Genomic DNA, 134,645 nt, shown 5'->3' with positions numbered 1-134,645 from the left:
GTGCGCCGCGCCCACCGCTGCCGCCACGTCTTCCACCGCGCCTGCCTCGACGCCTGGGCCCACCACGGCCACCGCACCTGCCCTCTCTGCCGCTCGCCGCTGCTGCCCTCGTCGGCGCCGCCCGTTCTCCTGCCCCTTCCACTCCCTGCCTCCTAGCCCCAGGGTCCTTTCTGCATAATTATACTCGCATCGCAAACCGTCTCCAAGAGAAAAACAAAAAAGAGCAAAAAAGGTCAGGGTCTATTTTGCAAAAGTCCCAGCCTACGAAGAAGAAGAAGAGAAGAAGGGTGTCTCTCTTCCGAATTTTGTGCTTCCTGTTGGGTTTTTCCGGAAGAAAAGCTCAACCCGCATTTGGCAAGGCAAAGCACACCGCTGATTTCAGATCGGATGGTGTAAGTATGTGTTCTTTTAAGGGAATTCAAAAGGGTTGAATTCGAAAAGTTTGGAATTGGTTTTGTGGTTTTGGTTTGGCTCCATCTATTATTATTTCTCAGGCTGCCTTTCCTCTCCAAACTGCTTTCAGAAGCTCTGCATGAGTGCTGTACCGTGGAAAAGAAAGATGGAAATTTGACATAAAATAAATGATAGACAAGATTAGATTAGTGCAAGTAATTACATAGAGGAATTCTTTTTATACTAGCTCCTATATGTATATGTAATGTACCATGAGCAGATTCACAATAAGAATCTTGCTCATGTCGGTATTTCTAGTCTGTTGGGGGTGGGGATATCCCTGTCTGACTAGTACTACCTTAATAAATTGCTCTTTTTTTTTTTTTGCTGTTGGAATGGATTACTTGGAAGCTGTTTAAAGTTTTGAGACTGTTTTGGGATGGCAATACAAACTCCGGGCTGCGCACCAATTTTGCCAAATGCTCGATTACTCCGATCCGCTGCTCAGATGAGGACCTGGAGCTGGTCCACTCTTGCTTCCCCTGCTCGATTTCTGATTTTCCTTCCACCTACCTCGGCATTCCGCTGTCCGTTCGCAAGTTGCCGAAGGCGGTTCTTCAGCCACTGGTGGACAGGGTCGCGCATCGCCTACCACCTTGGAAGGGGCGTCTCACCACTCTTGCTGGTCGCTCCGTGCTAGTCCAGTCTGTTCTCTCCTCCATTCCAGTCCATGTGTCTATGGCAATCGGCCTTCCTGCCTGGGTTGTTAAGGCCATTGACAAGAAGCGACGCGCCTTCTTGTGGACGGGTACAGATTCGGTTCATGGGGGACAGTGCCGAGTGTCCTGGACGAATGTCTGTCGTCCTAAGGCCTTTGGTGGGTTAGGAATTCCTAACCTTAGGTTGGCAGGGTTCACCTTGCGCGTTCGCTGGCTTTGGCTTCAGCGTTCCGGTCATCCCTATTGGGATGGCTTGAAGGCCCCAGTCGAGCAGTCTGTCTCTGACATGTTCGAGGCGTCCACCTTCTTCGTGCCGGGGGATGGTGAATCTATGCCCTTCTGGACTGACCATTGGATTGATGGAGGCCGCTCAGTGGCCTCCTTGGCTCCTGACCTCCTCTTCGCTGTGCCACAGCGCCTCCGTTCGCGCACGGTTGCTTCTGGCCTGGCGAACAACTCCTGGGTTTCGGACATCCGCGGGGCCCTCACTGTCCCTGTCATCTCCCAGTTTCTTCTTATCTGGGATGCTGCGCTTCGAATTCAGCTCTCGCCGGGTGTCAGAGACCGTCTTGTTTGGCGTTGGACGAGCGACCAGCTCTACTATGCGCGTTCAGCGTACCAGGCCTTCTTTTTTGGCCAGCACTCCTTTGCCTGTGCCGATCTTCTCTGGCACGCGAAGGGCCCTGCTAAATGCAAGTTCTTCCTCTGGTTTGCATTTCAGCGGCGCTGCTGGACGGCCGACCTCCTCCTAAAGCGCGGCTTGGATAGTCATTCGGCCTGCCCCTTCTGCGGTCAAGAGCTTGAGACTGCGAACCACATCCTCCTCGATTGCGTGTTCGCTCGGCAAGTTTGGCTCCGTGTGCTGTCGCCTCTTGGTTGGACTGCCCTCTCTCCTCCCCGGGGTAGCTGTCTCCAAGATTGGTGGCCTTCTTCTAGGGTTTGCTTGCCGGGGCATCTCCGGGCCAGTTTCGATTCTATGGTCCTCCTAGTCTCTTGGCAACTGTGGAAAGAGCGGAACTCTAGAGTTTTCGACTCTGTATTGTCATCGGTCTCGGAGGTCCTTGAGTCCATCCTCTCTGAGGGCCACCTTTGGTCTTTAGCTGGTATCGCTAATTTTGGGGTTCTCCTGGGAAGGTAGTGGCTCTGCCCCCTCCCAGCTATTTGGAGTTGTGTGTGGCCGTCACAGTAGTCTTTCGTCTCTTCTTTATTTTATCTTTTTTTCTCCCCTTTCTTGGTATAAGTCGGTTTGACTGATTGCGTCGTGTAACAAACATTCTATTCTTCTAATATATTGACGTATAATCCTTTTGCGCGTTTGAGAAAAATGAGGTGTTTATTGGTTGTAATTCTTGTGCATATACAAATAGCAGTATTTCTGAAGATTTACTGTATGCATATACAACAGGTAGCTATTGAATATGTACACCACAGGTAGAGGAATTATAGAGTCGTTCGCAGATCAGAATTCAGATATTGGAGGAAGGAACTACTACTACTAGGTAGCACTGATGATGGGCAGGCTGAATTGATGTTGTCAGGGATAAATGGGCCCAAGTTGATGTAGAAGAGAAAGGCAAGGCCCACTTGGTTACGAGGGCCTTTGGGCTGAGGCAGAGGGATGTATGACTAGTCGTTCGTCGTCTTCTCCGTTGAATTATTAATTAAGGGGAGTATATAATTCGCCTTTATAACTAACAGAAGAAGAAGGAAAGAAAAAGAGAAAAACCAACAAGATGACAATCCTATCATACGATGACGATGTATCCAGCTTTGTTGGTACGCGCAGCACGTAGCCCTCACCTCGCCCTGCAGTCTAGTAGCATATTCCCATTCCCATTCCCATTGAGTTAGATAGGTAGAGTATAGGATAATGCGAGAGAGCTAGCATATGCCTACCATCCATGATATATCCATCCAAAAACACAAATTTGGATTGGATTGCCCCCCTCTTAATTAATCTACATGTGGCATGCAGCAAGCGGTTTTAACCCAGATTTAATTACTAGTAGCATGCTGTTTGTCAACAATATAATCATTTCTTAATTTACATTACCTTTGGTTTCGCATCAAACACTACATGGCAATCCAAATGAACGATCAACATACGTAGTACTCCTACATAGCTGCTTCGTCTTTGTAGCCCTGTGATAATTAAGGAGGCCAGCGATCGATCGATCGAGCCAAATTCCTAGCTAGCTTGGTTTTAATTCATTCTACCCTATCCTATCGATAATTAATACTCCTATTCGTCTGTCTATATATGGCAGCTGCTGCGACGAGGTGCTCGCCGGCGGCGGCGCCACCGCGCCCCGTCCGAATTCCAAGAGTGCGCGTCCGCTGCTGCGAGGACACGCTCGGCGTCCCGCGCAGCCGCCGGCCCACCCACGACACCGAGCTCGCGCAGTCGCAGCGCTTCCCGGAGCTCGTCACGCCCTACGGCGCCGCCAGCTACCTTCCCCACCAGCAGCGCTACCCTCCTCCCCCACGCCCGCGCCGCATCGTCCTCGTCCGCCACGGCGAGAGCGAGGGCAACGTCGACGAGGCCGCCTACACGCGCGTCCCGGACCCGCGCATCGGCCTCACGCCGCAGGGCTGGCGCGACGCCGAGGACTGCGGCCGCCGCCTCCGCCACCTCCTCAGCACCGGCGGCGGCGACGACTGGAAGGTCTACTTCTACGTGTCCCCCTACCGGCGCACGCTGGAGACGCTGCGCGGGCTGGGGCGCGCGTTCGAGGCCCGGCGCATCGCCGGCGTCCGGGAGGAGCCGCGGCTGCGGGAGCAGGACTTTGGCAACTTCCAGGACAGGGACAAGATGCGGGTGGAGAAGGAGATCCGGCGGCGGTACGGCCGCTTCTTCTACCGCTTCCCCAACGGCGAGTCGGCGGCGGACGTGTACGACCGCATCACCGGCTTCCGCGAGACGCTGCGCGCCGACATCGACATCGGGAGGTTCCAGCCGCCCGGGGAGCGCAACCCGGACATGAACGTCGTGCTCGTCTCCCATGGCCTCACCCTCCGCGTCTTCCTCATGCGCTGGTACAAGTGGACGGTGTCGCAGTTCGAGGGCCTCGCCAACCTCTCCAATGGCGGCGCGCTCGTCATGCAGACCGGCGCCGGCGGGAGGTACAGCCTGCTGGTGCACCACTCCGTGGACGAGCTCCGGGAGTTCGGCCTCACCGACGACATGATCGAGGACCAGAAGTGGCAGATGACGGCGAGGCCCGGCGAGCTCAACTACAACTTCATCACCAACGGCCCTTCCTTCTTCACCCACTTCACCCATCATCACCACGACAAACACAAAGCCGCCATTGACGACGGCACTGGAGGATCAGCAACCGCACCTTCTTGATCACCCTACCTTTAATTGTTTGGTTAATTAATTACTACTCCCTCCGTTTCATAATGTAAGTCATTCTGTCATTTCCCACATTCATATTGATGTAATCAATATGAATGTGGGAAATGCCAGAATAATTTACATTGTGAAACGGAGGAAGTACTCTTGTACACTAACTAGTTCATTAATTCATACCACTGCTACTTAATTAGAGTGATTTTATGGTTCTCAAGAACGTAACAGGAGATGCCATATTTTTCGGTGTAAACTTTGATACCTCTCACTATGCTTTGATTGACTATACACATATTGCTGTACTCTGCTTAGCTTCTCTGTGTCTGAGTGCAAGCTTCATCTAATCATCCATGCACTGAAATGATGAGCTACTCAGCTCAGTTAAGTTAGATGAAAGAAAACAATTAATTTAGCTGTTCCATATATACGATGTGTATGCCATGCAGGTTTTGTGTGTAGTTGGTAGCACCAATATCAGCTTAATTAGCAATTCAGAACAATTGCAGTGACAATGCAAGGAACAGGGGCACTCTGCTTTTTCCTGATGGAGAAAAATAAAACTGGGCTTTTCAGGCCAGCCTATGAATCACACTGTTGGGCTTGGATAGATGAAGCCATGAAGGCCTAAAGGCACCCGCAATGGTTATCTATAGGCTCTCTACAAGAGATACATGTCAGCATATTTTCCTACTTGGAAGAGATTAAATGAAGAGAGAGAGCAAAGCTATCTACTAACCGGGAGATAGTCTATAGAGAAAAACGAGGCAATGGATTAGAGAGCTATAGATACCCATGTAGACATACCATTGAAGTGGTTTACTATTAATCTAGTCTATTGCTGAGATATACATGTTTTATAGATAGTACCTTACTTTACCATTGCGGGTGCTGTAAGTAACTAACTTGTCATGGGCCCAGATGGGATTGCAAGGGTGGGTTCCACATCACTGCATGCTAAGCTAGCTAGGCCAGAACAGAAGTGGTGGGCTGATTTTTACAAAAGAAATCCCCAAATAATGTAACGAAATGTTTGGTCATAAAAGAACAATAATGTAATATTTAATTACCTACATCTCCTTAATTAAATTAAACTTTTGAGCGCAATAATCTCCTTTAACAATCAAATAAATTAGCTGCATGCTAAGCTGGAGCCTGCCTTAGCTAGCTACCCTGCAAAATCATGCAGCAACTGAGACTCCATGAGGTTCCTGTAAGGGAGCACGTCATCTTCTTCTTCCTCCGCTGCCTCCACCATGAATGACTGCTGCTGCTGCTGCTGCTGCTGATGCTGATGCATCATCGACGCCGCAAATGGCTGCTGCTGCTGCTGGAGCCCTAGAGTAAGCGACACGGCGCCGCCATGACCATGATGCAATCCTGCTGCTGAAGAATAGCTATGGCCGCCCAACAGCTGGTGGCTGCTGTCATGGTGATGATCGATGGATGTTGATGCTGCTGCAGGGATCATCAACGAGGAGGAGTTAGGGTTTCCGCTGCTGCGAAGGTGGAGATGGTAGCTGCTTTGTTGTACTAAGCTGGCTTCTGCTGTCGTTGCCGTGTAATTCTTCTTGGGATCATCTCGATGCTGCTGTTTGTTGCCGGCTGCGCTAGGGTTTAATTTGTTGTTGCCATCAGATGATTCCGGCTTCGTTTCTTCCTTGTACATGTCTTCTATCATTGGCTTCCATAGCCTCACCCTTGCATTGATGAACCAATTCGAAACCTACGTACACAAACCAATTGATCGAGTATATATCTCTTTGCAAAAGTGCAGTAACAAATGGGGTACTCAATGAATTTGAAATTAAGTAGGAGTACCTGGCTTCTTGACAAGCCTGTTTGGCGCGCCAAAATGTGCTTGTCCACATCATTTGGATACCTTGGTGCGGTTGTAATTAATATGTGCAAAACAAAAAATCATCAATTAGTTTCATATTTGTAATTATCAAATCGCGCAAAATATGGGATGATTAATTTGTAAATGGAGAGAAAAAAAATACTATATACATACGGGTGGAGGAAGTGCTCGAAGAGCCAGGCGCGGAGGACGGCGACGGCGCGCTCCGGCAGGCCGCGCTGCGGGCGCCACGGGAAGCTGTCGACGGCGCCGGACTGCTGGAACGCCCTCTGCTGCCTCAGGCACTGGTCCAGCACCCGCAGCCGAGGCGTGTCGCCCTTGGTGGCACCGGGCGCCGCCGCCGCCACGCCGCCGGCGGCGTCCCTCTGGCTCTCCCCCATGGCGTTCCTCAGCGCGCGCACCTGCCCCACCAGCGCGTCCCTCAGGCACCGGAAGTGCCGCGACATGGCTCGCATCGCCAGCTTCGTGTACACCTGCGCCGCGCCGCCGCCGGCCACCGCCTCGAACGACACCTCCACCGCCCTCATCTGCTCACGGTATCGCCGGTAACGTCTGTCCACCTTCCATTCCATCATCCATCCATATGTATCCATCGTCACATTCAAGAGATTGTCATCAGTTACAACTTAAACAAATACTCCCTCCGTTTTAAAATGTTTGACACCATTGACTTTTTAGCATATGTTTGACCGTTTGTCTTATTCAAAAAAATTTGTAAAATATGTAAAACTATATGTGTATATGAAAGTATATTTAACAATGAATCAAATGATATGAAAAGAATAAATAATTACTTAAATTTTTTAAATAAGACAAATGGTCAAACACGTACTAAAAAGTCAACGGTGTCAAACATTTTGAAACGGAGGGAGTATTATACTACCATGGATCCTCTAATTAACTTGCTACCCTCTGATTTTGAGTGGCTGACCATATGTCAGCGACCCATGTCAGAGGAGTTTATTTTCAATGTTATATATATGTCACTCTACAAACATACAAAATTAAATTTAATCATCACATTCCACACAAAAAAAATATGCTTATGATTAGTGTTAGATATATTCATGAACAAATTTGTTTATTTTGTTTCTAGCTCATTTGTGTGGATTGAATTTGTGAGTTTCTTTTTTTTTTGCACGACGATGGATACTTACTTTATCAATGTTACAATTTTTAGGTCTTTTTACAACTGTTTGATTGATATTTAAGAAGTTGTAAAATCCATTTATGCACATATATATTTACAAGTTCATGCATTCTATCTTATGTTAATTATTAATAATTTGAGTAATTTGTGTGTTGTTTTCATTTTTTTAACTTACAAAATGTTTGCGAAAGCCTGTCATAGTACTTTTATTGATGTTTCCCTTAAAAAAAGATGGCCTTAAAAGGTGACATATAAATATAAATATATATGACCGAAAAAGGAGCTTGGGAAAGCATGAAGGACACACGTATATAATCCACATATTTAGTGATGGTGTGTACATGTATATATCACTAGCTCTTCCACTGTTGCCAATGTGACATGCATGTACTGATTGCATCCATGAATATATCAAAGCTTGGCGTGAGTAAGTACTCACCGCTTTCCACAAAACTAGCTACTTAACCATGTTGAGCTTGCTCAATTCACAGACGAAAACTAATTAACAAAGTTTTCTAGCTAAATAGTTGCCAGAAACAAATTAGTCAACGAACTGCATGAAAAAGTATGCTCTTTTCTTTTTAACTTATCTAGGTTTTTACTTCAACTTTAATACAATTAATTAATTGGGCAGTTCTCTCCTGTAGGTTTGTTTTTTTTAAAAAAAAACTGTAATTATATGTGAAAGGACAGAGATCGATCGAGTGGTAGTTAATAAGCAATTGTCCCAAAACTATTTTGTATATACTTGCATAGAAAAGGTAAAAGTAGCCAGGACAGTGAAGGAGGATCGGAACAAGTGAAAATTTCGGTAAAAAAAGGAATGAGTGAAAATTAACATAAGTAGTAAAAGACTAAGGACAGCTAGCTAGCACTGTTAATTACTAGTAGAAGTACTGAAGTGAGAAAAGAAAAGGAAATAAAAAACTGAAAGATGCATGCGTGTGTGCGATTAGACTAGCTATTACCTTGATCTAAAAAAGGAAAAAAATGAAAAAAAAGAAAGAAAGAAAGAGAAGAAGCTGTTAATTAATTACCTCTTCAACCATGGACAAGATCCTGGCCTTCCTCCTCTCGAGATCCAGGAGGTCCATGGAGCTCAGAGACAGGTTGCCCCACGAACCTGAACCCTCCACGTCGTCCCACTTTCCAATCTTGGGATTGGGATTGGGAGGTCTCTGCTGCTTGGCGCCATCCATGGCCTCAACGTCGAGGCTGCAGAACTCGGCGAGCAGCGCCTTCACAGGGCCCAGGTACTTGGACCCCCTCAGCTGGAACATTAATGGCTGCGCCGCCGCCAGCTGCTGATGGGCAACCAACGACGACGGCGGCGAGCCTGCTGCGCCGGCAGCGTTGTTGTAGAGGGAGAGGGAAACCTGCTGCTGCGACCACGGCGATGGCAATTGCAAACCCCCTCCTCCTCCTCGTAGGTGGTGGTGGTGGTGGTCGGCGGCGGCGGCGGCGACGTCGTGGAGGGAGAGGAGGCCGGCGGCGTGGTCGAAGGAGGAGATGATGGCGCCGCTGGCGTTTGGGGGCGACGACATGTCCAAGAGGTGGTGGTGCTCATGATGATGATGATGGGCAGCCATCATCGATGCTCGCGCGCGTGTGTGCAAATTTGTTGTGTGCTTGTCGTCGTCGTCGTCGTCTTCGTCGGTGCCTCACACTGATCTCTCTCTGTTCTTCTCTTCTCTCTCTCTATAAGGCTACAAATAATTAAACCATGGTACTACTACTGTATATAGCTCTAGTCTAGTATAGTATATATGTGAAAGTGATGAAATGTGTGCTAGCTAGTTTGATTGTCACTCAGAAAAGTCAGCTACAACACCTGCTTAATTGTTGCTAACTGATATAGCTACAACCTGCAGATGTCAAGCTTTCATGCAACTAATTAATTATATGCATGTGCAAGTGCAAGCTAGCTAGCTAGTTAGACACATGCAACAACAAGAAATATTAAGCTAGCTAGATAGTACTGGATATACCTATACATGTTGGGTGCATGGGTGGCTAGGAATTAATTAATTAATATATATAGATTGGCAATATATATACATAATTAATTCAATTCTTGGTGTAGTAACTTTTTTTTTTGTCTCTGCCCCTCCATGGAGTTGGACTGATTCTATATATATCTGCTTGCTTAAAAATATATGAGGCTATATATAAACTAATGTGACTAACTATATACATACATGTACGGTGTATAGTGTATTGAATATGGATGGATGGAAGATTATTGATATGCATCAACATCATATATCGATCTTCATGCGTGCATGCTCCCACCAACAAATTAAATTAAATCTATCTTTCTAGCTAGCTCTAGCTAGCTAGTTAGGTTGCATATACTGGTAGTACTAGGTTTGATAGATCTCCTCCTTCCTACCTCTGCAATGAAGAAATTAAACCCAGTTTTTCTTTATTTTCTTTTTCGATCAGCAGATTGCAGGTTTAGTTGTGCTAGCTTATTGCTCCTTTTGTGAGAGAGAGAGATGGAGAGTAAATATTCAGAAAAGTATGGGCTGACAGAAAGAAAATATATGGAGCAGTAGAGGTTGAAGTGGTCCTCTTCTCTTTCTCTCTCTCACACAAACAAATCTCCATCATTGATTTGGATTTTGGAGTAATTAAGGGGAGAAAGTGAAGGCAGCAAGAATATTTAAGAGATTAGTTGTGCTAGCTGCCACTCATAAACTTTAAGAGACACGTGAAATATATAAGGTTAATTAATTAAGTCCCTTTCTCTTTTTTTCGGGTATCATCCATGGAATATATAAATTGTGTGGAATGCTATATTGAAACAAATCAGAAAGCACATATAAAGAGAAAATTTTATGATCCTTGAGAAAATACACTGAGGAAATTAAACGAGGAATTAAGTAATGCAATTTTCCAAGTTTAATTAAATTCGACCAACAGCTAACAAATAAAGCTAATGCTTGATCTATCTAGCTATTAATTGTACACATATCGATCTTCCACTGAATTTATTCGCTTTCTACATCCATCGTCTCTGAGTGGACCTGTTTTCTCTCCCAGCTGCTACTTGCCTCCGGTGGTCCAAAGCTTGGAATATGACACAAATTCCTCTTTTATGCTTGCATGATCGGTTTCTCTGGTTAATTATTGGTTCTCATTCCAATCAAATGGATATATATGCATGTACGGGCCACAAATTTACGAAGAACTATCTACACAAATTAAGGAAATAATGTCAAATTTTTGTGTATAGGTTATACCTCGATTTCGAGGCTACAGGAAACCGTACGTCCTGCAAATGTTGATATAGGATAGATATCATCAACACGAAATTAAACCAAGTACATTAGCTAAACTTCTCCTGGCCAGATCGATCCATATATATACCGATTGATTGATTTTCACATGTAGCGCTAGCGCAGTACGTACTACTTTATCTTTATCAATTGTCAAGTACATAACTCTTTACTTTAGTTATCTATTACTCCCTCCATCCCAAAATGTTTGACGCCGTTAACTTTTTTAAACATATTTGACCATTCATCTTATTTAAAAAAAATTAAGTAATTATTAATTCTTTTTCTATCATTTGATTCATTATTAAATATACCTTTATGTATACATATAGTCTTACATATTTCACAAAAGTTTTTGAATAAGACGAATGTTTAAACATGTTTAAAAAAACCAACGGCGTCAAATATTTAGGGAAGGAGGGAGTATGTTTCAATTCGTGCAAGCATTGAAGCGTATATATACTAGTAGTTATGTTTGCTTTCTTGTTATACAGATATTATAGTTTCAACATGAATCCCGATTCCCTATCTAGTTTGGCCCTTTAATTTGTATCCAGAGAGATTAATATTACAATTTCACTCCCGTACTACTCCTATGTATGGTAACGTTCTAAATTAATTTTGTGTCCTAATATGAAACAAGATATTGAAGTACTCTCTTCGTCCAATGAAAAAACCCTGGACGGAGGGTGTACATATGCTATTTAAAAATATCCAACTTCACCGATGAAAATATATATAAAGATGATTTCATCAGGTGCACCATTAATTATTTGCTTCTGTGGGAAGCTAGATTAACTTATACAGTGTGCAACCAAAATTTGTCCATCCACTGTATATGTTAAATTATATATTTGTCAGCATCATTATAAGTAAATATTATTGTGGAGAGGAGAACAAGTTAGTTGGAGCTAGGCACATCAAAGACCCCATGCATGGTTGTACGATGATTGCTACTGATGAAAAGACCTGCCTGCAGCTGGCCACTACAGTACAGTACTACTACTAGTAGCACATAATTTAGCATGTGGCGAATTTGGGGCGTGCACACACATACGTTACATACTGACATACACACATGTAGTATCGTGTTACATTACAGTACTATACATATATTTTTTGATAGTTATATTTCTAAATCTGAAAAAATTATTTTTGATAGGCATATTTCAATCCAACAACTTATCATCTTAATGATTTTCTCGGTTATAATGCATGACTCTCTATTCTTCTACACAAGATTGGCTACATGGGCATCGAGAAATGTAAATATTAATGAATCGCTTGTTTATGAGAAATGACTGGTAACATGTTTAAATGTATGATAAGTAGAATTACTTATTCTTGGTCTGTGTGCTAAGATGAAATATGACTATAAAAAGTAGACGGAGGGAGTAGTATATATCATGTTCTTCAGATTATCAGATTACTTTACTAGTAGCACTGCTGTATCTCCAATTCTCCATGGTTGAGAGAGATGCATATGGATCGTCCGTGTTGGTTATATTAACAAGCTATCTGCGAGCCAACTCACTTGGTTAATTAGGATGTGGAATCTGTCCACCCAGCTAGATTCATCCAAAATAATAATAAAAAGAGATGATCTTATAATTTTCCAAGATGAGGTTGTAGTTTCTTTTTAAAGTCTAAGTCTAAATCTCGAGAAGTATAGTAATAGGTTTTAGTAATTAAGGTATTGTTCGGTTAATCATCCCACTCTTAAGAAATTCGAGAGGGATTTAAAGATGAATAATTTCATACCTACTATTGAGCTGTGGAATTTAAACATCCTCAATGTCCTCCTATTCATCCCTCATAGGGAATAGCTGAACAATGCCTAAAAGAGGTTATGATCATCTTCGGGGAAGTTTTTTTTTTTTTTACAGAATCTTGAACTTTCTCGAACAGTTTACTAGATTGCTATCTAAATTATAATAAGAATCCATAGTTATATAATTTAGAAAATAACTAAAAACCAGTAGAACATGTAGTATCAACTGTTTCTCGTAATTTTAAGCTCCCCAAACATGTTACCATGTATGTATATATAGTAGGTATGGATAGATATAAATGTGCATGTGCCTAATATTAATTTATTATTAATTTGATGCCAACATGCAACTCCTTTCAATTAGATCATAACCTTGTTTTTTCAGTTACTTGCGCTAATAATTAACCACACATGTTGTTAATTGACGGTATTTCAGCTACAGTAACAACAACTGTTACCATATTTTGTGACGATCACATTCTTTTTTAACCATGTCATATCAGGCACAGCACACTACAGTAGGCACGATTAATTGCATTAGTCGTTGTCGCAGCTAGCGCACCGATCAATTGAGTGGATGAAGAGGGTTTGATCAAGAGAGGCTTTCATTCGGCCACGTTTGATGCATCCATGCTGCACTCATCGCAGATATACACGCCTAAATTTACTACTGTGTGCTACATGTTTGCCAACCATTTATGTTATGTGGTTCAGTGGCTAATCGATCGGCTGCGTGCGTTACATTTATATCCATGCAAACATGTATCTTGATATGATCCATATATATATATATATATATATATATATATATATATATATATATATATATATATATATATATATATATATATATATATATATATTGGTGTATGGTGCAGGCCCTAGGGAATGTAATGTTCAAGTGTTCTGCGTCTAATTAAATTAATTTGAGATTCTTGGGAGATTTGCAAATTGCAAGCTAGCTAGGTCTGCTAGCCTTTAATTTCTTATCCTCTACTTTAATTTTGGTCCCTGTTTCATGCATGTATTGCCGATATCTCAATCTCTCCTAGCTAACCGGCCACCTAGTTCTGCCCATGTTTCTTTCTTCTTCCTCGCACCAACGCTCACACTGCCACCTAATAACCATTTTTTAATCTTTAAATGCCTCTTTATTTCTCCCTCTGTATTTTATTGAACAATATTGTTCACTTTTTATCAACATTTGACCATTCATTTTATTAAAAAAATTTATGTAATTATTATTTATTTTATTGTTACTTGATTTATCATTAAATATTCTTTAAGCATGACATAAATATTTTTATATTTGTATAAAATATTTTTAATAAGATTAATGGTCAAACGTTGTTCGAAAACTCAGACCTAATTGAGCAAAATTTGTGAGCTAATATTATTACAGCTGGAATGGAATGGGCGCAGATATGAGATATCAACTCTAACAAACTTGATTTAACTGATTGAAGTAGAAGTGTTACAGCTCCGTAAAGAAGTAGAGATGGATCCACCAGGATCGAGCTTGATCATGAGACTGGGCCTTCAACACCGAGACCAGATCCACCCATGCACCACTAGAGGTGAGCAAAAATAATCAAGGACCAAACTAACCGAGACCAAAAAATCTATCAACACACAAGTCCAGGTTACCCATTTTTGTTCAGTTAATCCGGTCATATGCCTTAGTTACCCATATTGACCAACAATAGCCCAGTCAGCCTAATAGCCATACATAGTGAATACCCACTAGAGCAAACTATATATATATACTTTCTGCTTCTGCTCGTACTTGGCATTTAGTCGTCGCCTCATGCTGCCAGATGGTCCATGCGGCGGCCTGTCCTACTGTTCTACGCCGTTGCCCGAAGCCGGCCCGCATTTCCTCCGACCCCCTTTGCCCATGCATATGTAGCCTCGTCGTGCAGTGACTGCTCTAGAAATAAATAAATAGTAGGGGATCTAAACAAATTACAACTCTCTTTTCATCTATATATATAGCAAAAAGTTTTAGTAGGGGCAACCATAGTCCTCGCGCTAATAGTGGAGACTTGAGACTCCGCCGCTCCCATGTTAGATCCATCCCTGTTGTCGAGCACACGTACTTTTCCACCCCAACCAGCTCACAGGCGCATCGTCCACCTCTTCCAACCTGCGCTTGCATCATCCTACTCCACCATCAACCTGTGCAAGCACCCTCCAAAATTTTGCTGAGATTTGATTTGTGTGTTTTCTCCTCTATATCTATCCGCAATTTCGATTACGGTTGAGACTGAGACCAAAATAACCCAAAACGAATAGCTTGGTTCTCAAATTGTTTACTACACAATTCGCTCGGTCTCTACTTTCAGATGACCAAAATTTGCTCCAAGAAATTTTCAGGGAGATCAAAATGCTCACCCTTACCTATATCTTTCCGACCGGTTTCAACTCCGAGTCTCCAACCCAAAAATTCTTGACCCTTGAGCCCATAGGGCTGCTTCATGTCCATGCATTAATTAAGGAAAAGGAAAACGCTTGTTAGAAAAGATATAAGGCATGTTTGATATAACTCCTACTCCAAGAGTGAAGCGGAGTTGAGAAGTGGTGGGAATGCCGCTCCGCTTTTAAATTGCCATTTTTAGGATCGGAGCAGTAACTCTATTCTATAAAGGAGCAATTTTGTGTGTAACCCCAGTTTTACGGGACAAAAATATTGAGCATGACTGTATGAGCCGTATCAAATGAGTCAATAGCATGCATGGACTTAAAGTTTAACGAAGGGTTCAAAAGTTTAGTGCTTTAGGATGAGAAAGTGTTTAGGTACCCATAGAAATTTCAAATATTTTGTTAATTTTAGTTTGAAGACGACGGCGCGCGATATATATATAGGAAAATGTTGATGCGTACATGTATACATATGTGGTGGACGGATGGGAAAGTTTACCTGCATGACGGACCACGTACGTATGGGTACGATCGATCGATCACCAACCAACCTGCAGATTACTTGTTCACTTCATTCTTAGACGACCTCGCCAATAGCCTATAGATATTCTTAATTTGTCCTAGCAAACTGCAAACGAAAAAAGTCAATCTTAATTCACCGAATGATTTTTCATTCTCACAGCATTCGTTTTGTGGTCCATTGATTTCGGGTGGCAAGATTCGTGCAAAACAGTGTGGACTCCTCTGCTATTCTTTTTATAGGAGCGCTAGAAATCTGCCGAATGATTTTTTTATTTCCACATCATTTGTTTTCTGGACTGTCGATTTTCGGCGTCAAAATTCGTGCAAAACAGTACGTGCTTCTCTGCCATTTTTTTTACATAATTGTTACTCCTGGAAAACTTTTGCAAGCATTTTGTTCCCAAAACTTCCATATTAATTAGTGACCATCAAATCACTTCGAGATTTGTGCGTAAAGAAAAAAATGCTAAATTTTTTTTTCACACATGTCATACATAAGATCCTGATGCTAACCAACCAAACCATAGTTAAATAAAAGTTTTATATAAATTATATCATAGTTACAGTATAGTTATAGTATAGTTACAATATAGTTACACTTAAATTATATTATAGTTATATCTAAAAGTTTTTTGCTCCAAAAAAACCCTCCCATTACATACTTTAATTTTTCGTTCGGGGTTTATATATCCTGACGCATGGATATATTATGCAGCTGTAGTTGCTTCATTGCTTGGAATCAGTATATCGGCCGCATTAGGAGATTTTAGTGCATGGATAGACTAGTGGTTCGGCCCATTATTGTTGAAGCCCAGGTTTGATTGACCTGCAGGCTGGGCTTGCTATTGTAGCCCAAGCACCATCCTATTCTATTCTAAGAATAAGTTCATCTAAGGTCCCTTAACTTGTCAACGAATCCGATTTTCATCCTTCAACCGCAAAACCAGATACAACGGGTCCCTCAACTATCAAAACCAGTGCAGATGAGATCCCTCGGTGGTTTTGACGGTGGTTTTGGCTGACGTGGCATCTATGTGGCAAATTTAACTTAGTCTTCATCTGATGTGGCATTGACGTGCCGCATACGTGGCAATTTGATCTGGAAAAATAATAAACTTCGTGGGACCCACATGTCAGTCTCACACATAAATCAAAAAAAGAATGGTGGGGCTCACGTGGGCCCCAATGTCAGCCACAAGTCCCTCTCGGCTCTCCTTTCTCCTCCTCTTCGCTCTCCCTCGTCCTCGCGGGGAGCGGCGGCAGGAGCATGCCGACGGACGGAGCGGCGGAGGGGCGGGCGGAGCGGCGGCAGGCCGCGGGCGGCGGAGCTTGCCGGAGGAGGAAGAGCAGAGGAGGAGGTCGCCAGCGAGCGTGACAGCTACACTCCGTTGGCCGCTCCGCCCGCGATGCCCAGTTGAACGGCGCTGCCCTCCTCGCTCGGTCGCCGCGCCGCCTCCCTCCTCGCCTTGCCGCCACACGCCGCCTCCCTCCTCGCCCGACCGCCACCGCCGACATCCTCGATGGTCACATCTGGGTCGGAGCTGCCCCTCCCCTCGCCCGGCCGCCTCAAAAAACCCAAGCTTTTGCCGCCGCCCCGACTGGCTGACCATCCCAAGAAAGAAGGCACCTCCTCGTCGCCTCTGCTGCCTCCACACTGCCCGCGGCGTAAGGGCCCTAGACCTCCGGGAGGGCTCCGGCGAGGTCCCGGCGGACCGCGAGTTGGAAATGCAATTAACAGATTCAAATATTCAATTCGCTTCTTGATTGAGCAAGTTATAGGTGCAAGGATTTTACTTATATGTATAATGAAGCTATTAATATTCCCTCTTGTGATGCTATATTTGCGATATGCTTGGCTCTGTCTGGATATTGGTTGCCGCGAGCTTTACTTATATGTCTGCTGCTGCTAGCCGTAGTTGACGAGGAGACGCAGAGCGGCGAGATGTCCTCGAGGGCATCACGCTTGGCAACGCCCTGGAGAAGGAGAAGAGCAAGCTACGTGGCGGCGATGACCCGTCGCGCTGGTCCGACGAGAAGAGCGGCAGCGGCAGGGAGTGGTCAAGCCTGGGATGGGGCACGGCGATCCTCGGCACGAGCAAGCGGTACTGCGCATATGCGAGGAAGGCTCGTTTGGCGACGGACGGCCGTGGCAGTCCGAGGGTTGGCGGGGAGAGGAGGGGCGGCAAGCCGGCGGCGGGTTCGGCCTGGTCAACGGCGTTGCCTCCCCATGCGCTGCCTCTGCTCGTCCTCCGTCTTCAGCACGTCGCGCGGCGGGTTCGGCCTGGTCAACGGCGAATCGGCGATGGCGGGGCGGCTGGGTCCAACGATGAGCTCCGTGAGGGAGGAGGCGAGCTCCTTGTGCTCCGACGGAGGAGGGGCTCCCACTCCGTCCCCTCGTACTCGGGTTCCGGCGACGAGAACGGTGGTGGTGGTGACGAGAACGCCGCGAGCTTCCATGGCAGGTTCTTGTCGCGTCCGGTGCGGGCGAGGAGGGTGCGGGGGAGGAGGTGGCGTGGCCGCCGTGTTCCGTCTCGCCGCCGGCGCCATCCATCGGTGGGCACCGGTCGATGCCATCCACGAGAGAGAGAAGGGTGAAGGCCGAAGGGGAAGATGAAAGGTGATGAGGATAGAGATGACATGTGGGGCCCACGTGGGTCCCACCATTTTTTAATTATTTTGTGTGTGAAACTGACATGTGGGTCCCATGGGTTTTATTATTGCTTTCATATCAGATTGCCACGTAAGCGCCATGTCAATGCCACATCAGATGAAGACCGAGTCAAATTAGCCACGTAGGCGCCACGTCAGCCAAAACAGTAATCTAAACCACCGAGGGACCTCGTTTGCACCGGTTTTGATAGTTGAGGGATCTATTATATCTGTTTTTTCGGTTGAAGGATGAAAATCGGATTCGTTGACAAATTAAGGGACCTCAGGTGAATTTATTCCTCTATTCTAAGAGGATAAAAGTCCATTCGGCCCTAGAAGTTGGCCTTAACCAACCCCCCTTCCCTCAAAAAAAAAAAAAAAAACTTTTAAAACCGTGTACTAGACCTTCAAAATTTCAATACGAGGGCATCTGACCTCTTTATAACGTTTTCAATCTTTTTTTTTTTTGGTTCTTCTGGGGATAAGATTCAAAGAAAATTAAGCTCAGGAGGATTATTGGGATGCCTGCAGGCCGGCATGAAATTAATAATATATCTGACTTAATATGTAGGAGTAATATGCGTGGCGAGCATGTCCTGCAAGCATTAGTCACACACATTTTTTAAAAAAATAAAAATGAAAACAAATTAATCGTGCGCTCATCAACATTTGGCGCGATCGATCATTAACGTGGCAGGCACCAACTAACAAGAGCTAGCTAGATCGATGTACCCATGCATATATACTCCAGTAGCTAGCTACAATCAAATCATACGTACGCTAGCTGCACATCCCTCGCCGCCGATCGACGACAATAGCATGGCCAGCAGCTGGAATAATCCGGCCATCTTCCTCGCCGCCGCGCTGGCGGTGGCGACGGCGGCGCAGGTCGTCACGGCCGGTTTCACCACAGACTTGTACTGGCAGCAACAGCCGGCGCCTGGTGCCGTCACCCCCTACAAGACATCGGACTGGCACGACGGCTCCGCCACCTTCTACGGCGACCCCTCCGGCATGGGCGACGACTTCGGTACGTAGTATCGTCTTCATTTCATTTGCTTTTCTCTCCGGCCATGAACGCCGACGAGCTATATAACGAATGCATGTACTACTACTGCTATATAGGTGGCGCGTGCGGGTACGTGTCGAACGACATCGTGTCGCTCTACTCGACGAAGACGGCGGCGCTGAGCACGCCGCTGTTCGCCGACGGCAACGGGTGCGGGCAGTGCTACGAGCTGCGGTGCGTCAAGTCGCCGTGGTGCAACCCGGGGTCGCCGTCGGTGGTCATCACGGGGACCAACCTGTGCCCGCCCAACTGGTACCTCCCCAACGACGACGGCGGCTGGTGCAACCCGCCGCGGCACCACTTCGACATGGCGCCGCCCTCCTTCCTCAAGCTCGCGCAGAGGGTCGCCGGGATCGTGCCGGTGCAGTACCGCCGCGTGCCGTGCCAGAGGACCGGCGGCGTCAGGTTCTGCCTCCAGGGGAACCACTACTGGTTGCTGCTCTACGTCATGAACGTCGGCGGCGCCGGCGACGTCTCCTCCCTCTCCGTCAAGACCTCCGGTGGCGACGGCGCCTGGATCCAGGCGGCGCACAACTGGGGCATCACGTACCAGGTGTTCGCCGCGCTGGACAACTCCGACGGCCTCACCGTCAAGCTCACCACCTACAGCACGCCGCAGCAGACCATCATCGTCTCCGACGCCATCTCCCCCTGGTGGATCACCGGACTCTGCTACCAGGGATCCAACAACTTCTACTAATCATCAATCGATCGATCATCAGATCGAGTTCAAAGTTGCAGTGGTTCATCTCTTCATTTTGTTTCTTCTTCTTGGCTTGCTCTGCTATGCGATGCGATGCTAGCTATTGTCAAAGTTCATGGACTCTCTGTTTCTTTCTTTTGTTCATAGAACGGGATGCATTTCTAGTTCAATGTTTATGCTAATCCATCTTCTGTTGAGAGAATTCTTTTTCCCTTTTTCAAAACTTTCAAAAATGGTGGATTGATTATGATGTATACTTGATCTCGGCATAAGTTCAGTAAATATATATATCCCTGAAAACAAAGTTTGGTTTCCTCTCTGTGTATAGCTGTCTGGACTCTGGAATTCGTGCCACCAACTAGATTTGATCGAGAACATCACACATATATCAACTTCTTTTCAAAGATCTACCACCACATACATAATTGATATGATTATTCAATTTGATTGGTTTATGTATATCCGATCCGAACTGCACAGCATGTCTGTTGGTCAAACACAAGCCTGAATACAATGCTGCATGTATAGGCGCCACTACCTTCTCCTCATAGCAAGATTATATAATATCGACAAATAAATTTAGCAACTTGCTACAAACAAATTGTGTATAACTCGCTCAGTCAACAAGTTGATCCTCATCAACACATTCACTTCTCTTCTGTGAACTGTTTCCACAACCACTTCTGTAAAATCTGAATATTTTCACCGTCTTCCAATGACCAGCTCAGTGTCAACATCAATATCCTGGACATGCTGGTTCTGATTCATCTCGCGCGCTGGAGCCCCGATTGGAGCATGTTGCACCTTGCCCTCCACAAACAAGAACGAACAAGAAGAAAAGATTCATCATCATGCAAAAGCTGACATGTATAGATGGATATTAACACTGGTCACTGTAAGTTGCATTGGATAGATAGCGCCTTTTGCCCCACATGTCAGTGACATTATTGGCAGATTAATCCGGCAGCTAGTAGGTGCAGTAAATAGGCGTGTGGTTGATGATGAGTTTTTTAATGATACCTGATCGAGGAGCAGTGCGTTCTCCTCCGACAGAATCTTCTCCTGCATGTTCAGTTTCGTCAGTTAATCACACATGGATATATAGATAATCTTTTGAGATTTGTATTTGTATCAACATCTTTTGTAAAGCAGTACACTCCAGGAAGAGACGGCTTGTTGAGGCGAACAAGTGTTTCCATCTAATCATACTGATGTATTACTAACAAGTTATGCAAAAATCCTCTTTCAGAACAATAATTCTTGTCAGCCATGCTTTGATATATATTATATTCAGATACATAAGTGCATACCTGTTGTTGTAGCTGTGAAATCTTATCCATCAGCTTCTTTTGCTGCAATGTTGACGGACAACAAGAAAGATATTTATGTAAATCTGATCAAAATGCATATATCATAGAGATATTCACAACAGCAACAACATAGATAGCACATTGCGACCATTTGCTTGCCTTTTGTAAACGGATGCTGCTTAGGCTCTTCTCCATCTGCATCTCCAGGCCATGCAGTTCTTGCAACGAGCATGATTCCAGGTTTTCGCCCTGCATCTTCCTACGTGAAAAATCATTTTCATCTAGTCATGTGAATTTCCCCACCCTAATAATTAGGAACATATAGTAATTGCCAGTCTGCATGATTTCATATATATTCTGATAAGGAATAATCATTGCTATTATAGTTACCTTGTGTATGCCTCAACTGTGTCAATCTCCATTGCTAAGGTTTCGGATTGAGATTTCATATTCTGTATGCAGTAGTTGTGAAGAAAAAAAAATTAATGCAAGTTGCACACATTACCGTCATCGATCCTAACAGTATATGATCATGGTTGATAGATATGAGGAATTCAGAATGTATCCACAAGGACCTTTACAGTAAGTTCACGGGGCTTCTTGTTTGCAGGCGCCTCTTGGGTGTGGCTAATGTAGCGGTCGATTGTCCCCTCCAGGCTGAAAAAAGAATTCCAGAGTTGTGAAAAATAGTTATTACATGGAAATACAGATAATATATATGTGTTCATAATCAAGTAACTGAACGTACTACTACTGGATATCAGACCAAAGTAATGTTTTCACTAAAAATAGCAGCGGTACTTATATACGTTAATTTGTGCCTAATAAGATACCGGTATCAGAAACGAATAAAAACAATACAAATTTCAGCAAGAATAGATACCACTACATATGTACATGAAACTGACTATTCTCAACAAACTTAAATTGTAAATGGATGTCCATTAATTCTAGGAAGCATTATAGATGATGAATTAAGGATCCACCATTGACATTTAATTTATCTGATAACAAATTAATTGAAACTAGTATACTAAAAAACATCAATTAATATAAGACATGAAATAAATTGATACTTCCTCCTGTCAGAAATATTTGACATTTAGGATAAGATTTGGTCAAACAATATTTGAAACTTTGACATAATTTCTCAGATGTAATGCTTATACTTTTTTTGTTTTAAGAAAAAAGAGGAGGATTTGCCTTGCAAAGTAATGTCATAATAATACTACTTTGTAAACATATTCTAATATAAAATACTCTCTCCGTCCCATAAAAAAACAATGTAGGACTGGATGTGACACATCCTACTACTATGAATCTGGACATATCTCTGTTCAGATTCGTTGTATCAAAATGTATCACATTTAGTTCTAGATTCGTTTTTTTGGGACAAAGGGAGTATATATTAATAGTTAAAGTTTTAAAAGTTTGACAGAAACTTTCCCTAAACATGAAATATTTATGACATGTTTTGTAAACTGTCTGTATAATGTCTTCACTAACCATAGACCATTTCTAATAATTAAATGTTTTCTATGGTAAATAGGCTATCAGCTTACTACCACATATAGTGTTTCCAATTGCAAGGAGCTTAGATTGTTCCCTTTGTCAAACGGTTTAATATATAGTGATATTTCTTCATAGGCAAATAGTTGTCCTTAGAGTCTATGATATATCAAGCGTTGATCTAGATCTATATATGACATACATATAATAGTACATATAGTTTCTGAATTGGCCCTCTCTGATGTAGTGTAGTATGTTAGGTAGCTAGTGTATCATGTTAAACTTACAAGCAAATATGATACTACACGGCTTGGGCATCATACTTACACCATTTTAAGGCCGGTTTGATGTGTCCTCAGCAGCATATAAACATGCATACCACGCCTATCTCAGTGCGTGGGAATTAAAAGGCCACAAGAATATGGCTAGCTTGTAGCGACGGTTAATTGTGCTATGATACATACTAGAGAAAATCCACTCAGTGCCACTGAGTTTGTCACCCTTCTATAATCTGTCATTGACTTTGTAAAATTCTATAATACACCATCGTGTTTTGTTCAATCTCTACTGCGTACCATCGCCGTCAGCGAACCGTTAGTTGCCCTCCGTTTGTAGCGTTGATTTTTCTCTTAATGCCTGAAATGCCCTTTGACTAATTGACTAAAACCTAGCCCAAATTTCATGAATCCTCACCGCCGGCGACCAGGCGCCGCCCTCCCCGTCATCCGGCCACCACGACTCCACCGCCGGCGTCCTGCCACCGCCCCCCACTATGCATCCATCGCCGGCATCTTGGCGCCGTCGCCCGCAGCGCCGCCGCCCTTCCCTTCGTCCGCCCACCAGGCCTCCACCGCGGACATCCTGACCCCGTCGCCCGCCGCGCCGCCGTCCTCCCCATCGTTCGCCACCATGCCACCACCGCGGATGTCCTGGCGCCGTCGCTTGCTGTGCCGCCGTCCTCCCCCTCGTCCGCCCACCACGCCTCCACCGCCGGCGTCCTGGTGCCGTCGCCCTCCCCGTCCTCCGCTCACCATGCCTCCACCGTCGGTGTCCTGGCGTCATCGCCCACAGTACCGCCACCCTCCCCGTCATCCGCAACGCCGCCGCCCTACCCGTCGCCCGCAGCGCCGGCGCCCTCCCCGTCCTCTGCCCACCACGCCTTCACCGTCGGCGTACTGGCGCCGTCGCCCACAGCGCCGCCGCCCTCCCCATGCTCCGCCAACCACACCTCCACCACTGGCGTCCTGGCTTCGTTGCCCGCAGCACCGCCGCCTCGTCCAACCGCTCACCGCCCCTCCACTGCCGGTGTCCTAGCGCTTCCGTCCCCATCACCGTCGTCCCCGGCGCCGCTGCAACCGCCGTCCCCAGCGTTGCTGCAACCGGTCACCCACCGCCAGCAAGGAGCTGGCCCTCCTTGATGACAACAAGGAGGTAGCCATGCCTGTAGAATGGGCTAGGGGCAAATAGGTCTTTTTAGAGCTCTAACAGAGGTTAACTAGACGGTGATGGCACATAGTAGAGGTTGAACAAAATACGGTGGTACATTATAGAACTTTACAATGTCAGTGGTAGATTGTAGAAGGGTGACAAACTCAGTGGTACTGAGTGGATTCTCTCTATATAATATCTAAAACACTCTATATATGACAAAAAAGTTCCCCCATACACACCTGCAAGGAATGAGTCATGCATGTTTAATTAGCACCTATATTTGACTTACCTCCTTGTTTCACACGAAAAAGGGTTGACATGAAAGTATGATGCTTTGGGCCATGCAAGAAGGCTGACATGCCAACAATTTGATGATCTTATAATGACAAATAGTTCATGTTAATTATGTAGTCTCTTCATCGATCGTGCTTATTAGTCATAGCCAAATTTTGAATTTTAAAACTTAATTATAGAGTTAATTTTAAAGTTATTTCATCTTAATCTGTTTTTCAGCAATGGGTTTTAAACCACTAATAATAACACAGATATAGAATTTATATTCATAAAATTAGTTTTGGCGTATTTGTTCATTATATTTTTTTTCATAGCTTATGATCTGCCGCAGCTCAAACAATTTGCAATGGATTTAATTTGCCCTCATTTTTTTATATGAATGCTTTGTGTAATCGCTATACCTCTAATTTGACATCAACAAGTAGTAATGTAATTTGGTTAAGGCTATGGTTTTGTGAAACATTATATGGCATAAAACGTGTGGTATTACATTATTATTGGTGTTAGCATGCATTATATTTTGTTTGCACAGTTATAATTATAAAACAGAAAATTAGTTAATTGATCTCTCTTGTCACCAAAAACAGAATTACGTGTACATGTGTCTGTATATTTATGGCCGATGGATATATAGAAAATGAGAAAAAAATAAAATAATGCCTATGCATATGTAAATGTGGTGGTGGTTTGGTGTATTAATTGAAAAAGCAATGTGTGATAGAAATGAATGACAGATCAATTCAATATATAGTACTACTAGGAAATAGTAGCTACTCCATATATAGTAGTTGTAGATTGCATATATAATTCTGAGATTTTATAAGCTATATATGACGCAATTTACAGTGTGGAGGTGAGAAAATAAAATGGATCGATCTATCAAATCAATCTGATATCAAATTAAAGCTAGTAGTACGCTGCTACTCCAGCTAGTAGAGCAGCAGAAACAGTATATTTCATGTAGTAGCTCGTGACACCATCTTTAAATCCGGCACGTACGGATCGAACTAGCTAGGGGAATAATAAGGGTGAAAAACAGATTAGAAAGATGAAAAATATCATGAGGTAATTTAGTAATAAATTAGGGAATTAATAAGCTAGTACAGTAGTAGGGAAGAAGGAGGAGGGCGGGATGGTGGCGTACGAGGGAGCGGAGGCGAAGTGGAAGAAGCGGCCGCGCGGGGAGAAGACGAGCAGCGCCACCTCCGCGTCGCACAGCACCGACAGCTCCGACGCCTTCTTCAGAAGCCCCTTCCGCCGCTTCGAGAACGTCACCTGCCGCCTCGTCGTGTCCTCGATCCGCCGCATCTCTCGCCGCCCGCCGCGCCGCCTCTGCTGCCCTCCCGCCGCCGCCATAAGCAGTACGTGCGTGCAGGGTATGCGAGAGATCTACTCCGGCTCGCCGGCCGGGAACAGATCGATCTATGTCGCTGCTGGCTGCAGAGGAGAGGAGACGTACGGATCGGATAGGGAAGTAGAAGAAGAAAGCGGCGGCGATTGAAAGAATGAATGATTTGGGGGGCCTTGAATTGGGTTACCTGATTTTCCTCGGAAAGGAAAGCATCCCAAACCTGGAAACACTTGGCATATATGGTATTCGCCATAAATGGCCCTTCTTCCTCCCCTCCTCCACTGCACCAATGCCCGCTTCACACTTCATACCACATATATTTTTATATTTTCTTTATTTATTTACTTTCTGAAGAATATGCTTTGCATCAGTCACTGACATGCTGGGCGCTCGCTATAGCCAAATACATATATATACTCCCTCCGTCCTATAAAGAAACCAATCTATTACTACCGAACTAGTTGGGTAGCCCGCGCAATTGCGCGGCTAGCATCCATATAAAATTATCTATTTTTTTCATATGATTTTATTTAAAATTATCATTCCCGTGTTTCAAATTTTATAGTTTTTTAAAAGTCACGTCAGTCGCTGCACCTTATTTCTTTATCACCCCTTTATTGTTTGCTTGATCTATCACTACAACTATTCATTGTCTTTAGAATTTCAAAAATTAGACCTTGTAGCTTTTATAGTTCATTGTCTCGTTAACTTTCGTTCTCATTATTTTTAGAAGTCCCATCAAACATCACCAATGTACTCCTCTATGGCCCGTTTACTATCGCCAATGTACTCCTCTATGGCCCGTTTACTATCTCAACTCTTTACTATCTTTAGGATTTTAAAAATCGAACATAATTATTGTTTGTGTTCTTTTTACTTTCTGAAAGTCCCGCCAAACTATTAGCGGCTTTGCCACTATACTCCTCTACGGCCTGCCCGCTGCCTCCCATCCTTTTTGTCATTGAGATTTTGAAAATCGAACATAATTATCATTGGGATTTATTTATTTTTACTTTCTATAAGTCCCGCCAACCGCCATAACCTGCCCGTCGTCCCTCCTCTTAATCGTTATTGGGTTTATATTTTTCAATAGTCTTCATTTTTATTACGAATTTTATTTATTTATAAAATGTATTCCATATGAACTCCTATTTTTTCTTTTTCTAATTTTAGATTTAGTTTATTTTAAATTTAGAATTTTAGTTAATCTCGTATAGTGCTCTGATTTTATTTAAAAATATCATTCTCGTGTTTCTAATTTTATATTTTTCAGTCGCTACCCTTACTCCTTTGTCACCCCTTTATTTGATTTCTCGATCTACCACATTCTCTTTAGAACTTTAAAAATTAGACCTTGTAGTTCTTAGAGTTCATTGTCTTGTTGAGTTTTGTTTTTATAATTTTTAGAAGTCTTGTCAAACGTTGTCAATGTACTCTCTTCGGTTCGTCCACAGCCTCATCTATTTATTGTCTTTGACATTTTAAAAAGCGATCATAATTATTATTTGTGTTCTTTTTTATTTTCTAAAATTCCTGCCAAATTGTCAACGGTTTCGTGCAAAACTTATGGTTGAAGGAGTTTGACTGCCCAGCTGGTTTGCTTTCCTGCACATGATTTTGTACAGGACGTGTCAATTGTGCATATATACTATTTCTAATTTAGCTATGCGGATAGGACGTGATTGTCTCGTGTCAGTAAATTAAGTTTGGTAATCTGATTTTGATTTCAGAGGCTATTGAGCACATGTCAAATGTTATTTTCGCGCTTTTTCATGAAAACATAGTCAAGCTTTTACACCTATTTCGATTAAATCTCAACTCTTATAGTCTAGATCTATTATGATCTAATGGTGTAGACTTTTTATTTCTCTCTGATTTTTCGTGAAAATTTCTAGACCCGTAGGGCAAACGTGATGTCTCATTTTAAAATTATCTTAATAATGTACTTTTTAATGATACTCATATAAAAATGTAGGGAGGATGTCTTCAGAAATTTAAATTGACGTGTACATCTTAGTTCTTATTTGTTTGAATATCTAAAAGGTGCTTGGTAGTATTTAAGTTTAGAAACTTGAAAGCAAAAGAGAACTCATATAACTTATAATTTTTAAAATTAGCATGTGCTAATCATTAAGAGCTTGTTGTAATTAAGGAGTATATTATCTGGCATCGATGATTACTAATTATATGTTCGAAGAAAACCAAGAGGTTGATAGGCCAGAAGCTCAAAAGAACCTTTCTACTTTGTCCGGCTGGGAATCCGACTCTGAATAGGAGTCCAAACATGATTTATATAATTTCTAAAGCCTGAATAGGACTTTTATATATATACGATCAATCTCAACCGTTATAATTTAGATCTACTACGATCTAACGGTTTAAATATTTTTCTTTTTCTCCGATTAACGTGGGATTTTCTAGCCTCTACATCAAACGTGATGACTTATTTTCGAGCTGTCTTAATTATATAATAGATAATATAGCACATCTTAATATTACGCATCTGGACATACATCTGTCCAGATTCATAGTACTAGGCAGGGTTCCTCTCACCGTTTTCGGTGTGGTTGCCGGACCCCGCGGTAACCGTGCGGTTACAGCGAAAACCGCGTGGTAACCGCGAGACATACCGTGGTTTCAAAAACTGAAAAGGTTACCGTGCATGGTAATCGCGATAATTACGTGGTAGCCGCGCGGTTTTGTAAACCCTGGTACTAGGATGTATCACATGCTATCCTAGCTTTGTTTTTATGGGACAGATAGAGTATGTGTTTATTTGCACTTATATATACATTTGTAGCTTATCACGCATTATCTATTCTTGGGACATGTTAGAATGATTTCAAGTCAGTCTCTAGACATGCTCGTACATACTACAAGGGATACCGTCACAGTAATCCATAAGAACCAGCTTTACTTTCGAAAAGAGCATGCCAACTAAAATAAAGGACGATCGGAATTGTTGATTTCGTACATCATCAATTCCTGCCCGACTTGGGATAAAGCTGGACGATAAATCGAGCTCGTATTTGAAGGCCTCATTGTTTGGCTTATGCTTATTCTTATAAACCAAAATTTAAAATTTAGAACTTAATTTTGAATTCGAATTTTTGGCTTTTTTTATCGTACTTTTTTTTGCATTATTTGCTTTTGAGTCGCTAAGAACATGTGTATAAAAGATTTGCACACAAATAAAATAGTCTTTAAACGAAACAATGGGCTGTGATTATTTATCCATATGTATGTACAAATTAAATTGGCTCTACCCGTTGCAACGCATAGGGGCATCTTTTTCTAGTACATTATTAAGAATATAATTATGATTAGTTTGAAAAGAGTACTCAAATTCACTCTCTAGGCATAGACCGTAAGCACTGGATGAACATCAGCTGTTGCAGCCACAGTCCCAGCCTTATGAACACTCGTAGAAAATATTACCAGATCGACCGGCCGGATAAATCGAAAGGCACATGTTGCAGAAATGTTTATATTTAGACAAAATTTAAATCCTATAAATCATTTATATTTTGGAGCAGAGGGAGAGGGCGTAGTTGTTTATACTCCCTCCGTTTCAAAATGTTTGACACCGTTGATTTTTTTATACGCGTTGATTTTTTATACGTGTTTGACCATTCGTCTTATTTAAAAATTTTAAGTAATTATTTATTCTTTTCATATCATTTGATTCATTGTTAAATATACGTTTATATATACATATAGTTTTACATATTTCACAAATTTTTTTAATAAGACGAACGGTCAAACATGTGCTAAAAAGTTAACGGTGACAAATATTTTGAAACGGATACCTACATGCGGGTATGAGTTCTTTGAGCACTCCAATAATAATCTCCTATTTTAAAAGCCCCAAAGACCAAATGAAGGTTGTCCCATTTAATTTCCTGAGAACCTAAAAGCTCTAAACCGCACTCCAAACCACTTATTCCCTTCGGTTATACCTTTGACCTTATTTTTCTATTATAATATATACAATAAATAAATGTATGTTTATTTTTATTACAGTGTTTTGAAAGATATATATATATATATATATATATATATATATATATATATATATATATATATATATATATATATATATATATATATATATATGTTGTTCTAGTTTCTTTAAACTAAATATTTTTTAAAGTTACTGATGGTTAAAGTTGTAAAAGTTTGACCTCAACCTTGTTCAAAACGTTAATTATTATAGAACCGGAGGGAGTAGAATGCAAAATAAGCTAGTCTTGATAGTTGAGAGATATTTTATATCTGGTTTAACGGTTGAGAGATGCTTATCAATTTGGGCAATAAATGAGGGGTCACAAAAAGACTTTTGCAAGGCTTTTATAGGCCAATGCAGGTGCGGAATCCGTCTTGGGCAGAGTATGTGTCATGGGCCGTGCAATGGCTCACCGCTTATTGGGCTTTTTCGCGCAGCGTGTGAGAGGCCGGAATGGGGGGAATGGGATGGAAAAGGTACACCCAAGGTCCCTCAACTTGTCATCGGAATATAAAAACAACCTCAAACCACAAAACCAAAACCAGATATTCGGGATCCCTTAACTATACAAAACCGGTCACCCGAGGTCCTTCGATGGTTTTAACCCCGGTTTTAGTCGTGGTGGCTAAGTCAGCGTGGGACCCATGTGAGACCCACGTGTCAGTGTGCCACGTCAACAGCCTTTATTTCCCATCTTCCCCCCCCCCCCCCCTCTCTTTCTCAATCTTGTCTCTGCAGGGCGCCGGCGGGTGGGGAGGAGGCCGGCGGGGAGCTCCTCCTGCGTGGTCGCGAGCTCCGCGTCAAAGGGTGGTGGGTGCTGCCGATCAAGGCGCACCACGCCGCGGGGCGGCTGACGGGCGCCGCGTCCGCCATGCTTGCCGTCGCAACCGTAAGACATCCCTCCTCGGCGAGACTTCCCCTGTGTTCATGTTCGCTGCTGCTTCTTGATTCGTTAGGTCCCGCGATGAACTTGCTCTTCCTGATTTAATTTGTCCGGTGCAGTGCGGGAAGCCTCTGCAGCATGGCGCCGTTGCGCGAGGCCAAGCGCTGGAGAAGAAGGCTGCAATGGCGGCGGCCGCTGTGGCGGGTGGCGCGCCCAGAGCAGATTGCGAGGCGGATCGACGCCGACGGCGCGCCGGGGGAGAGCACAGCGCTGCGGGCGCGCTCCTACGGCTGCATCCGGGTGTTCCTCGTCCTATCCCTGCTGCTGCTCGCCGTTGAGGTCGCCGCCTACCTCTAGGGGCCTTGCTCCCCCCGCCGCCGCCTACCTTGGCCAGGAGGACAGGGGAGCTCCGTTTTCGTACCCAGCCACCGCGACCCCATCTTGAATATTGATACATACTCTGAATTTTAAGAGCTTTTGGTGTGTGTTCTTGTTTCATGGTTGCCCTCTCGATCTTCATGGTCATGGGACAACGTTGTCCTCCAGCGGAATCGATCGATCCACCCGTCCGTGGCCATAGCCGCCGTCGCCGGTCAATACATCATCCACGCAATTGTGCTGCTCCTCTCCCAAGAAAACCATGCAAGCGAGCTCCGCGGAAACCGATCTCCGCTGCCGACGACAAAATAGGCGATTTAGATGCAAGATTGGGGAACGGCGGGGAGGATTCCTGCTCCATGTTGATCCTCCGCAGCAGCCGTGACCACGTTCATGTCCCCATCAACCGCCATCCCGCCATCCGGCGGGGACGAGTGTCGCCCTCCTCCTCCCACCACCGCGCTCGCCTCCCGCCCCGTGCCACGCCACGCCGTTCCTCATCGTCGACAGCCTCTCCCGCAATCACGATGGCGCACCGCGGTGTCGTCGGGGCAGACGAGCAGTTGGGCCTCCCCATGCTTCGCCTCCCCCCGTGCTCCCGCCGCCGCCGCCATCGGCTGCCGCACCTCCTCTCCTGCCTCGCCCCGCCGGCCTCCTCCCCATCTGTCGCCGCCCTGCCCGAATGAGATGAAGAGTGAGAGAGAGGAGGAGGTGAGAAAACAGTGAAAAGAGATTGGTGATGACGTGGACAGTCTGATAGATGGGTCCCACGTGGGTCCCACGCTGACTCAGCCGCCACGTCCGACAAAACCAGGGACAAAACCACCGAAAGGACTTAAAATGAATGGTTTTATAAGTTGAGGGATATCCTATATCTGGTTTTGCGGTTGGAGGATGATTTTAAAATTCGATGACAAGTTGAGGGACGTTTGGTGTACCTTTTCCGAATGGGATTGCGGAGTATATATGGGCCGTATCTTTTGTGAAACTTTTTGGGCCGACGCGGTGAGGAATTTGACATGGTCTATTGGGCTTCTTCCATTTCCCTTCTAGTCCGTGTAATTAAGTATAGTCAATTCGACATCGTCGACTTACTCCTCATATAGGAGTATATACTATCTGATCATGAAACATCTGTCTCACCTACTTCCTCCCTTTTACAATATAAATCATTTTAGTATTTTTTATATTCATATTGATGTTAATGAATCTAGATAGATTCATAGATATATAAATGTCTACATTCATTAACATCAATATAAATGTGGAAAAAATGACTTAGATTGTGAAACAAATGGAGTAATTAGCTACGAACTTAAATTTGTCCTGACCCGACCTGGATTGATATGATCAGTATCTTGTTGGTTTATATATTATCTGGTAGTACCTGTACTTACCACTAAATATATGCTTAATTAGATATGCCATGCCGGATATATGCATGTACAACAAACTAATAATAACTCCTTAATAACTGAAAAAATAACTAATAACTCTTCAACTGAACCAAGGGTTAAGCAGCTCGATCGATCGATCATCCTCTCTTTATAGTTATTATATATGCCATCATAATCATTAAGTATACTCAACTAGTGTACTGCACGCTAGCTATTTCCATCTTAATTGGCACGTCGTGGCATAGCCAACTAGCATCAATAATTAACTTCCATCACGCACTCTTTGTGGCCAAAGGTATTACTTATTCATCAAGCCAACAACTGCATGCAGCTCATGTAAGAACTAATTCACATCGAACTTTTTTTTTCTTAAAAGAAGAGATTAAAATCCGGTCTCTCATATATGTCATAATGTTGAATGACTTTGCAAAGTGAGTGGATAGGTTTCTTGTGGTGAAATCTATCTATCCTTTTCAAGTTCTAAACTTGACATATGCGCTTTTATTTATGACTAATTATTCTTTTAATAGTAGACGATACATGTACCCCTCATAGCGAGACACTCCTAGTGATTTCTTCAATATTAAGACATGTCAATCTAATCTTTCAAAAATGTTTACAGGGTATTTTGTGTGTTTGTAAATCCCAAGACATCAACTCAGTTTTTTAAAAGTGTTTATTGTATTTTTAAAAAAGAAACAATACCGTTGTGTGTCTTATGACAGAAGCCGGAGATGTAATCCATTTTCATTATCTTAAAAAAAAATACCGAATCATTCGTGTTTTTTGGGTAAGTGTGAAATCGTGTTTCAAAAAAAATTGTTGAACGACTTTTGACTTAATATTTTTTAGGTGTGCCTTTTCTCATGATCAATAGATAATAGATGAATAGTTTGTGATAATTATTTATGGTATAAATGAATGACTTAATAATTATAAAATTTAAGAAAATGGATTTGAAAGTATTATAAGAAGTTCATAATATATAAAAAGTTTTAGCAAATATTGTACCGTTTAGGATCGAGTGGCCTAACACAACTAAGTAGGAGTTTAACTGAAGCAAGTTACTAAGTTAGCCAGCTAGGAATAACTGATCTTGTCTCTTGGGGGAGACGAGTGGGTCACAAACAACAAGTGGCAAAGCAACATCTTCTCCATTAATCAAATACAACTAGGGCAAGTGCGCCCTAATCTCCTGGTCAGGAAACTTGGGAGCTATTAACTGTTTGCGATTAAACTATACAAAATGTTTTGATTAAAGGGAGGGAGCTACGGCAACAACCAGCTTTGAATCCTTCTGACCAAGCAGAAACAGGGGTGACATAAACCACCTTTCCGACGCTGACATCACAACCTTCAAGCTTAATTGGATATGTATAACCTGTTATACCCATCAGATTCCTACAAGAAGAGGAACACTATTAACTTAATCCTAATCAGGGCCAACAGGATGAGGACAAGGTCACCATGACATGGCACAGTGCCAAATTGCCTTTTCTTTTCTTTTCTTTTTTTTGGTTTTCCTTTTGGTCCTCCAATTATGCACTTAAACAATGGGATCCTTTTTTTTGTTTCCCACAGGACAATAAAAAGGCTTAATTGGACTGATCAACTATTGCTGCTTGCAAAGCTTGCTCACCTGGCAAAGGCATTAGTTTAAGCTTGGTCGACATGACCAGCTGGTTGAGCATGAAGTGTACTAGATTTGTTTGATTCAGCTGGTTCCGAGCTAAGCCAGATTACTACTTGCCAAATAGAGTATATATAACTATCTGGTTGATACTCTCAATGCCTGTATAAACATGAGTATTTAATTTGGTCATTAGCATCCAGCTTTGCTTGCATCTACTCTAAGACTTTGCAACCGATATATGCGACAAAATTATCAGTTGACCGACTTAATCTCTTCAGCTCATTTATTTATTTATTTCTCCTCCTCTGCAGCATAATCGGAGTTGATTATCTAATTGGGTAGCTGCTGGGCATTCATAGTATGATTAGCTCAAGTACATCACTACATCTGCAAATGGTAATTGTCTAAGCAATAGTGCCCATGGCATCATTGCATTACAATAATAACCAGTTTGATTTGTTCAAGCAAGAAGAAATTGGTGTGTGTAAGCATGTGAATTTGCATTACCCATGGTTTAATTCGATTTATATTTACCTCCTGCAGCAGGACCGACGACCGGCCGGTTCTTAACCTTTTCTGAAGAAGAACAGTTCTGTTAACGTCAACAGATTCAGCAACTCTGTAGATGAAACGGTAAAGGTGATTACAAGTGCTTTAATTAATTAATTATTTTTTTTTTACTGGCGTCAAGTTTCGAGTGGACTGTATCTCACTCGTTTTCTTACCTGCTCGATCGTAGTTATTTAATTAGTCACTCATGGGGCCTCATGGTTTCACATTAATCTGATCCTCAACTGTAATATACCAATATATACTACACTTATCAAAGGAGTGATCAAAGCATGACACAGTGATCAGACATAAACCTTGGATCAGCATGCGCAACTAAGCTACTGGTTCAAAGATCAATACACGGTGGATTGAAGAATCATTCTTTCAACCTCTCTCACTTGTAATTATTTTGGATATGTAAAGTTAATGTACATGGATTATTAGTATCTAAAGCTGTGAAATAGTTGTACGTACGTACGTGCAGTAACAGAATTTAGACTGATGCAATTGATTTCACAAACCATGGGAGATGGTGACGTGCACAACAGCTTGATTTCTTGATCTGATTATATAATTAGGGCAGTCTAATCACGCTCCCACATGTATCTAATCTATACTACGTAGTACTATCTAACACGCGGAGACTAAGGAACATTTCCTCCCCGTTGACCACAAACGAACACAAGATCCACGCATCCGGGCCGTTGGATCGTATGAATCAACGGCTAAGATTATCCACGCGCCAAGCACGAAAAGTCAGCGCATGTACGACGGGCAATGAGAAAAGTCATAGGCCGTTGATCCCTGATCGGACGGTCCAGGATCAACCTGGAAAGATCCCACGCCTAGTCACCATCTATATATACGTGGAGACTGGAGAGAGATTAGCTTTGTGATTGGTAAGCAACTTAACACAAGATAGTCCTAGTTCTAGCTAGATAGGTTTGAAGAGCTAGCCATGGCCACCATTGTTGCATGGGAGAGTAGAAGCCTGCAGCTGCAAGGAGGAGGAGGTGGCCATGGCGGTGGCGGCGGCGAGCGGCGGGAGTACATGTTCGAGAAGGTGGTGACGCCGAGCGACGTGGGGAAGCTGAACAGGCTGGTGGTGCCGAAGCACTACGCCGAGAAGTACTTCCCGCTGGGGCCGGCGGCGAGGACCAGCCCGGCGGGCACCGTGCTGTGCTTCGAGGACGCGCGGGGCGGCGGCGGCGGCGGCGACAGCACGTGGCGCTTCCGCTACTCCTACTGGAGCAGCAGCCAGAGCTACGTCATCACCAAGGGATGGAGCCGCTACGTCCGCGACAAGCGCCTCGCCGCCGGCGACACCGTCTCCTTCTGCCGCGCCGGTGCCCGCCTCTTCATCGACTGCCGGAAGCGCGCCGCCTCCGTGTCGTCCTCGTCGCTGGTGCCACCGGCCTTGATCAAGGTGCAGCTGCCGCCGTCGCGGCCTGTCGTCGACGAGGAGGAGGCTGCGTGTGGCCGGCGGTGCCTCCGGCTGTTCGGCGTGGACCTCCAGCTCCGCGCCGATGCCTCGCCGGCGCTGGATTTGCAGCTTTGATCTAGCTGAGGCATCTCATCAGTTTTGTATTAATTCTCCAACTGATTAGTATTCATTTTCCCTCAAAAAAATTAGTATTATTCATACACGAACATGCATGCTGCTCTCCTGTCGAATAAAATGAGGTCGTCGAAGACGAAGTTGTACATTAGATTAGCACAAGATTAATTAGGAGGGGTGAATTTAATTAACTAGACATGGATCGATTGATATATATGTACTGAAGATGATTAATTGGACGATGGAAGCAAGCAACAACACAAGGCTAAGGTACCTAGCTAGCTTTGCTTTCATTTTTCCAAATTAAATTTCATGTTTCTTGTCAGATCGATGAATAGAATTTGTTTTTGCGGGTTGATTGTGAATTTCGGTTCTCCTGTTCTTAATTTCGCCCTCTTCACACGCGTCGCCATACGACATTTGCTTTTCGATCGGGGTATATATAGTTAACACGATCGCCCTCTTAACATATTCTAATTCAACTAGCTAGCCACCTACACCATGATCAGAACAAGAAAGCCTATCACTATATATCTAACTAAGCTCTAGCTAGCTCCAACTATATATATATCCCGGCCACTTGATATATTACATACATCAGGTCAATTAAACTTACTCATCTTGTTCATAAAGTTCACTTGCTGCAAATCAGGGAAAAATCAAGTTGGTACCAAGAAAGGGGAAGGCCCATGTACACTGATGTCTTCAATAAACTTAATTAGGCCCACCGCATTCATGCTTCAGTGCCATGCGGCCCAGCCCATCCCTTCAATTGGGCTCACTGTGGCCTAGAGCCTACTCCAGTAGTTTATCTTTGGCACAGACATCTCTGCCCCAGGACAATTATCAACTTCTTTACACATTTACCCTTCTAATCCCACCGTCAAATATTTATTCCCCCAATTCCTGGTGCCTAGTTTCGTCCATTACGCTGTTTTTTTTCTCAAATTGTACTAAGCACATGGAACACAAATACAATAATTAATCTCTACTATTATAAAAATTAAAGATGTTTTTGTCGGTACTTTAGTACGTCATTCGTGTTTGAGTTGGTTTTTAAATTCATTCACTTTTAGAAATACATATTTGTGTTTGACTCAGTTTCTAAGTTCATTCTCTTTTAGAAATTCAGAAGGAGTCGCATAAGAAATCTCTTAAAAAAACTCGCATGCTAACTTGAGACGATTGGACTTCTAATTGCAACTTATGATTTTGTAAAAAAAAAACAAACAACAATAATAATATTAAAATAGCCCTTCACCCGTTGCAACGCAAGGGCATTTTTTTCTAGTAGAAAAAATTGTTGAAACCAAGACAACAATTGATCTACTGGTGACCTATTTTAGACCGAAAACGATACCAAATCTAAACTTGCTCAGTTTATTAGAGGAAACCGAGATAAATCAATGAAGACAACCAACTCAACACCTAGCTAAAGTAACCGCAATAATAGGATTAGCAAACTTAAAATGTAGTAATAAGACTTTAACACTCTGGCAACAATCCAATGTTATTGTCGTCATACCATCGTATCTATGACTACAAGCCGATTTCAAAGGAAATAAGGCCTACCAACCCACGCTTCCAACTCTATCAAATTTGTGTTATCATTGCCACATGTTGCGTTGTGCCAATACCGCAAGTTTTCACTTGATGATCAACTTTATTACAATAGGGCTAAGATCGACTGAAAGAACCCAATAGACTTAGATCAATCATTCATGCACCCGGTTAGATGGAATTGTCGACTCCATTGTATCATCGTTGCTCCTGATTTAATTGACACTAGTCTCAACTCATCAGACACTAGCTAGCATAGGGTTAGGATCTCCAAAATGATGACTCCATGGTCAGATGACTCCGACTTCGATATGAAGCACCAATAAATATGGTCAAGGTGACTTGAGCTATGCTCCTAGAGAAATGTGACGTCTGAAGTCTCTCCCTGCGAACTTGATGGTTTTGGCCTAACCGATTTCGGTCATCTGAGCCTTCAGCACATATGCCTAAACCAGGCAATTGATTAGGGTTGCAACCAAACATTACTCTGGCAGCTCTCAAGCAGCAGTCCGTTCAGGCAAATTTGGTTCAGGGTAGCAACCAAACACCCCCTAAGACCTGCAACCCAACCCATATTTCCAACTCAATCATACTTATGTTATCATTGTCGCACATTGCAATTACCGACTTTATAATGGTAGTGATGAGATTAATTGGAAGAGCCTAATAGAATTAGAGCAACCGGTCATACACACAATTAGATGGAACCATCCACTCCATCAAATATTATCGTTGCTCTTGATTTAACTGAGACCGGTCGTCTAGCATAGGGTTAGGATCTCCAATATGATGGCTCGATGAGACTTCTCGATTTAACAAACCAGATTTAGGGCCTATTTGATTTGGAGGAAAAACATAGGAATTTTAGAGGATTTCAAAAATTTCCTATGAAGCCCTTTGAAACAAAGAATTGAATTCTATTTAATCCTTTGAAATTCCTATGGAATGAACAATCCTATAGAGATTTTGGAAGAAATTTAGCAAGAGTTTCAACCTCTTACTAACTTTCCTTTGAGTTTATATCTCTCATCCAATTCCTGTGTTTTTCCTGTGGTTCAATCAAACGGTTATTCCTGTGTTTTTTCTGTGTTTTGCAATCCACTGTTTTACACTTACATTCCTACCAAAATCCTACGTTTTTCCTATTCCTACGTTTTCTCAATCCTGCGACCAAGGTCTTTTCGCTATAATTGTATCATATTGATGTAATTGACCCACTACAATAAAGCTTCTTTCATCTGAGAAAAAAGAGATATTTTTTGAGTTGTAAAGGAGAGATGGAGCAAAGGTAGAGGGAGATAGCTGAAGAGATATCTGAATCTGCAGGAATCTGAAAAGGAGAGCAGCACCACCCAAGGGCAAGTTGAGAGAAGAAAAGTGTGCAGTGTAGTGTGGAGTTCCCTCCAAAATCACTGGCTACCCCGCCACATCCTCTGCCTTCCACTCATCACCTATCTCTTCTCTTCTTCTCACTACTACAACTACTTCTTCCTCCTCACACCTGCACACACTTGCACACTTGCACCCACCCTCTCTCCTCCATCCAGCACCGACCATGGCCGCCGTCACGGCTGCGGCCGTCTCCACCTCCGCCGCTGCTGCAGTCACCAAGGCATCGCCGTCCCCCGCCCACTGCTTCCTGCCATGCCCGCCAAGAACCAGAGCCGCCCACCAGCGCGGCCTGCTGCTGCGCGCGCAGGTGTCCACCACCGACGCCGCCGCCGTCGCCGCCGCGCCGGCCAAGAAGGAGAAGATATCCAAGAAGCAGGACGAGGGCGTCGTCACCAACAAGTACAGGCCCAAGGAGCCCTACGTCGGCAAGTGCCTCCTCAACACCAAGATCACCGCCGACGACGCGCCCGGCGAGACATGGCACATGGTCTTCAGCACCGAGGGTCTGTAACTCATCATCCATCCTATCCAATCCAATCCAATCAAATCCAATCCAATCCTTGATTACTCACTACTCAGGATTGCAGGTGAGATCCCCTACAGAGAGGGGCAGTCCATCGGCGTCATCGCCGACGGCGTCGACAAGAACGGCAAGCCGCACAAGCTCAGGCTCTACTCCATCGCCAGCAGCGCTCTCGGCGACTTCGGCGACTCCAAGACCGTCAGTCCCCCTCTTCTCTTCTCCTCCTTATTCAATCTCATTCCTTCTCATCGGATCGATCTCCTTTCTTCACACCAGATAATCATCTTCACTTGTACCTCTAGGTTTCACTCTGCGTCAAGAGGCTCGTTTACACCAACGACCAGGGAGAGATTGTCAAAGGAGTCTGCTCCAACTTCCTCTGTGAGTTCGTCTGCATTCTTCTCATGATGATCACAATTGCATTCTGAATTTTACTGCATTAGTTTGCATTCTGCTCTTCTCAAGACGGTATTCAGAGTACTGCATTCTGCTGTCCTGATCAACAAATAGTTTCACACAGTATATATTCAGAGTACTGCGCTTTGCTGCTGCTCTGAACCTGAATACTAACATATTAATTTGTTACAGATTTCAGAGATTTAGTTTAGTCTTACATATCTCAATCTGCTAGTTTTTTTCCCACTGAAAACAACATGCTGCTAGCTCTAATCTTGAATAATCAATATGATCCATCAAATTATATTTGATTCAACATGTAACCTGCATATAATGATTCTCCATTCAATAAGTTTATGTCTCACATCTACTTTTTGCGGGGTCATGTCTCACATCTACTTCACCTTGCTAATATAGGTGACTTGAAGCCTGGTTCTGATGTCAAGATAACCGGACCAGTAGGCAAAGAAATGCTCATGCCCAAAGATCCCAATGCTAATATTATAATGGTGAGCTTAAATTGCATGGTGAATTGATCCATCGCAAAAAATCTACACCACAACAAATTTTAACCTTGTGCGGTTACTTGCAGCTTGCGACCGGTACTGGTATTGCCCCGTTCCGCTCATTCTTGTGGAAAATGTTTTTTGAGAAGTATGATGACTACAAGGTACCAATGTTGCATCATTAGTTTTCAGACTTTATGCTTGTTTCAAAATCTTAAAATTCATACTTTATTTCTCCAAATGATTTTTTTCTTTGTTTTAAACAATATGTGTGAACTCTTGTGCAGTTCAATGGTCTGGCTTGGCTCTTCTTGGGAGTCCCAACTAGCAGTTCTTTACTCTACAAGGAGGTCAGCTTATACATACATCTCTGCAAGTGCTACTGCTACTTTTGTGTGCTACTGAAATTCCTCACTTGCACTGTATGTATTTGTTAAAATTCAGGAGTTTGACAAAATGAAGGCGAAAGCGCCAGAGAACTTCCGGGTCGATTATGCTGTGAGCAGGGAGCAGACCAATGCTCAAGGAGAGAAGATGTACATTCAGACCAGGATGGCAGAGTACAAGGAAGAGCTGTGGGAGCTCCTGAAGAAGGACAACACCTATGTGTACATGTGTGGACTGAAAGGCATGGAGAAGGGTATTGATGACATTATGGTGTCATTGGCTGCAAAAGATGGTATATATGCTTCTGAACCATACCTTTTTGCATGGATAATTTAAGAATCTGAGTAATTCTTTTGCATGCTAAATTTTGCATGGTATCGTTGTTAGGAATCGACTGGGCTGATTACAAGAAGCAACTGAAGAAGGGCGAGCAATGGAACGTGGAAGTCTACTAATTCTTCCAATTTTCCTCACATCTGTTTCTTTTTTTTCTTCCATTTGTATCTGTGTGCACATCTGTGCCTGTGATCACTCTATAATGTTAGATAGGCGTATATATATACTGTTTGTCATGTTGGTTAAATTCAAGCTTCATATAAGAATTACTACTTATGTCTGATCCAAATACTACTATGGTCAAGTCAAGAGTAATAATAATAATAATGCAATGCAGTTCACTCAAGAACACCTTTATGCCGAGTATATGTAAACTCGCAGAAGTCATGGAATTACACGGTTTATCCATAAATCACACGTAGAATTCTTATATGGTTGCAGTTAAACTATTGCATACAGGATCTATTTCTGAAGTGGTAGCTAATTAACTCAGTGTTGGTTTAGATCATTTCTAGTATTCTTTGGATCAATTAAAACCTAAATAACTTCATGCATGATAGTGCTCTCGGATTAATTGTACAACAACATGGCTGCCCTGATTGACAAAAAAAAAAGTTGGTGGAGAACTTATTTGTTAAAATCCCAAAGGGGACGCTGTCACCACTCTTCATTCAGAGTTGCACTTGCTGCTGCTGTTGTTGCTGCTGTTGCTGTTGCTGTTGCTGTTGCTGCTCTTTATCATGTTCAGCAACTTTTGGAGGGAGGTGCAAGGCCTCCTGCCTCTTGCCCCACAGCAGAAGATAAAGGCCACCTATCACAAGTACAGATCCCAGCACGCTGCATATGTGTATGGCAGTGCAATGGTTTCAAAATCTGAATGTGCAATCAATCTGACATTACTTACATAGGAGCATATATATGCTGTAACAATGAGTAACCGTACCTTCCAAGGAAGAGCTGTTCATGGAGGACAGTGAAGTCAATCACTGAAACAATGATCTGCACCACCGGAATGAAGGCTGCGACGAACACTGGACCGCGCTTCTCGATGCACCATGTCAGTAGCACAAACGAAAGGCCACACCCCACCACACCCTGAAACAAAAGAAATGAAGAAAGAAAAAATGATGAGAAAATTAAGCAGAATTGAAGCTCTGTAAGTGATCAGTGAATTGAAGCAAGAAGAAACAGAAAGGAGTTGAGTAATTGCGTACGGCGTAGAGGATGGTGAGTATGTGGAACTTGGTCCTGACGATCCAGACGGAGACGTTGCGTTGTGTGGAGAGGCCGACGACGGCCACCTGGAGGAAGCTGAACATGCACATGAAGGCATTGCAGGAGTAGACATGGGGGTACTTCTTGGCGAGCCTGCTGTGGAGGAGGAACCAGCAGGAGAGGCACACGCAGTTGCCCAGGATGGCCACCGTGCCCAGCGTCCAGTTCCTGCTGCTCATGGCTGCTTCTGCTGCTACTGCTGCTGCTGCTGTTGCATGGTGGATCTTGGTTGTGTGGGTGACAGCCACGCCCTTGTAAAATGTTAGCACCATGGCTCCTGCTACTGATATCAGCGTGCCCACAAGCTTTGCAATGCCTGTCTTTCTCCTCAGGTTCAGTGATTCTGACCTGTCCATTCGTGTATAAGGCCAGGCCAATTAATTGGCAAGCAAAAGAAAAAGAGAAAAAGGTTGACACCTGGTGTGCAATAATTCAGAATTTATTGGGTCTTCCAATCAAGAACCTACCGTGTTAGGATGGCAAGCAAGAATGTGAGGACAGGAGCGATATTGGAGAAGGCAGTGACGAAGGTCGCCGTGGTGTATCTCAAAGCAACGAAGATCATGTACTGCCTTAGAGCTGCCCTGCAAGAACAAGAGAGAAGAACAACTTAGTAAAGCCATGAATTTGTTTTTTCGCCGGGAGATGAATTTGTTTTTATCTTCAAGAGCAAAAGAAGAAGAAAATTAAACTAGAGGCAAAATTCGTATGAATTGAATTGGTACCCGAGCGCAGCACTGACGAAGAGATAAGTGAAGATCTCCAGTGTGAGCTTTGGCCTGGACTTCCTGCATGAGCACAATTCAATAAAGCAGTTACATTGTTGAATAATCCAGGTCCAGGATGTGTAGATGCAAGCCATTGATGAACACCTCTCTTTGAAGTAGGCAATTGGGCCGAGGAAGATGGCGGCCGTGAGCTGCTGAAGAGTGACGAGGACGAGAGGGTTGAGGCCGCCGTCCATGGCGACCTTGACGAGCGACACCAACACCGCCGCGACGACGTTGAGAGCCAGCATGGCGATGACCGGCAGGCCACCTCCGAGCCACCACCCCATGCTAGCTTCACTTGTTCTTGGAAGCTCGATCCTCTCGGTGCAGTGCCCTCTGCTCTCTGACTGGACTGCAACAACAACAGCTAAGCTAAGCTGTCTCCTTGATACAACAACAAAGTCAGTTTCAGGTAGATTTATAGGGTTTCGATCGATAGAGGAAGGAGATGAAAGAAAGAAAGAATGTGGTGGCGAGGATGACAAGACACAAAATGCTGGACGGGCAGGCGCAGGGGGTGACCAAAGAATCGTTTCAGGTACGCCTTTTTCGTCCTGAAGAAAAAAAGATGTTGATCTCTGAATTCTGATGATGATGATGGATTAGTAGTTACAGCATCTGGGTGCCCGATGAACTGTACAACGCCATCATTTTAATTGGTGTGGGCAATGATGCAGTCGGCATTTCGCATGGCACAAACCATCTTTCCCAAAGCCAAAATCATCTCCGTTTTAAAGCTCTTTAATTTTAACTGTTTGTTAGATATGTTGGTATCCCCTTGCAATCATGCTCCCTTTGATTTCATTTCATCTCAATCCCATCAGCCCACATGTATTTACACTTATACATACATAGCATACATTCTCCTCTCTTTCACTGCACTCACATACTTAATTAGCTGTATAAACAGGTGAAGCATATCTCTGCTTAATTACGGCGGCAGAGCGGTTAAAGTGAAAGAGGGAATAGAATTTCCTTTCTGAATGTCTTGTTCCTGCTGCAATTGCGCTTGTGCAGCAAGAATAATTTATTACCATACGGAATTGGATGTTAATATAAGTAATTAGCATTTGCAGAAAGAAAATATGCAGCTAGCTTAGCTTTATATATTCGATCCCTCCGGCCGGCCGGCGTCACAATGTCTACCAAAGGTATAATAAAAACACATATTTTTTTATTTGGTAAAAAAAAAAACCTAAGGCAAGGCAAGGCAATGCAAGAGGCCAGTTGTCCTCTCAACTGTTGATTGAGATGAGAAGGTGAGAAAAGAATGGTAGGGGAGAGGAAAAGCGATGACCTTATCACTTTGTGTCTGAGATGACCTGAAATGAAAATTTGATGGCACTTTTCCTAGTGCATGAAAGAATCAGTCACTTGAAACCATTTCTTTAATTTTCTTTCTTTCTCCCATGGAAGTGATGAAGTGAAGTGAAGTGAAGTAAGGGGAGTAGCATGCATGCACACCCATGTGGTCTGGTCATCTATATGTACTACAGTAACACATGCATGCACTGGCTGTTCTTCATTTTGCTGCCTCTCTCTCTCAGTTTCAGTTGACATGAGAAAAGGGATCTGATGCTACTGCTCTTTAATTAGCTGCAATTGTACAAAAAGAAACACAAAGGGGAATTAGCTAGCACCCCTCCTGAAACGACGTCTTTGGTCTATATATATATATTAGTAAATGATCAGATCACACAGTTGAAGCATATGCTGTGGGCTTTCATGCTGTCTTCAAATTTAAAATGGACAGTAATATCTTTCAACTGCATGCAGAATCATATGATTCACTCCAAGGGATTTATTCATTTCATCTCAACAATATTGAACCTTATCTTCATCAAGTTGAAAACTTTCAGTTCCAGTACTCCACCGTTCTGAGCTTTTTCTTCTGTAATAATAATCCAGACGATAACTAATATATTGAGTCTGAAAAAGAAGCAGAATGGACAGGAGATTCCTCTCATTTCTTGCATGTCATCAAATTTTTGACAAAAATTGACAAAATAGATTAATATGAAATATCACTCCACAAACATGCAAATCTAAATTCAACTTCTACATGTAAAAAAAAGAACAAATTAAACTGAAAATAATTAACGTGCATTCATAGTTATATTTTTTTTGTTACAACTTGTAAAAGTTGAATTTGAATTTGTATGTTTGTGGAGTGATATAGTTCATATTAATCTATCTTTTTAAATTATTTATGACTATTTTAGATGACATGTAAAAAAATGAGGGATATCCACTTGAGAGATGAGAACACTTTCCCGAATGGATATCGATATTTCAGACTTGATCTGAAACCACCCATGCATACACAGTGGAATTCAGATCTTTGTGCACTAGTACGTGCAGCGCAACCTAAAGGACACTAATGCGTCCTTGTAGCCACTTAGTTATGTTGTTAATTTTTTGGAGGGTCCTAGCTTAGCTAGCTAGCATCTTTTCTAGTAATGACTACTGAGATCAGCGACCAGGAGAGGATACAGTTGATACAAAACTGTCTTTGAATCAAAGCAATTAATTTTAAGCAAGTTGTGGAAGCGGCTAGTGTCCTCCCCTTAACTGGCAGGCAATTAAGTTTATGATTATCTTAACTGCATCCAAACATACTGATCGATACTTTCATGATCAACAGTAGTAACACTGTTAATAATGCTTCAATTAGGTAAAAAAATACAGCCCTAAACTAAAAGCAAGAAGGAACAGGGCAGTTCTTTAATTTGTAGGGGCAGAGGACGCTGTGTTTGCCCTGGCAGATCGTTTGCTAGCTTAATTCTCTGCTTTCCTCGATCGATATATCACTTTGACGAGACATTACATTGTTGATATGCTAGAGCTCCCTTTTGAGTCATGGAATATATAATATAGTATAGAATAGGCAAAGACCCTAACACATACAACTCTTTGAGGAGCCACCTTTATCTGTCTCCTTATTTTTCATATAGACACTATTGACAAACACCTCTGATCTAATCTAAACTTACCATATTGTGTTGGTCTATCAAGTCACAAATACTGGAGGTGTGTTTAGTTGGGGAAAAGGAAATTTTTGGGTGTCACATCGAACGTTTGACCGGATGTCGGAAGAGGTTTTCGGATACGAATGGAAAAACTAATTTCAGAACTCGCCTGGAAACCGCGAGACGAATCTCTTGAGACTAATTAAGCCGTCATTAGCACATGTGGGTTACTGTAGCACTTATGGCTAATCACGGACTAATTAGGCTTAAAAGATTTGTCTCGCGATTTCTCCCATATATGTGCAATTAGTTTTTCTTTTTATCTATATTTAATGCTTTATGCATGTGTCCAAAGATTCGATGTGATGTTTTTGGGAAAAAATTTTAGGTAACTAAATGGGCCCTGGGTAACAACAGTGCATGCTCTTTAATTTCCCCTGTTCAGAAAACAGAACAGATCGAGCACGAGTTCACTTACAGTAGTGTGTACTAATTTTCCACAAAAATTATACTGCTTTAGAAAAATTAACATTTTGGTCACAAAATTTGGATTACTAGCAAAAGTACCCGTGCGTTGCAACGGGAAGCGTATAGACCAGAAAATTGAGGAAAAGTTAAGAAAAAAATTACATTATGTAATCAATTAAAATACAAATTTGCTGAAATATTTAGTATTTTTAAGTAGATAGGTGTATAATTAAATCAATTTATAAGTAATCAAGTGTGAGAAATAAAATGACATGGTTAAATTTAATTTTATTAAATTCTCCATGATTAATTACGCTCTTTAGAATTTTATTAAAATTATCAGAGCTTAATTGCTAATTATTAATAATACAAACATCATTTAACAATTATTTAATTGGAAAAAGGAATCAAAATCCTCCCTTATAGGTTTGGGCCGAATAAAGAAAAGTTTCCCTCCCTTCGTCTATTCTATGTGTCTGGCCTGTTTCCTTTCTCCATTGAAGTCCATTTTGCATCCTTCATTCGGTGGCTCAATAGGTCGGCGGCCCGACACGGGAGCATCTGGAGCCGTTCGATCGAATAGACGGTCCAGATTATCCTAACCTAAATAAATATACCAAAACCCTAACCCTAACCCTAGGATTCATTTCCCCATCCCCCTGCCCCCAATCTCCCCCGAGCGACGACGGTGGTGGCACCCCCCTCCCTGAGCGGCTGCGGCGGCTCGAAGCAACGACCGGCGAGCGGTGCCCCTGATCCCCTCTCTCAAAGCGACGGCGGCGGCGCCCCCCCCCCCCTCCTCCTCTCCCTCTCACCTTGGCGGCGGCGGGTTGGTGGCGGCCGCGGCGGATCCGAGGGTGGGGGCAGCGTTGGCGGCGGCGACGGCGGCTCCCTCCATCCCCTCTAGCCTCCCTCCCGCGGCAGATCCGCCGGTGGTGGCGGCGGCGGCGGTAGCCGCGGGTGGATCCGTAGGTGGTGGCGGCGGCTGCGGGCGGATACGACAGTGGCGGCTCCCTCCTCCCCTCTCGTCTCCCTCCTGCCCCAGATCCGACGGCGATGGCGATGTCGGCGCGTTGGCGGGTGAGTCCGTTGGTGGTGGCGGCGCCGGCGGGCCGGCGGCGGCTCCCTCCTCCCCTCTCGCCTCCCTCCTGATCCGGCGTCGGCTCGCTCCTCCCCTCTCGCCTCCCTCCCGCTCCAGATCCGGCGACGATGGATCCGGCGACGGTAGCGGCATCGGCGGCTGTCGCGGATGGATTCGGCGGCTGCGGCGACGGCCGAGGGTGGATCCGGCGGTAGGGAGTGAAGTTTTGTGATGTATGTATGTTGGATGATTATTTTTGTAATATTTTGTAATTTTGGGCAAAGATTGGTTGAATTTTGTTTTTTTTGTGGTGTGTTCATCCGATTTGGTTGTGCCGATTTTGGGATGTGTTCCCTGTATTCGATTCTGAGTGCAATAGGGATTCGGGGGGTTTTGAAGGCGCACCGCTAGGGACGAAGGCGCCTTTCGTCCCACTTTTGACGATAGGAAAAATCCGAATATTTATATTAGTTAGTTATAGATTTGGTTCTCTTGGAGCTGTGAGAAACAAGTGTAGTGCATCCGGCCCGTGTAGGTGAACAAGGCCTGCTCGGACTCAAAGTTTGTGCAGTACAGTCCTTTTCCCCGGCCCACGTACATGCGCGCCTGTGTGGCCCACAATTAAGGGGAGCATGCTACGCGTCGGACGTACGGCGCGAGACAGAAAAAAATCGGACGCCTCGCATGACCGCCGGATCCACGCACGTGCATGCCAGCCATCCATCATGTATGGATCAAGCGAACTTTAACTATTTTTTTCTCTTAAAATATTTATCCAAATCATGATCCGGTTACACCATTAAATCCGTTACAATTGAATCTTTAAAACAAGACCACATATGAATATAATCTGATGAAAAAAAATTAGTTTATTATTAAATTATTTTTAAATGTTGTACGTTGTTGCGCCAAGTATATCGGAATTGTTTCACTAAGTTAATAAAAAATGTTTCACTAAGTATATCAAAATTTGCAAATCTCCGGACGATGTCGCACTATACGTTAAAAAATGTTGCATGTTTCATTGCTTGAAAAAATATTTCAATATGAATTGTTTCTTAATGTTTTATCTTTCACTGAAAAATGTTTCACTGCTTTATCGAGAATGTTGCAATTGAATGCAACACTCGAGAACGCTGACTGCAACAACAAAAACACAGTATGTGCAACAACCAGTACTGACCACAACCGTCACCGTCGCCGGCGGTGGGATCCTCCTTGATGCGTAGCATCCTCCTCACCTCTTCCTCCTCCTCGTCCCACGCCTCCGACAGGTACGGCCTCCTCGGCGCCGAGGAGAACGAGGAGGCGTCGGCCGGAGCAGAGTTGATCCAGCGATCGGCTCCACGCGGCGAGCCTCCTCGGTGCGCCCCGACGCGCTTAGCTTCTTGATGAGCGCGGCGCAGGTGCCCGCATCAGGCCTCCGCGCGCACCCGACGAGGCGGAGCGCCTTGTCGAGCTCCCCATGGCGGACGAGCTAGCGGAGGCGATCTCTGGAGGAGGAAGATGCCCGGTGGGACACGGCGGCGGAGCCTGCGATGCGGAGGCGCGGCCTGGGAGCGGCGGTGGTTCTCGGCGCGGGAAGGGAAGGCTAGGAAGGGCACGAGGCGAAGGAGAGGAGGCCGGACATGGCAGGCAGCAGCGAAGCTGTCGGTGCGGGCGTGACCATCGGGCCTGGTTTTCGCTGAGCTCGATCCGCTTCACCCCCTACGTACACAGCTTCTTCGTCGACACATGCACCGTGCTCCAGCAGCGGCCGGCCGATGCCGATCTCACCACCGCCGCCGCCAATGGCGGCTGTGCCTTCTGCCCGCCCGGACGTGTTCTGCACCCCACCGAATTCTACTGTGGAAAGCAGCAGCACAAGGATGAGCTTGATTTGTCGCTTCAGAAACTTAAGTTATTGTCGTAAATATTATATTCATCCTGCATGCTGTTAGCAACCCAATCAGCAATCTTAACACCAACTCAATTGGTAATCTACCAGTGCAAGTCTAGTACATTTTGGGAGAGTTGGAAGAGGGAAAACTAAAGGGATGCAAGTGGTGGAAGGCACCAGAAGCTTCTAGAACAAGCAGGGAAGAAGGGAGGTAGGAAGAGATCGACAAGGGTGCCCACCGGCGCTTCTAGAACAAGTAGGGAAGAAGGGAGGTAGGAAGAGATCGACAAGGGTACCCACCGGCCGCCCAGGTCACCGCGCCACCAAGAGCTTCGGGGAATTTAACTATTTGCCACTTTTAGATTTGTCAATTATTCAAATGCTCCTTTTAGGTTCGCGCTTAATAATTTGCCACTGGAGAGAGGTGATTTTTTAACTATTTGCCACTTTTGCCTACGTGGTGAGCCATCGTAGCGTGCTCGCATGGAAAATAACATGGACCCCACCCGTCAGCCCCTCCCCTCACCTTCTTCTCCACCTCCAGCCGCAGTTTTTCCTCCACCTCGGCTCGCCGGGGTTCCTGTTCCTCTCGCCGACGTTCTCCTTCCCGATGCTGGACCGCCTCGACCTCTCACTTGTCTCGACGTGGGGGCACCCGCTCCTCTCCTTCGTCCGGCCTGGCGGCGGCGGCGCGCCGTCGTTGACATCGACGTCGTCGAGGATGAACCTGTACCACCCCGAGGCGATCTCCGAGCAGAACGCCTCCATCGCCGCCCGTCTCGTGGGTTGCTTGCCGGCGGTGACCTCGCTCGCCGTCTACTGCTGCGACCCCACCACACTCGCCAATCTCACGCCGCACTGGCAGGCCTCCCTCTACTGCGTCAAGCTCGTGCGCTGGCACCAATGCCCACCCAACCTCCCCACGGTGCGGATTTCAACTGATGGGTGGAGAAATGATGGCCGGAGGTGGAGAAGAAGGAAATGGGAGGGGCTGACGGGTGGGGTCCACGTCGTTTTCCACGCGGACATGCCACGATGGCTCGCCACGTAGGCAAAAGTGGCAAATAGTTAAGAAATCACCTCTCTCCAATGGCAAATTACTAAATATGAACCTAAGAGGGATATTTAGATAATTGACAAACTTAAAAGTAGCAAATAGTTAAAATTCCCCGAGAGCTTCTGGTCTGTTCGTCCTTAGAGGACCAGCTGCTGTTGCTCTTATAGTTCTCTCTTTTGGGCTGGTTTGGGACACTGCTCGGTGAGAACTGGCCCATTGGGTGGCACAAACCGAGTCCCTGACACATGCATTCTCATATATCAAGAGATTTTCTAGAATGCTTGGAATGCCTTATATTCGTTGATTGGCTGTGATCTAACGGTTTACAACATTTGAACCATGTCATCAACCACGATTACATGGTTCAGTTAATCACTTACATGAGTCCATGATATAATGGTCTCTAACACACATGTATGAGTAAAAAAAAAAAGGTAAATATTAGGAAAGAATCTGATATCAAATAAAAGGCTGGCTAGCCCACCACCTTGTGGAACTACCCGGAAGACATCTTGATGTTTCTCACATGTATAAGTCATATGCCATGATCATATTATATGTGAGATTAATTCCAATAGAGGCAACTAGTTCCACTAATGATATTAGACGTGTTGTTGGGACAAAGTCCAAACAATGTATTCAATGTGTATTCTGTATTCAATTTGTCCCTAACTGTGGGCAATGCTTACATATACTTGGGATACAAGAGAAAGTTACATCTTTGCTCTAACTAAAACAGATGTAGTGTGGCCGGCCGATGGGCTAGCCCTTGGGCAATCGTTAAAATCCCAAGTGACAGAAAAGGCTGCGCCCATTAAGGACGCGATGACGCTTCCCGAGGGTGATGGCTATTATTCGGGTAAAGGCATGCCCCCAGATGATAGTGGATGCCGCCCTGCCCCTGTTAGAATGTCAGAGGTAGTTGGCGGACGCGTAATGCGTATTTATGGCGCCCCACTACGCTCGTGCGCCATTCCTTCATGCTTGGGTACTTTGGGTCCCCAGATATTCCGGAGCCCTTGATCTGCTTCGGAGCCATTGGTTAGCTCCGGCGTCGTTGATATGCTTCGGAGCCTATGACAGGCTTCAGGGCGGCTAGTCTGCTCCGGAGCTGGTAATGTGCTCCGGAGCTCTCGGTTGGTTCCGAAACCTTCGGTCATTCTCCCTTGGTGGATGGCTTCGAGTAGAGTTTCCCCACTGACGGAGGCCGGCTCCGTCAGCCGGAGCCACTCCCCCAACACGTGTGAATCATCCTCGCCTACTCTCTCCGTCCAAAAAATATAATCAGCCTAGAAATGAGATGTAACATAATCTAGTACAACGTATCTGGACATGCTTCTGTCTAGATTCGTTGTATTAGATTATGTCACATATTAGTCCTAGGTTGAGTTTTTTTTGGACGAAGGGAGTATACTTTTTTTTTTTTACACGCGGACATACACCCTTCTGTTTGTGCGATCGGTGGTCCCTTCCAAGTTGGGTTTTTTTTTTCTGTTAAAAGAAAAAGAAAAAGACTTGCGCAGAAGAGTGGTAGGGTGAGGGAGGCCTCGTCACTTGTCAGATCCAACGGCTCAGAAGTTGAAAATTAGGCTCCTAGCTTCCTATTCCTCGCCGCCGCCGCCGCCGCCTGCATCGCCTTCTCAGTCCTGGTTGTTCCGCCGCGGGCGTACTTCGTGCGCCCCTCTTGCCGTCGGCTCCGACCGCGACCACTCCTGCTCCGGCTGCCTCGGCGCCTCCAACTCCGGCGGCGCCATGTGGTTGTGGAAGTGGGGAGGAGTCGGCGCTCGGCGGCGGAGGACGGGGCGCGCTGGCCGCGTCCTCCTCCTCCCGGCCCCCGCCACCTCTTCAAAGCACATCACAAGCCCGCAACCAGGCACGACAATTCAGATTCGGTCACAATATTGGCTAATTACTAAATGCATTCAGTCTTTTCTTGTTTTTTCAGCCAAGCTGATACAATACATTCACTAGTTTGTCAAATCACCTTCATCAAGTAAGGACTGCTTGTATTCCTTTCATCATCCCATAGATTATTAAGGAAGAAATTTAGTTTACTTATCAACATGGTAACACTGAATCTGTTGTCTTCAGTGGCCTGTTTGTTTTGGGTCTGGGCGTCTGGCTAGCAAACATGGTTGCTAACTTTGATTTCGGGTTTTCCATACTTTTTTACTGTATAGCATCAGCATCCTATGGTGATCTTTCTCAACTTATGGTGCTTATTATTTATGTTTTCTAATTGCAGCTTACCAGAGCTGGAGCTCCCAAGGAAACAATTTCGAGAATCATTAACTTTCTCATTATTTAATTCTACGACTTGCTGTTTCCTGATTTTTTTTCCTTTTTTTTTTTGACGCAACTGATTTTTCGTATTGTGCTGCCCCCATAGATTCCAATGTAAATGAGAACCATCTCAATCATGTGCTGAAATTGGTCATGTGAAGATTTCTCTAGGCAAAGCTCCGTGGATTTGCCCAATTTACTAGCAGCAGATTAATGAATTCTTCAAGCTTTCTTTGTAATCATCTTCACCTAATACTATCAGTACATATGATTCTTTGTTGCTTTGGTTATATTATTCTACTTTCAGGTCATCCGCTAAAGAAACCATCCATCCGTGTTTGGAGTGTATCTCCGATAGGTGGGTACCAAGTTCGGCTTTCATGGGGCTGCTCTCCTCATCAGAACAAACAGGTTTCTGTACAGAGTTTAATCCTTGGTTGTTTATGCGAGCTGCAGCATGCATGTGCATAGGTTAACCCCAAAACCTGTAATGCCAGCTGACTGAATTTCAGGCCTCCCCAGCAGGATCCCAGCCAGTGGAATGGCAACTACTAAGGATACGGGCTGTGATGCATACTATGGTGCACCAAATGCACAGCATCCTAGCACGCAAAACTACTTTGAATATGTGATAATGGCAATCATGAGCAGCAGCAGGAGCAGACACAACATCAGCAGGACTCCCACAGCAGGTATGACATTGAAAGCCCAGTCAATCATCGACATTTTTCTCATCATAACATACACCATAGTTCACTTTTTAAACTTCAAATGAGCGAAGAAGCATTGATGTACATCTGCTTTGTGAGCTGCAATTGTCAACTGAGTTCTTGCAGCCATTACAAACCTCATTATGCAGTGACCATGGTGACAGTACAACTTTCAGAGTGCAACCGGATTACCAGGGAGTACACTCGCATGAACTCGAGTGGTGTTTTCTTGAGTTGTTGCAGAAGTCTTGTCATGTGGACGATGCCATGAGTTATCATCCATTGTCCTTAAACGACTCATTAAGTCATTTTTTAGTATCACCACAGATACCTGGTACTCTTGAGAATCACTTGAATGTGAGACTTGTTTTTGTTAATCAACATCTTTACCATTCAAGCTGAAAGTGATTTTTATGGGCTTATTTCTCAATCTGACAATGACAATAGGTTTAGAATAGAACAGCACAAAGCAATATCTACAAAAAGAATGGTGGGCTGAAATTTGGAAGGTGGAAGTAATTCCCGGGATGTACTGTGTGACTTTCTCTGGTTCAATATTTGTGTCTGCAGTTGACTCCCTGAGGATAAAGGACATCATCAAGACCATCACCCAAGACTCCTTGGAATAAAGGATATTTCCATCTCCATCATCCACAATTAAGTTACTGTTGACCTGTGGATTAATTTCTATAGCTTGAGGTTTGGAACTTGTTTTCACATCGATGTCCCCAATATACTTGTTTGGCACATTCTTTGTGTGGCTAACAAAATGAATCTTTGAGGTAGCAGGAAGACCAAGTGAAGCAGTATATGCAGAGCAAAGTTCTCCATGAAGAACCTGCTCAGATCAAACTCCTCTTTGTCACTCTGGACTCTGGAGGTGCACTGACTTGAGACTGGTGACAAAAGCCCTTTTACCCAGTTGCTGCAAATTGGGATATTGAACCAGCCCTGATGCTGTATTCTGAGATATCTGCTGCAGTAGTTGTGTATTTGGCTAGAAAAAGGAAATTTGCAGAAGCAATAAACATGATTTATTTATTTTGCGTGTATATAGTGTTTTGCACCTGGGAAGAGAAACGGAATGCATGATCAACTTGCAATATTCATTCTTGGCAAAATTCTCTTGTGACATGATAACACATAAAGAAAAGCCTGCTAATCTTGACATGGATAGCTCCTTGCCCCCGAGGATTACCATAACTCAGTACTATTATCTGTTTAGAGCTTTTCTGGTGAGGACTAATACAGTGTGGTTTGTTCACTCTGTTGTTTGTTTGAAGGCAAGAAAAAGAAGCCGCCATGGCAGTGGGGAGAAGGGGATGAAGGAATACTTAGACACGTGGCATGATCTCAGGAGCCGAGGGGCCTCAAGTCGGTACAGGTGCGGGCTTCAAATACTAGTACCCGCTCTAACCCAACGGCCTCCAATTCTCTCTCTCTTCCAGCTATTGAACCAAGAGAGCAAGAACCACCGGCCGTGAAGTTCGCAGCGGGGAAATGGAATTCGAGGAGGATTCGGCCTCCTTCCATGGCGGCGAGGGCGTCACCTGCATTCTTCACCGCCCCAAGAAGATGCTGCTGGAGCTCGAGCAGGCGCCCCTGGGCCACGACGTCAGCCAGCGCGGGGGCGCGATGCCGACCCCCTTCCACGGCGGCGAGGGCGTCACCGGCGTACTGCGCTGGCACACGACGACGCTATCGGATTCGCCCATCGGCGATTAAGAACCCCTCTCACTGGGCCACGACGTCACCAGCCTCTTCTCCTTGTGCCGCGACTTCCGTCGGTGCAGGGTTGTGATTCCGAACCCCATCTACGGCGGTGACGCCGGCCTTCTACATGTGCACAACAACAAGAGGACGCTGGCCATCCGCGAGCAGGTGTCACTGTCGCCTGGCCGCGAACCCGGCGTCAAGAACAGGACATCCGTGTGCAAGCGGCGTCCTCGGGTAATTAAGTCTGTTTCTTGTTCTTGATTCGCTCAACATTGCCACCGCCATGTCATTCTCATGGGGTTTCTTGCACCCCCTCTCTTGCGCCGTGTTTCTTCTGGTTATTCCCCTTTTCCGCCTAAAAAACAAATTCTTTCATCATGCCTGGGGGTAGCTACATCTTGATGTGAAATTCCTGATTCAATTGTTGATCATGTGCTTCCCTTATGTGTTTTCCGTTGCAGACGTTCATCTCCCTTCGTCTGCTTCTCAGAAGCAGTGGGCTCCATATACATCACATTGTATCAGGTAACGATATAACCAATATTTATTATCATGATTGTTCTGATAGATGTTTTCAGTCTAAACACTGGCTCTCTCTTATTAACTGGTATCATCATTGAAAACAGCCCATAGCCTGCTCCTCATATTTCTGAAATTAGCTCCATATGTTAACTGAAACCGAGTGAATGCTTATATGTTCACTGGAGACTGCGTGTAGCGCAGATGGCATGGTGCAGCCGTTGTGCTCCCCGGGACCCGCGTTCGACTCTGGCCGGACACGCTCACCCTCTTTCTTGATAAATTCCACATTGGGTCCTTCCCCATTGTCCAGCGTTTTGTTTTTCTTGTATGTTCACTGAAATAAGGTTGTTGCATGTGTTTATATTTCAGTAAACAAACATTTCACTGAAGAGCACTTCTAAATTGAGTGCTTTAGAAGTACTTGTAATTTGGTACAGATCTCAAATGCTACATGTGTTTATATTTTAGAATGGAGGGAATAGCAGCTAGTACCTTAAAAAATGTATTTGCTCATTGCTCCATGTCTGCCTGAGAGATTGAGTTTAGCATGAAGCTAGTAGTGTAGCAATTCGTTCAGGTAGTTTTTGTCCTCGCTAGCTCCAACAAGCTCAAGTCCAAAACTAGAAGTAGTAATTGAGGCTGTTAGCTGCATGGGTCTTGCAGATCTGCCAGGTTAATTTGTAGTAGTAGTAGTACATTGTTATGTTTGTTCATGCTTCTGCTTCTAGTCACATGACGAACAAATTGCACAATGCTTGCAGATTACAAGGATAGGAATGAAGAGGAATATGAGGGAATGAACATATCACTCTTGGAGGAGGCCTCAGTGCAGAAGGCTGATGCAAAACCTGTGTACTGCACAAAGTTTCTATCTGACTGGGTTTGCGGCTTAAGAAATTTTAAGTGGAAAGTAGTGGCAGGGATTCACCAAGCATTAGTACCGAATGAACACAGTTGGGAAGAAGTAATGGGCTCACCAATTATTCAATACGCAGGTGAAGCTCCTAACTGGAATAGTAATACCTGCTCTCTCATTGATTGACTAATTTCTCCACCCTCTCACTGACTGATCTCTCTGTGTATGTATTGTATGCATGGTGCAGGAGGCTGCTCGCTCTCGGCGTGCAGTGTATGTATCGAGGCGCAGCACCGGCTTGCGTTTGAGAGAATCCATGGGAGAGGATCCTTTGCATGGAGGGTAGAATCACCCCCTGCAAAACTCAGAAAAGAATGCCTTAAGAGGAATGCCTGGTCACAGGAAAGTGGTGGGAAATCTGACAGGGTGCTGGATGTAATCATTGACATCGGAGGGCTACCAACGACTGACAGTATGGCTCTACTACAGATAGAGAGATACCGTAGATTTGTTGGACCCTACAGGACTACAATTCAAATGCTTTTCTCCATGGAGGAGTGTTTGACCCCAAGGGAAGCAGCGAAGCTTCTATGTTCGAATGGCCCTGTCATTGGGGTCCTCTGGGCTACCCCAAAGGGATACTCCGGTTGCGATGCTGACAAGGATGCCAGGAGGATGTACAGAGGCTGCCCAGCGTTCTTGGTTGACAACCAAACGGCCTCTCTGCATGCCGTTGTATGCTATGCATACCGGTTTTCGGCAACCCCTTTTGGCCGGGAATTGCACATTGAAGTTCTCGACAGTCACAATGCTAGAGGTCCTCCAAGATGGGTTCTATTTGAAGCGTTCCTTAGGTTCTTTCTGCCGGTCGTCCGGCCTCTGTCCCCTCTTGCCAGTTAGCTTCTCAGCTTACAGGCGAACTAATTCAATTCATTAGTTCATTGTACAACAGATAACTGATTGCTTCTATTCTATGAGAAGCGTTTTGGGATGTTGTTACTCTCTCTGGAGTGCAATACATATATATATATGATACAGAGTGGAAATTGACTGCACCAAGGAAAAATTGCGTGTGTATTAAGAAGAGCAAGCATTGTACAGGAGCCGTTGCTGGTTCAGATTACAAAGAGGAACAGTAGAGAGAGGAAGACATGCCTAGCAAGCATGCTCATGCTCTCTAAAACAAGCCTATTACACTTGCACGGTGCCGCTGCTACCATCGTTGACAGACCCCTCGCTCCTCCAGCTATCCATCCAGTCTCTTCTGCGCTTGTTCTCTTTCAATAGCTATCCATCTCAGCGATAAAAAAACTCCCAAGAAACCGGGATTGAAAGAGATTTGACTCTGCCCTTGTTCGCTTTCTTGGTCCGTCGTTAATTATCCAACAAGGATTCCCGGGGCACGCTTTGAGTTGTGAATACTTCATTCGTGCTTCCACAGCCTCCCAGAATGCCATCTCATGTTGTTGTTTTACCAGCCCCGTAGTTTCAGGCGATTAGCTGTCCATATCCTGTTTTGAAATCAGTAGCCAAGCCACACATAAATTCAGCACTTGGAACTTTCCAGATCAAAGTGGGACAGTGAGAGAATTATGAACTGATCTGAGCTTGGTAAGCTGATCTTGCCGTATACATCCATCTCAGCGATATTATCATCTCGAAGACTACATCACCGCCTGATCCCGCTTCCTCGCCATTGACCTCCGCCCGTCGTTCCATCGCTGCCGACTTATTCACTATCATGGAATAAAATACAAAGAAAAAATTGCACTCCATATGCTTTTGAATCTATCGCAGGGGTCAGATTGTTGAGGTTCATCTCAACAATTCAACAAGGATGACATAACAGTTGTTGAAATTTCTTTGTTTCCTGCATCCTGTCTCTGATATTCAGTTGCTTATTCAGTCAATTTTTTTTTTGGCAGGAATTATCATGTCACCTTGGTTGCTTTGCAGCGTCAAATGGTAGATGTCCAAAAGCATTTCAGGTAAATAGCTCCCTTCTAATAACCTGAGCTGTGCCACAAAATATCTATTCTCAGTGATGAATTCAATAGTGGTTTGGTGGCATATGATCTTAGAAGGACCACTTCTTTAGACATATATCACATTGTGTCAGAAATGATTGTGGATTATCACACAATAGGTAGGATAAGTATAACAATGTTGAACATTGTTCTTCAATCATGTTGAGAATATTGACCATAAAAGAGTGATGGAGCAATCTTGTAAAAGAATATCTAAATTGCAGACAAATTCATAAGGTGTATATACTATTTTTCAACTTTCTGATTAACTTTGGCTATTCTTGATGCCTGATTCACTGCATAATATCTGGGGTATTGATGCCAACTCATATAGTGCTCTGCTCTCACTATTTCAGTAGTATATATACTACTCTATCCGTTTCAAAATGTTTGACGCCATTGACTTTTTAGTACATGTTTGACCATTCGTCTTATTCAAAAATTTAAGTAATTATTTATTCTTTTCATATCATTTGATTCATTGTTAAATATACTTTCATGTACACATATAGTTTTACATATTTCATAAATTTTTTTAATAAGACAAACGGTCAAACATGTGCTAAAAAGTCAACGGTGTCAAACATTTTGAAACGGAGGGAGTATTACACAAAATGATTTCATTTTGAAACCTCGTTGCTTGATATGGTTTGACTCATTCCTCTTTTGAAAGGTTTTCAGTTGGTACAGTTTTTTTGTTTTTTTACTACAATTTATTGACAATGCATTCCATTTTACTACCGGAATTACTTCACAGGTTAGATTGTTCATGCCTTTCAAATCTGTACGAGTCATAGATCCATGCAAATATAAATGTGAATTTTCATGTTGCAGGGGTGGCTCATAATCCGGCTGCAATAGATTTGATGCTGCATGTTTTCATTTAACACTGTAAAATGATGAATCCTTCTTTGTGATGTTGATCAGGGATAAGATGCCCATACTATATATGTTTCTTTGTCATTTGAGATCAAGCATTATGTTCCATTTACGTGAACTATTTGCAGATTCATTAACTTATTGAATTACAATGAGAATTTATTTGAAGACATTACACCTATAGTCATACAGTAATTTAAGAACGCCCTGATCTCCCTCTTGCCGAAGAAGGACGAGGCTGTTGACATTAAGGATTTTAGGCTGATTAGCCTTATCCACAGCTTTGGGAAGTTGTTCTCCAAGATCTTGGCCTCTCGTCTCTCCCCTCGCCTGGACGAGCTTGTGGTGCCTAACCAGAGCGCTTTCATCAAGGGCCGCTCTCTTCATAACAACTTCCGCTATGTCAAGCTTGCGGCAAGGGCGCTCCACGCCAAACGCGTTCCCTGACTTCTTCTCAAGGTGGATATCGCGAAGGCCTTTGACACGGTCAGCTGGCCTTTCTTGCTTGAGGTACTAGCCCAACTTGGCTTCAGTCAACGTTGGCGTGATTGGATCTCCCTCATTCTCAGTGCCTCCTCTTCCCGGGTGCTGGTTAATGGGGTGCCAGGTCCACGGTTCCCCCATCGGAGAGGTCTTCGCCAAGGAGATCCTCTTTCCCCCATGCTTTTCATTCTAGTCATGGATGTGCTCAATGCGATGCTCCGCAAAGCCTCTGACTCGGGTGGTTTTCTTCCCCTCAATGATCGTGCTATTCGACATCGTGCATCCCTCTACGCCGATGATCTAGTTCTCTTCCTTTCCCCCGTTTGGCAAGACCTTGAGTTCATCCAAGGCATCCTCTCTATCTTCGGTGCCGCTTCTGGGCTTCGGACCAACTTCTCCAAGTGCTCGATTACTCCGATCCGCTGCTCGGTTCTTGACCTGGAACTGGTTCAGTCCTCTTTTCCTTGCTCAATCTCGGAGTTTCCCTGCACCTACCTCGGCATTCCACTGTCAGTTCGCAAGCTGCCAAAAGCGGCCCTGCAACCGCTTGTGGATAAAGTCTCCCATCGGCTCCCCCCTGGAAGGGCCGTCTCACCACTCTGGCGGGTCGCTCGGTTCTAGTCCAGTCGGTTCTCTCTTCCATTCCGGTCCATGTTTCTATGGCGATCGGCTTGCCAAGCTGGGTTATCAAAGCCATTGACAAGAAGCGTTGCGCCTTCTTATGGACGGGTACGGACTCGGCCAATGGGGGACAGTGCCGGGTGTCCTGGACGAGGGTTTGTCGTCCTAGGGATCTCGGTGGACTGGGCACTATGGATCTCATGATGGCTGGCTTTGCCTTGAGAGTTCGCTGGCTCTGGCTTCAGCGCTCGGGACACCACTACTGGTTTGATCTGAAGGCCCCTGTTGAGTGGAGCGTCTCCGACATGTTTGCAGCATCCACCTTCTCTATCCTGGGAGATGGTCAGTCCACGCTCTTCTGGATTGACCGATGGATCGATGGTCGCTCGATAGCTTCTATAGCTCCTGACCTCCTCCACGCCGTGCCTCTACGCTTCCGGGGATCGTGCACGGTTGCCACTGGGTTAGCGAACAACTCCTGGGTTGGTGACATAAGTGGTGCTCTTACTGTCCCGGTCATCTCTCAGTTCCTGTTAGTCTGGGATGCGGTGCTTCCTACCCAGCTCTCATCGGGTGTTGAGGATCACCTCGCCTGGCGTTGGACGGGTGACCAGTGCTACTCAACGCAATCGGCGTATCGGGCGTTCTTCCTTGGCCAGCACTCTTTTGCCTGTGCCGACCTACTCTGGCACGCGAAGGGCCCTGCTAAATGCAAGTTCTTCCTTTGGTTTGCATTTCAGCAGCGCTGCTGGACTGCCGATCTTCTCCAAAAACATGGTATCGATAGCCACTCTGCTTGCCCCTTTTGCGCTCAGAAGCTTGAGACGGCGAACCACATCCTCATCGATTGCGTGTTCGCTCGGCAGGTCTGGCTCCATCTGATGTCCCCTCCTGGCTGGGCTGCCCTCTCTCCCCTTCGTGGCAGCTGGCTCCAGGATTGGTGGTCATCCTCCAGGGCCTGTTTACCTGAGCACCTCTGCAGCGGCTTCGACTCCTTGATACTCCTAGTCTCCTGGCAGCTGTGGAAGGAACGAAACTCCAGGGTTTTCGACTCTGCGCTCGCTTCGGTTGCAGTGGTTATGGAGTCCACCCGCTCGGAGGGCCAGCTGTGGTCTTTAGCCGACGTTGCTTTTTTTGGGGATCTCTTAGGAGTGTAGCGTGGCTCTGTCCCCTCCCGTTGTTTGGAGTTGCGTTTTTAACCGTCGTAGTAGTTCCTAGCTTCAAGTTTTTTTATTTTGCTTTTTCTCCCCTCCTCCCTTTGCATAAGCCAGTCTGGTCGATTACTTTGTGTAACAAAAACTTTTTTCTTGCTAATATATTGACATGCAATCCTTTTGCGCGTTCGCAAAAAAGAAGCGCATCAAGAACATATATACGGTTTCAAAAGATAAAAAAATGGGGATGTTATTTTAGACACTTGTGGCTATGTAATTCACAATATAATAATTCTATGTCGTTCATTTTTCATCAATCTTAAATATATCTTATTCAAGCTCGTTATATTACATTTATGTTTGGTTTGCATTCCAAATATCATCGTAGCGTTAGCATGTGCATATTACTAGTGGTATTTAATGTGGAAAGAAAGACTAATTTTCAAGAGGTTAGCCTAGTCGTGCAGGAGTTAAATCAATTACAACTTCTTTGGTTTCTTTGTTTCTTGTTGGTTGCAGGATCAAACCAACTGGAACGCCCTGAACTCGAAAGCGATCTCTTTGGACTTGCACTAGAGTAAAGCAAACCTCTTAGGCTAGCGCGTATTTTTCGCATCGACAGCTACGCGGTTCTGGCGGGAGGACGAAAGTGTAATTAAGCGGAGTGGTATGTGTAAGTGGGCCCGCCTGTCCGATAGGGTGGCTACGCGGTACAGGAGGGAGGGTTGTTACAGTTGTTGCCGGTCACCGGAGCTTCGTCGGATATGGAGGGGGTAGGGTTGCTGCAGCATGAATCACAAAGCAAATCTCAAGGTTATAAATTAAATTTACAAGATTTTGACCTTAGTTTTCTATTGGATGACATTTAGCAATTCCGATATTTTTTCCATTCCATGCCCTAGCACGAATCGTAACACTCATCTGATGACTGACAAACTAAGAGTTTTATTCAGGGAAAAAAAAAATCTGGCGAAAGTTGTATATCAAATCCGTTTTTGTAGTTTTGATGAGAAGCAGTAGGAGTCGTATTGAGATTAATCTATAATGATTCCGATTTGGATACAAACACGAAACGAGGGAGGCTGCCTACAGATTGTAAATAAATATAAGAGATAAATCGCGCGGTGGATCGAATCGTTGGTTATATGCCATATATATCAATCGAGTCGAGAGATCGAGAGAGGTAGCAAGCAAGGAATTCCCCAAAAAATAAATAAATTAATGGGGTTAGTTTTGGGACGCGCAACGAAAGGTGATGAGGTGAGGTGGGTGATGGTAGAGGGGGGCGCCGTTTTGGACGACCCCAAGCGGCCACCGTACCTGGAGGAGCAGGAGCAAGCACGCCAGCAACTACTTGTGATGGGGTCCTGCACCGAGCACCGAACGCCAATGACGGAGCAAGAGCGCCGTGCGGAGTACATCCAAGAAGCCCTCGCCCATTACAACTCGCCACGATGGCGCCGCCATTGCAAGAGCCAAGGAGTTGATGACGACTACTTGGTGTTCGACCCAGTGGAGGACAGCAAGCTGCTGCCTGACCCGCCTCCCATCGCCGCCTGCTCCATCCGCTTCAGAGGCCTCTTCTACCTCCACCTCAACTTCGTCGCTCGCAGCATCAAAAACCCCACCCACAAGCACCTCCTCTTCGCCGAGCTCCGCTTTACGCCCTACCTCCTCGACGCCCCCAGCTTCGTCCACGCTTGCACCCTGCCATTGCCAACTACCACCACCACCTGTGCCTTCTGTCCCCCTGCCCGTTTACTGCACCCAACCAATTTTCCTCACTGTGGAAATCAGCAGCACAAGGACGAGCTTGATTTTTGGGTTCAGAACCTTAATTTGTTGTAATCCATCCATCGTCTGCAGAACTTTTCTTCTTCTTCTTCTAATAATAATAGTATTACTCTTGATAAATAATACAGTATTTTCTTCTTCTTCTTCTTCTTCTTCTTCTTCTTCTTCTAATGTTTACACTTTTCATTGAAATGCATGCATGATTCTTCATTGCTACTACTCCTCCATTATTATTTATTGATCGCAGCTATATATAAACCAATTGAATTGTTAGTACTATAGATTGGTTAGGCGCCGCAGATCCTCCTGAGCACAAACATGCCGAACCCGATGCCAACAAACGTGGCAATGGAGATCCCGAACATGCCCACCAGGATGCCCGGCACGATCAGCGAGCTCCACCCCTTGGCCGTCGCCATGGCCGCCGCCGTCGTCGGCCCGCCCACGTTGGCGTTGGACGCGATCAGCAGCGGCTTCCGCTCGAACCCCATCAGCTTCCCGGCGGCGAGCACGATGCCTAGGTGGATGGTCACCTGCACCAGCGCGAACGCGAACACGCTGGGCGCCTTGGTCACCGCGTCCACCAGGTTGCCGTTGGCGCCCACCACCGTGAAGAACACCTGCATCAGGATCAGCGCGATGGTCTCGCCGGACGGCGCCAGCTTCCCCAGCAGCCGCGGGAACGCCGTCGCCAGCGCCACCACCAGCGCCGTCACGCACGGCAGGGTGCCGCCCTGGATTCCCAGCTGGCTGGAGATGGCCGACCCGGCCTTGCAGATCACGAACGACAGCGCCACCGCCGCGCCGCCATGGAGCACCGACATCCGCCTTCCGCCCTCAGACTCGCCGCCGTTACTACCCTCTGCTATGCTCCATCCATCATTTCATTAATTAGCTTTATAAGCTAAGAAATTCAGATGATATATACATATTGAATCTCCGTACGTACCTTGAGCAGTTTTAGGTTCAGCTGGTATCTTGGCTGCCAGCGAGAAGAGGGTCATGAAGTAGAGTGCAGAGATGATGTTGTCTGCAGCCACACCGGCTGCTAGCACTGACGGAGAAACGCCAAGTGCTTCAGAGATTGCGACGTAATTCACCGCTATTTCAATCATATGGAAATGGAAATGCGTGCTCAGATCATAATTAATGTCCTAATTAATCAAAATGTAGTATGTGTAATTCTTTCTTAAATCCTGCCAAAATATACCCCCCATTTAGCTGGTAACGATGATTTACCTCCACCAATGTAGCTGCCCATGAGCGCAGCGGCGATCTTCCAGCTATCTTGACCCAGTGATTTCATAGGAACCAACAGAAAGGCTATCGTTGTGCCAATTGTAGTTGCAACTGCAAAGGTTAATTGCATCATCAATAATAAAGCACATTCAGCCGCATCACATCAATCTTGTCAGTCAGTTAATTCCTGCTCAACATCACTGTCCCAGTGTTTGAGTGACTGGGTGACTTGGAAAGATGAAATCATTGTGGCATTTTGTAGTTAAAAATTAATCAAAGTAAGTACTCCTACCAGTTACAAAGGCAATGACACATGCACTATAATGTCAGTATGACCGAGTGAGTTTGCATCTTGGGAGCTTGCGATTTGTTTGCTTTTAAACGAAAATTAATTAGCTGGGTTGGCCGGCAGGCCGGACGGCAAGAGGGGGAATTAATCAATTAAAGTAGCAAAGTTTTGCAATGTTATTGGTTCGCTGATTCAAGAGAGAGACATTAGTTAATTAATTAATTGTGGAGGTACTAGAATTGATTAATATACACATAATAAGGAAGATAATTAAGTTACCTGATCCGATGAGGAAGGCCTTGAGGAGGTCGCCGGTGGTGCTGACGACGCGGCGGAGGTCGGCGCCGAGAAGCAGGAGCGGCACGGTGGCCGGCAGCAGGTAGTCCATGACGGCGTCTTGCGCCGGCGCGCCGGCCGTGACGAGACCCGTGGCCGTGGCGGCCAGGCCGGCCATGATGCTGACGAGCGAGCCGCTGAGCGCGGCGCCCCACGACGTGGACTCCTCCGACCTGCCATGCCATCATTATTCAGCAATGAGCAGGCAGAGCAGAGCAGACGAGACGAGCATGAGAAGAAGGGAGCGGCATTCGGTACCAGGTGCCGAAGGCGGCGGCGGAGAGGAGGAAGGCCCAGTTGCCCCAGTGGTCGCCGGGGGCGATGGCGATGGCCGGCAGGGCGGCGGCACGGAGCGGGGCGGCATGCCGAAGGCGAAGGCGAAGGCGAGGGGGCGGCGAGGGCGAGGCCGAGGCGCAGGCGAAGCCGGTGGCGTGGTGCAGGATTGGGCGAGGCAGGAGCGGGCGATAGGAATGGTTGGAGGGGAGGAGGAGAGCGGCCGGTGCCGGTGGCGCCATGCCAGATTTCTTTAGCTCTCGTCGTTTACCTTTACCACCTCTACCTGTACGGTCTCGTTGTTTTGTCTGCGCCAAGTGTGACGCCCTCCTCCTTTTCTTCTTCTTCTTCTTTATATGCTGCAACAAACAACTAGTAGCCTTCAGGTTTTGAGCATCAATTCTCTCCTGATAAATCCAAACGCAATTTAATTCCTCATGCTGATATTTTCTACTACCGTGGTACCAAACGGATAAATGTTTTTTTTTCTTTCTTTTTTTCTTTCTTTCTAGTTTGTCCGTCGTGGCGTGCTGTTTAAACATTTTTAGTCAGGCACACCAAAACACAAAACAGTAAATTATAATTCTTTTTAATGGTCAGGCTGTTTGGCTGTGCCTGAGTTGCTGCGCGAAATCATGGTTTTATATTTGGGGACGGGGAGTGGCGAAAAGCGCCATAAAAATCGAGTCATTCAGTTGAGAAATGAGATAGGAGAAGATATGGTACGAGTTACTTGTGACCACAAACCCTGATGAGTGATGAGATGAACGCCGCGACCTGCTTCTTCTTCTCTCCCACAGGACCAGGGCTTCTCCTACCTACTCCTCTGTTCCAAAAATAAATAAATAAATAAATTTAGAATTGGATGTGACATGTCCTAGTCACAACGAATCTGGACAGAATTTCTAACCATGTTCGTTGTACTAGAATATATCACATTCAGTTCTAAGTTCGTTTTTTTTAAAAAAAATATTTACGGAGGGAATACCTTACTTCAGGATGATCAAGTCTTGGCATAGGAAACTTCTTCCATCCATCTGAGATTCATCACCAGTACGTGCATTCAGCCAATCTCTGGACTGCAACTACTCTACCACGCAAGCAAGGATAATTGGCAATAATGGTGGACATGATTTCCTTCAAGATTGAGACAATGCTACGAACCTCATGATTGCCCCCCTAATAAACAAGCTTAACCACAAATGCTTCTGCATCAGGTTTTATACTCAGATTTGGGGGACATCACAGGTTGGCAACAATTCTTTGCACCTGAGAAACATGGACACGACACCACACCTGACCAGAATAAATGACAAGTCTGCAGTTTGTTCCACCAGATGCACACATGTCTGTTCATCAGAAACCACAGAGCCACAATCAAGTCAAAGATTTGCACATCACACGCGGACAAACAGCCCAATCAATCCTGACACAAATAGATCAACAGAAGCATCTCATTTCATACCAACAGACACTGCAAGATTATACAAAAAAACAACATCATTCAGGTATAGTCAATGGCTCCCTCAGCTAATACGGCAATGAAACAAGAGTTTAGCTGTCATGTCTTCCATTCAGATACAACATCTCCTAGCCTATAAGTACACGACGGGAACAGAGATCAAGCATAGTGCCAGACAAGTTTTCTGATATCTCCTTCACCAACATGGGCGAGAAAGCTTGCAAGGTTGCCTCTGCTCATCTCATCAAAGTCTACAAGGGCGAAAAGCAAATGAGAGTTCGTCCACTGCCACGCCGTGGGCAAGTAAAGTCCAGGATTGCACGCATTGTGATGAGCGCCATCACTTCGGCACTTGTCAGGGCTTTGTCACAGCTCCCCGTTCTTGATCACAAGTCGATGCCACCCAATGTGTAAATTAGGTTCTTGTTGTAGATTGCTTGCTCGCTGTGTAAATTTTTTTAATCAGCAAATTGCAATCTTGAAATGTTGCTCCTCTTTCGGTACATTGTGGTGTGACCTTCATGGATGATGGCATGGTCTATTCTCACTTTCCTGCTTGCTCTTGTGTAGCATCCTTTTTTTCTTCAATTTGATCACCGCTAGGCTGTTGGCAATCTGATTCCCTCTCATCTTCAGATTTTTCATCATCTGAACTATCCGAACACATGAGACTCCTTGATGGTTTCATACTGATGCCGATGATACTTCTGAGCCATGTCCCCTCAAAAAGAGAACTATTTGTTGAACCGCCTGAGTCATCTGCATTTGATGGTGAACTTGAAGATGCACCAGTCAAATATGTGGTGGCTGCTTTGCATGCACCCGCAATGTCCTTTTTTGCTTGCTTCAGCTGAGTGAAAAGTAAAAAAGATCTATGCCAGATCAATTTACTCCAAATAAATAGGCAGTAAAACTAACTAATGTTAATAGTCAGTGGACATGGTATTTGGATTTTTGCACTTCTTTTGTTTTTATGATCCTTGAGGAGGTACCAAAAATTTATACTAAGAACTATTGTTCATGAATTACCTTTCCAAACCGATGTGACAAGTTGACAGTGTGCACATTAATTTCAAAATTTTTGACAGCTAGTATAAGTGCTGATTTGCAGTTTTTTTTTGTGCTTTCACCGTATTATTTATTTATTTCAATTGAGCATCTAAGTATCATTCATGTGCTCACACAGTTTATGTGCTACTGCTGTATCCATAATTTTGTTACTGAAAAATCTAGCAGATGTACGGGACTTGAGGGGATATATATGGTATTGGGTTTCTACCTTCTAGTGCCAGTTAAAGTACTGAACATACAAATGGAGTATAACCAGTATTAAGTTGAAGCTGGGAACCAGCATATAAACCTTAGATGCACAAAGGAAGCTGGTTAACCAATTAGCATGAGTTGAGTTAAAAGTGCAAATGGGTTGCTATGTGTGTATAGTATATATAGTGGGGTTACTACTTACTAGAGCCGGCTTGGACACTGGGCTGTTACATATAGCATAGAAGTTCAGAATGGTGCACCTTTTCTGCTGTATTTTCAGCTACCTCTAGAGCAGCATCCCCAGCATTTGCGAAGCGATTGACCCAAGCTGTACATAATTGATTGAAATTTTGTTGTCATTGTGTGTTGTAAAACTATTACAGTCAGATATGAGTACATATGGTTTATATGGTAATGAATCAGCAAACAATTTGAAGGACCTGGAAGTTTTGGTACATCAAGCTTCTCACAGAAAGTATTGCAGAAGTGATTGCAGTTCCTGGACAGGAGTTCATATGAGCCTCCAGGCCATTTCCAGCTCAGTTCCCGTAGTATTTGGTTTACCGTGAAAATAGAGCAGGTCGTCTTCCCCAGCACTATGGACTCACGGTACGTGTACATGGGGTTTTTGCAAGGGGGGCAGCTAAAAACCCCGGTGCCATTTTCACAGTAACCAAAGGACCATTCTTCATCTCCATACACCTGTAATAGGCACACAGAATGAATCAATACCTAGGGGTTCATCTGATTGCAGATGCTCAAGAATGAGCATGTATTAATCAACAGTAAGTAGCTAGGGGTTTCGTTGCAAGACCATGTATCAAGAAAGTTCAACAAGGAACAGTATTGCCACCTATTAAGTACATCAATATAATTTTTTTTTCCCGGAAGGCTAGTATATGCAGATTTACCCAATTCGTAGTGAACATTTCAGCTAAAATGTAGGATATTTTTTGACGATTTAATCAACAAGAAATTGAGACCTAAGTGGAAGCCGAAAAAGGCTCTGAATTGTCCTACCAGGTGTACTACATTTCTCACAGTATTCTTCCAGTTTCTAAAAGGTCCGATTTTTGCAAGGCATTCTACATCAATTGAGTTGTGCACCACCGGTTCCAATGTGACTGAATGAGCAAAGATCTTCCCAGGAGAAACCGGTTATTCCCAGATCGACCGCTGTCTGTTTGCCTAGCATGCAAAATGAGAGTTTTTCTTTTCCGTAGAAGACGAATACATTGGGCCGGGCGCAAGCAAGATGCAGATCGATATTTCTTACAATCCGGAAGAACAATTAATGGGGGGAAACCTGGATGGCGGTGTGGAAGATGCCGCCGAGGCCGATGGCGTCCTTGAAGAAGCGGTTGACGTGGAGGATGGCGGTGCCGCCGCCGCCCCCCTCCGACGACCCGCTGCTCGCCACGTCGTACACGTGCGCCACCACCTCCTGGACCTGCCTCCCCTCCTCCTCCTCGCCCTCGCTCATGGGTGATCCCCCGGCAAAATCTAAACCGAGATGCCTCTTGGTTTAGTGTTAATCAGCGACCATCTATGTTGTGAGAAAAAGTACTACTACACGATGCATGCTTTTTTTCAATGTAGACATGCATGTCTTTTTTTTTCCTTCTTATAAAGTTTTCTCTCAAATTACTTATCCGATCTACAGTCCGATTACACTATTGTGTTCATTAGAATTAAATCTTCAAAACAAGATCTTACATAATTATATTACGATGAACAAATATTTATATTTATAAATTATTTTTATTATATACGTAAGTTACTTTTAGATTTCACTAAATTACTTCTTAGACATATAAAAGTAAATTCATAAAGTCTAAAAGTAATTTACATATATTATAAAAGTATCTTAAAACAAAACGGAAGTAACTTTGTCACGACATTAGAAGTAAATTCGTTGTAGGGATAAAAATATAACTTTATCTAGAAATTAAATTTAATCAGCACAGATTAACACACATAAGTTTAACAATTTTTAAAAGTAACTTTAATGTTAATTGGAAGGAACTTTTGCATGGTTCAGAAGTAACTCTCTATAAATCTGTTTAATTACCAATTGTTTTTCTCCTTTCATTTTTGTTTTTCGTGTAGAATGAGAAAAGAAGATAAAACCTTTGATGGATTGCAAATAACATTGATGAAATAAATAATGAGAATTAACCATGTATAAGATGTAATAGTTACTTCCTGATAACTTAGAAGTTACTTTCTATAACATGTAATAAATTACTTTTAAATTAATAAAATGTTAGAATATATTCAATATGAATCTCGTTTTGTCACATATTTTGAGTGGAGTACAATGATACAAATAGATCTTAAAAATAATATGAAAGGAGACACTAGATGGAGTACAAACCAACTACCAACCAACTACCACTAGTTGTGTAGTCACGGCTAATGAAAAAAAGGCATGCATTAAAGTTACTTTATTTTTTTATAAGTTACTTAATATATGTAAATTAATTTTAGGCTTTATTGAATTTACTTTTATATGTCTAAGAAGTAATTTAGTGAAATCTAAAAGTAATTTATAATTTTTCATCAAAATATAATCATGTAAGATCTTGTTATAAATATTTAATTGTTACGAACACAACGGTGTAATCGGATCGTAGATCGGATGAGTAGTTTAAGAGAAAATTTTATTTGAAGTATAGGTGGATAGGGTCTCTTATAGATGGAGTGATAGTTAGTTTAGACAAACCAGCTACCACTAGCTGTGTAGTCACGTCTGTGATCCCTCCTGGCTCATGCCTGCCTCCCTTGCTTTCTATTTTTCACCCTTTCTACGTTTCTTTCCTTTTCTTTTTCCCCCCTTTCGATAGCAGGAGTTTTGCATTCGATTTTCTTGAGATAGGTTCGATGAGAATCAAGGTAAATCAAAATGTTTTATCAATAAATGATGTGGCACATAATAACTATTACTCCCTCCGTTTTTTAATAGATAACGTTGTTGACTTTTTCTCACATGTTTAACCATTCGTCTTATTCAAAATTTTTATGCAAATGTATAAGATATAAATCACACTTAAAGTACTATGAGTGGTAAAACCACTCATAACAAAATAAATTATAATTACGTAAATTTTTTAAATAAAACAAATAGTCAAATATATGAGAAAAAGTCAACGGCATCATCGATTAAAAAAACGGAGGTAGTACTACTACTGGATCGTATAAGGTAGAATGGTGATAAATCCGTACGGCATAGATCTTTTTACCCGAATACTTATAAGATTTTTTTAATGTATTGGTTTATTTATGGTGCCTGTCCTATTGAGCATGTGCTGGAAGAGCGTTTTTTCCATCTAGTATAGGCCCTGTTTAGTTCTGTTTAGTTGGTGAAATGAAAACTTTTTGATGTCACATCGGAAGTTTGACCGGATGTCGAAAGGGGTTTTCGGACACGAATGAAAAACCTAATTTCATAACTCACATGTAAACCGTGAGACGAAACTTTTGAACCTAATTAAGCCGTCATTAGCACATATGGGGTATTGTAGTACTTATGGCCAATCATGAACTAATTAGGCTTAAAATATTCGTCTCGCGATTTACATGCAAACTGTGCAATTAGTTTTTCTTTTTATCTATATTTAATGCTCCATATATGTGTCCAAAGATTCGATGTGATGTTTTTGTGAAAAGTTTTCGAGGAACTAAACATAGCCTTTATATGAGTATGACATGTAAAGTCTGAATCAAAAAGCCTAATGGGCAATCGATCGCCCCGAGCTATCACCCCCTCCTCCATATGGTTTTCTTTTTTGGAACCGCATTACTTTCCTATTTTAGTAAATTTATGTACCTAAAGTTTATACACCTCAAGTTTACACATATAAAGTTTAGAGACCCAAAGTTTATAAGTCAAAAGTTTATATATCCGATTCAAATTTAAATTTGAATTCAAATATTTTTTATATATAGTATTTTTATACATCTAAAGTTTATAAGTCAAAAATTTATATACCTGATTCAAATTAGAATTAGAATTCAAATATTTTTTTATATGTAGTATTTCTATACATAAATTTTTCTAACTTTGTTTTTTTATTTTCTTTAAAAAAATTATGGTGTAGTAGGAAGAGAAGAAAGGGAGGAGGAAGGGGGGAGAGGAGCGCATTGGGTGGGGGGGGGAGGGACGGTGATCACCCGTCCATTAGCGTCACCCAGTCTAAATCTACATTGCAAATATGATGTTTCTTTTTTTCAACTTAGTGGCATTTTATGATGGTGCGTTGCAAATTGGCTTGAGAAATTTTAAATTTTTTATTGCAAATTTAAGCCAAATAGAGATAATAGTCTTGGATACCGATGGTCCCACCCATCCCATCCCATGTAGTACAGCGGTAGTATTTTGCGGTGGTTGGATTGGAGGGAGGGAAATTAATTGATGATATCCGGTTTGGTGCCCGCGGATTCCTTCCTTCCTCCCTCCGTCGCCGCCTTCTCTTCTCTTCTCTTCTCTTCCCCCGCGAGGCCGCGACGCACTCGGTCGCCGCCGGATCTCGACCCCCCTCCGCTCGCCGACTTCGCCTCCTCCCCCTCGGATCTCCACTCGCACCCAACGGATCTCTCCCTCCTCCGCCTTCTCCGCCGCCACTGGGACGCATATAGGTCCATAGGGGTGAGTTCCCCCAATCCTTCATCCTCAATTCTCTCTCTTGTTTCTTACTCAGATGGACAAGGGACGCCAATTGCTTCAATTTTCCATCTTTTTTTTCCGGTCAACTGTACCAGGATAACACTAGTGGTGGTAATTGTTTTTGCATATAGTAGTATTGATCAAATCTGTAAATCTAGGTTATTTCCGAGGATTTGAAAGCCTTACGCTAGATACAAATTTTGCTTGATTTTGTCTACTCTATTAGGAAACTTTTGGCTTTGGCGATCAAATAGGTAAAAATGGGACTCCACTATTTAGGTTCAATTTCCAATTAATGCTATGAGGGGGAATGTCTTGTCATAACTATTGATCCTCTGGATGCCCAAACTTGTAAATTTTGGTTAGTATGTAGCTAACTCCTTGAATAGCTAGTTCCTATGCACTCTTGTTTTCTATGACCCGTCTATATTTCCAATTTCCAAACAAAGTATACACAACAGAATTCACCAGGGGTATTTAGAGTAGCTGTGAAAATTAAAGCCAGAAACTTGTCGCGCTGGGTCCTACTATCCGGCGGTGATTAATGCGTATTGTGCTTGGAAGGAGCCCTGGAGGACCAACAAGCTCCGGGTGGGTGGAATCAGGACCCTTTGGCACGGGCAAGGCAGCTGTGAATTGTATCTTCAGGCTGCATTTTCCCATGCTAAGTGATGAGACAAATAATATTAGTATTAACTGCAGTTACTCAGGATCACTTCTATAGTTTTATGGAGTTTAGTCTGATGTTGGGCTTAGGAAGACAGCTCCTGTCTGATATGAATCTTTTGGTCTTTATTAAATCTGAGACACAAAAGTAGACTTTCCTATGACTAGAAGTATTAATCTTTGATCTTGGGCTCCGGCTATGTGTTATTTAATGATAAGAACTAAATATTCGTGGTCTGCATATTATATCTAAGAATGCAACTCTTTAGTTCTTAGTCTAATTATAATTTCTGGTGCACATAGTACATGGCTGCTAGCATCTTCTTTGCCTTTGTTATTTATATTCCTCTGTTCTCCATATATGTTATTGAAATTCGTAGTTGACAATAGGGTTAAGATACCACTGTCTCTTCCCGAAAAATTCCGAAAACCAAAAGCATATCAAACTTTAATTTTGAAAAAAATGTTCCATTTTTTTTCAACATGGTTTGGCTTGACTTTGCGTTCAGGTTCAACAATGTATCACCCTCATCTTAGGCCTGTCAGCAAACATATGTTGTACTTGATGGCCTTTATTCCCCGTGTATATTCCTTTGACTGCTAAGAATCACCTTGTATGCTCTCCTGCTTTACTCCAGCATCTGCATTTTGTACCTTCATATATTAGTTCAGTAGTCAGTACCTCATTTTGTTATTTCCTTAATACAGGAGAAGATCCATATGAGTTTGTTGTGCTATGAAAAGGGGCAAAAACTGCGCAGCAAGAAATTATGGGCAAAATTAACAATAGAAGAAACAGTATATTCTTTCAGTCCTGACTCCTGAGTTGATTTAGGTATTCCATCTTGAATTCATTACTGCCTGAATAGCTTCTTCATTAAAATAAAATCTATCATTGAGGTATCTTTTGATTCTGAATCTTTGATTTGTATAGGAACATCACATATAGTGAGAAGGTGGCACATTTTCCATGGATAAGGCTGGAGGCAATCAGGGAGGCAAGGTGTTGAAGAAAGGGAAAAAGAAGCATGCAAAAGATGAGCTGGATCGCCAAAAGCAAGCGGAGAAGAAAAGGCGCCGGTTAGAGAAAGCACTTGCAAACTCGGCTGCTATTATTTCAGAACTGGAGAAGAAACGGCAGCAGAAAAGGGAAGAGCAACAGAGGCTAGATGATGAAGGTGCTGCAATAGCTGAAGCAGTGGCTCTTCATGTTCTCATAGACGAAGACTCCGAGGAACCCTGCCATTTGATGTTGAACAACCTTAGAATATGCAACCACTGGGAGGATTTTGTGGGCTTTGGATTTGCTCCAGATTCACAAGGAGTAGATGCTTATCCTTCTGGCAAACCAACAAGTGTCTCTCATGCTTATGTTCCCCAATTGAGATGGACCAATTGGGGCATGTCCCAGACATTTTCATCATGGGAGCAATTGACGGATTGTGAAGCACCACTCTATCAAGAAGCACTTGCTCAGTCAGATATCCACCCTGGCCCTATAGCCATTGTCTCACCATTGCAGAAGAGGAGGGAGGATCCATTTACCATCCAAGGAGAAGCAGTAGCAGCAGCATCTTCAGCCACTGAGTCTGAAAGTGGTCAGTGGAACCAACAATAGGCTGAACAGAAATACAGAGAGGATTATAAACATACCAAATGCATAATCTGTATGTAGTCACATAAGATGCATCTTTTTATCAGAGTGATACTTAGTTTTTTTTTTCTTTTCTTTAGAAACCAAAGTTTGGTATAGGAAAGCCATTTTTACTGTTGCATGTTACGAGTTCAAAGACAAAAATGTTTGGTGTCAGTTAATTATATAGGTGTTGTAATGGGCCCTCCTTGCCTTATTTGATTGAAAGTGTTTGTGGTGTAAACTGCATTTTTAGATGGCCTAGCTAGCTTCCTTGAGAGTTGAGGAGACTAGTGATGAATGATATGATGCTTACCTGATTGTTTCGTTGTGTTGGCATGATCGCATCTCGACCAGAAATGACCTAGCATCTGCATGTTAAATTCCCTCATAGTAGTAGGTCAGATGTGGCTGGAATGGATTATTGATGAATTGTCACCTCCAGGTTGTGATGCTTGTTTTCCTAATTTCTTTCCGGCATATGCATGTACTCTAATTCTAGTGGATAGAAAGTGCATGTATTATTGTTGTCCATGCATGGTTGGGTTGGCTCCTGGCCACCTTCCTTTTTTGCAGCAGTCATTCCATTGTTAATTTGATAGAACAGTGTTAATATTGGATCTGTACTCTCTAGCTATAGTGTGAGTGGTGGGGACTGCATTCCCATCGATCTATATATGTCTCTCACCTTTGTGCGAACTCCCCAAACTGCTTCATGCAAAAAGCCAAAAGGATATGGAGTATATGTTACATAATAGTATAACAAGAACGGTAAGCTCATTTGTGCGTGTGTACGTGGCATGCATCGCACACAAGAGCTACTGCAGATCGATTGTCCATGAACATATTTAGGCCTGAACACCACACATGTCTACTCCTTGCTAGTGTCATGTATGTATGGTGGTATAAACATGTGTTTATATGTGTCATTTTGCTCGTTGCGTGCCTGCTGGGAGAGATTGGAAATTCAAACCATTTTCATTATAAAAAGCTATGTGTCATTTTTTTTTACTGTTTTATCACTGAAAAATTAAGTAAAAACAAGAGTATATATATCGGCTTGCTAGGTGATTTCTTTTTTTTTAAAAAAAAAACTAACCGGCACTTAAACCATACCAATTTTATTATATATAGCAGGAGAAAAAGGAAAAGGTACAAGTAAGGAAAGAAATGTAATCTTCGCGGAAAAAAAAAGTACGAGAAAGAAACAAAGTTAAAGGATAAGTTGTGAGAGTCGTTTTACTTCTAGAGCCTAGGTTGAGTTATCCTTGATTTTTCGCCGCCGCCAGCATTATCACCGAAAGCTCTGTGACTCCTTTCAGTTCACTTGAATTTTACTGAGCAATGATCGGGTGATTTAAGTTGAGAATGGAATAGATGGATGGAAAATGGTAGTGGGCGATACCAATCCCATCCCATTACTGGACGGCCGGGCGTGCCACAAACGAAAGGAAAGGAAAGGAAAAGGAGAAACCCTTTTCTCTGACGAAAAGCACCGGGCGTGCGTATAATTTCGGCCTCTTTTCTGACCTTGTAAAAATATGGATTGTGCTTGGACCAGCATATATATTAAGTGATGCATGCATTTTCAATTCCCATATGTAAATATTGTGGTTGGACAAGCATTTTCAGCTGTCTGATATCCTGTAATATGTACATGTGCAGCCTGCTCAAAATAAATAAATTGCTGATCGAGTTGTGAATGTTGTTGTGATGGTGGAGAGCATAGCATATATGGCAGAGCGGCGCCGACCCACTGAAGCTAAGCGCGTAAAGCACGCATGCAGACATGAGGTTGCCACTTGTTACTTGATTAAGTTAAGCTTGCACGCATGCAATGCAAGTGTAGTGTGTGTTTGTAGTGGTACCGAACATGTACTACAGTAGCATTCACTATCTTTTCTGTCTGAATCCTTAAAGCCTCACTGAATAATATCATAGTAGTATTTGTTTGTAACATTTTTCCTTAACAACTTGTATTCACTGATGTAATGTCTCATTTCTGTCTCATTTCACTGATGTAATGTCTCATTTGCTTGGCTCTCCTAGTTAAAAAAAAACTTGTATTCACTGATTAGCAGCAGTAATGAATTAACTGAGGTTCATTTGCATGCTCGGAGTAGGATTACAGTTTGGAACCGGCTGCAGAGGGCAGAGAGCGTACTGAAACTGATTCAGGAGAAGACAGCAACAACTGAAAGGACTGAGCTGATGAACACTCAAGTACTACTCAACTGAGGCGAGCAAGCATATCCGTATGTATGTTGAGCTCGTGAGCTCGCTTTGCGTAATCCAAGAAAAGGCTAATTAGTAGTAGTAGAGTGAAGGCCGAAAGCATCGTGATCGTGTAATGGGACCGACAACAATAATACGACAATGGTACTAATGCATGTACTACGATCCACCCGTGAACCACAAAAGAACGACCAATCTCACCAACTATGAACGCCCCGTGACATGGCTGAATTCCTCTCTCTCTCTCTCTCTCTCTCTGAATCTCTGATAGTAGTACAATACAATGAGACGCAATGCATGAACTATGAACCGGCTTCTTTTTTTAAAAAAAACTAAACCGGCAGTTTGTCTCTGAATATATGTCCAGTCACCACCCCCACACATGATCTATCCATCAGTAATTCAGTACCAATGTGATCCCTCAGTTGTTCATAAGCTTTTTATTTTTGAGGATCTTGCAAGCTGATTTCATATGGAGTAATACTCATGCACGGATGCACCTGCCCATTTCTATACAAATGAAGGAAATCAAGTGCAAAAGCTGTTAGGAAACGATAGGCGAACAAACGATAAAGAACAATAGATCAATCACAAAAGACACGAGATTTAACGTGGAAAACCCTCCCAAAATAGGAGAGAAAAAACCACGGGCGCCAGCCAGCAAAATATCTTCACTATATCTGAGGTGAGGTTACATCGCCGCACGGCGGCTTACAAGAGGTATATATATAGTGGAACCCTAAAAAGGGATGATGATCCGTACCGCGGGGGCTCCGCCCCCGCACCCCCGGGCGTCCCCGGGCGCACAGCCCAATGGGCCAGCTTCAGCCTTCGCTCCGCTACGGCAGAAGCTGGCCTTTATTAAGTGCAAATGAATTTGGATCACAACTCAACAAAAGCAGGTTTAATCCTCCTGAATAATAACTACTATACTAACTAGTTGAACCAAAAAGTGCACAAAATTCTAAAGCAATTTGTGGCCACAAAATCCAGCACGAGCGGCGACTTCCCAAAGACCTGTCATGCGTAGGATTGCATGCGCACTGAAACAGAGCACTTCAATTCCGGCGACGACGATGACAAGCACCGCAACATATATATGTGGTTCATCGATCACAACATGAATGAATAGACAAATGAATTGTTCATTACCACCGTCCCACAATCACAGCTTTAACACATGCACTTTTTTTTATCACAAAATACAGCATGTGGTCATTCATACTTCATAGTGCACAATAAAGACTGGAAAAAAAAACAGAGCTGATTCAGTAACAGAAAAAAAAACCTTAGTTATAGCTGAAAATTAATTAGGGGGTTTAATTTGAGAATATTGTTATAGAAAAGATATAAACTCGGAGGGTAAATGCTGCTGCCTAATTTCTAGACCCGTGACTGATTGACAGTATCAACCATCTAGTGTTAAGATAGGGAAACAGACAACCTGAAAAGAGAGCACAACACTGAACTGACCATCACATGTGATCTCTGAACTGAACAAACAAGAACTCTACTACTAGTATAAACTGAATGCTATAGTAGTTCACTAGTTCGTATTAAGTCACAGCGAATATAATCTAGGCATCGATAAGATGAGGCCGGGTGGCCGGTAAAAAGCAAGCTATTGGGCTATTGGCAGGCAGGCAGGCAGGCAGCTGAAAAGCTCTACTAGTAAAAAGGTAAATTTTTCACATGAACTGGTAATAGCATAAAGTATTCAGGATGTCAATTTGAAGAGAAAAAGGGAGGAGTCGTACAGAAAAGAAAAGACAGGGAAAGTTAGTGCTGGATTGCATGGATAATAAATCTCACTAATTAATTAATAGTAGTAAGGATGAGGCAGGAGTGAGTGCTCAATAGTGCAGAAAGGCCTCCTATAAATCTGCAGCTTCACTCGCCGCTACCATCCAATCCACCCCACTCCATTCTCTCATCTCATCCGTGACCACACTCCACTCTCGTCCAGAGCAATGGCGTTGCAAACGCAGCCGGTACCAAATGCGTCACCTCTTCATGTATGTAACTGACTCTGCCTCCATCTTGCTATTTAGTAGCATCATTCATTGCTTGCGTAGCTGTTTCGCTTGCTGTATTCTTTATGGCTGTCCTAAAAATCTTATGAATGGCAGTGCCAGAACGCCCGTTTCATTGTCTTGCAACCTGTTCTTGGTCATTGCTTGTTCCTGTTTCTCTGTACCTAATCTTCTCCTATCCTGAAGAATGCTCTCTTCTTCTCTGAATATTGTACAGTAATGTTTTTTTTTTCGTGTCTCGTTTTCTATACTGTATTTAACAATGCTTTAGGAATGCACTACCAACTAAACAAAGATCACGCGCTCCCTGCTTTTTGAATCCCAATTTCTGGTTAAAATTTTCTGTCGGGTGTGTCGGACAGTGCAGTAGTACAAATTATGTGAGCTTTCACTGTCAAAGTCTGAAATTCATCACCACCTTTTCCCCTCTATTATAAGGAGTATAGTATTTGTTTTCACTAAATTTTCTGTCCAATTAGCAATCTCCATCCCCTTTTCTGTCGAAGTGACTAGCAAGCACAGTAGATTGAGAAATCTGAGTATGTCGAAATCTGCAAATTTTCATATTTTCCCCCTTTTATTTAGGAGAGTACTTTAGTAAATAAGATGATCTTAATTTGTTGGCACAGGTTCTTCGGTCCGTATGCGTCCTCCTCCTGGCCGCGTCGGCGACGGTGGCGGCGCGGCGCCACGGCCCGGCGGCGCCCATCGCCGGGCAGAGCATGTACCTGGCGCCGAGCTGCCGCGCGCACACGGCGTCGCTGACGGACTTCGGCGGCGTGGGCGACGGCACGACGTCGAACACGGCGGCGTTCAAGTCGGCGGTGGACCACCTGTCGCAGTACTCCGGCGAGGGCGGCGGCGGGGCGATGCTGTACGTGCCGGCGGGGAAGTGGCTGACTGGGCCGTTCAACCTGACGAGCCACTTCACCCTGTTCCTCCACAGCGACGCCGTCATCCTGGGGTCCCAGGACATGGGCGAGTGGCCCATCATCGATCCCCTCCCGTCGTACGGCCGCGGCCGCGACAAGGCCGGCGGCCGGTACGCGAGCCTGATCGGCGGGTCCAACCTGACGGACGTGGTGATCACCGGCGCGAACGGGACGATCGACGGGCAGGGGGCGATGTGGTGGTCCAAGTTCCATTCGAACAAGCTCAAGTACACGCGTGGGTACCTGATCGAGGTGATGCACTCGGACACGGTGGTGATATCGAACGTGACGCTGGTGAACTCGCCGGCGTGGAACATCCACCCGGTGTACAGCAGCAACATCGTGGTGCAGGGGGTGACGATCCTGGCACCGACGCACTCGCCCAACACCGACGGCATCAACCCGGACTCGTGCTCCCACGTCCGCATCGAGGACTGCTACATCGTGTCCGGCGACGACTGCGTGGCGATCAAGTCCGGGTGGGACGAGTACGGGATCGCGTACGGGATGCCCAGCCAGCACATCGTGGTGCGGAGGCTGACGTGCGTGTCGCCGACGAGCGCGGTGATCGCGCTGGGCAGCGAGATGTCGGGCGGGATCAGCGACGTGCGGGCGGAGGACATAACGGCGGTGAACTCGGAGTCGGCGGTGCGGATCAAGACGGCGGTGGGGCGTGGGGCGTACGTGCGCGACGTGTTCGTCCGGGGGATGTCGCTGGACACCATGAAGTGGGTGTTCTGGATGACGGGGAACTACAAGTCCCACCCGGACGACGGCTACGACCCCAACGCCATCCCCGTCGTGGACAACATCAGCTACCAGGACGTGGTGGCCACGGGGGTGTACAAGGAGGCCGCCAGGCTGGAGGGCATCCAGGGCGCCCCCTTCCGCGGCATCTGCATCGCCAACGTCACCGCCACGCTCTCCAAGTCGCGCAAGTACCCGTGGACCTGCACCGACATCGAGGGGGTGTCCACCGGCGTCACGCCGGCGCCGTGCCAGCCGCTGCAGGGGGCGCACGATGGCGCCTGCCCGTTCCCCACGGACACGCTGCCCATCGACCAGCTCGTCATGCAGCAGTGCGCCTACTCCGTCCCGGCCTCCATCTAGCTGATCTGGCTGCAGACTGCAGCGCTGTAGCTGTAGCTGTGACCGTCGTTACTACTACAACACTAGCCTCTGCGTGCGGTCTTCTGAAACAAAAACAATAACCCAGAGTGACCTTTCTGACTGTGCTGCTTCACAGCGCTCGCTCTGCGTCATGTCAGTGCTGCCTCTCCTTGCTCTGCAATTATGTAACTTAAACTTCAGTTCGTGAAATACAAATGAGAAATTAGTCGTCAGCCACTTTGCATGCTTATATTCTGATGAAAGAAAATCTTTCACATCTTTCTATGGCAACTTTTAACTATGGCGTCAGTCTTATACAGCGCAGCGCTCGATTGTCAATTGTCTGTCAAACAATAATTAATCAGAGATCACTGTGTTAAACAATAGAGATGCTGCTGCTTACGTTACTGCATAACTGATTCGTTTCCGATGCTGTATAGGTGTTTTCCTTGTGTATGTAGAATCTGTATAGGTTAGTAATATACGATTCGGTCTTGAGTTGTACTATTGCTGTATCGTATATAATGACTTGAACAGCCTCCACGAGAGGTAGATTACCTCAATAGTTTTTACACACTGCTGCCTAAGAGTATACATACATCGCTCTCTCTATCTGTGTGTGCGCTGGTGTCACTTCCTGCTTCATCTGCTTAATGTCTACTCGCTCTGTCCCAAGAAAACTTAACCTAGTACTAGGTTGCTTTTTTTTAACAAAGGGAGTACCCCATAACTTTTTTTTTGAACGACTCGCACGAGACGGTGCGAAGTTCTATTGATAGAGCAGGAAAAAATTACAAGATTACAACCCTAGAGGGTCGTAACCAGGAAAAAGGAAAAAAAATATACCAACACCCGCACACCGACAGCGCCAACACACAACCCGGGAGGAGGATAGCATCGGACCGGCCGCCGCTAAGCGTGACTGACCGCTGCTAGACCAACAAAGGAACACAGACAAGATCGCCCTCTAAGGGATGCCAAAAACGACGTCTTCAAGAAGAGAAGCGACCGAAAAAACCGCCGCCGCCGTCCGTCGGGGCTCAAAGGAGCCGAGACTAGGCTTTCGCCCGGCAACCGCCCTTGAAGGGTGAGACAGCACGACAACGCCCTCAGGAGGGGGAATGAACCATTGTCGTCGGCCCGGCCAAGGCCGGACTAGGTTTTCACCCGCCGCTCACCAACTGCAAATCCTTGGCTGACGCACCGATGCTCCACCACCTCTCCAGCTCTGCCGACATGCGGGACCCCTACACCGGCGTCCCCCGCCGGCCAGTCTTCGTGCGCCAAAGACCACGCCATACCCACCGGCCGCTCCTCCTCGCACCAAGGTCGCCTCCTCCACCGCCGGTCGCGCCTCTCGCGCCAAGCCGGCCTCCATCTCCGCCGCTCGCGCCTCTCGCACCGAGCCGGCCTCCGCTGTCATCGGCTACGCCACTCTGCGCCAAGCCGGTCTCCGACCCCCCCTTCAAACAACGCTGCGCCGGTCCGATGTAGCCGTCTGCCACGCCCTCAGCCAGTCGTCCGAGGCCGCCATGCCTCCGGCGACCGTGGTCACCGCAACCGCAGCCACTGCTGCCGAACGCACCACCATGCCTCCTCCCACCGTGCCACAGCAGCCGCTGACGCCGCTGTTGCCACGAGCTCCGAGGCCTCTGCCTCCGCACCGACGGGCGTTGCCGCTATTGCCTCAGGCTACAGCCGCGGCTGCCACTGGCACCGCCGCCATTGCCCATCACCAGCCGCGCCGCCGGGCCACCGCCGTTCCCAAGCCTCCCGCCGCCGTGCAGCCGCCGTCGCTCGGCCCGCTGCCACCAGGGCCGGCGGCGCTGCAGCCGTCACTCGCCCCCGGCGGCGCGAGCACCGCTGCCCGCGCGCATCTCGCCGTCGGGGCGGCCGCCGCCGGCTACCGTGCAAGTCGTCGCCGTCGTGTCGCCGTGCCGTCGCCGCCGCCTCGTCGCGCCGGCGTCGCCGGCCTTGTCGCGTCGCCGCGCCGCGGCTTCCTCCGCCACCACCACCCACTCTAGCCGGATCTGGCCAGGGGATGGCCAGATCCGGCGAAGGTGAAGCCAGATCCGCCGTCTCCTTGCCGGCATCGGCCGCCGCCGTTCGCCGCCTCTCCCGCGCTGAGAGGGGTCGCCGCCATTATGGCTAGCCCGCCGACTTTCCGGCGGCGGCGAGGTGGGGGAGGGGGGAGAGGAAAGGCGGCGGCGCTGCTAGGGTTTCGCCCCCCGGGTCGCCAGCGCGTGGGCGACGCGGGGGGGGGGGAGTCCTCCAAGGTAATTAAAAACGGAAAGGCTATATTACTGTCGCATGATATTTGAGTCCTCAATCATTCTTTTTTGGGCTGTTAGATATGGTTGAGATTCGTGCAGTTGAGTTCTGTGATTTGGACTATTTTTAGTTCGGGCTAAATGTGGGCCTTCTTCTGACTTTTTGTTTGGGCTGACAGTTGGACTTTTTGTTTGGGCTGGACTTGCCTTTATGTTTTCTTCGGGCTTAAGTTGGGCTTCTTCTAGGTTGGGCTCGTTTTTTTATTTTTTTTGTTTTCATGTGGAACCCACAATTACTGTTCAAATTTCGGAATACGCGCCTGTCTTTTTGCTGGCATTGACCGTGTCGGAGAGAGAGAGAGAGAGAGAGAGTTGGAGAGAACTTTTTCTCGTTCTCTTCTCCGGGAGGTGAGAGAAACAGAGAGAGAGGCGACCATTTCGGCGATTTTGCCGTCGTCAACGCGAGGGATTCCGCCGCGGCGTTGATCTGGCGATTCCGCCGGAGCGGCGTGAGGGTGATTCGTCGGTGAGTACTTGCTCATCTTCCTCCTTCTTCCCTTCGAGTGTCGACGGAATCGGTAGCCATCCGGATGCGTGATTTTTTTGGGTAGTTCGTATATGATTTGTGGTCGAATTTGTTGATGCGTAGGATTTGGGGATCAAGTTTTTTTTGCAACCAGTACTAGTAGTTTTGCGTGGTGGGCTTCTGCTTTTTGGAGATTGTGATGTTTTGCTTCTCACAACGATGTCATGTTGTTCGTGTATGATTTGGTGTTTGAATCTTCGATCTAGTTGTTATCTGGACTTGATTCTGTTTAGATCTGAGGATGAATGTACTGGATTTAATAGAACATGATGTGGGATTTGAAGTTGTTGTGCTCTTGACGTGATGTGTGATGTAGATATGATTTTAATTCACTAGGCTGATTTATTTTGTGTAGTTTCGTCAATATAAATTCAGATGTATGATTTAACTGTGTGATTTTTTGCTTTTGCATCTGTTTATCATTGTTGTTGCATTTGTTTTGTGTTTTGCATGGTTTCCCCCCTATCCCCAACTTGTGCTACCTCGATTTGTGTTGCAACTAGGTACTCACAAGCAGGAGGACAAATTGTTTGTGATGTGATGCTTTTTATATTCTTTCTATAAGTTTTTTCTGGATATAATGTAAGGTTTATGTGATTTTTAGTACTCTATCTGATGATAGGGATGTAACTTGTAATGTGTTTTGGTATTGTAGTTGTTTTAACTTGATCTTAATGTAATTCTCTTTGCTATGTATGTTTTCTCTGAGATCAAATGGATGTAGAACTTTGTTTTTACCAAAAGGGATTGATGTAGCATTTTTATTTCAATAGGAATATGATTTGTCTTAACCAATCATTTCAACCTTATTTCAATTTTTTTGTACTCCTGATTTGTTGTACTTATGTTCATGCTACAGAAGCTCAACTTCAATTTGAAAAGTTTTACTAGCACAGTGTTGATGATTTACTAGCACAGTGTTGATGAGTTGCACGATTAGCTCATGTTTTTGTTGATGTGTATTTGTTGTGCAGTGCCAAAAGGTCTGTGTGTTCATGTATCCAAGGAGCATCTAAGGTTAGACAAGGTTTGTGTTATTCAATTTCTATTAAGATTCATGGTCTTTTTCTTATGTGAATTAATTTTCCTTGTATAGTCTTGTAGTTTGTTTACTTTTGTATTTAACCTGTTGTGTGTAATGACCATGTTGTATTTTTTTTCATATTTCTTCCATTTTTTGAACTCACTGAGTATTTGATAATTTCAGATCATCGCCTAACCAGAAACAACACTATTTGTTTATGTTTTTGTGCTATATTTTTCAGTACTGCATCGCTATGCAGAAGTTACACATTGATTTTAAATTTATATTTGGTGGCTTTGGTTGGCATACATAGTAGTGCATTGCATTTTTTCCCTCTCTGAATATGTTCAATGCTTTTTGTGATTTTTTTTGCTAGCTGATTTTTGATGTGGCTTTCTGCAATGCATCACTACATTGTGCAATGTTCATATCCTTACCTACTGTACACCATTTTCTTTTGCATGTGTATGCCCTAGTGAATTACATTAATTTTGTATGTATGTTTGTGAACTTAATTTTTTTAACCCATGGGCCTTTCTCTGTTTGCCCCAATTTCATATAATATTTTAATGTTTTGCCCCATTTTTGCTGATAACAAATTTTGAACAGATGGTTCGCCAAAAGCGCTCAAAATTGGAGGATTGTAGCCAGTCTTTAAGTGAATCTGATGATATTCATTCTGAATCGTTGCCAAATAATGATGATAACTACCAATGTGATTCTAGTGATAATAGTCACAGTAATGTAAGTTTTTTTTTTAACTTGTTACTTTTCTTTTTACTGTGATTCTGGTGATAATTGTGACAGTCATGCTTCATTGATATGCATTTGCACAGTTTTAATTTTTCTTTTTTTATTTTTAGCATATGGATGTACCTTCACAAGACCATCTTAATGTAATTTCTACAAATGATCTTAATGTAATTTCTGTTGTAGCCATGTTTCATAGCACATTTGCAATGTTTTAATTGTTTAATATGTTTTTTTAGGATATGGATGTTTCACAACCACATGTAAATGAAATTTCTACAAATGAACTTCTGAAAACTTTGAAAAGGAAACTCAGTAAGTCTAAAAGAAGTGAAGATGATAACATTAAGGTAATTATTTTGTTTGTTATTTTTCATTTTATATTTTTCCATCATTTTTGTTTTTAATTTTGAATTTTTTTAGATGAAAAGGTCTGAATCTATTGAATTGGACAATGATGTAATGATAAATCAGGTTCTACGTGATATCATACAAATGGATCAGATTATCAACAATTTGAAAAAAAAGCTTAATATTCATCACAACATAGGTGATCAAAATTTGAAGGTTAGTTTTTTGCAATGCCCTTTTATATCTATGTTTGGTTTTTATTTATTGATTAATTTGTTTTATTTTCTTTTTGTTAGGACAAAAATGTTGACACTGATTTGAAGTCTGATGCATTCTCTAGATTCTCTGTCAAATATTTCTCAAAAGTTCTTGATTCTTTAAGTCCACATCACAAAACAGTCATTGAAAATTCTTGTTTTCGAAGCATGCTGCTATTTGACAAGTGTTTTGTTCCCAATTCTTTTGCTCTTTGGATTGCAAAACAAGTAGATGTGAACTGTTCTGATATAGTTTTGGGCCAAAAACTTATTCCATTGAACAAGCAATCTGTCCATGTTGTGCTAGGCCTCCATGTTGGTGGTAGTACAATCCATTCAAAATTTGATTCTGGCAAACAAAAGATTCTTCATATTTTTGGGAAAACTTCTATTCCTTCTGTCAAGTTCTTTGGAGAAAAGTTAATTAAAAATGAAGAACTTCCTGATGATCAAATTCTCATCTGCTTTATGATTGTTTCCTTGAGTTGCTTCCTTTGTCCGAACTCTTCTTTGATTCCGAGTACAAAATACCTAAGTGCCTTTGGAGACATGGACTTAATTGAAAGTTTGGACTGGTGCAAGTTAGTTTTTGACTGGTTGATGGATCACATTAGCAAGCTTAAGAAATCGAAAACTTTTGGTGGTTGTTTATTCCATTTAGCGGTAAATATTTTTTTCCCTCCATTTATGCTTATTTATATTTTGTACTAAATGACTATTCATTTAATTTCTATATTCAATGTTTCATAGGTTAATTACCTGGATTTTCTCAACTTTGGTTCACAAAAAGTATTACTTGATACACCAAGAATTAAAGTTTGGAAAAGATCTATGATTAAGGACTATTCCAAATTTGATAAAATATCTGAAAGAGTGTATGGAAAAAGACCAGTCAATGATATTGCTTCAACTTGTTACCAAATGGTAAATGTTCAGTTTTTTTTTCAAATTTTTATCTTTTCAAGTTCTAATAAATTTTCTTAGATTGGAATTGAAAATTCTGTTTTAATTTTTTAGGTGGATAATAGCTCATCTTCATTTGCTGATATGCTCAAAAGTTCTGTTGGTGATCTGTTGCCAAGTGATGTTCAAGACAAAATTTATCATTTGCTCTGCAATCATTTTGGAAAAGAAGATGAAATCTTTGAAGACAAAGCTAAGAAACTTCTTATAGATGTGCTGTTGTTGTTAGCTGATTGCAGTTCCTGTTTCGTCGGAGATGACTTATATAACTACCACTGACTGCACATGAAAATTCAAGTTATTACTTTTAATTTATGAATTTTGTTGTTTATTTTATTTTTAATTTTTTCCATTCATATGTCTTGATTTTTTTTATAAATTTTAAATTAATGAATTGAACCAGATCATGAACGAGATGAAGAAATTAATGATGATGTTAATCAAGCTGTGCAAAAAAATAACAATATCACCTCATCTACAAAGGTACATTGTTTTCTCTTCTCATTTCAATTTTTTTTATTCTAATAGTCATGTGAATCATTAAACATTTTTTGTCCTTTTATTTTTTTTTGTAGGGAAACAGTAAAACAGTACTAGATGATGATAAGTTGCCAATTCCAAATGAAGAATTTAATCCTGTGAATAAGTCTACCAATTTGAATTCTTCAGGACAGTTTTTTTTTCATTTTTATTTCAATCATTATAATATGAATAGATAGAACTCTAATTGTTGATAGTTTTTAACTGTCATTTTTTATTTGTGTAGATTAAATATATCAACATTGATGAAATAATGACAAAGTTGAACAAAACAGGTTATTTTTTTTCTAGATTTGTTAATCTGTTTTAAAAAAAATTAAATATGAATTATTGATGTTTCTGCCTATTTATCATTGAAGGTCATGTTCCTATTAATCCACCAGATGAAACAGAGAAAAATTCTGCCTTGACAGGTTAATTTTTCTCAATGGAATATCTTTTGTTTTTACTTGTAGATCTTTAACTGTTCTAGCAAAAAAAAATTGAGTTATTGTAATATTTCATTCTTTTTGTCATGTGATTTTAGTGCACTGTACTATGATCCTCTTACTTTTTGTTGCCATATTTTTGTTTCTAATTCTTGTGTTATTGCTGTAGCTCAAAACAATCAACTTTTTCAACCGTCTTTTAAAATCTGGGATTCTGATGATGACCTCCATCGTGAAAAATGATGATTTCAAAAAAGAAATTACACCTGCTCATCTTGTAGATTCACATTAAGTTATTCCTGATTCATACTCCCCAAATCCTGTTTTAAGAAATAAGGTACTTGTCTAATAACTTCAAACTTCATAAGGAATACTTTTTTAGAACATTATATTGATTTATACAAATCTTGCAGATCACTCCAAGAAAGTTGTCTCAAACTTTTGCTGCTGCTGTTGAAAGCCCAATAATCTGTTCAGATAGTCCGGTAATTCTGACATTAATTGCTTTCTTTATTTCTTCTGTATATACAAACTAAACTTGCATTTGTTAAATTTGAAATTTTAGGATAAGATGTACATGGTGACACTTGAAAATTCAACTTCTCCTACTGCTTCTCTCAATGAAAACAAAGAAAATGAAAAAGGTTGTCACATGATCAAGGTATGAATAATCTCATAGTTTATTTTCATTGATGATCCCTTTTTGAAATTAAATGGTGTTTAAAAATTTTGCTAATCCCATTTTTGCATTGTTGTTCTCCATAGTTTTGTTGTAATTCTTGTAGGTTACAATGTATTTCAGTTCTAGTTAATAACAGACATTCTTTCTTTTTTTATTCCAAAAGGTCTTTCTTCTCACTGCTTATTCATTACTTTTTATTAAGTTTATAATCTCAAGTTTGTAAGTTTGCTGTTGAGCATCACTAGTTTATTTGCTGAACTGTTATTTCATATTGATATTTCAAATCTTTCATGCCCTGTACCTTACTTTTATTTATCATTTTTCTGTTCTGGTTATAAGCTAATAATTATTTTTTTTCTAGTTATTTTGATCTCCTTTTTTTAATATGTTTCTAACTGTACTATTTAATTAATCTGTTCAATCTCAGGATTCCCCTGATGTTGTTTTTATTGGTGAAAAGAAATTCTCTAAGAAATGTGCTGATATTGGAAACAAAACCAACATGATGTACAATAAAATGAATAGAATTCTGTTAGATTCTCAGAAATAAAACTTCAAAACCTTTGCTAGTCCAGAAAGAGTTTTGTTATGCAATATGAAGAATTTCAATCCAAGTACTTATGGAATAAAGTTAGAGTTATTTTTTTCATTACTTACAGTGATTTAATACTGGAATTACAGTGTTTCATATATGTAATTTAGCTATAATTCTCTGTAACTTGTTCTGTTGTATCTTAAGTTCTTGCATCTTTAGTTCTGTTCAACGTAATGTGATCTGCTAATTTTTACATAGAAGCAGTTGTACCAAAAACAATGAAGTTATCATTTCCTGTCAATTATGAGAACTATCTTGATATGTATCTTTTTTTATGTGACTCCTGCTAAACAGATTTTAATTTTTTACATGAAATCTGCTAGTATGTTTTCTTGTCCCTAATCTGCATATAACTCAATCATCTTTTTTTTGTTTTTTCAGGGATATACCAAATGATACAATTCCTTGAATTTTAAGGTAAATACTTTTTCCTTTTTTTATTACCTTCCATCAAATCAATGTTTCTCCCTTCTCCTTTTTCCTTACCACTCTTGCTTTGTGTTTCCTTCCATATGGCTCCTACATAGAAAGAAAGAAGATATTGTTGAAACAAATTATGACTTAATCAATCTGATATATAAGTAGGATTACACTAAATATGTATTTGTAATACAGTGAAATGCTACAATGAAAAAACACAACTTTAATCAATTCATTCTTGATGTTTAACTAGCAAGTTCTGAAACATAGAGTGTATTTCCCAATCTTTTTCATAAGTCCATTTACAGTAAACATATATTTGTATTACAGTGAAATTATACTGTAATTCCAGTAAACAGAAGCTGTAACTACTTAAAAATCCAACTGTAATTGATATTTTTCTCTCTGATCTGTGATTTTGCCTATTTTTTGTTGTTGCCAGATGATGAATAATATCATTTTAATTAAGCAAATCAAATTTCTGCATGTCATCAGGCAAGAAAATTAATAATCCTAAGTAAAAAAGAATTATTAAATTCCTTGTCTGATGAAGTGCAGAGCTTTGAGGTGCTTTTTTATATCTGATGGCATTTTTTTTAAAATTTCAAACTCATTTTAATCTTCTTATTGTGAAGAAAATTTGAATTTATCTTGTTCACCTGATTCTTTTTCTTCTATTTCCATAGAACTCTTGCTTTGTTTCTCCTTTTGTATGACACCTGCATAGAAAGAATAAATTAAGATTGCAAAAGAACATTTAAATTTCTAAACCAGCAAGTTCTAAAACATAGAGTTTATTTCCCATTCTTTTTCATAAGTCCATTTACAGTAAACATATATTTGTATTACAGTGAAATTATACTGTAATTCCAGTAAACAAAAACTGTAACTACTTAAAAATCCAACTGTAATTGATGTTTTCTCTCTGATATGTGATTTTGCCTATTTTTTGTTGTTGCCAGATGATGAATAATATCATTTTAATTAAGCAAATCAAATTTATGCACGTCATCAGGCAAGAAAATTAATAATCCTAAGTAAAAAGAATTATTAAATTCCTTGTCTGATGATGTGCAGAGCTTTGGGGTGCTTTTTTATATCTGATGGCATTTTTTTAAAAATTTCAAACTCATTTTAATCTTCTTATTGTGAAGAAAATTTGAATTTACCTTGTTCACCTGATTCTTTTTCTTCTATTTCCATAGAACTCTTGCTTTGTTTCTCCTTTTGTATGACACCTGCATAGAAAGAATAAATTAAGATTGCAAAGAACTTTTGTATTTCTAAACCAGCAAGTTCTGAAACATAGAGTGTATTTACCATTCTTTTTCATAAGTCCATTTACAGTAAACATATATTTGTATTACAGTGAAATTATACTGTAATTCCAGTAAATAGAAACTGTAACTACTTAAAAATCCAACTACAATCAATTTGATACTTGATTATAGACACTGAAGTGAACAAATGAATCAGTTTGTATAATTCTTTCAAAATAATTTTAATATTACACTAAGTATGTATTTCAATTACAGTGTAATGCTACTATAATTCAAGTTAAAATTTACTGTAACTTTTTTACCTGTATTTTTTCCTTCTATTTCCTTAGAACTTTTGCATTCTTTGTCCTTTTGTATGACACCTGTAAAGAAATAATCAAGCAAGTCTTTAAATGTCTTTCAAACCTGTATGAGTCTGTTCCATAAGTAGTATTACAGTAAATAAGTATTTCAATTACAGTGTAATGCTACTGTAATTCCAGTTAAAATTTACTGTAACTCTTGTTTACCTGTGTTTTTTCCTTCTTTTTCCTTAGAACTTTTACATTCTTTTTCCTTTTCTATGACACCTGCAAAGAAATAATGAAGCAAGTCTTTAAATGTTCTGTATACCTGTATGAAATGTGATTTCTAATTGTTCTGTGTACATTGCCCTGGATGCTTTTCTAAATGGCAAAGTCAGCAAAATATAAAATTACTTTTTAATATGACAGTTATTAACTGAATCACTGTCTTTTATTAAAAAATCACACATCAAGGAACACTAAACTACTGTCCTTTATGTTTTCTTAATCATATTTCAGTTGTGCCAGATATGAAATTATGTTTTTGTATTCATAAATCAGGCTATGATTTATGATCTTTTTAAAATTCATATAGTTTACATCATCTGTTTTCCTGATTGTGACTATGCTTAACTATGATGACTTGTTCTAATTCTAGTTTTACTTTTCACATTTAAAAGTACATTGTATATTGTAGTTTTTTGGCCAGATGATGATCAATAAAATTTGAATTGAAAAACAAATCAAAATTCTGCACGTCATCAGGCAAGAAAATCAATCATCCTAAGTGAAAAGAATGATTTAATTTCTTGTCTGATGATGTGCAGAATTTTGAGGTGTTTCTTATAATATCTGATGGCACTTTTTCTTTTCTATTTCTTTGTACTGTTGATTTGATTTGAGCAGTTTGCAAAATATTTTGTATTTTCGATATATATTTGTGTTAAAAGGATGTTAAATCAAAGTTTAGATTTGAACCTGATTCCATTTTTTGCATGTCCATAGAATTGTTCTTTTCCTTTTCCTTGTTTCCTTTGAATCCTGTAAATAATGAAATGAGTTTGTACTAAATAATGTATTATAACTGAAAGTAAAATATAATGAAGTCAAAAGAATGCATACCTTTTGAAGTTTTCATAGATATGAATTCATTTGGCTTCTGCACATGAACCAACTTTGAAGTAGTGATATCCTGTTCTTTGCTTGATGAATCTAAAATCATTTTTTAAATTGAAAATGAAGATGCATTAGTTCATGAAATCAGCAATAAAACTCATATACAATTGTGTTAAGAGACATATATATTGTGCTGATTGTGATAATCCTCCTGTACAATTGTGATAATACTAATGTACAATTGTGTTAGACTGTCCTGTAATTAGAATGAAAAAAAAATTGATTTTAAATCTTCAGTATTGATTTGAAAGTAGAATTTTCAGATATGATTTGTTTTGGCTTTTACATATGTACTACTTTTGAAGTATTGATACCCTGTTTTTTGCTCGAAAAATCTGAAATCATCTTGAAATTTAGATTGAAACTGCATTAGATCTTGATTTCGTATGAATTTTACATTGTTTCTTTGTAGTTACATGTATGTTCAATTGAAATTGTAGTGTTCACTCTATATATTTGTAATAGAAGTTCACTGTAACTAGTTTCATTATATTCTATTTTGAGACATTGAACAAATCAACAATGATCTATTATCTGAAATCTTCATTTGTTGTCTGATGATGGGAGAAACATTAAACTGAGATAGTCTTGAGTGTAAAACATATCTTGAATGTGTTCCTGAATTTGTGCATGATTGTGTGAGCTAAACTTTTCAGTTTACTGAACTAATCTTTTACTACAGTGAGTTAATACTAGAATTACAGTGATTCTTGTATGTAATTTTATTACTTTTTTACTGTAACATGTTAAGAAATTTGTGAGTTCCTATAAATTGGCTTTTTTGTTTGTGCTGTATGAGATCTTGAGCTTTATGAAATATTGAGTTGTATGAGACAACTGGTTGACATTGAGAATTGAATTTGTCATTAGTTTAATATGGTGATTATGCTGATAAAATTGAATATATCACAATTCAGGATATGCTATATGGCCTAGTTGTTATATTTCTGTATAACTGTATAACTGTGATATCTTCAGAGTAAAATTCAGTAAGGTTGGAAGTCTAATCAATCTGTCATGTATTTTTATAAAGTTAGTTTGGTATTCATCAATAGTACACAATAATACAATCATCCAGAATGCAGTTTTGTAGTACTGAATGCAATTTAGTTTTACTTTTAACATTACATAGTTCATATTTACAGAGCAAACATATGAAATTTTCAGTTCTGAGTTGTATTTATCCAACAAAGTGGAATGTTAAGTACTGATTCATTTACCTTGTTTCATTTGACATATTCAGCAATTTCTTGTATTCTTTTGAATTGTATATTTGACCTAAACTCTCTCTTTATTCTTTTTCAGGATTTGGAATTTCTAATAGAGGTTAAGAACTGGAGCCTTGAACTAACCTTTGAACTGGAGCCTTCTTGTTTCTCTTGATCTTGCCTTCCTCTTGTTTTTCCTCTGCGTTCTCCAGATGTTGTGTTTCCTTTGTATGGATCTCAACTTTCTGTTCAGAAGTTGTCTTTGATTTCTTCTTTCCTCTAGAACTACTCTTTGATTCTGACATTGTACTCTCCCCTTCTTCCATCTGCGATTTGGATCCTCTTTTTCTCTCTTTTTTCTCTTCTCCTAGCTCCATGTTTGATTCGTGCTAGATCTGTTTGTGAACTAGTAGCGCTGTTGAAAAGTAGGGGATTGAAAAGTGTGGTCCCATACATGGTTGATTCACGTGACATGTTTTTCATCTACTTGGCTTCCAAGTTTGGTCCCTACTACTTTTTTGCTTCTAATTTTGTATCTTGGGCCTGCTTTTTACTAACGGGCTATTATGGATCTGGATATGGACTTGGGCCTTCAAATAATTGGCAAGGGCGAAAAAATCATGGGCTTTGTTTATTTGTGTTTGATTCAAATTTTGTATCTTGGGCCTTCTTTTTACTAATGGGCTTTTATGGATCTGGATATGGATTTGGGCTTTTATAGATCTGGATCTGAATTTGGGCTTTCAAAAAAATGGCGTTCAAATAATCAAATAATATATCTGTTTTTAAGTGTAATATTTATTTGTATCACTTTTTCTGAGTTGTTGGATGTGCATCCTATGGTAGATAAAATCTGCATGATTGGACCTTCAGGAATCATTCGATTCCTATATAGACAGCCCCAATTAAAAAACGGTTCGGTTTCTGATACAAATGAAAATTTATTCGCAGGCCACTTTGCATGCTTATCTTCTGAAATCTTTCTTCTCTTACTATTGGATGGTAATTTCTTTCGCACTCTTTCGATGTCATTACAAAGTAATAATAACTTCAAATCTAATTGCGTGCCACTAACATCACTAGATAATTCGTTACAAAGTATTAGTAATGAAATCTGATCTTGCCTTTACCTTTTCGACAGAGAAAGAGAGTCTCTGTATTCTTGAATGCTACTCTACTAGTGTCTTTCTTGCTGCATACATGCATGCATTTGACAAAAAAAGGATTTTTTTTTAAAAAAAAAGAAACATCAGTAGTACGTACAAAGAATCAAGCAAAAGAACTTTAGTACTGGTATTAACTGTATAAACGGATCAAAATCTAAGATTCTAGATAGCTGCCTAGTAATTAACTAGCAGCAGCTGATGCTAACACCAGATATACTAGAAAAATCTCTCTGATAACAGAAGAAGCGCCGAGTTAATCGGTTAATAAGCAACAGCTACTCCAATACAGTTGATGCATCGCACTGGAAGAAGAAGAAGCAGCAGGTACTCATGTAAATGTAATAACGTTTGCATTCAGTACGCACCGAGGGAAGACAAGATGAAGCTTCCCAGGTACATGCTCTGCCCTTCTGCAGTGAGTTAAGAAGCAGGGGTAGGATAAGAAGAAGCGATTAACCCAACAGACAGAGTTACTCTACACAGGTAAGAACAGATCTATTCCGATGACGATGGGCGGGGACACGGCGGCCGGCAAATGACTGGCAGACAGAACCTGTCGAAGGCATCAAAACAGATCCACCTCCGAGGTCCGTCTGGGCTGTGGCTGTCCATAATCTTCAGCTGAAGCTCTTCTCCAATCAAACTCTTCACGAACCTATACTCAAAACAGACTACTGCGTGCCAGGCCGCCTTACGGGCAATTATTGCAGACTCGGGACAGCCTCTGTACACTCTTTTGGCTCGCTGTTTTGCATCCGCCCGATAAGAGAAGTAGTGGGGTGGGTTAACCGCCAGTGCACCAATGATCGGCCCCCTCTGACGAATAAGCCTGGCTGTCTCTATGGCGGTCAGGGGTTTGACATACTCCGTCAGTCCGAGCATCTGGGTCTTGTAAGGTCCAGGATACTTATTCAACCCTACCACGGGGAGGAAGTAATCATCATCCATAGTCGGCAGACCTCCCATGCCAACAACAACCTCCAATACATGCTCAACCTTACCACCTTCTTCGGGGTTCCATGCTTCTTTCTTTATGCATTCCATCCTCAGAGTAGTTGGAGGTACCTCAACTCTCCATCGGAATGAGCCTGAGCCATGGAGCCTATCGTAAATCATCCGATGCTGAGCTTCAGTGCATACAGTGCAAGCAGACAATGAACACCCACCTGCAACCACACATCAATATCATTCATCTCTGTATCTGCTGTCATGCAAGTTAATTTAAGCATCCATATATACTATCAGTATGATTGATTGGGAGCTTCTCACCTCTGCCTTGAACAGCAGGTGATCCGACAATTTTCTCCCAGCTCCATGTATCTGGTAACACGAGCCCAGCAAGTGTGGTACCAGTCTTCCATGCCAGCCATCTTACAGCTTGGTTGCACCAGCGCCATGGTGTTAAGTATGAGATGCAAGCAAACTCCGTGTCAACCTTCCTAATGCCCTCCTCCACCAAAAGCATAGTCTGCGGCCCTTCAGCCCTCTCATTATCTGCACCCATCATACCATTGTCTCCGCCGATTGGAAACTGGTTCCACTTATCTGAGAAAAGAACACAATGTTCAATTCAAATTCTCCATAAGATTAGCACAATCCATTTCAAAAAATATTACCACGATGTTGCAATTATGCCCATGTTAGAACCGAAATTAAAAATGTTTTGTTTACTGCCAGAACATTTTCTGGAGAAACACAAACGTGCCCCTGGTGCATGAAAACTGTTACACCAGAGCTACTCTATGTCAGATTTGCAAATATTGAAACTATTGGTTTATCAATTATGGCTAAGAAACAGGACTATGTAAAATAGCATCAGACATGGTTTCATTTAAGCTAAGTAAAAGAAGAAAGTTCCACACATTCAAGAACATGAGTGGCAAATGTCATGAGATCAGTGCATCTGTGAACATATATAAGAAAGGAAAAACTTTGAAATTTGATCTGTATAAATAACCACAGGCTAAAATGATGAATCAAATAGAAGGCATCTTCATAATTACATGGAGAAGCCTAAACCATGTAAACATGTCATTTTCTTGTGTGCCAAATAATCTGAATAAACGTGTTGGTTCAAGCACTCATAGACTAGCATTATTGATAAAATGTCAATGGGATTTGCAGCACTAAAAACTTGAACCTACAGGCTAGAGACTCCTTATGGTTTTTTTTTTTTTTTGAAGGGAACCTATGGAAATAAATGATACTAAGAATTTCTTCCCGCATAACGAAAGAATTGCAACGGAGAGCAGAACAAACACAATTTGCTCAATCTGCATCCTCTGTTTCAAGAAAACATCAACAGTTGATCCCCAAACAACGGAGATGCTCGCACGAACCATATATACAATGCATCGTGTCCTATGGGCTGCAGCAAAGAGGATGGCATATAGCAATTCAATACAATTTGCAAAGAACGCAAACAATCTTGAACATCATCTAGCACGGTGCTATCTAGGACATAGTAAGAGAATGACAATGGCGATCAGATGATGTTACCATTTTCAAGAACCACACCGAAATAAATTTGGAGAGGAAAATTCATAGCGTGTACAGAAAATTTAAGTAAACAGAGAGAGAGAACGATATTTTAAGCAGGTGCGATGATGACTTTTTGATCAGCTATTGTTGCACCTTGTTACAATGAAATAAAACTGAAATCTCAGCTTTCCTCTAGCAGAACAAAAAACTATTAAGGGAACATAAAATCCCTACCGCTAACAGGAAATGAAAATTTCTAAATATATTATTCTATGCACTTGTTCTTTTGGTAATGTATAAGCTAGAAGTTCATGGTGAATAATGGTAAAAAAGGGAATTACTTCACACTAGGTCTTTTTTGGGGGAATAACAAAACAAGAAGTACACTTGATAGCGTGGTCATGGTGGAGTTCTTCAAGGGTGCAGTTGTTACCCTGATCACCCTGGAAGAACCAAGTAAACGGAGCTGCTGCACTGTGAAGGAAGCAAATGGGAAGGAGCGAGAATTGGATAGCAACCTTAGAACTGCCCCCCTACGAATGTAACATACAGAATTAAAATGCAACTAAGAATTCGAGACATTGGTAACATCAGAAGCGAAGAATTTTCTGCAATCTGCGTCCAAGAGGACATCAAGAATTGCCTCAAAGAACCTAAGTCATGCAAATCAATTAAGAATTAGCTAGGGAAGGGAGTGCTCACCAGAAGATTTGGTTCTGAAACTGGAAGGGAAGGCAGGGAGTCTCGGGGGGATGACTTGCACCACGCAGGACGTACTCGTGGGAGCGGCCAAGGCATCCAGCAGGACGTCGTCCCCCGATCCCAAGACGACGGTGAACAAGCCGAGGCGGTGTAGGTCGCGCAGGGTGACGCGGTTGCCGCCGAGGCCAATCTGCTCCCAATCTGCCAACACGGTCGTTGCCGCCGCGTGGCGCCGTCCGTCCGTCCGTCGAACGCGCGGAGCATGTGCGCCGGCCACGCCGCGTGCACCGTCGCGCGGAGCGGATGCAGGAAGACCCAGCTGTCGCCGTCGTCGTCCGAGGCGGCGGCCGCGACGGGGCACAGGGCGTGGACGTGGTGGCCGCCGTGGAACAGCTCCATTGGTTCCGAAGAGCGAGGCGAGCAGAGGGGGAGAGAGGCGCACGGATCTTGGGTTCTTGGCGCTCCCGCTCCGGTGAGGGGGAGAGAGGCGCGGGGCTCTTGGTTCTTGGCGCTTCCGCTCCGCTGAGAGGGGGAGAGCGGAGGAGGGCGGTTGCGACAGTTACCTCCCGGCGCGCAAGGCGGCTGCAATTTGAAGTAGCTCTCCCGTTAGCTGACAGGTGGGGCCGCACTTCCTCAGTCGCTGACAGTGGGCCCACATGCTCCATGACGTCCTTCGTGCAGCTGCAGGCTGCAGCCTGCACCACACCAGACGCCACGAGCTCACCGACGTCCACGGCGGCCAGCAGAGCACTCCAGCAGCGTCGTCCAGTGGCGCCGGTATGTGCGTGCAGCATCGTACCGGCGCGGCGGCGCCCCCGTCCCCGTGGTATCGCATCAGAACAGAAAGCAAAGCGAACGACTCCCTCCCAGTCATTTCAACGAACATCATATGTGCGCATCGCAGGTAGAAGAGAAGACCACCATTTGTCTCAAACAAACACCGCCGCCAGAAGAGCTTGCTCCTCCTCTCCTTCCTCCAACACCAATCCTCAATCTTCAAGAAGACCAACCCCGCCGTTGTCCTGCTTCCCTAACCTCATCTCCCTGATTCCCTGATCCTATAGCTCTGGACGCCGGCCAAACACCTTGTGGCCGATCTGGACCCCCAACTCCCCTTCTCCCTGCTCTGCATCCCCCAAGAACCTCCGACATCAGCGCAACATAGGTAAGGTAAGGCTTCTTCCCGACGACGACGACGACGAGGCCGTGCTTCCTCCGCGCGGTGTGCCTCTGCTTCTCGCAAGGGAAGGGAGAGACTAGAAGCATGGGTTGATGGGAGGAGAGACGAAGGAAAGTGAGACCGACATGTGGCTCGCATTCCTGATGATTACATCTTTGCACAGTTAAACCCCTCCCATACTTTTCACTTATCTCTATTCCCAGACCACCCCTCTCTCACTCGGTCACTCCCTCCAATCCTAGAAGGGGGGCAATTTTCACCCGCCAATGAGCGGGGATAGGGACCCGCAAATTTCCGCAAACAGGGGTGGGGATTGTCAGCTACCCTCGGGTTACCCAGCGGGGCCCTGGGATATTAGATATGCCTTAAAAATATAGTCCATTCCAACAATACAAGCCCAGTTGATCTAATAAGTCACTCATATAAAAGCTAAACCCTAATTCACCAATCCCCCATCCCCTACTCCCACTCCCCTCACCATCCTCCACAACTGTCGTTGCCCGGTCGTCTCCTCATCCCCTTCACCTCCGCTCGTCGCCGTTGTTTCCACTCCACCTCCGCCTCCACTCGATATCGCCTGTCACTACACTGCCTCCGCTCGTCGTTGCCATTTCCGCTTCGCCTCCGCCCGTCAGCGCACCGCCACACGGCCGCGTCTCCACTTGCCGCCTCCTTCAAGCGTCCTCACCTGCGAGTGCAGTGGGCCCCCGGAGGGGCCGAAGATGGGGATCGATTTCAACCCGCCCTCCACTCCGAGGTTGGGGCCGGGTGGACCCGCAGAGGAGCGGGAAGGGGGTCATTCCAGCCCAACCTAGGCCTACCCTGCCCTGTTGCCATCGCTACCCAACCCTCCAAAAAAAATAATGGAACCGCTAACCTTTTGTCGACGGAAAATGCATCCCCAAAACTTGTAGATTGTAGATTTAGATCACTGGATGTGCTTCACGATTCGTGCTCCATGTGCATCTTCTCCAACTCCGATGACCTCCTCTTCTTCTCCGGCGCTGGTGACAACCCAAACTTCAGCAAAGGGCCGACGAATTAGGGTCCCGGGGTGGGGTGGGGATGGGAGGGTTGGGAGGGGAAGAAGGGGGATGTTGTCGGGGTTAGAGGGATGGTCATGCAGACGTCGGCCCAGCAGTGGGCGGCAGAACGAGTAGGCAACGAGGTGCCGGAGCCACGGGGATGGATGAGGGTGGTGGGCGGACGTTGGTGTCGGGGGCATCTCACTATCGATAGCTCAAGGAGGTAGGAGAGAGGAAGGAGGTCGGTCGGGGGTGCCTCGCCGGCGCCGTTGATGCCTTCCGACCAATCGGCAAGGGGCGGGCGTGTGGTGGTGCGGTTGGGCAGTAGTGGTGTAGGAGGGGATGGAGAGCACGGCTACGTGAGGAGGGGAGCGAAGTGGCGGCAGCAAGATTGAGGGGAGAGGGAAGAAGAAATTAGGGTTAGGTTTTCACTGGATGAATCTTAAAGCGATCTAAAAGTTCATAATTCCCAAGATTTTATGGGGTATTTTCTATCAAATGACATATAGACAGTCCCAAAAAATAATTAGAAACGTCAAAATAGCATAAACCACACTCAATTATCACGCTTGTTTTGAAATTTCACCTTATAACCTATTTAGAAAATTATCACGTACCCCTAAATTTTTACCCAATATCCCCCCCCCCCCCCCCGTTTTACTAACTCTTTTACATACCCTTGAATATTTTGTTTAGATCCCTTCCCTAACCTTTCCGTTAATTGATTGTTAAATTCCTACCATTTTGTGCCCTTTACTATGAAGGAGCTGGAGTCGGACTCATCCCATAGCCACGTTCGTTGAGCCCACCCTGACTGAATATGACTTGCTATGAATCCATGCAGAAAGAAATAGAGAAAATCCCTTGTATATCCATGAAAACTTACCTAATCTCTTCTATACCCTCCAATTTTACTCGATCTCCTGTGTACCCCCAAATTTCCACTTTGATCCCCTCCATACCCCTCCCGTTAGGTTTCCGTTTGATCTGTAGCGTGACCTGTGTGTTACATTGTCAGTATTTTCAAAAAATACCAAAATGCCCCTGCCAGCCAACCCTAGGTAAACAGATCCAATCTCCTTCTCTTCTCCCCCCATCCTCTGCATGCCGCCAGTCTCCAATCGCGCGGTGGCCGCCGTCCTCCCGTCGCGCGGTGGGGCGCCGCCGGCTCCCCCCCTCCCCCCGTCGTGCGCGCCGCCGGCCGCTGTCATCCCGTCGCGAGGTGGGGCGTCGCCAGCCGCCACCCTCCCGTCGCGCGCGCCGCCGGCCGCCGCCCTCCCATCGCACGGTGGGGCGCTGCCGGCCACCGCCCTCCTGCCACCCTCCCGTTGCGCGGTGGGGCGCCGCCGGCCGCCGCCCTCCCATCGCGCGGTGGGGTGCCGCCGGCTCACGCCCTCCCGTCGCGCGCGCCGCCGGCCGCTGCCCTCCCGTCGCGAGGTAGGGCGCCGCTGGTCCCCGCCCTCCCGTCGCGCGGGGGTGCGCCGCCGGCCACCGCCTTCCAGTCGCGCAGCTGCCGCCCATAGCCCTCTGTCGCAGGCACCGCCGGCCACCGTCCTCCTGTCGTGTGGCCAAAGTCCGATACCCTCTCGTCGCTGCGCCGCCCTACTGGTAGGAGTAGCAGCAATTTTCATTTCTTCTTCTTGCAGTTTTCATTGTTGTTTGCTGTTGTGATGCCTTACAAAGTGTATATTTGATCTGTCATTTGCAACATTTGTGTATGGAGTGGAAAGTTGGTTTGGTTCCTGCACTATTGGGTATGGAAATGAAATTGTGGTATGTGGATCATATGAGCTGTTCTGTATGGATGATGAAAATGAAATTGATATGAAGTGCTCTGTATGGATGATGAAAATAAAATTGTATGAAATTTATATGAAGTGCTCTGTATGGATGATGAAAATAAAATTGATATGAAGTGCTCTGTATGGTTACTACTATTTTGATTGATGATCTATGATGCTCTTATTGATCCAGATTATTTTGTTTCACAGATTTTCTCCTTTGTCCACATTCCTGTTGAGTGTACCAATTTTTTTTACAAAGCAAACTGATGTCACTTTGATTTTCCAACCCTATTATTTTTTTTTTCAAAACAAATCGTTCGATGGATTGCATTTTTTTTTCCAATACCACAATAAAAGTTTTAAACTCATTATTAGTCTCATAAAATACACATGCTGTGCGGTCAACATATTCCAATTCTTTTCCAATCTACCTGCAGTTGCTCCTCCATCTAAAGGGCATTATAGACATTTGCAACCACACATAACTATAAAATGAAGAAAACCTAACGGGATGGGCATGGAAGGGATCAAAGCGAGAATTTAGGGGTACATAGGGGTTCGAGTAAAATTGAAAGATATAGAAGAGATTGGGCAAATTTTCATGGGTACACAAGGGATTAACTCAAATAAATAGACCGAATCAGTTAGTCGCGTGTGTAAACTATGATGGGAGCAATTTCAACATAGTAGTATTAGGTGGGTGGTTTTTTTTACATAAAATACGTTATGGGATAGAATTTGAAAACAACACTGATAATTAGGGTGTTTTATGTAATTTCGCCTTTTAAGTTAGGCAATTTTTTTGCTTTAACCCACAAGGAATAAGTCCAATTTAACTTCATCAAATATCAGTCCGATTTCTGATTCATATTTCTCAAATAAAAAACCGGATATATCGATTGACTCCTATAAATATTTAAATCCATGCGAAACAATAACTTTTGACATGAAATATATACGAATTCATGCATGCACGATGAATGAATCAATATATATTTACGACAATAACTTAAGTTTCTGAATCGACAGATTAAGCTCATCCTTGTGCTGCTGCTTTCCGCAGTAGAATTCGGCTGGGTGCAGAACGCGTCCGGGCGGGCAGAAGGCACAATCGTTGCCATTGGAGGCGGCGGCGGTGAGATCGGCATCGGCCGGCAGCTGCTGGAGCACGGTGCATGTGTCGACGAAGAAGCTGTCAAGGACATAGGGGGTGAAGCGGAGCTCCGCGAAAACCAGGCAACGCTGCTTCTGCCAGTGGCTGTTCCTCGCGCGAGTGCGAGCCACGAAGTTGATGTGGAGGTAGATTTCGCCTCTGAATCGGGCGCAGCAGGCGTTGATGGGAGGCGGCAGGGGGATGAGCTTGCTGTCCTCCACGGGATCGAACTCCAACTCATCCTCTGCTCTGCTGCAGAAGAAGGCGTGGTAGAAGGGGAGGACGTCCATGATGTACTCCACGCGCCGCTCTTTCTCCGTCACTGGCATCGTCCTTCTTGTACCCCGACGACCAACTGCTCTCAAAACTGAACTCCTCACCTTACAACAGGCTTCCCCGGCCATCTCCAATAAGATTGCGCATGACAAACCTGACCCCATTGATCGATCGATCCAAGAGTTTTGGTTTTCTTGTTTTTGAGCTAGCCACCGTGATTGATTGATCTATAGATCGATTGGTGCCTGGTGTGTGTATTTGTAATAAGCAAATTAATTAACACAAATCGATCATGATTCGGATCTGAATAAGATTAACTTCTTATCCTACCTGGATTGGATTGGATACACAGAATTCTAGTTAGGACCGGACATTCGTAATCCTAATCCAATTTACTAATTACCACTTTATACGTACAATTATTGATCATTCTTCTTTAACAAAAGAAGGGACGGATCGTTTTTGTGGGTGGGGGGTCCGTATTTATTTATTTATGTGGGCCGGCATCCTCCCTGGGCTGGCCCATTTACCAACACAACCGCCTTCCTCGACATATACACGCTTCTGCAGGGGCTTCTCTGCAATTTTGCAACCGCGTCGTCTCGTCTCGTCGAGGAGAGGATAGAGAATCGAATCCATCGCCGCCTAGGGTTTCCTTCCTTGTCAATCGCGCGGCCGCGATGACCACGGCGGCGCGTCCGACCTGGGCTCCGGCCAAGGGCGGCAACGAGCAGGGCGGCACCCGCATCTTCGGGCCCTCGCAGAAGTACTCCTCCCGCGACCTCGCCGCCCACACCACCCTCAAGCCCAGGTACTCTTTCCCCCTCTTCAATCCATCCACATCAATTCGATTCGATTTTTAGCTATGTGCGTGCTTCGTGTCGTGGAGATCTGGATCGGATATTCTTCTGCTTCTCGGTTCCACTAGTGATTTGGGGAAAGGGTTAGGATTAAGCTCTATACCTGGAACCCTTGTTTTGAGATGATTTTTCGATAGTAATTGCTTCCCCGAACGTAGCTCGGTGGAATTGCAGGGCATAGACGGCGAACACTAGCTTTTAGACCCTCCCTGCTTCGGTTTGGTTTTGCTTCTTTCGGGGGCCCAAATTGGCTAAGAAGAAACCATTTTACTTGCTAATAGTCTGTAAATGTCTTTATCACTTGCTTTGTGCTCAGGCTGGGCAGGATTAGACGCACGCCTGTGCCATTAGCTGAGCTTGTGTTATGCGATTCAGCAAATGAAGATAGTATATGTTTATGAACTGCCTTTCCTGTAAGGGGTATGCAGTCAAATGCCAAAAAAGTTACGATTCTCTCTCAAATGATGTGATCATTGTAGAAATATGCATCTTTGTCCAACATATGTCCAGGAAATTGAACCCTTCCCTCCTATGTCCAGGAAAGAAGGACAACATACCCAAGAAGAGTTACAGAAGAGGAATCTCAGGGACGAACTTGAGGAGCGTGAGAGGAAGCACTACTCGTCAAAGGACAAGTCCTATGCTGGTACTAACTTTGGGTCTTTGTGTATTATACTGCTCCCTCTTTTGTTCATAGATTGCTCGCCAAATTATTTATATATTTTCCTGTGAATTTTTTCTTGTTCCCTTGTATAATTACTTGCCCATTGTATTTAAATTGATGTGCTGAACCACTTGAATGCTTCTTTGCCCTTGCAGAGGAGAGAGATAGGCGGAAAAGCACAAGCCTACTCCTAGAAGGTTTGTACCACTAATGCTCTATGAAGATCTGTTTGTCTTCAGACATAGTGTTTCTTAGTTGTTTCTTCTGCTAAATTATAGGTTCAAGGAGAGAGGCTGAGGATAAGATAGTTCCTAGAGAAATCGATGCAGATGATTCTGATGTGGAACCCAGAAGTGATGATGAAAGGTCTGTCTTGCACTCTTGTTCAATCTTTTATAAATCACCATGCTCATGTAAAATACAGGTGACATTCTTGTGGCTGCATTAGTGTGCTTATCTCCACATCTTTTTGCTGAATTAATAATGCTGGAGGAAGGTAGTTTGGGTTGAAATAATTTTGTCTGTCGATATATACTGTAAGCTTGGTTTTGGTCAGAAGGCTAGTGAACTAGTGGTTGATATCCATTCTTATCTAGAATATTTTGTTGATTGTGTCCACTGTCCAGCCATTTTTATACCATTTGGATAAATCATGAAGCAACTTACTTTCCATTTTTAGTGCATATAGTTGCGTGTTTGGATTCACATATTCTTGTTTTATAGCTGAAAATTGCAAGGGGTATGCGGCTTTAACCCCAAGGTCCCATGTTCAATCCCCAACACGCTCACAATTTCTTCTTAAAAAAAGTTTGGAGGGATGTCTCTCCCTCCAAACCTCATTTTTTCTTATAGCTGAAAATTTCAATATATGTTTACATGTGGAATTGCAATTTTGTTTCAGTGATGAGGATGATGACGACGATGATGACACTGAAGCTCTAATGGCAGAGCTTGAAAGAATCAAGAAAGAAAGAGCTGAAGAAAAGCTTAGAAAGGTTTGTTGTTTTATTCTCTCCACTAGTGTCAAGGCAATATATTTCTTTAGGTTTTACTCTTTTGTTTGGTAAAACAGTAAGAATAATATTATGCTCGTTGCTTCAGGAACGCCAACAAGCAGAAGAGGAGGCTAAGATGAAGGAAGCTGAACTGATGCGGGGAAACCCCCTGATCAATATTAACAACGCCGGATCCTTCAATGTTAAGAGAAGGTTTACACACAGCTCATCGTGCTGTATTACATGCTTCGCTAATATTAGCACACTTGATGAACTTATTTCTATCCTATATTTTTTTTTTCTGCAGGTGGGATGATGATGTTGTATTCAAGAACCAGGCTCGTGGAGAGACCAAGACACCGAAACGTTTCATCAACGACACTATCAGAAGTGATTTCCACCGTAAGTTTCTGCAGAGGTACATGAAGTGATGCTGCCATTGTACGCTGTTCCCTGGCCTTCACGGCCTGCCTGTCTCTGTCTGAGATCGCTGTGTTTCTGTTTCTGTAATTTGAGTGGAAGATCTATATATGACACAACTGTAACATCTGCTTAATCTGGATGGCACATTTTTCCACTAAAAATGAAAAAAAAAATCTATGCTTGTGTATTATTTGCTTGGTGGCTAAGCTTATGAATTGTTTTAATTCAACTTTACCTTTTATACGTGTCCTCAAGCCAGATATACATGATGGTAATGCTAGACTGCTAGCTGTAACTTATTGATAAGAAAATATTCAACAATCATCAAAAGATTTCGGAGTGTTCCAGTTGAGTTTGATGTCGTGATACAAAATTTACCTTGTTATGATATGGCTACCATTTTATCAAATTGCCGAGATAGCAAAGGTCTGGCAAAATGTCAAAGAAATCAACCAGACCTAGTCCTCGAAGACAGAAAAATTTTAAGGGAAACATTATAAAGTAATTGGCTTCAAACCGAACAGTATAGAGTTTAAAATCAATGGAACTATGGAAGCATTCAACTCGACAACTATACGGTTTGATTCTGATGACAAAAACGAGCATCTCCATTCTTGCTTAATTCTGACGTAAAACCAGATCCAAGACTAGAAGCACCAAAACAGAAATACATATATCTTCGTAAATTACTTATGTTCTGAGCAAACAAGGCAAAATACTCCAGTCTATGGATTTAAGCACAACGGATGAATCATTCTACACTAGAACAAAGCAAAAGAAATGGGAAAAACAATCGTAGCTCCAAAACGCAAATCTGTACACACTGCCTACACTGAGCTCATTAATCTCACAGCAAATTACCCACCAAAGAATGAAAAGAACCCAGCTTTCTTCTTGGGCCTCTCCTGCTCCTCTACCATAACTGCTGTCATTGCATCTCTTTCCACCAACCGCCAAGTCGCCTGCTCCAGAGCAAGACCAGCTGGTGTGGGTGGGTCGTTCAGAACCAACGGCACACCTCTATTTGTACTCCGGATCACCTCCGCGTCCTCTGGCACAACACCTAGCAAAGGCAAGCCAAGCATTTCTTGAACATCGAGTGCTGACATCATATCCTCTCCCTTCACCAGGTCTGGGCGTACTCGGTTGACAATAATCTTAATGTCTTTGATGCCGTCACACTCCAATAGCCCTGCAACACGGTCAGCATCACGGAGAGCCGTAATGTCAGGGGTAGTAACAAGCACGGCCTCTTCTGCAGGGGCAATAGCAGTGACAAACCCTGCATCAACACCTACAAAGAAAAATCTGATTTAAGCAATCTGGCATAACATATGTGGATGCATATATAACTGGTTATATTCTAACATTATTATCAGGCAACTGCAGATAATATTTGTGGCACTGCAATTGATCAAATCAGTGGTGACAATTGCAGTGCTCTAACTTATTATCTGTGAACATGGGATAGTGAATACAGCACTATAGAGATAGAAAAGGAGAAGGTTCCTTTTTTTTTAAGAAAGAGAGGATGACATTCCCATTTCATTAAGGAAACGTAATAGACGTTTAACCAGTGATTACAAAGCCAAAAGGAACCTATTACCATTTCACCGGTGCCATGTCCTAAGCAAAGGATAAAGCTAAGTCTTGCAACATTTTCACTTAACAGACAAGCACTAAAAGGTGAAGGTTCATAATTATATATTTACATGACAGAATTATGCTGCAGTTAGTTATGGATGGTCAATCACTCAATCAGTGGGGTTGAAATTTACAGCTCACAACCAAATTAAACAAACTGATGCCTGGCCTAAACAACACCTATATGTGGCAGGTAAGAAAACAAAATCTTAAGTTACAATGATCAGAGGATAACTTGATATGGCTCTAAAATCTAAAATAGAAAATAGGTAATATGCATAAATGGATTGACTTTGAGAATATAAGTTGCATCACGGTTATGCACTGGCATCATAAAAAGTTTGACTTGCATCATGGCTCTTAAAGTTACAATTCTGGGCAATAGATAGGGATGGGCAAGCGAGAACAAGATAAACATCACAATTATTAATTGCGTTAAAGCAAATCGAGTGGCATATAACATCCATCATCATAAGTTGATGGAAATGGTGGTGAGGCGGACTGACCTGCAGGGCAGTCGATGAGGATGAAAGCGGGTGGGTTGGCGGCGCGGCGAAGCGCGTCAGCGACCCAGGTGAGGGTCTTGGAGCCGAAGGCGAGGGGCAGCTTGGAGCGGGGCTTGGAGAGGCAGAGCAGCTGCAGGTCATGGAGCGCGCGGTGGCGGACGAGGGCCTGGTCGAGGCGGCAGTCCCCAGCGAGCACGTCGGCGGCGGTGAGGTGGACGCGGTTCTCGAGGCCGAGGAGGAGGTCCAGATTGCGCAGGCCCGCGTCGGCGTCGACGGCGACGGCGGAGAGGGAGAGGCGTGCGAGGGAGGCGGCGAGATTGGCCGTGGTGGTGGTCTTACCCACGCCGCCCTTGCCGGAGGTGACCACCACCACGCGCGGGGTGGGACCGGACAGCTCAGGCGCGGTGCGGCCGCCGTGGCGCGCGGGGGAGGAGGCCGGCGGGGGGCACCGGGAAGGTAGGAGGAGGCGCGGGGCGAACGCCATTGGAGTTAGGGTTAGGGTTGGGGTTCTCTTCTCTTCAAGCGGAGATCCTCAGGAAGGTGGGTAGTGGAGGTGGTAGCGGTGTCCGCCACCATGCCTGCTTTGGCTGCTACTCTACTTGCCTAGTACTAGCATCGTTTAGGCCTAGAAATGAGAAACTTCCCAACATTTTAAGCCCATGAATTGTTTGCTCCCTACCAAAATAAACCCACTTATAATATATTCTAAAATAAACCAACTTAGAGTAACATGATATCCTATTCTAGATTTATTTAATTTGAAAAATGTTACCATTGAATTTTGCATATATACGAGTAGAAGAAAATAAGTCATCATGCATTGTACTCCCTCTGTCCTATTTTAAATGTTTTTTTTTTACCATTTGAAGGAGGGAATCAGGAAAATGGGTGAAAGCCCCCCTACAATGGCATCGCATGTCAGTGGTAGTGACTACTCCACCACAACTGTTTAGTATAGATATATAATTTTGTTAAAAATTTTGTAAAAGAACAAATCCTAGCAAAATAAATGGTAATTACATACATACGTGCAAAAGTCATATATTAAAAGAAGGATTGGTATAAATTGTTTGGTTAAAAAAACAGATAGCTTAGTATAGGAAAATACCAATGTTATACACTATTTTTCTAACATGTCATGTTCTGAGTGGTTGATCTTTCTGTGGCGACTCCTTATCCTGAACTACTACTCCGTTAAAAAAAAAAAAACAAATTCCTAGCTACGAATCAAGGTTCATTGGTAGGATTGGTCTCTTTTTTTTTTTTTTTGAACGGAGGGGGTAAATGCTTAAATACCAGAGAATCGTTACATGGATAGCATTTTATCCTAGAAACTAAATTAAACATAAAATGCTACTGTAGCTAAAAGAAAAGGTGAGGCCAGGGAAACACTTCCAAATGTGTCTGTCAATCTGGTACTTTCTTTTGCAGAATAGTATTTATACAGAAACTGAAAACAACAGATAGGCAGGCAGACACAGACACAATGCAGAGGTGGCTGCTACGGTGATGGACCTCACCCAATATTCGTTGGGTTCCCCACTTTCACAACAGATCACTCCAGATCACCAACCCATTCATAACTTCTCCATATTTATATGCAAATGCAACCAACCCCCACCACCAGTGAATCATCAGGTACCTTATCGCAGCCAAACGATTGTATTGATGGTAAACGCTAACCCAAGCTCATTGACACAGTACATAGCGGTATGGCATGGGTAAAGAGTACTATTTGACGCAAGTACAGCAAACCGTTTCTGGGTCCTTCATACTGCATAAGCAATCACACGCATCCATCTATCTGTATCTCAAGTTCATGTCAAGCTCGGGCCCGTACATGCCGCCAGGTACATGGCCAGCCATTGCTGGGTGCATCTGCTTGGATCTGGCTGTAAGCTCCATCTGGAGAAACCTTTCAAAGGCATCTGGGTGATTGCCTCTCAGTTCTGGACCTGATGGACCTAAAATCGAAAAACGAAAGAACAGAAATCAAACAAGTGGTCTAAATTGGTATACAGGTAAATTCAGGGTAAAAACCAAACCTATTTGGTTGACAAACAATGGTAATGTAGTCCTAACAATGAACGAATCGAGAAAATGTTCCCCTTAAAAAGTGATTTCAAGCTGAAATAATAGAAAGCCCATTCCATATAGAGAATAAAACAATTGGTATAGACAACAATAACGAAAAAAAAGTACTTGGCATGTTAAGCTCAAGGAAAGCAGAAGCACACAATTATACCACAATTCATATTCCCAAACCTTAGTGCCATATAATTCAGATTAGAGATTTTGTCTATGTGAATTAGTGAATTCTGTAGTTTTCAATCATGGATGTCACATTTGGGACACATATATTATCTTGTCACCTGTAGCAGGCCTGCTTCTGCAATCTCACCTTTGTAAACTGTGACAACATAAATTTGCAAATACACACAACATATAATATCAGCTTGCAGAGGCTTTCTAACCTGCCATCATCAATCCAAATTCTCCATAGTTGGGCTGGCGAGGGTGCATATGGAAGTTATTTACATTGCTCATCTCAGGCCTATAACCAGGCATGTGATGCACAGGCTGAGATGGCGGAACACCTCTTTGCAGGCCTTCTGGTGGAAAATTTCCAGGTGTGGAGATGTGCTGCATCATAAGATGATGAGCAGCTGGGTCTACATGAGGAGCCCGAGGAGCATGAAGAGATTGTTGCATAGGATTCATGTTCGATGAAAAGGAACGGTGAGGATCATGCTGTATCGCTTGTGTCATGTCAAACGGGGTTTGCTGATTCCTATTACCAATGTGATCCATCATAGGACGAGGAGCCAGTGCAGGTGGTCTACCTTGTAGAAGATGATAAAGATTTTGAGATTCAGCCTGATAACGCCGTTCATGAGAATGGGATCCCAGCGCATCAGGACCAAATACTTGAACATGTTCTGAATCACCAGGCACTAGACTTTGAAGCCTATAATTAAGATCATCAACTGCCTTTTCTGGTAGTAGCTCCTCAACCCTACTGGATCTCACCGATGGAAAAATATCAGGCTTTTGACCATCCAAAGAGTCGTTCACTGTAAACAAATTATCTTCTTCAGGCAACTGAATCTCCAAGCTTTTCTTATCTAAGCTAGCACTGCCCTGACTTGGGCCAGATAATGCTAAATTCCTGTTGCCAGTTCCTGATTCTTTAGGGGCAACTCCATCTTTAATGGTGCCGAAGGGTAGGACCTGTTCACCAGGGTAATATCCTTCATGGCTTGATGCAATTGAAGTTTTGCCTGTCTCTGCGAACTCATAGTTAGGACCGCTAGTTGCAGATCCTCGGATAGAAACAGGTGCATCCTTGGATTGGAGCTCATTCATAAATGCAGCCCCAAACAATGCTTCCAATGTTAGGTTCTTCTCTGAAGTGGGAGCAGTTTCAGCTTTATTAACTGGAGCTATTCCAGATACTCCACCATTGGATGTAACATCAGAATTATGTGATCTATCAGATGATCCTATGTGTAAGCCAAAAGAAGATGATCCCTTGTTATCTGTGCTCTTTGTTAATAATGAAAGAAGGTGCTGTGATGCATGATTGTCTACAGCCACTTTCTGTGTAGCAATCGGCTCATCTACAACAAGCTGATGCTCCTGTACAACATTCTTCTGATTGGAGTTGCTACTGGTAGCAACCTGCGCCAGCATTGCCTGCTCAAGATCCTCACACGTCATCATAATTGGAGCAGGTTCAATATCAGCATGGTTGTGCTGTTCCAGCATTCCCACGGCAGGTGCAGCTGGTGTGAACAAGGGGTGCGTTGATGCAACATCAAGTTTATGAGTCGGTGATATTGGTAATAAATTCTGAACGGCACCATCAGATAAAGGAGGTCCATGAGCTATACTTTCTTGACCTGGTTTTTCATTTTTGATAATCATGGATAGCAGACCATTTGATGATAAGTCTTCTGCAGGTTTCGAGTCTACAGAAAAAAATACAACATCAAAGTTGTCAAAATAATAGATAATCAGATGAATGCCGCGGAGTAACCGAGTAAGAGGTACCTAAGCATGTATTTTCACCTAACATGAATACCAAGGAATCAGCTAATCTGGCTTTTAGAGGTTTTTGTGTCAAGATTAATTATCAAGGAACTTATACACTTTTTGAACCAAATGTTGAGGTAAGAACAGAATTTCACCAACTAATGTAAGATCATATAACTAATACATAGCATGCAATATAATTTATGGAAGATGAGTACCTACCTTCGTCATGAAACCAGTGAGCAAATTTGGATGATTCTGGTAAAGAGGAAACAATCACATCGTCATCATTTTTCATCTGCTGATTCTGCAAAAAGGTGGATAAAACAAAATAAATACATGATCAAATAATAGATATTTAAATACCAAAAAGAAAACATAGCTATCTTCTTTCAGGACCACCTTGCTGCAAAACAGCAAAGACCAGGGAAAAAAAACCGTTGATTCTGCATTGGCAATCCACCAAATTTAAGGTTGAAAGGCTAAATGCAGGTATGAAGAGTGAACAGATCAGACATACAGAAAATCTACGGTTATTACCATTTGCTAACAATGCAAGACCACAAAAGTCATTCCTTCTTAAAGACAGAAATCAGTGTTTCTAACAAGTAAAAAAAAAAAGAAGCTCAAGAACCATCTGCATTTTACACAATAAAGTTGACAGAACTGCAAACTGCAAAGCTTAGTTAACGTCAGAATTTGTTTGCATTGACAAGATTATGTTGGATCATGTCAGTCATAAGGATAGACCATTTTTTATTGGTTTAATAATTCTTAAATTAAATAAATATCTAATGCTTGTATGTACAGAAATCAGAGTGCCATACAAAAGGGACATCTGCACAGATAGGAAATTAAGAGTGAGCATACGCAAACAAATTTGTTGTCATACCTCAACATATGGTGGCAAATCAGTTCCACCTTTTGACAATGCACTGCCAAAGAATTGTTCCAAGATTGAGATTGAATGGTCCTTCCTAACAGAACCAATATTTTTAGACTTTCCTTCGTTTTCAATAGAATACTTATCCATTGCATCACCTTCCCAGTCTCCACTTCCTTTCAGAATGCTCGATGCAAATTCAGCTGAATATGTAACACCTCCAGATGGAAGTGTGTGTTGTTTACCTACACTAGCAATGTTATCAGGAATGCCCTTCTCTTTATTTTTGCTTGCTGTGATCTCTGATGCTGACTGGTTACCCTCTACAAGGCCACCAAATTGTGCTGTAGCCAATATGTTACCCTCACTAGTTGCATCAATAACCTACAAAGTACAAAGTCAATTAAGGAGCAATCTAGCATTGCTGCATAATAGATTTGTTATATCCCTTTGCTAAGCAAATGACACACTAGCATCAGTAGAACATTGTGCCTTCCATCCTGATAGCAAATCAATCTAGTAATGTCAAAATCAGAATTTATCAATCTAGTAAAGCTTCCGTTAGATAGAGCATAATGATCTGAAGATACAACATATAACATCATCTTAAAAAGGTGGTAGCAACTGTATGTTATGAAATTGTTCGTTTAGCTACTCAAATAATGTCATGATCTGCACCTTTGGTTCAAGAGAGATGTTGGACGATTGTGGCTGAAGCTTTTTCTCCACAAAGGCATTTGAAAAACCAGGCGGCACAAGTGGTCTGGCAGTGGAAGCTGATAGAACTGAAGAGGTTTTAGCGGTATCTTCTTGATAAGCTGAGGAAATTGCAGATCCATCTGGCTTCTCACTTTTAGCTGTGGTTGCTGTCCTTTCGGAGGGAGTCTGTAACAGTGAAATGATATCATGACCGGAGTTTTCTTTCTCAATCTCAGGACCATTCTTCTTTTCTTGAAGGGCTTTATGTTGCTCTTTCCTCATCATTTCAAACGATGCTGCACAGAAGGGTAATATGAGACACTGAAAATGAATCCAGCTAAAAAATTAGATGCCATATGTTGCATGAAGAGGGACTAACCCCTTCGTTTCCTTTCTTCCTCTGCTCTATCCTCATTTGAAAATTCAGAAGACCCAAATGTTTCATCGTTCATTGCGTCAATATCTTTCCGTGGAAAAGGCGCAGCCTGGTAACAGCATTAAATTTCATCATCAGAAACTAATGTGCAAAAGGTTGATGATCCTGATCCACACAGGAGAGGAAGGAAAGAAACATGTGTAGAACCTTGGGACGAGGTGGTTGGTAGCGTTCAGATGTCCTGTTTGGCTGATACGTATTCCCACGATCCTTGGATGCCACTTGCCCTCCATATCCAGGTGGTCTAGGGAGAACGCCACTTCCCAGCAGGCCATCATGCTCTTGATTCTGCCAATTGCGCCTGTATTGGTTCCCATTACGCCTATCTGCATTGAGAGCGTTATTAAAACCACAGATGTAGAAAGTGAAGAAGTCAGCATGCCTACTGCTATGCCCGTGGATACACGGGGAAATGTACTATGCATCTAACTAATAAACAATATGACGGTGCAGTTAACATACATTTAACAGTGTACTAATATTCTGAATGGCAAGTTTAGAAGTAAAAAAACAAATTACCATTTTGGGGAGAACATAGTTACCATGGTCATGCTGAATAACGTTTCACTAACCTTGTTTGCACAGGCTACTGAAGCTAACCCACAAAAGAGGAAGTAAGAGAACATATAGAACAGTGCCAAAAATGGTAAAATTACACGTACCCTGCATTGATGAGTCACGGTCAGGCAAATCTCCGTCGCGGTCACTTGAACCAGAGGAGCGTGTTTCCCACCTTCCCCCTGAGCTCCCGCCACGAGAAGAATAAGAATAGGGACCTGAGCCGTCGGACCTCCCCAGGGGTGTAGTGTAGTAGCCTTTGTTCCTGTCAAGCACGCCAGCGGACATCTCCTGCAGATCACTGCTCGACGACAAAAAATAGAGATATGAGGAGAGGAAGGCGACGTATAGAAAGGTGGCGCGCAAGCAATACACGACAAGGCTACAACCTGAGAAGTGAGGCATCAAAGCCCTGGGGCAGCTTCTTGCAGCGGTCGGTCTCTCCAACGGAGATCATAAAGTCCCTGGAGTAACTGATCCTCATGTTGCGCCTGTGAGAGATGGACACATGAGCATGGCGACGAACAGGATCTATAGATGCTAGTAGCTTATTAAAGTAGCAGTAAGAGAAAGGCATATAGAGAGAGAAATACTGACTTGGGCGGCTCTGGCTCTGGGGGCTCGGAGCTCATCTTCAACAGCAACAGCAGGTGCAGGTGCAGGAGCAGGAAGAGTGGAGAGGTGTAGAGGTAAATGTAACAAGTAAGCAGAAGGCGAATCGGTTGGAAGTAGAGGATCCTACGTGAAATCTAGGTCATCCGAGAGAGTAGAATCAGTAGGTCGACGAATCTAATAACCCTACATACACATACAAGCCCCGAATCGCGCGGCGGTGGCTCCTCTCCTTCCCCCTGCCAGAAATCGCAGCAGCAACGAAATCAGAACGAGGCGCAGGAAGAAGAAAAACTCACCGAAGCAGAGGGGATGGGGGGGCAAATCTGAGGTGAACCAGGAGCGGATGGATGAGCAGTCGAAACCCTAGGCACGCGGTGTGGAGGATCGGCGGGGGCGGGGGCCTGAATCAGAGGCGAGGCGAGGCGAGGGAGCGGTGGGTTCGCGGCGGCGGGATTCCGGGCGATCTGCTGCTCCTCCGACTCCGATGAGCGAAAAAATTGAGAAGAGCGGAGGAAGGAAGGAAGGGTGGGAGGAAGCTAAGCACGCCCCACGCCGATGCAACGAAGGATGGAAGAAGCAGACAGTTGAGAGAAAAAAAAAAGTCGGTAATAAGAAGAAGAAGAAAAAGAAAATTGTACTGTACTAGTGGGCTCGGCGGATTTCTCTCTCTTCTGGGCTATTGGGCCTGGGCTTGTATGTAGAGACGGACGGCCCATGGAAGTTAGGCGGAAAGGGGTGTGGGGCCCAGTGTCAGCGTCAGCGGGGGAACTCGTGGACAGGAGAAGAACCCGCGATGTGATGTCTTTCTTCTCACTCCACGCACCATTTTCTTCTTCTTCTTCTTCGTCTTCGTCACCGCCAGCCAACCACCTGACAAAGCAAGCAATCGAGCTGAGCACCCCAACCCAACCCTAGGCAGAGGCTGAGGCTGAGCGAGATCGCGGGCATGAGCTCCGCGCCGCAGCAGTTGCTCGATTCGTCGTCTCCGGGGCCGGGGCCGGGGCCGGGGCCGGAGGTGGAGGACGACGGGGGAAGGAGGGTGAGGAAGCCCTACACCATCACCAAGTCGCGGGAGAGCTGGACCGACCCCGAGCACGACAAGTTCCTCGAGGCGCTGCAGCTGTAAGCATCCATGCGCCTTCTTCTAACTCTTAACTGCTGCCCTGCCTCCATCTTCTGCTACTTCTCCATCCAATTTCATATGCCGTTTTGCCTGCGGTATCCTACTATTGTTCTAGTTCGATTGTTATTACTGGACATCTAAATCTAATTCCAATTCCTCAATTTCACTTCGGGACAACAAAATACTAGTATTAGTATATACTTCTTCTTTGAATCCTAACGCTCACCTGGATTTAATTGCTCACTCATGTGAATGCTAAAAATGCCTCTACTTCATCTTTACTGCCCATCTAACTTGCTTTATCTTCACTGGACCACTTCGAATTCAGTATGATCTCTTTACTCCGAACTACAGTACCAAGTAGCAACTCTCTTTCAAATTAGTTAGATGCAGCTCTCCATCATCAACTATCAACTGCTAACAACAAAGGGATCATTTCCCCCCTATGATCTTTGAATTCTTATCTTGTGGCAAACATTACGAGTGGGGTTTTACCACAACTGAAAAATGGTTCCTTCCTACTTATTCTTTGCATTCTTTACTTGCTTTTACTATAACAGGTTTGATCGTGATTGGAAAAAGATTGAAGCATATGTTGGCTCTAAGACTGTAATACAGGTATAGTTTATAGCTATCTCAACTTCCTTCTTTTTTTTTGTTTTCTTCTTTAGTTGGTTGCCTTTGTTACTGAATATTTCAGAGTTTTACAATTTTTAAATCTACCGGGTACCAACTTCAACTTAAATCCAATTTCAAGCTAGCAGTTTTCTTTTTTCAGTACCATCCCGCCATGCTTCTTCTGTGATGCTACAAATATGTGATTGTCATCTATTGGAAGCTTCTTCGATTATCCACAAAGCAAAATGTGGCACTTTTCTGTTTTCATTAGTTGCGTGCTGTTGCTTCAGATGCTTAAAAATTAAACACATATTAATGTAATGACATGGCTTTGTTTGATTTAGCAATCGGTTTGTTGGTAGTTAAATTTCCTAGTCATACAATCTTTCATTTTGCTGCAAGATGTTTGTTTGGCAATCTTGTTTTGGTGTAGGATCTGCATTCGATTGTCCGTTTAACAAGATATAACTCACTCACTCTCAACTTATTACTCCAATAAGTAAATGAACATGTTTGTTTTTGCTTAATAGTAAATCGGTAATGCATCTGACATACCGTGCATGATCTAAAATACAGTTATCTTAACAGATCAGAAGCCATGCACAGAAGTACTTTTTGAAGGTTCAAAAGAATGGAACAGGCGAGCATTTGCCCCCTCCTAGGCCAAAACGGAAGGCAGCACATCCATACCCACATAAAGCCTCAAAAAGAGGCAAGTTTTTCATCCTCACCTGACTAGCATTTTCTTCTTTACCTCTTATTTTTGGGTCAAAGGCGGAGATCTTATTATAAACCTTGGAGTTCTTGCAGCCCCTCAAGTTGTCCTACCACAACAAGCTTCTCATCTAATGGAGCAAGGCTGTCTTATACCTATGGACATATCTCCTGTTGCTAGAAACTTTAATGCAAATGATGTATTTTCTTCCTGGGATAGTGCTCTTGCCCAAAGTTTCAGTCCAAGGCATACACATGGTATATAATTCTGCCATCATTGTATTTCCCATTTTCAAATGTTAATTTTCTAAAGAATACTAGGTTATAACAAATCCAACATATTCAGGTGCAGCAAATAATTGTTCTAGTAGCGTAGAGAGCCAATCTGGAACTTGTCCAACTTCTGAGGCAATTGAGCAAGAGATCATGCTTCCAACGCTGCGTGGTAAGCTGCCTGTTTCACTGCATGCACTTCCCCTCCAGAGTTTCTACACAGAATTCTAAATGGTCCAACATAAGGGGTTTATATATTGTGGAAGTGTGTTGGGGTAGACTTGGCCTTCCTTGAGGATGCAAATTCTGAGTATTTTAGAAAATATTTATAGATGGGGGTGGAAACCTGTTTGAGATTCAACTTTGAGCTTCTCTGGTCATCTGTTTCCGCTCCGAAATGGAAGGTTTGGATCTATCTTTTGTCGTGAGGGATAACATAAGATTTTAGGCCACCTTTGCAAGATGCATAAGACTACCTTTGTATAAAGGGAGATTACTGCCTCCAGCCTCTGCTCCTACCAAGAGCATTGGAATACCTATATATCTGCAACTAACGAGCTTGAGACTTTGAGTCACCTTGTGCTGATTTCCCCTGAAAATGAGCCTTTTTTTAGAATTTAAATTACTCTGAGTCTCATTAGATCCTTAAGTTCTTGATGTCAATTGTTCTGTTTGGAGATTCTCCCTTTTCTGCCCTTCTACATCTGTTTACCTTCATTTTGTCCTTCAAATTCTCAAGTCTTGACATAATACTCCTGGCATTTGACTGGTGAATGCTGTTATGACCTTACTACCAAAGTGAAAAAATGGATCCTTGCCGTTTTAGCTTCCTATACTTCCTTTGTTGGTGGTGTTAATATTAAATCAATTTATTTGTACTCTACATGCCCCTTTTCTTCATTCATATTCTGACTTCTTTCTTTACCTTGCGTCAAAATTTGCAGCCATGCCAGACTTTGCTCAAGTATACAACTTCCTGGGAAGCATATTTGATCCAGAGACAAGTGGGCATCTTCAGAGGTTGAGAGAGATGGATCCAATCGATGTTGAAACAGTATGCCCTTCTCTAAGCTTCCTTTTTATATGGATCGTGTGTGTGTGTGTGTTTTTTTTTTTGCTATAGTGTTACTCTGTTCATGTCAATATGTAGACTATCTACAATAGTGCTATTTGTTTAAGTATAGTACTTTAGTGCTTGCATGGAAGCTATTCTTGATTTCATTTGCATCTTAAATGAAGCTTTGGCTTCAATTCTAATAGAAATTGTCGCGCGAACTTGTACTATTACTGCCATTCCATCAGCAACTTGAAAAACTCTTGTGTGAGATGTCAGATAAGACAGAAAGATGATGCTATAATAATTAAGTACATCGAAGACTTTTTTTAGAGAAGGTAAAATAGGAATTTACTATGCAGCATAACTGAAACTCGACTGTTAATGTGTTTCATTTTGTTAATTATTAGTGGTGGATACCAGTTACTACATGTGGCTTAGATAATCTTGACATAGTAAGAATGGATCTCCTATGTTTGGCATAATGTCTCTACTATGCACCTTCTGAGGCCATAAATGAAATATTTATTTTGTTCATTGCCCTTTTCTCTTAGTTTGTGCAATTCATACACTTTCATGATTTGCACGTCAGGTCTGCATGGGTTGTTTTCCCTGTTTCATGCATTTTTAAGGTTTAAATCAGTTTGTTCAGTGAACACGTACACTTTAATGTTTGTTATGCCAGTACATAATTGCATTGTATCACTTGAAATGATAATGAAAACTGTTTTGTTTTGATTTGATATCCAGGTGCTGTTACTGATGAAAAATTTGTCAATAAACCTGACAAACCCAAACTTTGAAGCACATGTAAGTACCTTGCTTCTTTTTCTTTGTTTTATTTTATCTTCTGTGCATCTGTTTGTTATTTCAACTTGCTAGTACTTGGCAGCACAATGGAACATTACTCTAGTTCTCATAGCATTACCTGATTATTTTTCTCATAGCTCGAATCCAATTCGGCCTGTATACCATCATTTGTTTCAAAATAGGTATATCGATGCAGTCTCTGGCATCCCCTTTTGTGTTCTTTTTGCAACCTTGACCTATTGATTGCGCTTTTTACAGTTATATATGTTGTTACATGACCTAAACAACACCATGTTTGCTAGTGTTCTGAGTTTCTGACTATGTTTCATAGATATTTGCGCTGCCTGATATTCTGATTCTATACTCATGCGTGGAATCTGAGCAATGGAAATCCCTTATTGTTGTTGCAGAGGAAGGTACTCGCATCACATGGATCTGGCATGGACCAAGTGAAGCATGAGAGTTTAGGGGATCTGGGATCAACTCACACCCTTCATCTCCCATTCATGTAAACAGTCATTATTTTTCACAGTATGGTTCCATACCTGAATACATGCATCATCATTTCACCAAGCTATGAACCCCTTTGCAGGGTAACGACCAAATGAAAGAACACCACCACAATCAGCATCCATTGGGGGTAACAAGCAAACCCTGCTATCAGCACCCACTGGCGATTTTGAGTGAATCCGAAATACCACATTGTGTTAGCGACATGTTGTACTGTCACGTTGTACATATAGCAGTTAGTAATGCTCTAACAATTAGGCTAGTTTTGCTCATCATCTAGATGGCCAGGTAGTTTATGTGCCTGTGATTTTTTTTTTTTTTTTTGCCTTTCCTTTTATTTTAACTCATCTATGAACCTGCCACATAGTGGGGTATGTTGTATCACGGCATATGCATGCCTTTTGTTTTTAACCCCCTTTGAGAGTTTGGTACTTTGGTTGCATGTATTTTTGGCCGTGTATGCATATATGTATATGCGTGTGATTATGTATAGCTGTTTGCACAGGCTAACAAACAGTAGTTTGTATGGTAAATAATATGTGTCATGTACCATCAGATGATGTTAGATGCTCCTCTGGAACTGTTTGTGTACTGAATATCCTGGACAGGTGCAACATAAATAAAGTCCAGTTTGCTGACACATTTGATCTCTCATTTTCTGGGTCTGTTCTGTCTGCTTTCACAGGGAGATTTGTTGAATGGAACTGTGAAATTTGAGAGGTGATTCATGATTTGCACAGCATATGGCGTGTAAAAAGTTGTCAAAGATAAAATCTTCACGAAACAGTGTGGTGTGTACTCTTTCCTTTTGCTTGGAAGCAAGGTAAGCAAGTGATGAGATGCCTGCTTCAAAGTCCTGCAAACTAGAGATTGCCTCCCTCTTAATCCAATCCATTCGTCTGAAGAATATAAATATATGATGCTATAGAAGTACTACTGTTGTTTGAGTTGGATTGGTGATAAACCATGGAGTGCAAGCAACAAGAGAAGTAGTATGTGAAGTGCAGGAAGCATTGATTGAGCAGGGTAGGTTGCTTGAGCAGTGATATACTGCTACAGCAGCATGAAAGTAACGCCCATCGATCGTGTGCGGGTGCAGTCGCACTTTTTTAACTTTTTTTTTTTTGAGAACTTTGTTAACTTTTGTAGAGGTCTGATATATACTCTGATAGTGAAAAGAGTGAAGTATTATTTAATGTACTTTTAATTTAATGATGTCCCAGCAGCTTAATTTGAGAGTTTGGCAGAAGTACGCATGAATTGTATGTGTCAAGTGATCGATGGTTATAAATACGGACACCGTGATGGAGTGATCGATCTAAAAATGCAGAGTATAAGTACTACTCCTGTGGTAGTACAGTACAACACAGTAGGTGAGCACTTGAGCTGCTGCTGCTAAGGAAAGAAAAGAAGATTGGTAGAATCAAGAAGAAGAAGAAGGTGAGTAGTACTGTACAGTACGTGTTTGATTTTCAGTTAGAGCTTGACTATTTGTTGCAGCACATTAACTCTGGCTCTCACAACAAGGAATAAACTAAGCAATGCACCGCCCAACGAAAAGATAGCCCTATGCTTTTCTTGCTCAAGTTAGTTAATTAAGGTTGTGTTTAGATCTAAAGTTTAGATCTAAATTTCAGTCATTTTCCATCACATCAACCTGTCATATACAGGTAACTTTTCAGTCACAAAGTTTGGATCCAAACTTCAGTCCTTTTCTATCACATCAACCTATCATATATACATAACTTTTCAGTCACACCATCTTCAATTTTAACCAAAATTTAAATTTTGCGTTGAACTAAACACAGCCAAATAATAGAACTGCACCAGACATTATCTGAAAAGAATAAACTGCACGCAAAGAAAGGAAGGACTCATATATAATTCATTCATTGTTTAACTTGTTCAGGATACCACCAGTTCATTCTTATTGATCCTGTAGTACGAGCGTATATATTTCTTCCAAGAAGAAGAAGAAGAAGAGATTGGGTGCAATGGTGCAAGGTGCGAGCGGCGGAGGATGGTCATCGAAAGTGGAGGAGGGGGTGATCGTGGGTGGGTTGCTGGTGGTGCAGTGCATCCTCGCCGGATACGTGGTGTTCGTGGACCATGTCCTCAGCCTTGGAGCCAACCCGCTGTCCCTCATCGTCCTCGGCGCCGTCGCCTCCTCCCTCTTCTTCCTTCCCTTCGCCGTCGTCCTCGAGAGGTACTCCGGCCACCATTACTTATTTTAATTCAATTCTCTCTTGATTAACTACTCATTAGCTAGTAGTTTCTCCACATATATATTGAAGTTGATGAGATGCATTTCTGTCCGCCTGCCTGCCTGAATGTAAGTAATGCAATGTTTGGTTTGTCTGTGTCAGGAAGAAATGGCCTTCCAAGATTTCTCGCACTCTCATGGCGCAATTCGTGTTCATAGCTCTTGGAGGGTAAGATTTATACATTAACTGCTGATGATTTTTTATTTCAACCATATTTCTAAATACTAGTATTAGCAAAACAGTCCGAGAAGCTCGTGCTAATTGGCTCAAGTTTGGCCAGCTATAAATATGTGGCACAAAGTGATTGATCTGCACTGAAAACCGTTACCTTTCTCGATCCTTAACGTACTAAAAGCCTCAAAATGGCAAGTGCATTTGCAATTCTAATAACCATGCATATACTGATTCTACCAGTCATTTAGCAGGGGCAAGTTGTTGAGTGCACGCAGCAGCATACATTAGTTCTTCAGATAGACGACCTGATGATGTCTCAGTTAGTACTAGGCTTGTGATACCTCCCCAAGGACCACGTATTAAATACATACACATCTTTTGAATGGCAAAAACACATATACTTAGGAATAATCTATTTGGGAGATTATTTGCCATACACATGCATGGTATAATTTTTTTTAATGCTTTAGCCTTTGTATCCAATGAATAACCTTCAGAACAACGGTGTTTCAAGAACTGATGCTTCTGGGAATAAAGAAGACAACACCAGCTATCGCATCAGCCATGCCAAACTTGAGCCCTGGACTCATCTTCATCATTGCGGCTTGTTTCAGGTATAGTAGTAGCTGCTTATAGATGAAGCTGCAATTGATGACCTACCTAAGATATATACATTTACCTGAATTATTACATATACTTAAGGTTGGAGAAGTTTGACAAGGGATGCAAGTACACAAGAGCCAAGATACTGGGAACGTTGGTGTGCTTGGTGGGAGCTATGGCCATGAGCTTCTTGCAGAGTCCCGTTTCGTCTTCTCCACAACTCACAACAACTAGTTACTATGACTGGATCCTTGGTTGCTTCTACCTTTTCCTGGCAGTAGTTGTTCTCTCTATCTACACGGTGCTCCAGGTAATCATCAATTACTACTAATTCACTCACTCTACATACATGCATGTAGTTTCATTGTTAGCTAGCTGCTCATGGATTACTGAAACTTGCAACAATATATACTCATGGTATTATTCAGGCAGCGACGTTGGTGAGCTTCCCTGCGCCATTGACGATGTGCAGCGTAACATCGATGATGGGCGCCGTCTTCACCGCGATCCTGCAGTTCATCGTGGACGGCAAGATCGACATGGGCTCGCCGAGAATCGATGTAACCATCATCTCAACGATCGTCCTGATGGTACATACCTTTTCCTCGATCTTCTGCTGCTCCATTTACATTAGTAGGAGCAATTAGTGGTGATGTGTACTGACTGACGGACGCATATGATGATGAAATTGAAAATGCAAAGGGAGGAGGGGTGGTGGGCGGATGCGTGGTGTTTCAGACATGGTGCATCGGGAAAAGAGGACCTCTGCTCGTCTCTATCTTTGGCCCTGTGCAGACCGTCTGTTCTGCCCTCCTCTCTGCTCTTCTCTTCTCCCAGTTGCTCTGCCTCGGAAGGTACCTTTAATTATCTCTTCAATTGATTCCTTTATCTTCTTTGTTTTTATGGTCTTTATAAAAAGAAAATGTAGAGATTCGACTGCACTTTCATACTTAACCTTGTGTGTTTAGTCTATTATATATACCTAACATGATCCCAAAAGAAATAGTAAATTAAGAACAACTATATATGCATATTCACTGGAATCACATGCTACCTTCTGGGCTTTGGCAAAAGAAAAAAAAAATACATATATGGTACATTTGACTGTAACAACAACAATAGTAATACAACTGTCATTATGATACATATAGATATGCTGATTCGTTTATGTATACATAATAACGTGGATCTGAAAGGTATCAATAATCCTGTGGGTACATTACATAACATGCGTGATACAGCTTGGCAGGGATGGTGCTCATGTTCTGTGGGCTCTACATCGTCTTGTGGGCGAAGAGCAAGGAAGGTCATGGTATTATTCATTTGGAAGGTGGCGATGTTGAGAAGGCTCTTTTATCCTAATTAACAACCCACCTTTTCTTTTTCTCTTGTAATTCTTGTAAGTATGTATGTATTAGATGTAATTGCAAAATAGTAGCAGTAGCTCTTTTTTTTTCTTTCTCTAGGTGTATCTGTGTCTAGTACAAAAGGTAGTATTTGTTTGTAGCAAACGTCAGCACATACTTTTGAGTGCGGAAGAAGATAGAGTACACTACAGTACCCCTACATGAGGAAAGAAAAAAAAGGAGTTAGACCAAATCTGGATGAGATTAGGACTGTTGATGACGAATTAATTTGTCTCTACTGTGCATGATGCATCATCACAATGTAGGTGGGTGTCAAAGTGCCACCTTCCACCACTGGAGCTGGAGTGGTATGTGATCGTCCAAACAAAATCGAATCGCAGCAATTATTAAGTTTAATGGTGATGATACGACGCTCACTCAGGCCTTTGCCATCTCCATCGTTGACAATAGAGACAATTTTCCATAATCTAAATCATACGCACTTTTCATACTACTTTGAAAACAAAAAAAAAAGTTACTACTCGTGGTATTTTTTAAAGGATAAAAGAAAAACAAAAGGTGGTAGTATATTTTAGTGGAGTCTGGAAAAATATATCCATGTCGGCTGTTGATGAAAAAGAAAAGAAAAAGAAAAGAGGAAATACAACAAGCACTAGTAGTAGGGCGTATGGAATAATAATACTGGGGCGGGGTGAGTAGCTAGGAGAGGAGGAGCACGCGTCGTCGTCGTCTTCCTCCTCCTCCGCTCTTCTCTTCTCTTCTCCGCATCGCATTCATTCAAGTCTAGTCTCTAGTAGACGACGAATTCGAGATCGAATCGATCGATCAGATCCCTCTCCTAAACTATACCAAACCCTAACCCTAACCTCATCCACCTCTCCACCCGCCCCCCTCCCTCCCATCTGCCCCAAACCCTAACGATGGCCTCCGCTTCCGATTCGGACGACGCCGACGCCGATTTCTTCGACAAGCTCGTCGACGACGATGACGCCGATACCAACCGTCGCCTCGCCTCCGACCTCACGCCGCCGCCTTCTCGACCGGAGCCGGACCAGGCCGCGCCTCCTCCTCCACCTCAGCCTCACACCGCCCCGCCGCCCCCTCCTCCTAATGCGGAACCCGAGGCCCCTCCTCCTCCTCAGCTGGAGGTTAAGGCCCCCGCCGCCACACTGCCACCAAACCCAGAGGCCGCCTCGCCGGGCTCCGCAAAGGACGTCCATACCGCCGTCAAGCAGGTGCAGTGGAGCGCCTTCGCCACCAACAGCGGTGTCGGTGGGGATGATCCTTTTGGAGAATTCATGGGCGACGATGCATTTTTTGGAGGTAATAATACTCATACCATGACGGGTGATCAGCCCATACAGGCTTCACTTGTACCTCCTACCACTAGTACCATTGGCTCCATGGATCACCAATTCTCCAATCAAGTGGATAACATCGCCGATTCACAGCCCGGATGGCCTGCTACTGCTGCCGAGTTTATGGATCACAACACTAGCGTACAGTCAGACTCAACCGCCGCCGCTGCTGTCGACTCCACATCCACCGATCCCAAGTATTTTGAGAGCCTCTACCCTGGCTGGAAGTACGATGAAGCGACGCAACAGTGGTATCAGGTGGATTCTTCTTACACTGCACAGGGTAATGCTGACAATCTTGGTGCTTTACCGGTCGTTGGGGGTGATAATGTTCACCAGCAGCAACAGCAGCAGCAGCAGCAGTTCACCGTTTCTTACTTGCACGACTCTTCACAGGCGGGGTTGGAGACCATCGCAGAGGAGGGAAGCACCATGGCTACAAGCTGGACCCCGAATGAGAGCAATACAGGAGCCGTGGAGTACCCGTCCAACATGGTGTTCTACGCTGAATACCCAGGATGGTACTTTGACACCAATACTCAGCAGTGGCTCTCACTGGAGTCGTATCAGCAAGGTGGTGTGCAGGCAGAAACTACTGCAGCAGCCTCAGCTGGATATGCAGGAACAGGCCATAATGTAGCTCAAACCAGTGATTCTTACACAGGTGACTATAGCCATCAGGGACAACAGCAACATGGCTCGTTGGGTGATAACAGCTTGTCGGATAGTTTTTATGGTTCCAACCAGCACACTGAGAATCAAACTGCTCAGCAGGCAAATGTCGAGTCATTGGAATCTTCTAAGTATTATCATGCTGATATCAACACATATGCGCATTCTACAAGTCAGTACGCTAGTAGTGAGGATCACCAGGCGAGTTACAAGGGATTCGGATCTTCCACTAGTCATCAGAGTGTTTACAAGGGTTTTGAACCATCTGTAGGTCATCAAAGTACTTTTACCAGCCATCATAGTGGGTACAATGGCTCTGAATCTTCCACAGTCCAACAGGCTGCTCACCAGGGATTTAAACCTTCTACAGGCAACCAGAATTATAAGGGGTTTGAGCCTTATTCAGGTCACCAGTTGGGATATAAGGGATATGATTATTCTACGGGCCAGAGTGGCCACCAGGAATTTGGACCTTCTACAGATAGTCAAGCTAACCATGTGGCATACCAACAGTTACCAAGCCATTACAGCAGCTTCGATGGTGCTGCTAAGCCACAAGACTCTGTTCCAACAGCAAACATGCCCCAGATGCAAACACGTGCTGATTCTGATGGATGCATGAATTTGCCAAATAACTATTTGAGCACTGGAAGCTCTGTAAATTTTGCGCAGCAGCAATTCATCGGTTCCAATGCTTTACCTCAACAATTTGGTTATTCCTCCCATGAGCAGAGGTCATCAGCTGGACGCCCACCACATGCTTTGGTTACATTCGGATTTGGGGGGAAGCTTGTAGTTGTGCGAGAGACCATTTCAATGTCCACAAACTTTGATAGTGGGAATCAGGTACGATTAGAATTTTTATTTGTAATTCTCTTCTTTGCAATGTCATCGTGACTGAAAAACTTTATTGCTGCAATTTAAGGGAAATCCATGTGGCACAGTGTCAATTCTTAATGTGTCAGAGATTGTTTCTGATAGAGTTGATCATCCAAGTATCCCTAGTGGTAGCGCACTTAGTTACTTCCATGCATTGTGTCGTCAACCTATTCCTGGCCCCCTTGTTGGTGGAAGTGCTGCAGCAAAGGATGTGAACAAGTGGCTTGATGAGATCACCGGAGGCTATGATTCCTCTATCAGGGAGTTCCAGGGAGGAGATGATCAGAAGTTGCTCATTTCACTGCTTAAAATATTGTGCCAACACTATGGAAAGCTCCGTTCACCTTTTGGGTCTGATCCATCGCAGGAGGTATTTGCTTTTTGTCTTGCTGTACTATATTTCTATAATTCATGACCACAGTTAAAAACATCTCCTTGTCAAGTTGTCATTAATTTCTCACATGGAAAAATGGCCTGTCCATACAGGATTTTAAGCATGTAACCAGCAACACTGAAGTAATGTATGCATGTTAAACTGGACCTATGAAATGAAAAGACCTATTCTTCCTTGAGTTCACTTTATTTTTCAATCAGCTTTATCATATAACTGCTGGCTATCTTTTATTGAATTTATTTCTATTCTTTTGAAAGGAATATTGAATTTATTTTGAATTCTTGGTAACAGGGTATAGATGGTCCAGAGATGGCAGTGACAAAACTTTTCTCATCTTGTAAGAGTAGTGGTGCTCATAAGGGAGAGTATGGAGCCATTGTCCATTGCATGAAAAACATTCCGTCAGAAAACCAGATCCAGGTAATTCTTATTTCTCTCAGAACACCAGCTTCAGGGGAAAAAAATAGTAATCCTGGGTGTGGCAACCATTTTATTGCAGGCTACTGCTAAGGAGGTTCAAAATCTCCTAGTTTCTGGTAGAAGGAAAGAGGCTCTTCAGTATGCTCAGGAAGGTCAGCTTTGGGGACCCGCATTAATCCTTGCTTTACAACTTGGTGATAAGGTCTGCTACTATTGATACAAGTTTGCAATCATTTTTCGGCTGCATGATACACACATTTTTCTTTTTTCCCTGGACAGTTTGTTTAATGTTTTCTTGACTGGTGATGTAGTTTTATGTGGATACTGTGAAGAAAATGGCTTACCACCATTTTGTATCTGGATCACCTTTGAGGACATTGTGCCTTCTTATTGCGGGACAGCCTGCAGATGTTTTCAATGCTGAGAACCCTGTTGATGGCAATTATGGTATTTTGCATATACCCCAACGGCCGGTGGAGGTAATACATAACTTCATTACCACATTCTTGATTGCTCATGACAGTAGAAGGATCTATTGATCAAACATTTAGACGGAATCCCTAAATTTATTACTCCTACCTGAATGATTATTCGATTCGAAGCAATAGGGGACATGTTGTCTATTTCTTTTGTTATAGGATCCAAATGCTTCTATTAGACTCTATAATAATTCTATGTTGTTTATGACCTATAGTTCTATACTCATTTCGTGTTTATATGTCATGTGATGTATATCGTTTGATTGTTCTTGACTTCCCATTCCATGATTTTCATACATTTTAGTTCTCATCTTTTATCGTGTGTGGATCATTAGGGTTGAACCTAACTTAGCATTTTTGTTGGATAGGCTGTGAATTCTAAGAGCATGCTGGATGATTGGCAAGAGAATTTGGCTATTATAACTGCAAACAGGACGAAAGGTGATGATCTTGTAATTACGCACCTTGGAGATTGCCTCTGGAAAGAGAAAAATGAGGTTTGAATCTGGCTAGTTGAGTATATGATTTATTGACATGGTTTTGTCAAATACCTTACATATTTTTATGCAGGTGGCAGCTGCTCATTCATGCTATTTAGCTGCGGAACTAAATATCGAGTCGTATGCAGAAAGTTCAAGAATGTGTCTAATTGGTGCAGACCATTTGAGATGTCCTCGTACATTTACCAGCCCTGAAGCTATCCAGGTCTTTTATACCTGTGCCATCTATTCGATGTTTGTGCTTTCTGTGATGATAATCTTTAGCTACATGTTGCATTGGACATACATCAGTCAGATGAATGGTAGGATATTATTATGGGACACGCATTATGCTATAAGCTCCAACAATATCTCAGATATGAATCATTATGTATCTAATGTAGATGGTTTCGCATTTTTGCAGAGGAGCATGCGTATCACATATGTTTTTAGATGTGTCAAATTCTAGTGTTATTTTTTGCATGACTTACTTTAGTCAAAAGCTTTACAGTCCCTCTATTTGGACCACTTCTTACTCAGAAAATGGCATGATTAGATGATGATTGTCCTCGGCCTTAATTCATATTATTACTGTTTTTTTTTTTTGCTTTTGTCATTTGCTGTTTCTAAACATATGTCCTCACAATGTAACAAACAGCGAACAGAGGTGTATGAATATGCAAAAGTTCTTGGTAATTCTCAGTACATCCTCTTGCCATTTCAACCATATAAGCTGATATATGCATACATGCTTGTGGAGGTTGGGAAGGTTTCTGATTCATTAAGGTAATTTGCTGAGTTACTATTCCAGTTATTCCCCTGGTTTCTTAGTTACACACATTGACTTTAAACTACTCTCTTTAGGTATTGTCAAGCATGCTTGAAGGTGCTGAAAGCATCTGGCCGTGCACCTGAATTAGAGGCATGGAAGCAGTTGTTTTCATCCCTAGAGGAGCGGATACGCACCTACCAGCAGGTTTGAATTTATTGTAGCTGTTGCTTGCTGATTCTCGTATTTACTAGAGCAGACTGTTTCTTCCATGTTGACTGATGATCAACTCATTGTTATTCAGGGTGGTTATGGTACAAATCTAGCCCCTGCAAAGCTTGTTGGAAAACTTTTCACATCACTTGATAAATCTTTGTCCCGCATGATGGGTACACAACCTTCAGCGTTGTCACCAGTGCCACAGGGCTCCTTAACCGAAAGAGATTCCTATTCGGCTCCTGCAGCTACAAATTTTGTGAATAATCAGCCAGTGATGGCTATGTCTTCTTTGATGTCTTCTGTTTCAGAGCAATCTATGAGTGAAATGTCAGGAAATACTGGCCCTGACAGGAAAGTCACACATAACAGAAGTGTCTCTGAACCAGACTTTGGCAGAACCCCCAACCAGGTGCTTCTTAGACTGGAATGTTTTCTTGATGTGTTTCATTTCTCTTTTCTGAAATTGGAACTCTCACAGGGTGCAGGATTAGATAATGCACAAAGCACATCAGGTTCAGGTAGTTCACGTTTTGGATGGTTGCTGCAGAAGACAATGGGACTTGTTTCAAGATCTCATCATCAGGTGCTTGCTAAAACATTAAATTCATCCGATCCCGGTTTCGAACTGCATGTCACAGGAGTTTTTGATTTGTGTAACACAACTAATTCTTTTGTGCCCTAAAGGCGAAGCTGGGGGAACAAAACAAGTTCTACTATGACGAGAAGCTGAAGCGGTGGGTGGAAGAAGGTGCTGACATACCTGCTGAGGAGCCTCCCCTTCCCCCACCTCCAACAAAGGCCTTGTTCCAGAACGGTATTCCAGATCAGAGTTCGAATGGCCCAGGCAGTGTAAGTTATACTGCTAATGGATTTTCAGAAGCAAGGCCTTTGAATCCTTCTGGGCCTAGTTCAGGGATGCCACCAATGCCACCTAGCCAGAACCAATTCTCAGCACGTGGACGGATGGGTGTTAGATCAAGGTAATTTGTTTAGTTATTGCCGCTGTTTGCTTTATATACCAAGTGGCTTATATCATTTCCTTGCCCCCATGTAGATACGTCGACACATTTAACAAGGGTGGTGCAAGTGCCACTGGACCGTCATATAATAAACCAGCCACCCCATCCATGAATCCACTGTCTGGTGCCACTTTCTTTGTGCCAACTCCAGCTACTGTTGCGTCAGAGCAGATCCCTGACCCAACAGTCAATGTTCATCAGGATCAACCATCTTCCACGATAGCTCTGCGGGAATCCTCGGCTTCGCCACCACCATCAGTACAATCAATACCAGTTCAATCAAATATTCAGCGATATCCAAGTATGGACAACATCATGACCCCATCTGGCAGTGGGAATGGCAGCTCATTCTCAAGGTCACGAGCAGCATCATGGAGTGGAGCATATTCAGAGCAGTTGAGCGGCAATGCTGTTTCGAGATCACCAGATGGACAACGGACCATGATGCAGTCTCCGTTGATTCCTGGACAGAAACAATCCCACAGCCGTTCCAGTAGTAACTCATCACTTCAATTCAACAATGGCCTGGGCGAGGATCTTCACGAGGTAGAGCTCTGATACCTGAACAAAAGGGTAAAAGATGAGGTGCGTCCATCGTGTAAATCAATCATATGGCCATGTTTTGTTTTTCATGTCATTTTGTATTTAATATCTATGATGTCTAGAGAGGAAACAAAGGAGCGGCGTCCCTTTTCTTTTCTTTTCTTTTTTTACATGAAAGAAGTATGCGGATGCCGTTGTACAGATAGATCACTGCCAGTTGATTTGAGATGCCAAAGGAAAGAAATGACTTGGTGTAAAGTGATTACTTTGCTACTTTCTTTTACCCCTTTAGAGCATTTGTTCATTTATTTGAAAACAAGGATGGTCTGAAATAACAATGCCGTGTGGCTGATAAGGGCAAATGTTGTATATACCGTATCATTCTTTCTTTCGTTCCCTGATGTTTAGATTTCAATGGTTTTTAGCTTTTGACCTAAAAATTCATGGGTATTAACCTTATGCCAAATGCGTATGCATGCCTTCAACACAGTTTTATTATTTTTATCCCTTTAGCATATAATTTCGTGAGTTATATCCTTCAAAAAAACCGCATGAAACTTTTTTTCTTCGGCTCAAAATTACACGAGCATTAGGCTTGGGCCCAAAAACACATTGACATTATTCTTCTTGCTAAAATTAGGTGATTAACCTTTTGACAAAAAAATGCTGAAATTTAGTCTCCGGCCAAAAATACAGGAATTGAATTTTACCCGTTGGGCTTAAAAAACGTATGCATGCTAGCCATCGATGCACAATTCCGTTATATTTAGGGGAAACTCATGAGTAAATGTGTTTGATAAAAAAAAACACATGAAATTGTTTTTTACTCAAAATTTCATGGGTATTAACCTTGTGTCTGAAAACACATTAACTTCTTCCACCAAAAATTCAGTGAATATTAGCCTTTGACCTAAAGACGGTAAAGTTAAGTCTCACCCAAAAAATACAGGAATTTCACCCGTTGGGCTCAAAATTGGTGGGTATTAACCTTAGGACAAAAACATATACATGTTAGCCTTACACACCAAAAA

General features: G+C 43.2%; 22 protein-coding genes and 1 long non-coding RNA gene across 33 annotated transcripts in view; 14 read left to right on the top strand and 9 right to left on the bottom strand.

Annotated features, from left to right (window-relative positions):
- The window catches only part of LOC127776457 (brassinosteroid-responsive RING protein 1-like), a 1,337-nt gene extending 562 nt beyond the window's left edge, over positions 1-775 (top strand). Inside the window, exon 1 of the mRNA XM_052302832.1 lies at positions 1-775. This exon is cut by the window's left edge and continues 562 nt beyond it. Within this exon, the coding sequence (XP_052158792.1) occupies positions 1-156 (156 nt within the window). The 3' untranslated portion in view covers positions 157-775.
- Positions 776-2,974: 2,199 nt separating this feature from the next.
- Positions 2,975-4,757, top strand: LOC127776449 (phosphoglycerate mutase-like protein AT74H). Its single transcript, XM_052302822.1, has one exon. It carries the CDS (start codon positions 3,373-3,375, stop codon positions 4,462-4,464), a length of 1,092 nt encoding a protein of 363 aa, XP_052158782.1. The 5' UTR covers positions 2,975-3,372; the 3' UTR covers positions 4,465-4,757.
- A 724-nt stretch (positions 4,758-5,481) lies between these two features.
- On the bottom strand, positions 5,482-9,416 carry LOC127776447 (homeobox protein BEL1 homolog). The gene is made up of 4 exons (XM_052302820.1): positions 8,513-9,416; positions 6,479-6,885; positions 6,286-6,346; positions 5,482-6,190 (listed from the first exon to the last, which is right to left on the bottom strand). Exons 1-4 carry the CDS (start codon positions 9,065-9,067, stop codon positions 5,633-5,635), a joined length of 1,581 nt encoding a protein of 526 aa, XP_052158780.1. The 5' UTR covers positions 9,068-9,416; the 3' UTR covers positions 5,482-5,632.
- A 9,489-nt stretch (positions 9,417-18,905) lies between these two features.
- On the top strand, positions 18,906-20,195 carry LOC127776452 (expansin-A17). Its single transcript, XM_052302825.1, has 2 exons — positions 18,906-19,149; positions 19,245-20,195. Exons 1-2 carry the CDS (start codon positions 18,939-18,941, stop codon positions 19,886-19,888), a joined length of 855 nt encoding a protein of 284 aa, XP_052158785.1. The 5' UTR covers positions 18,906-18,938; the 3' UTR covers positions 19,889-20,195.
- Positions 20,196-20,309: 114 nt separating this feature from the next.
- Positions 20,310-26,068, bottom strand: LOC127776454 (MADS-box transcription factor 50-like). 4 transcript variants are annotated; one of them, XM_052302827.1, is made up of 8 exons: positions 25,974-26,068; positions 25,580-25,872; positions 21,777-21,858; positions 21,592-21,653; positions 21,361-21,460; positions 21,202-21,243; positions 20,912-20,953; positions 20,310-20,701 (listed from the first exon to the last, which is right to left on the bottom strand). In XM_052302827.1, the coding sequence occupies exons 2-8, from the start codon at positions 25,789-25,791 to the stop codon at positions 20,594-20,596; spliced, it is 648 nt and encodes a 215-aa protein (XP_052158787.1). In that variant the 5' UTR covers positions 25,792-25,872; positions 25,974-26,068; the 3' UTR covers positions 20,310-20,593. The 4 variants fall into 4 exon arrangements, with proteins under 4 accessions (XP_052158787.1, XP_052158789.1, XP_052158788.1 ...); XM_052302829.1 differs by lacking the exon at positions 25,974-26,068 and having other exon boundaries at positions 20,310-20,695; positions 25,580-25,967; XM_052302828.1 differs by lacking the exon at positions 25,974-26,068 and having other exon boundaries at positions 21,783-21,858; positions 25,580-25,967.
- A 4,443-nt stretch (positions 26,069-30,511) lies between these two features.
- Positions 30,512-31,148, top strand: LOC127776458 (uncharacterized). Its single transcript, XR_008018161.1, has 2 exons — positions 30,512-30,681; positions 30,795-31,148. It is a non-coding gene; the product is annotated as an uncharacterized LOC127776458 (long non-coding RNA).
- A 4,394-nt stretch (positions 31,149-35,542) lies between these two features.
- LOC127776456 (B3 domain-containing protein Os06g0107800) lies at positions 35,543-36,558 on the top strand. Its single transcript, XM_052302831.1, has one exon. The coding sequence runs from the start codon at positions 35,594-35,596 to the stop codon at positions 36,191-36,193; it is 600 nt and encodes a 199-aa protein (XP_052158791.1). The 5' UTR covers positions 35,543-35,593; the 3' UTR covers positions 36,194-36,558.
- Positions 36,559-39,175: 2,617 nt separating this feature from the next.
- LOC127776450 (ferredoxin--NADP reductase, leaf isozyme 1, chloroplastic) lies at positions 39,176-41,574 on the top strand. The gene is made up of 8 exons (XM_052302823.1): positions 39,176-39,648; positions 39,733-39,866; positions 39,971-40,049; positions 40,482-40,573; positions 40,657-40,734; positions 40,858-40,920; positions 41,015-41,249; positions 41,345-41,574. The coding sequence occupies exons 1-8, from the start codon at positions 39,309-39,311 to the stop codon at positions 41,410-41,412; spliced, it is 1,089 nt and encodes a 362-aa protein (XP_052158783.1). The 5' UTR covers positions 39,176-39,308; the 3' UTR covers positions 41,413-41,574.
- On the bottom strand, positions 41,421-43,901 carry LOC127776448 (WAT1-related protein At4g01440-like). The gene is made up of 6 exons (XM_052302821.1): positions 43,441-43,901; positions 43,294-43,356; positions 43,036-43,152; positions 42,508-42,916; positions 42,237-42,388; positions 41,421-42,130 (listed from the first exon to the last, which is right to left on the bottom strand). Exons 1-6 carry the CDS (start codon positions 43,623-43,625, stop codon positions 41,965-41,967), a joined length of 1,092 nt encoding a protein of 363 aa, XP_052158781.1. The 5' UTR covers positions 43,626-43,901; the 3' UTR covers positions 41,421-41,964.
- An 11,384-nt stretch (positions 43,902-55,285) lies between these two features.
- On the top strand, positions 55,286-57,934 carry LOC127776222 (uncharacterized). The gene is made up of 5 exons (XM_052302582.1): positions 55,286-55,403; positions 55,512-55,735; positions 55,963-56,026; positions 56,785-57,018; positions 57,127-57,934. The coding sequence occupies exons 1-5, from the start codon at positions 55,286-55,288 to the stop codon at positions 57,777-57,779; spliced, it is 1,293 nt and encodes a 430-aa protein (XP_052158542.1). The 3' UTR covers positions 57,780-57,934.
- Positions 57,935-63,159: 5,225 nt separating this feature from the next.
- LOC127775704 (uncharacterized) lies at positions 63,160-66,505 on the bottom strand. 2 transcript variants are annotated; one of them, XM_052301992.1, is made up of 5 exons: positions 65,960-66,505; positions 65,645-65,874; positions 65,077-65,187; positions 64,787-64,939; positions 63,160-64,702 (listed from the first exon to the last, which is right to left on the bottom strand). In XM_052301992.1, exons 1-5 carry the CDS (start codon positions 66,214-66,216, stop codon positions 64,125-64,127), a joined length of 1,329 nt encoding a protein of 442 aa, XP_052157952.1. In that variant the 5' UTR covers positions 66,217-66,505; the 3' UTR covers positions 63,160-64,124. The 2 variants fall into 2 exon arrangements, with proteins under 2 accessions (XP_052157952.1, XP_052157953.1); XM_052301993.1 differs by having other exon boundaries at positions 63,167-64,699; positions 65,960-66,495.
- Positions 66,506-67,325: 820 nt separating this feature from the next.
- Positions 67,326-70,215, bottom strand: LOC127775780 (uncharacterized). The gene is made up of 4 exons (XM_052302075.1): positions 70,006-70,215; positions 69,140-69,401; positions 68,960-69,027; positions 67,326-68,286 (listed from the first exon to the last, which is right to left on the bottom strand). The coding sequence occupies exons 1-4, from the start codon at positions 70,180-70,182 to the stop codon at positions 67,981-67,983; spliced, it is 813 nt and encodes a 270-aa protein (XP_052158035.1). The 5' UTR covers positions 70,183-70,215; the 3' UTR covers positions 67,326-67,980.
- Positions 70,216-73,102: 2,887 nt separating this feature from the next.
- On the top strand, positions 73,103-75,900 carry LOC127775376 (uncharacterized). The gene is made up of 3 exons (XM_052301599.1): positions 73,103-73,347; positions 74,740-74,866; positions 74,966-75,900. The coding sequence occupies exon 3, from the start codon at positions 75,002-75,004 to the stop codon at positions 75,647-75,649; it is 648 nt and encodes a 215-aa protein (XP_052157559.1). The 5' UTR covers positions 73,103-73,347; positions 74,740-74,866; positions 74,966-75,001; the 3' UTR covers positions 75,650-75,900.
- A 3,877-nt stretch (positions 75,901-79,777) lies between these two features.
- Positions 79,778-82,207, top strand: LOC127777218 (probable polygalacturonase). The gene is made up of 2 exons (XM_052303777.1): positions 79,778-79,914; positions 80,562-82,207. Exons 1-2 carry the CDS (start codon positions 79,870-79,872, stop codon positions 81,972-81,974), a joined length of 1,458 nt encoding a protein of 485 aa, XP_052159737.1. The 5' UTR covers positions 79,778-79,869; the 3' UTR covers positions 81,975-82,207.
- A 2,412-nt stretch (positions 82,208-84,619) lies between these two features.
- Positions 84,620-95,298, top strand: LOC127778092 (uncharacterized). Its single transcript, XM_052304747.1, has 17 exons — positions 84,620-84,770; positions 85,805-85,847; positions 86,464-86,598; positions 86,718-86,750; positions 86,844-86,954; positions 87,028-87,171; positions 87,252-87,875; positions 87,963-88,136; positions 88,230-88,472; positions 88,579-88,658; positions 88,751-88,990; positions 89,075-89,128; positions 89,313-89,480; positions 89,557-89,628; positions 89,709-89,804; positions 90,802-90,837; positions 94,886-95,298. The coding sequence occupies exons 3-9, from the start codon at positions 86,464-86,466 to the stop codon at positions 88,452-88,454; spliced, it is 1,446 nt and encodes a 481-aa protein (XP_052160707.1). The 5' UTR covers positions 84,620-84,770; positions 85,805-85,847; the 3' UTR covers positions 88,455-88,472; positions 88,579-88,658; positions 88,751-88,990; positions 89,075-89,128; positions 89,313-89,480; positions 89,557-89,628; positions 89,709-89,804; positions 90,802-90,837; positions 94,886-95,298.
- LOC127778094 (uncharacterized) lies at positions 89,799-95,056 on the bottom strand. Of its 4 annotated transcripts, none has more exons than XM_052304749.1 (8): positions 94,933-95,056; positions 93,527-93,616; positions 93,383-93,445; positions 92,630-92,689; positions 92,423-92,482; positions 92,010-92,078; positions 91,500-91,559; positions 89,799-90,939 (listed from the first exon to the last, which is right to left on the bottom strand). In XM_052304749.1, exons 2-8 carry the CDS (start codon positions 93,540-93,542, stop codon positions 90,833-90,835), a joined length of 435 nt encoding a protein of 144 aa, XP_052160709.1. In that variant the 5' UTR covers positions 93,543-93,616; positions 94,933-95,056; the 3' UTR covers positions 89,799-90,832. The 4 variants fall into 4 exon arrangements, with proteins under 4 accessions (XP_052160709.1, XP_052160710.1, XP_052160711.1 ...); XM_052304750.1 differs by having other exon boundaries at positions 92,019-92,078; XM_052304751.1 differs by lacking the exon at positions 91,500-91,559 and having other exon boundaries at positions 92,019-92,078.
- Positions 95,299-95,703: 405 nt separating the features above from the next.
- LOC127778093 (uncharacterized) lies at positions 95,704-100,915 on the bottom strand. Its single transcript, XM_052304748.1, has 3 exons — positions 99,138-100,915; positions 97,224-97,499; positions 95,704-97,120 (listed from the first exon to the last, which is right to left on the bottom strand). Exons 2-3 carry the CDS (start codon positions 97,459-97,461, stop codon positions 96,450-96,452), a joined length of 909 nt encoding a protein of 302 aa, XP_052160708.1. The 5' UTR covers positions 97,462-97,499; positions 99,138-100,915; the 3' UTR covers positions 95,704-96,449.
- Positions 100,916-105,131: 4,216 nt separating this feature from the next.
- LOC127776592 (uncharacterized) lies at positions 105,132-107,827 on the top strand. Its single transcript, XM_052303024.1, has 7 exons — positions 105,132-105,366; positions 105,955-106,061; positions 106,235-106,276; positions 106,358-106,445; positions 106,981-107,074; positions 107,181-107,287; positions 107,382-107,827. The coding sequence occupies exons 1-7, from the start codon at positions 105,236-105,238 to the stop codon at positions 107,503-107,505; spliced, it is 693 nt and encodes a 230-aa protein (XP_052158984.1). The 5' UTR covers positions 105,132-105,235; the 3' UTR covers positions 107,506-107,827.
- A 322-nt stretch (positions 107,828-108,149) lies between these two features.
- LOC127776590 (septum site-determining protein minD homolog, chloroplastic) lies at positions 108,150-110,285 on the bottom strand. Its single transcript, XM_052303022.1, has 2 exons — positions 109,648-110,285; positions 108,150-108,791 (listed from the first exon to the last, which is right to left on the bottom strand). Exons 1-2 carry the CDS (start codon positions 110,129-110,131, stop codon positions 108,355-108,357), a joined length of 921 nt encoding a protein of 306 aa, XP_052158982.1. The 5' UTR covers positions 110,132-110,285; the 3' UTR covers positions 108,150-108,354.
- Positions 110,286-111,036: 751 nt separating this feature from the next.
- Positions 111,037-117,455, bottom strand: LOC127776589 (uncharacterized). The gene is made up of 11 exons (XM_052303021.1): positions 117,208-117,455; positions 116,856-117,109; positions 116,648-116,749; positions 116,363-116,559; positions 115,848-116,026; positions 115,644-115,749; positions 115,244-115,560; positions 114,575-114,949; positions 113,905-113,989; positions 112,122-113,618; positions 111,037-111,611 (listed from the first exon to the last, which is right to left on the bottom strand). The coding sequence occupies exons 2-11, from the start codon at positions 116,888-116,890 to the stop codon at positions 111,448-111,450; spliced, it is 3,057 nt and encodes a 1,018-aa protein (XP_052158981.1). The 5' UTR covers positions 116,891-117,109; positions 117,208-117,455; the 3' UTR covers positions 111,037-111,447.
- Positions 117,456-117,685: 230 nt separating this feature from the next.
- Positions 117,686-122,615, top strand: LOC127776591 (protein REVEILLE 6-like). The gene is made up of 9 exons (XM_052303023.1): positions 117,686-117,995; positions 118,557-118,614; positions 119,203-119,326; positions 119,425-119,586; positions 119,675-119,773; positions 120,546-120,655; positions 121,406-121,465; positions 121,876-121,973; positions 122,058-122,615. The coding sequence occupies exons 1-9, from the start codon at positions 117,820-117,822 to the stop codon at positions 122,071-122,073; spliced, it is 903 nt and encodes a 300-aa protein (XP_052158983.1). The 5' UTR covers positions 117,686-117,819; the 3' UTR covers positions 122,074-122,615.
- Positions 122,616-123,313: 698 nt separating this feature from the next.
- Positions 123,314-126,646, top strand: LOC127775936 (WAT1-related protein At5g47470-like). 2 transcript variants are annotated; one of them, XM_052302256.1, is made up of 8 exons: positions 123,314-123,415; positions 123,918-124,181; positions 124,342-124,407; positions 124,911-125,027; positions 125,116-125,326; positions 125,445-125,606; positions 125,719-125,870; positions 126,258-126,646. In XM_052302256.1, exons 2-8 carry the CDS (start codon positions 123,970-123,972, stop codon positions 126,376-126,378), a joined length of 1,041 nt encoding a protein of 346 aa, XP_052158216.1. In that variant the 5' UTR covers positions 123,314-123,415; positions 123,918-123,969; the 3' UTR covers positions 126,379-126,646. The 2 variants fall into 2 exon arrangements, with proteins under 2 accessions (XP_052158216.1, XP_052158215.1); XM_052302255.1 differs by having other exon boundaries at positions 123,885-124,181.
- A 426-nt stretch (positions 126,647-127,072) lies between these two features.
- LOC127776442 (protein transport protein SEC16B homolog) lies at positions 127,073-133,992 on the top strand. Of its 3 annotated transcripts, none has more exons than XM_052302810.1 (14): positions 127,074-127,706; positions 127,835-129,259; positions 129,339-129,662; positions 129,978-130,106; positions 130,186-130,308; positions 130,418-130,585; positions 130,954-131,082; positions 131,156-131,290; positions 131,723-131,850; positions 131,929-132,040; positions 132,138-132,461; positions 132,531-132,635; positions 132,737-133,032; positions 133,107-133,992. In XM_052302810.1, exons 1-14 carry the CDS (start codon positions 127,368-127,370, stop codon positions 133,627-133,629), a joined length of 4,260 nt encoding a protein of 1,419 aa, XP_052158770.1. In that variant the 5' UTR covers positions 127,074-127,367; the 3' UTR covers positions 133,630-133,992. The 3 variants fall into 3 exon arrangements, with proteins under 3 accessions (XP_052158769.1, XP_052158770.1, XP_052158771.1); XM_052302811.1 differs by lacking the exon at positions 127,074-127,706 and having other exon boundaries at positions 127,841-128,024; positions 128,138-129,259; XM_052302809.1 differs by having other exon boundaries at positions 127,073-129,259.
- The last annotated feature ends 653 nt before the right edge of the window (positions 133,993-134,645 follow it).

Source organism: Oryza glaberrima, chromosome 6, assembly GCF_000147395.1.
Source record: "Oryza glaberrima chromosome 6, OglaRS2, whole genome shotgun sequence".
NCBI classification, from domain to species: Eukaryota; Viridiplantae; Streptophyta; class Magnoliopsida; order Poales; family Poaceae; genus Oryza; species Oryza glaberrima.
Note: the sequence above shows the minus strand (reverse complement) of the source record. Positions and strands in the feature narration are given on the sequence as shown.

Excerpts from the sequence above, each read along its gene's own strand:
- LOC127776592 (XM_052303024.1), top strand. The coding sequence starts at position 105,236 with ATGACCACGGCGGCGCGTCCGACCTGGGCTCCGGCCAAGGGCGGCAAC. Across the intron at positions 106,062-106,234 it reads AAAGGACAAGTCCTATGCTG|AGGAGAGAGATAGGCGGAAA; the intron begins GTACTAACTTTG and ends TTGCCCTTGCAG. Across the intron at positions 107,075-107,180 it reads CTGAAGAAAAGCTTAGAAAG|GAACGCCAACAAGCAGAAGA; the intron begins GTTTGTTGTTTT and ends TCGTTGCTTCAG.
- LOC127776452 (XM_052302825.1), top strand. The coding sequence starts at position 18,939 with ATGGCCAGCAGCTGGAATAATCCGGCCATCTTCCTCGCCGCCGCGCTG. Across the intron at positions 19,150-19,244 it reads CGGCATGGGCGACGACTTCG|GTGGCGCGTGCGGGTACGTG; the intron begins GTACGTAGTATC and ends ACTGCTATATAG.
- LOC127776589 (XM_052303021.1), bottom strand. The coding sequence starts at position 116,890 with ATGAGCTCCGAGCCCCCAGAGCCAGAGCCGCCCAA. Across the intron at positions 115,561-115,643 it reads GGAAGAAAGGAAACGAAGGG|CATCGTTTGAAATGATGAGG; the intron begins GTTAGTCCCTCT and ends CCTTCTGTGCAG. Across the intron at positions 114,950-115,243 it reads ACATCTCTCTTGAACCAAAG|GTTATTGATGCAACTAGTGA; the intron begins GTGCAGATCATG and ends TGTACTTTGTAG.
- LOC127778093 (XM_052304748.1), bottom strand. The coding sequence starts at position 97,461 with ATGATGGGTGCAGATAATGAGAGGGCTGAAGGGCCGCAGACTATGCTT. Across the intron at positions 97,121-97,223 it reads ACCTGCTGTTCAAGGCAGAG|GTGGGTGTTCATTGTCTGCT; the intron begins GTGAGAAGCTCC and ends GTGTGGTTGCAG.
- LOC127775936 (XM_052302256.1), top strand. The coding sequence starts at position 123,970 with ATGGTGCAAGGTGCGAGCGGCGGAGGATGGTCATCGAAAGTGGAGGAG. Across the intron at positions 125,028-125,115 it reads ATCATTGCGGCTTGTTTCAG|GTTGGAGAAGTTTGACAAGG; the intron begins GTATAGTAGTAG and ends CATATACTTAAG. Across the intron at positions 125,871-126,257 it reads CAGTTGCTCTGCCTCGGAAG|CTTGGCAGGGATGGTGCTCA; the intron begins GTACCTTTAATT and ends TGCGTGATACAG.
- LOC127776448 (XM_052302821.1), bottom strand. The coding sequence starts at position 43,625 with ATGGGGTGGTGGCTCGGAGGTGGCCTGCCGGTCATCGCCATGCTGGCT. Across the intron at positions 43,357-43,440 it reads ATTGCCTACTTCAAAGAGAG|GAAGTCCAGGCCAAAGCTCA; the intron begins GTGTTCATCAAT and ends GTGCTCATGCAG. Across the intron at positions 42,389-42,507 it reads TACTCACCATCCTCTACGCC|GGTGTGGTGGGGTGTGGCCT; the intron begins GTACGCAATTAC and ends CTTTTGTTTCAG.
- LOC127776450 (XM_052302823.1), top strand. The coding sequence starts at position 39,309 with ATGGCCGCCGTCACGGCTGCGGCCGTCTCCACCTCCGCCGCTGCTGCA. Across the intron at positions 40,574-40,656 it reads CCAATGCTAATATTATAATG|CTTGCGACCGGTACTGGTAT; the intron begins GTGAGCTTAAAT and ends GGTTACTTGCAG. Across the intron at positions 41,250-41,344 it reads GTCATTGGCTGCAAAAGATG|GAATCGACTGGGCTGATTAC; the intron begins GTATATATGCTT and ends TATCGTTGTTAG.
- LOC127776454 (XM_052302827.1), bottom strand. The coding sequence starts at position 25,791 with ATGGCGGCGGCGGGAGGGCAGCAGAGGCGGCGCGGCGGGCGGCGAGAG. Across the intron at positions 21,654-21,776 it reads CCCGTGAACTTACTGTAAAG|AATATGAAATCTCAATCCGA; the intron begins GTCCTTGTGGAT and ends TACTGCATACAG. Across the intron at positions 20,954-21,201 it reads TTTCACAGCTACAACAACAG|GAGAAGATTCTGTCGGAGGA; the intron begins GTATGCACTTAT and ends CTGAACATGCAG.
- LOC127775780 (XM_052302075.1), bottom strand. The coding sequence starts at position 70,182 with ATGAGCGAGGGCGAGGAGGAGGAGGGGAGGCAGGTCCAGGAGGTGGTG. Across the intron at positions 69,028-69,139 it reads TGATGTACCAAAACTTCCAG|CTTGGGTCAATCGCTTCGCA; the intron begins GTCCTTCAAATT and ends AATTATGTACAG. Across the intron at positions 68,287-68,959 it reads CTGAAAATACAGCAGAAAAG|CTGAAGCAAGCAAAAAAGGA; the intron begins GTGCACCATTCT and ends CTTTTCACTCAG.
- LOC127776590 (XM_052303022.1), bottom strand. The coding sequence starts at position 110,131 with ATGGCGTTCGCCCCGCGCCTCCTCCTACCTTCCCGGTGCCCCCCGCCG. Across the intron at positions 108,792-109,647 it reads CCTCATCGACTGCCCTGCAG|GTGTTGATGCAGGGTTTGTC; the intron begins GTCAGTCCGCCT and ends TTTTCTTTGTAG.
- LOC127776222 (XM_052302582.1), top strand. The coding sequence starts at position 55,286 with ATGGAATTCGAGGAGGATTCGGCCTCCTTCCATGGCGGCGAGGGCGTC. Across the intron at positions 55,736-55,962 it reads TGTGCAAGCGGCGTCCTCGG|ACGTTCATCTCCCTTCGTCT; the intron begins GTAATTAAGTCT and ends TTTCCGTTGCAG. Across the intron at positions 56,027-56,784 it reads TATACATCACATTGTATCAG|ATTACAAGGATAGGAATGAA; the intron begins GTAACGATATAA and ends CAATGCTTGCAG.
- LOC127775704 (XM_052301992.1), bottom strand. The coding sequence starts at position 66,216 with ATGGCGCCACCGGCACCGGCCGCTCTCCTCCTCCCCTCCAACCATTCC. Across the intron at positions 65,875-65,959 it reads GCCGCCGCCTTCGGCACCTG|GTCGGAGGAGTCCACGTCGT; the intron begins GTACCGAATGCC and ends ATGGCATGGCAG. Across the intron at positions 64,703-64,786 it reads TGAACCTAAAACTGCTCAAG|CAGAGGGTAGTAACGGCGGC; the intron begins GTACGTACGGAG and ends GATGGAGCATAG.
- LOC127776449 (XM_052302822.1), top strand. The coding sequence starts at position 3,373 with ATGGCAGCTGCTGCGACGAGGTGCTCGCCGGCGGCGGCGCCACCGCGC.
- LOC127776591 (XM_052303023.1), top strand. The coding sequence starts at position 117,820 with ATGAGCTCCGCGCCGCAGCAGTTGCTCGATTCGTCGTCTCCGGGGCCG. Across the intron at positions 119,587-119,674 it reads CAGTCCAAGGCATACACATG|GTGCAGCAAATAATTGTTCT; the intron begins GTATATAATTCT and ends CAACATATTCAG. Across the intron at positions 120,656-121,405 it reads ATCCAATCGATGTTGAAACA|GTGCTGTTACTGATGAAAAA; the intron begins GTATGCCCTTCT and ends TTTGATATCCAG.
- LOC127776447 (XM_052302820.1), bottom strand. The coding sequence starts at position 9,067 with ATGATGGCTGCCCATCATCATCATCATGAGCACCACCACCTCTTGGAC. Across the intron at positions 6,886-8,512 it reads TCTTGTCCATGGTTGAAGAG|GTGGACAGACGTTACCGGCG; the intron begins GTAATTAATTAA and ends ATGGAATGGAAG. Across the intron at positions 6,347-6,478 it reads TTCGAGCACTTCCTCCACCC|GTATCCAAATGATGTGGACA; the intron begins GTATGTATATAG and ends AACCGCACCAAG.
- LOC127776442 (XM_052302809.1), top strand. The coding sequence starts at position 127,304 with ATGGCCTCCGCTTCCGATTCGGACGACGCCGACGCCGATTTCTTCGAC. Across the intron at positions 129,663-129,977 it reads GGTCTGATCCATCGCAGGAG|GGTATAGATGGTCCAGAGAT; the intron begins GTATTTGCTTTT and ends TCTTGGTAACAG. Across the intron at positions 130,309-130,417 it reads CTTTACAACTTGGTGATAAG|TTTTATGTGGATACTGTGAA; the intron begins GTCTGCTACTAT and ends CTGGTGATGTAG.
- LOC127775376 (XM_052301599.1), top strand. The coding sequence starts at position 75,002 with ATGGATAAGGCTGGAGGCAATCAGGGAGGCAAGGTGTTGAAGAAAGGG.
- LOC127778092 (XM_052304747.1), top strand. The coding sequence starts at position 86,464 with ATGGTTCGCCAAAAGCGCTCAAAATTGGAGGATTGTAGCCAGTCTTTA. Across the intron at positions 87,876-87,962 it reads GTTGTTTATTCCATTTAGCG|GTTAATTACCTGGATTTTCT; the intron begins GTAAATATTTTT and ends AATGTTTCATAG. Across the intron at positions 88,137-88,229 it reads CTTCAACTTGTTACCAAATG|GTGGATAATAGCTCATCTTC; the intron begins GTAAATGTTCAG and ends TTAATTTTTTAG.
- LOC127776456 (XM_052302831.1), top strand. The coding sequence starts at position 35,594 with ATGGCCACCATTGTTGCATGGGAGAGTAGAAGCCTGCAGCTGCAAGGA.
- LOC127778094 (XM_052304749.1), bottom strand. Across the intron at positions 92,483-92,629 it reads AAAAGAAGGAAAAAACACAG|GTGTCATACAAAAGGACAAA; the intron begins GTAAACAAGAGT and ends ATTTCTTTACAG. Across the intron at positions 90,940-91,499 it reads AATAGAAGAAAAAGAATCAG|GAGCCATATGGAAGGAAACA; the intron begins GTGAACAAGATA and ends CTTTCTATGTAG.
- LOC127777218 (XM_052303777.1), top strand. The coding sequence starts at position 79,870 with ATGGCGTTGCAAACGCAGCCGGTACCAAATGCGTCACCTCTTCAT. Across the intron at positions 79,915-80,561 it reads CAAATGCGTCACCTCTTCAT|GTTCTTCGGTCCGTATGCGT; the intron begins GTATGTAACTGA and ends TTGTTGGCACAG.